The 139,480-nt window shown below is 34.0% G+C and overlaps 1 protein-coding gene across 1 annotated transcript; it reads left to right on the top strand.

Moving 5' to 3' along the window:
• Window positions 1-63,290: 63,290 nt before the first annotated feature.
• On the top strand, window positions 63,291-130,494 carry LOC143247246 (dipeptidyl peptidase 4-like). Its single transcript, XM_076494964.1, is given in 22 exon segments — window positions 63,291-63,614; window positions 85,856-85,970; window positions 88,769-88,867; window positions 90,713-90,807; window positions 94,467-94,541; window positions 96,131-96,183; window positions 97,418-97,496; window positions 98,025-98,148; window positions 99,681-99,850; window positions 102,069-102,175; window positions 104,201-104,327; window positions 111,609-111,755; window positions 113,380-113,459; window positions 115,630-115,859; window positions 117,590-117,688; window positions 118,176-118,251; window positions 119,046-119,240; window positions 126,381-126,459; window positions 126,461-126,539; window positions 127,795-127,932; window positions 128,211-128,284; window positions 129,391-130,494. Coding segments are annotated over 22 exon segments (2,460 nt in total). The 5' UTR covers window positions 63,291-63,545; the 3' UTR covers window positions 129,541-130,494.
• The last annotated feature ends 8,986 nt before the right edge of the window (window positions 130,495-139,480 follow it).

Raw genomic sequence — 139,480 nt, 5'->3', positions numbered from 1 at the left:
AGAAAATTACTTGCAACTTTGATATAATGACAGGTTTTGTTTAATAAGATTAATAACTTGTCATAACAATGTAATTTAATTAGTCATAATGCACGAGCATAAGAGTCAGGTCACTTTATTATATTTTTAATATTTTTATTCTCAAAACAGCTCCCATTCTGATGACGTCATGTTTTGTTTTATCAAGAGAAGTCTACAGGGGTAGAAGGTACTTCAGCACCTTGCCAGAGCAACTTGAGGGGACATCAGAATGCGAGACAAACACTCATAAGCTGTGGTTTATTGTAGATGGGTTTACAGTTCATGGATCGAAAAATCTCTCAGTGATTGATCAGAGATGTTAAACAGACACAAACGCAATGTGAGATGGACGCTTTGCTTCTGTGAAGGGTAAGAGTCAGTGCTTATATGTTCATCTGTCTCAAGAAAAATGATAGAGCAATCGGAATGGTTAGTTTTATTAATATTGTATAAGCTCTATTTTGAAGCACAAGCGTTTTTTAAAGGTTATGTCAAAGACAATGAATCCAATTAAACCGTTTTTCATTTATAACTGAAATTAACATTTGTAGTCTTTCATAGAAACAAAAAACGTGTCATCCTTGTATAGACTATTGACAACCAACGTTTTTAGATAAAAAGAGAACTGAATCTTTGTGAGCTTCGAACTTCTGCTTCTTTGAAAACTTTTCTTCCTAAATAATGAGTTGGATTAGCCGGTAATTCCTTTATTAAACTTATAGCACAGTTCAAAATAAAGATGGATTAAACTATTTGTTTAGCAAGAGTAAGTGTTATGTTCCTGTTCTATCTCCATTCGGAGATTCTCGAATTTGTGCATGAGCTGGAGGAGCTGAGGTTCGTGTTACAAATCCCATCCCATAAACATAACGTAATAAAGTCAAGTAATTGACGCAATTAGTGTGGTGAAAACACTGAGAAACAAAAGGGTCTTTCAAAATATAACTTTACGTCCATGTGAGGTTCATCAAAATATGTCCTTAAGTCCATGCAAGTTTTATTTAAGTATGACATTTAATCATTTTGTAAGTTAATTGTAATAACAAGATCTAAGAAACTACAACAGGTACACAACACTTTATATGAGAAAGCGTAACTAAAATAATGGAAAGTTCAGGTATTTACATAAGCCAGAGTTAAATTAGGATTTCAGACCATATTTGAACAGATTTTGTTAAGTGCATTCTGAAAACGTATAGAAGATATAACAAATTAACAACATATTCAAGGAAGGTCACTTATTGTTGACTTCCTGTATTTTTAGAATAAGTTTTTGGTTTTGCTTTACATTTCTCCACAGTTTGTCTCTTTGTTTTTTGAATTTCCCACAAAGCTGCTCAAGGGCTATCTGCGCTAGCCGTCCCTAATTTAGCAGTGTAAACCTAGAGGGAAGGCAGCTAGTTATCACCACCCACCGCCGACTTTTGGGCTACACTTTTACCAACGAATAGTGGGACTGACTGAACATTATAACGCCCCACGGCTGAAAGGGCGAGCATGTTTGCAACACTCGGATTACGAGTCGAACGCCTTAATCCACCTGACCATGCCGGGCCTACAGTTTGTCTTAAAACGAACTGTTTCGTCTTACAATTTTAATACTAGATGGCGCTAAAAATCAGGCAATTTATGATGTAGTGAGCGGACTCTTTAGGAGTATTTGGTGAACAAGTGCCAAGTCCGATCCTTGCAACGACAACTAATTATTTTATTTCTTGAGAAACATATGCAACAGGTTACATTCACTGTGATGCAAGTTATAGGCCTGAGTTCACAAACAAACATCTCAACATAAACTCTGAAAGTACCCTATGCTTAATACTCTAGTAAAATATAATTGAATGCATATTGCTTGGTAATAGACGCTCAGTAACTTACTGATTAGCTTATAAATGTAGTAATCCTCACGGAATAACTTTACTAACACAGCATGGCTGGGTGGGTTAAGGTGCTCGACTCGTAATCTGAGGGTCCCGAGTTCGATTCCTCGTCGTACCAAACATGCTGGACCTTTAAGCTGTGGGGGCGTTATAATGTTACGGTCAATCCCACTATTCGTTGATAAAAGAGTAGCCTAAGAGTTGGCGGTGAATGGTGGTGACTAGCTGCCTTCACTCTTGTCTTACACTGGTAAATTAGGGACGGCTAACGCAGACAGACCTTGAGTAGCTTTGCGCGAAATTCAAAACAAACAAACAATCAGAGAACAATCTGTAATTTTTAAGTTACATACTTACACTATGAGTTCCATTAGTTATAAAACAACAATATTATATTTTCGACTGCACTTGTTATTCGGTATGTTCTTATTTATTACTGGGAAGTTAGTTAAAAAGATACTTCGTGAGTCTGTTTTATTTGTTTGTTTTTTAGTTTTGCGCAAAGCTACTCGAGGGCTATCTGCGCTAGCCGTCCCTAATTTAGCAGTGTAAGACTAGAGGGAAGGCAGCTAGTTATCACCACACACTGCCAATTATTGGGCTACTATTTTACCAACGGATTGGATAAAATGGGATTGACCCTCACATTATAAAGCCTCCACGGCTGAAAAGACGAGCATTGGATTACGAGTCGAGTGCCTTAACCACCTAGTCATGCCGGGCACTTTGTTCTCTGTTGCATATAGTTCATTTCGTCACGTCACTTACCTGATTTGAGGTATTGTAAGAAACCACATATTTATTTCGAATTTTTTATTATTTTGACCTTTTTCATTTTAATCTCAAAACGGTTAATATTCTTTATATCTATATCAATGTCAGTAGTACAAAATTAGGAAAAGCGGAAGATAGTCTTAGTAGCTGAGTTATAAATGCAAATACTATGAGCTAGAGTTTAGGTTCAAGGTTTTTTGTTTTAGCGCAAAGCTACACTCGCCTCAACCAACAGGCTATTAAAACGTTATGTTCAATTTTTAGTGAAAAAAAAGATTTTTAAAGGTTCTTATCAGTTTTATCGTGACGTAACATCACACAAACTACTGATCTATAGATTACTATTCCCAGCCACATTTATCAAATTTTCACCAGTTCTGTCAAGCTGTCTAACAAATTGGCGAATAATGTTAAGCGAGAAACCACACAGGTTTTAAATATCACGCATCTCATTCTAAAACCTTTTCAACAACAGAGTGACGTAATGTTTTTATAGTTTCTTATCTTGGTTTTTGAACAAAACTAAAGTGAAATTAACAGTTTAATAATTCAGCTCTATAAAAAACAGGATTTACTTCAAAGTTCCGTTTCTTTGTTTTTGTTTTAACTGGTCGTTAAAAGTTTGAACAATTAATTGTATATACTGGGATTCAAAACATACTTTTCGCTTTGCTTTAACTTTTATTAACTTCATAATGACTTCGCGTTGAGGTTAATTCAACTGAACTGTGTCCATCTGGTGGACTAGCGGTAGGTTTACGGCCTTATAACACTAAAATCCGGGGTTCGAATTTTCCCATAGTGCAAATAGTGATTGTGTGACTTTGCGCTGACACAAACTCTTTGATAGACCTCTTTGCAGATAGGCCTTGCATAGCTTGCAACGAACATTCGATAACTAACAGCCATTCTATACACAATATGAAGCCATAACCCTAACTGAAGCCTTCATTCTGTTCATGACGATTTAGGATAAATTTATGACACACGTGCGGAGTCATGCACAAACTATAAACTGTTACAGATGTAGGGAATGAGTCCCCCTTACCTCGCTGTTTAACATGATATTATACAGTCCATCCATTATTTCAGTCTTCAAGTCAAATTAAGGCCAACCGCATCCCTAATGTAACCAACTATGTATAACACGTCACACTAATTGACGAACCTGTCTCTAATCACTTAACTCAGTTTTTAAACCCATCCACATTCTTATAGTCCTTCTGGAAGAAAAGTTGAAGTAATTAGAATTTCCAGTTACATTTCAGCCCACAGTCTTTCCTTATATTTCGTTTGATTAAGTGTTAAAGCGAAAACTTAAGTTCAGATTACGGAATGGAGAATAATATGAAAGTCAGCATGCGCCTTAAAACTATCATACATTAAGTCATTTCCCCATTAGTTAGAAAAAGTAGCACGTTGTGTATGTGTATTCAAATATGTTGAAAGTTCGATAGTTAGAATGTCTAGATAATATAGTGCGCGTGTAGACATATTGCTAAAGTTCTGGTCAGTTAATTGCTATTTTTAGCACGAGGAATGTAAGTCTGTTCCAGAATATTCGTGTAAGTCAGGCTACATAAGGACTGTCTTTGTATAGTTGTCCCTAATTGTAAATTGATAAAATAAAGAGCAAACTTTTCTTGTTTGATCAATAAGCTGAATTTGACTGTCACTTTTATAGCTCCATACTGGAGTGTATACTGTTGGAATTGGACGTTACCACGAATTATCTGCTTAGCGAACTAACCAAGGAGTGTTTGATCTACCCTTACTAACTCTAATTATGATATCTTCATAATTCGAAATTACTACGGTCTATAGTATTATATGTATTTCAATAGGGCCATGGCTGGTCCGATAGCATGACAGACTATAAATCTGCAGGTTTTAAGTTCGATTTCCTTTTCTAAGAAATTACGACAATTCAGACAACTTTCCACACAATGAGGGTTGTACATGTGCTATAAAGGTGATTATCAAACCCCCAGTTCGGTCAGACACCTGTTGGTGGATGCTGTTAACCAGCTGCCTTCCCTCTTCAAAATTAGGGACGATTAGTACAGATAGCCCTTGAGTATCCTTGCGAGAATATCCGAAAAACAAACAAACAGAGAAAACTTTGTCTGGATTTTTGATTTTCTGACAGTTTAAAACTTTAATGCTTGTTTGGATTCCGCGCAAAGCTATACCAGCGCTATCTGCGCTAGCCGTCCCTAATTTAACAGTGTAAGACTAGAGGGAAGACAGCTAGTCATCACCACCCACCGCCAACTCTTGGGCTACTCTTTTACCAACGAATATTAAGACTGATCGTAACATTATAACGCCCTCACGGTTGAAAGAACAAGCATGTTTGGTAGGATGTGGATTTGAACCTGCAACCTTCATATGGCGAGTCCAGCACCCTAACCACCTCGCCATGCCAGGCTTTGTTTGTTTAGAGTAAAGCCACAATGTGTCCACCAAAGAAAACTGAATGCTCATATTTTAGCCTTGTAAATCCACAACCAGACCGTTGTCCCATCGGGTGACAAAAAAAAGTTTTAAACCATTTTTAAGAATATGTATTTGTATTATGTATTTATAGCAAGAGTTACTTGTCGCCACTCCTAATTATGGGCTTTTGGACCGAAAGGAGGACGGCAGCTAGTGTCAGAAGCACTCTACCACCTATAAACCACGCTGAGGGTTATGCCAACACTGTCTCCGAAGTCCAGAATTTTACCACAGAAAATGAAAACAACAACAATAAGAGATAACCCTCAATAGCCGCGGCTGAAGTTAGATTACAAATCGATGACGAGGCGGGGTTGTTAGCTAAAAATTTGTACTTGAAATAGAAACTCGAGCCGTTCTATTAGCCGTTATCTTATATCCCTTGTCATATTTTTCCCCTTTTATCAGTTATACTAAGAAAACACTGTTATGACTTCCGGTTCTCCATCCTCACCTTTATCGTATCTTTTGTTCACATTTAACTATACATAAAATAAATGATTACAAAGTTTTTCTTCTTCAATATATTCGGAACACATTACTCTTCTTATGGAACTGACTTACGTATTCTTATGTCAGAGTTAACTTGGTAAGACAATCAAAATATTGTTACCCCGTCCACGTTCTACTATCGTACCATTGTTACGACCGTGAGGGGAGGTACTATTTCAGTCATGTCTATTATACGGGTTTACAACTGACGTTGAACAGTGTCATTAACGATGGTGACACTGTCCAACTCACTTGTGTTTTTAACTTTTTACGAGACATTGGCCTTTTTAATTCTATTTAAATATTTTATTTGAATTTTGGACATTTTTTGTTTTACCTCGATTTATTTTTGCATTTTATAACAAATTAATTCTTACGCTTTTTACCGGCTATTTGGCTCAAAGAGTCTGGTTGTTTTGTGCCTTTAAACGCTATCCACCCTCGCCCTATGGTGGAAAAGGAATTATTTGTACCTTTGCGTTCATCTAATCTGGTAAACGTGGTAAACAAGTGACTATTTTACCTCTAACAAATATACTAGTTTGGGCATCATAATTTCGAAGTGTTCCAAGTTATTTCTTAAATTAGTTATGGCAAAAATATGGATTAAGTTTATATGACGTCTTTCATTTTTTACTTTGGTAGTTGTTCTTGTATTAGTTTGGCATTTTCTGTCTTGCATACATACATCATAACTGTCCGTATTTCTTACACACACTCACACACGCGTATATATGAGAATATGCCAGATGTAGTGTTCCAGAAAGTTTATTTGTTGCTATAGTTAATAAAACCAAAATGAAGAATAAAAACACATTTATTTACTGATTTTTAAGGTTATTTGTCATGTTGTGTTTTAGCCTGGAGAATGTATAATTCCTCTCCTGATTTATGGCACGAGCACCTTTTTCTGATGTCACAACAGCACAAATTGCAACGTTAAGCGTCTCTTATGTGGCACCATTTTAATGTCTACTAACTGACTGACAAACAGCATAACACTGTATACTGGTGCGAGTGATTAAAACTGGTGACCCCTCCAGGCAACATTTAACCCCATACAGGTGAAGTGTTGTCTGTGTATCCATCTTTGACTTCTATACCTTGTTTACCAATCATAGATAAACTTCTCTCGGTAGAACAGCTAACAGTGCTAAAATATGGGGTTCGATCCCACCTGGTAAACACGGCAGGTAGCCAGCGTGGTTTTGCTCCGAAAAAGAAACTATCCAACCACATTTAAATTTAGATTATATCCTTAGGGTGATTTCAGTGAGTCACGTGCTATTCTATTGATCTCTCTCAAACTTCAAATGCGCCCTTGTGGCACCAGAGGAAGAGACACAGAGTGATTGACTTTCGAGAGTGCTTATGCATTAAAGAGAAAATAATATAGACATAAACTCTAATCTACGAATGGAGTTTTAAATCTATTAAAAAATGTACTTCAGTGCGAGAAGATTAGCATCATATACCTGATTTGTTTTCACGGTCTGCTACATTTGTTCGTTGGTTGTGGATTAAATCATTCTAGTTGGGTACATAAATATGTCTGATTTCTAAAGGAAGTTGAACGTGTTGATTTTAGTTATTACTGTTATTAAAGCGTGAAATATTTATTTATTTATTATACAGAAGCTGAAATTTTTTATTAAAGTGGTACAGTTCTAGTCGCTATATCGCTACACCCTCTCATGTGCTGCTCTGTCTGACGACCATGCATCCTCAAATAGTCCTGCAGCGCATCTGTCTGTCGTAAAGCTATCATGGCAAACACACACCATTGCTAACTGCTTGCTTTTCATAATCTATCTAAGGTGCGAGGGTACTTGAGAATTATGACGGCCGAACGCATATACTGCTGAAGCAACTCGCGCACTCGTGAAATATATAATTTTTGCCCACAGAGGACTGTCTTGATTATGTTTGCCTACTTTACATTTAACATGTGGATGGCTCTTATCACTGACTTTTATATTTGTTGATTTTTACCTGTTAGAAAATTCCGCATTTTGATTATCACGGTTGGGATACGACTTGTTGCAGGTCTCTTTCTAAATGGTTCTGCACCTCAAGTTGATGCATATTCCTTTGTTTTTCAATGCCAGTACGTAAGGAATATTCCCGTTTTCTAGCTTTTATATCCACGGTATGAACACATCTTTGTGAGCTAAGTGTGTGCATATTATGAAAATACGTTTTTATATACCCTCACCAACAGCTTTCAGTTTTCTGTGACATCACACCATCTATTACACGCTAAGTAACATCAAAACATAGTTGTGTTTCAAAGCGACTTTCTACAGGGCGTAGTTGTCACGTGATTATACCAACGTGCTATGGTACCACAACATGCACTTATGCATGACTGTCGAGCTAACATGTACTACAGCACCTTAATAAGTATCATTCTATCGATTATTCTCTCGCCATTTTAATATAGCTTTGTTGTGTTTTATGTTGTTATAATTATGTGCTTGTCAGAAACCACTGTGTATTGTTACATAGTCAATATCAGTAGTCGTTTATTGTGGTGCTATATAAACAATAGAAAAATAACCTTACAGTAAAAAAAAATGTTACAGTTACAGATTTACAGGAGGCGCCTTGAGTAAATTAAGAATTTTATTTTTTTCCTGTTGGGCGAAAACTATAGAATCAAATATTGTGTCTATTACGGTAACTAAATCACAATTATAAGCCTCCAGACTTATCGCAAAGCTATTGTCAGGGAGGAGTCAGAACTTAACAAAGTGTTAAGCCTTACATAAGATATATGGAGATTTTAGCTTATTACATATTATTTCTACTAAATCGTCATGTTTGATTTAGGTATTTAATAACCCAAATCAACAATATTAAGTTTTAACCGAAAACTCAACTTTAATTATCTCATATGTTTGGAATAAATAACATGGTGTTGACAAACTTACTTTAGGTTTCCTTTTCAGTTTGCAGGCCTTCATTTCGTTATAGTCTCGGAATAAAAACGTTTTTACAGGAATGGTTGATCTGCGAATGTTCATTCTGAAGGACAACTCAATGCACGTGCGGTATAAACTGGAAACCTGCCTCTCCCGTTTAACTTTCAATAATTTATTTATTTCCAATAGCTTATGTTAAGAACGGGTCACGTGTGAAAGCCACGCCCAGCTCTTGTTGTTACGATACTTTTTTTTACGGCTTCTATAACGTTTTCGTGTGTATGGTTGTCTCATACTGGGTGACAGTTACCAAGTGGTACGCACAAGCCACAATTCGACGTTCGTTAAGCATGATACGTTAGCACGTTGGATTTTATTCACCGAATGGTCACTCACCTAGCTGCATGTGTGGAGTAAAGCTATGACAATGAGCTACAGTAGTGGTGTTATCACCTCCGCATCTTCTTCCAAGATGATTTCAAGTCATGGTAAAAGAGAAAAGAAACCAAAACCATCCTTCACGAATCAGATAATGGTGAGTTTTTAATTTTTTATGCTAAAAGTTTAAGTAGAGTTCATTCATTCGAAGTTTTGTATAAAGTCTGACGTGGTCATCATTTCAGTCAATTCAAAGTTTACTGTTCGTGAGTTGTTACCACAATGACATGCTCCACACTAGAAACAGTAGATACATTGTAAGAGTAATAGTGGAATCTCATTTTTTTATCGTAAAAGAGGAATTCAAGAATCGGCGGCGGGTGTTGTTGTCCTTACCTTTTTGTAAATAAATATGGTTTAAATAAATTCAAGGTTGCAACCAACTAATCATAGATCGTGGTACAGAGAGGTAAGTATTAATAAATGTTTTCAATATAATACTCTTAGATAGTGTGTAGTTAAAAACTGTTAATTTCTTCAGTTAAATTCTTTAAACTTACACTGGAGAAAGAATCTGAAGAAACATTTGTAGTGACCAACATACTTGTGAAACATCAAATTAAACACAATGATACAAGTGTTGTTAAAACATCAAATTAAACACAATGATACAAGTGTTGTTAAAACATCAAATTAAACATATTGATACACATGATAGTTTAACATTACTTCGGTGAATAAGACTAGTGTGATGGTCTGTACCGATCAGATCTACATTATGATCTGTTTATTAAGTGATCAGAGTAGTTGAGACTTGGTGTTGATACAGTAAGTGAAATCCTGGTGTGATATTCAAACACTAGATGAGATCTGACTTGGTGTTGATACAGTATGTAAAATCCTGGTGTGATGTTAAAACAGAAGGTAAAACTATAATGAAACTAAATTAATAGTTAGTTTTGGCTTTCAGTGTAAAACCGAGTTTTGGTAAGGAATTATCAACTTTTTTTTTTATGAGACGGTTCTCAGGTGTCTAGCCATGATTCCAAACTTTTAGCGAGAAATATTCTTTACCTAAATATTGAATATGTTCAGTCGTGTAAATCATAAGCTTGTTGGTCAAAATATTCATTTTTTACCTGACAGAGAACGTCACAAATAATAATTCGATAAAAACTTTATCATGTAAACTCTAGGCCTGAAAGATAAATAAAAACACGTTTCAATAATTAAGAATTTGTTTTATGCTCACCAGAGATCCCAAAAAGCAATAAATCAAAAATAAAAATATCTAGGCTTACTAAACATGGGACCGTTTTATATTACTTAAAGTGGATATAATTTCATTTTCTAGTCATTATTGGAACTAAATAGTAAGAAAGTCATTAAATTTCTTAGATTCTTGTGATAAGAATGGGTCCACACAAGGTATAAGATTTAATAAAAGTGCTTGTTACATACTTCGCGAACTCATTAATTATATTTCTTGGTGAAGGAATGCTTAGAATTTTCGAATAACAACTGTTTTTGAATTACATTGCTAGATATTTGTGGCGCTGTGGGTATTATTCTGATATTTAGGCTTACTGATATGACGCTAAGGAACTGAACGTAGCTTTGTGGGCATCATTGTGGAATTCAGGCCTAAAGATATCCATCTGGTAAACTTCAAAATATATCCCGAAATGCAAATTTACGGAACGTACTGTAGAAAGTACTCTGATGGCAACTTAGAGGTCTCATAACTTTAAAACTCTGGTTTTAATACCCGTTGTGGGCAAAATACAAATAGTCTATTGTATAGCTGGGTGCGATAAGCAAATACTGTAGGTAATACATTCGAACTCGGGCTTGTTCGTTTGTTGTTGTTTTTTAACTTCGCGCATCCCTACACGAAGGCTATACGTACTAGCCGTCCCTAATTTAGCAATGTAAGACAACAGGGAAGACAGCTAGTCATCACCACCCACCGCCAACTCTGGGGCTACACTTTTACCAACGAATAGTAGGATTGAAAGAAACGTTATAACGCCGCCACAGCTGAAATGGCAAGCATGTTGGTGTGACGGATCTGCGACCCTCAGATTACGAGTCGAGCGCCCTAACCACCTGGCCATGCCGGGCTAACTCGAGCTTCAAAGGAAAGAAAGAAATACACAAAGGAACATGTGAAACAATATATTCATTCGCAAGAACTTTGTAAGTTTTCGTACCAAGACTTTTGTCCATCTTGGAACTGTGAGGTGTCTGTCTCCTCTGAGAGGAAACCCTATTTTTCTCACGACAGAGACCTCAGAGTTTAACTCAACCGGTAAGTTTCAGATGTAAAATCCGTATTTGATCTTTTCTGTCCATATTTGTGTTATTTTCTGCAAACGTTTTCGATCTTTCCATTTGGGAATTTAATATTTTCCTGGGATTCAATTTTACCACAAAAATTAAAGTTTTATACTTTAAGTTTTGGATCGGTTGTTTTCAGATACTTGTCTTGGAATTAATTTGTTTAATGTTGTGTTTGAGAAAGGTTAATTTATATCAAAATTTAAAATAAATATTGAAGTCAAAGTTAAAGCTGTTTAACACGTAGATATTAAACTTCGACTACCGACAAAAAAGTATAATAGATTTATTTTTATAGGGGCGCTACTATCATAGTTTCAGTTTCGATCGAAAAAAAAAAAGAAACTGTTTTGTAACTCGTTTATTTTTCGCTATTTTATCAAATATTTGGTTAAATTAACTGTGATGTCTGTCCTGTATGTTTGGTGTTGTATACAAAGCTACAGAACGGGTTATCTGTTTTGTGCTCATAACAAGGATTAAATCTCAATTTTATTTCTCATCACTGTTGGGAGCATGAAGGGGGAAGTTTCTAATGATGGAATATTTTAAAATAAATATTGTAGTTTAATCCTACGTTTTATAATTATTTAATATGTTCCAAACCGAGGTTTTTCTTTTTGTTTAATGATCGGATCGCTTATTTTGATTAAATTAATTTAAACATTTATCAGAAATGAATTCCTTCCCAAGAAACCTATGTTTAATTATAAAATTACCTGTCTCATTGAGGGAGTATGGCCCGGCAAGGCCAGGTGTGTTAAGGCGTTCGACTCGTATTCTGAGGGTCACGGGCTCGAATCCCCGTAGCACCAAACATGCTCGCCCTTTCAGCCGTAGGGGCGTTATAATTTTACGGTCAATCCCACTATTCGTTGGTAAAAAAGTAGCCAAAGAGTTGGCGGTGGGTGGTGATGACTAGCTGCCTTCCCTCTAGTCTTACACTGCTAAATTAGGGACTGCTAGCGCTGATAGCTCTCGTGTAGCTTTGCGCGAAATTAAAAAAACAAACAAATCATTAGTCGAATAACCAAAATATAATTAGTGAAATATAAAGCTCGCTATAGAATGGTACTTGTGATCTAAGAGTGAACCAAAGCCTGCTTTAGTAAATTGAAAATAGGCTTAGATCAACTGAGGCGTAAATAGAGTAGAACCTAGAGAAACGGTTTATCTCTTTCCAACGCTTATTCTAGTTCAGGGGTCACTAAACTATGGCCCGCAGGCCGGATACGGCTCTCGAGGTCATTTTGTCCGGCCCGCCACTAGCTAGCCGCTTGGAAATAAAAAGTGACATTTCATCAAATGTCCGACTGTCATAACAAAATAAATCACACCGATGGTCGCTTTAAGGCTTAAGCTGACAAACACAAGACGTTATGATAAAAAGAAACAAGGCTGTCACGCGCATTTTTAACCAATAGGAAAATTCTTCTTTCGTCCTTGCTGCCCGTTTATTCATATCGAGGCACGTATCTATGAAAGCATTAGCATTTCGGAAACAAGTACAGACTTAACCCTCGTCCTATCGACTCGTCTTGTAAATTCAGCGACCTGGGGTTACCGCTTCAGCAAGCTCATTTCTCTTAGTAGTCGGGTTATGCGCTTTTCGTAACTCGTTCTTAGGTAAGTGTCGTGGCAAACGTACGTTTCAATATATTTTGTTTGTGCGTTCTTGGACCAGTACAATACTTTTCTCACAGGGTTCTGTGTTTTTCATTTTCAGATCCTGTTTTTTTTCATCCATCGTTATAGCTGCTTTTAAAAGTGGACTCTGAGTGTCGTGCTTTCAATGAAGAATGGGCAGAAAAGTACTTCTTTGTGGAAACAAAAAAACAGAAAATTACTTGTGTGACATGCACCGAAAGTGTTGTCGTTTTGAAAGAGTACAATCTTGAGTACAAAGCGTCACTATGAAACAAAACATCTATCAACATATTTGAAATTTTCAGGAAAGTTCCGTTCTGAGAAATTTGAATCCATGAAACGTGTTTTTGAATTTCAAAAGAATCTCTTCTTGAGAAAGTTTGCTGAAAATGAATCTGTCACTCGTACAAGTTACAAAATAGTGCATAGGATGGCAGACCGACGGCAACTTTATCAAAGAGTGTATGATGGAAGCAGCAAATGAGCTGTGTTCTGAAAAAGCCAATTTCTTTGAAAGTATCAGCCTTTCAGCAACTTCAGTTGCACGGAGAGCAGAAGAACTTGGAGAGAACATCGCATTACAGATACGCCAAAAAGCTAGGAACTTCCTATGGTATTCTCTGGCACTGGATGAGTCAACTGGTCTCTCCAGTACGTCACAACTTTTCGTGTTCATTCGTGGAGTTAATTTGGACTTTCAGATCACGGAAGAGTTGGCATCAGTTTGCAGCATGCACGGAAGAACAACTGGAGAAGACATTTTCATGGGAATGCATAAAACTTTGCAAGACTATAACCTTCAGTGGAATCAGCTTGGAGGTGTAACAGTTGATGGAGGAAAAAACATGGCTGGAGTAAAGAAGGGTCTGGTGGGGTTGATCAGGAAACAGTTGGAAGATCTTCAACTCTCAAGCGCTCTGTTCATATACTGCATCATACATCAGCAAGCACTCTGTGGAAAAGACTTAGATATTTTTTGCGTACTGAAACCAATCATTTCTGCAGTGAACTTCATTCGGTGTCATGCACTTAATCATCGCCAGTTCAAGGTGTTTCTTGAAGAAATTTATTCGGATTTCTGTGACCTGCCTTATCACACGACGGTGAGGTGGCTCAGCTGCGGTAAAGTCTTGTCTCGTTTTTATAAGCTGATAAGAGAAATAGATATATTTCTTATCGAGAAATATAGAGCCGATCTACTTCTGTCAGATCCAACCTGGTTGTCAAAGTTGTCATTTTTGGTTGACATCACATCTCACATGAATGAATTGAACTTGAAACTTCAGGGGAAGAATAACCTTGTCTGTGATCTCTATAGAATCGTTAAAGGATTTCGAAGAAAGCTGTCATTGTTTGAAGCACATTTGGAAGAAGAAAGCCTCTCTCATTTTCAGAGTTTCAATTCTTTTTCAGAATTCTTTTGATTGTGTCATTGATGACGTGCCAGTGGAACTTCAGCTGGAGGTCATCGATTTGCAAGGAAATGACTTGTTAAAAGCAAAACACAGAGAGAGGCAACTTATTGAATCTTATAGCTGCATACCTGAAGATGATTTTCCAAAGCTGAAGCAGTTCGCATCTGGTATGGCATCAATGTTCGGAATAACTTATGTCTGTGAACAAGCATTTTCAAAAATGAAGTATGTGAAGTCGGTACATCGATCAAGGTTGACTGATGAACATTTGAAAGGAATTCTAATGATTGGATGCAGCAATTCAAAACCAAACATTGAAGATATTTTGAAAGCCAAATGCCAATTTCATATATCTCACTAACTTTTTGCGACTTAGTGAAATTCAGATATGTACTCACTACGTGCGATGTGACAATTGTTTTTGCTAATGTCACCTTCTTTGATAACCTTTTGGTAAATAAAAATGTTGGTTGTATTTCTGTTTATTTTTTATTATATGTGTGTATTGCATACTACTCCCACATGACTAATGTGGCATCCTAAACTTAGTGTTAAGTCTTTTACAGAGAGCTTTTGTTCTAGCTTATGAGTATTGAACATAATGATCATGTGGCCCGTGATTCTCATTCCCCAAGTAATCTGGCCCCTGTGGAAAAGTTTGGTGAACCCTGCTTTAGTTAATCCCACAAACATCAGCTGTACAAATAATATAAATTTCTTTACGCATGAGAGGAAGAATGGTTATTTTCCATCTCAAGCCATCTATATTGGCTTGAAGAACTAATAATAATAAATGAAGTTAGTATGAATAGTTTGTCACTGTTATCATGATGGTACAGTCTGGCGCCATATCAGAAGGTTTGTGACTTCACATGACTACACAGTGTCGTACACAAAACGCACTTCACATGACCAAATAGTGTCGTACACAAAATGCACTTCACATGATCATATAGTGTCGTACACAAAATGTACTCCACGTGATCATATAGTGTCGTACACAAAACACACTTCACGTGACCATATAGTGCACTTTGACCAACACGTCTTTCAAAAAATATAAGGAATGCCTATGGACGGTAAATACAGTCTACGAATTGCAGATTTACACGGATTCAGACTTTTATTAGCATGCATCAATAAATGTGAGTAAGAAAGAGTACAATAAACCTCTAGACATTAACCATATTTGTGGATTGTCAAAGTTTTATTGATACAACCAAACACACTTATCGACGAGCACTCAATTTAAAAAAATGGTTTTCCTTAAAAACAAAGAAAACTAAAAAAAAAGAAAAATCAGTAACTATAACTCTAAAGCGTTTAGAACAAAAACTTTATTTAATTGGAGTTTAAAATATTAATATTTCTTGATATATAAGATATATTTTACTGTAAGTAAAAAAAATTATAGCATATTAATAATCCAATCAAAAACATCTTAAATATGAAAAAAGTGGGGCTAAAAAACGATTCAAAGTGCGAGTTAAAAGAATGTAATGAAATCTACACTGTAAAAACTTTACAAATATTCATTCATTAGTTTGAAGGTCACGTGCTTTTTCAGCTTAGGGAATGATGATGGTTATATCTCAGTATTTCTTAGAGGATTGTCCTCAAATTTTGTATGTAAAATGAAGGTCCGGTAGAGCACATACACTGATAATATGAGCTACTTTTGATTACCATAGTCCTAGCTACAGAAGGTGGAATATTATTAAGAAACTACGCTGGTAATAACACACAGTGTGTCCTGCAGGTTGTTTAGACCCCACGAAAAGTGTGTTTTCTTATAGCAATACCATATCGGGCTATCTGCTGAGCCCATCGAGGAGAATCGAACCCCTGATTTTAGCGTTGGAAATCCGGAGACATACCGCTGTACTAGCGGAGGGCCCACACGAAAAACAACCGTATGTCCTGATCATTAGAATGTAATACTTGTGAAATATCTTAAGAGTCCCAAAATATGCATATCAGGTGATCATTGAAGTGTTACAGATATGCTGGTTGAATATGTAGATGTATTTCACCGTTTTAAGGACGTATGACTTATACAGATGTATTTCACTGTTCTAAGGAATTATTATGTATACAGATGTATTTCACTGTTCTAAGGATGTATGATGTATACAGATGTATTTCACTGATCTAAGGATGTATATATACGGATGTATTTCACTGTTCTAAGGATTTATGGTGTATACAGATGTATTTCACAGTTCTAAGGATGTATGATGTATACAGATTATTTCACAGTTCTAAGGAACTATGATGTTATTTTGTGAACTAAACAACATTATCTAACAGCTGGAATGAAATCATATGACTATGTTCATAGTCGATTTAATAATTCTTTAGGAAGACTCGTATGTGCACAGTGTTAGACTCTCTGTAATTCGTTTTCTTTGTGCTTTTTTTCTGGACTCGCTTCTATAGTTTGTTTGACATATAACATTTATCAATAATAAAAACATCTAAATTACAATAATAAGTTGAGAAGATGACATAGAGCTTCTAATTTTAGTTATTTGTTGAAATATTAGTTAACGAAATTGAAATCTAGCGAAAATCAGTGTTCCATTAATTAATGCCTGCCATCTAATGAGTATAATATTAACTATATATTAACAAAATAATCGTATACCTTTTTCACTGACTAAGTACGTTTTCTGCATTTGTTTTTCTGTTATTGGTGGCTAAATAGTTTTACTTGTACATATTAAAGAGTTAATTTGGGGTTACGATCATACAATGTTTAATTTTACGTGACTGTTTTAGTTTTACGTTAACTGTAAAGAAATAGCTTTTCAGTGATTTCGAGACACTCTATTATTGCATTGGTGTAAATTATTGTTAAAAAAATATTACCAAAGTTTAAGATTTAATATTGTAAAGAATTATCCTAATATGGTTAATAAATAAATGTTATAGTTAAAGGCTTGTTAAAATCTGTTGTTCGAAACACAGGTAGTTTATCGTACAGTTTCATTAAATACTCTAGACTAACAGCCAATATTTTATCGTCCTGTCAACTAATGAAGGTTTTCATCGGTATATATATATATGTTTATTAATTCAGTCAAGTTAAAATGGAATAATATATTTATGATACTTCAACATTTTATCTACGTATATATATTGTTGTTTCAAAGGATTTTCATTCTTAATAACTCAGAAAGAACGTGAACCTAAAATATGTTTTTTGTTTATCTGACCAATCTACGTTTGTTAAGTATAATTTCAATTCACTGCCCTTTCAGAATTACATAAAACCACGCTCTCTTAATAACGTATTACATTTTAGCAGTTACTTTTGTATTATGTATAGTTTTAAAAAAAGAATAGTAGTTTTGTTGTAAAAAGTAATAAAAATAAAATCATATTTTCGGACTTTAGTTGTAGTAAATATTTATTATAGAAGATGGCGCATGGTACAGTTGGAACAGAAAATAAATTCAGCTGAAGTGATATTTTTATTTCTTAGTTTATTAATATTTAAAGAGAGAGAGGAAAGTTGTTCAGAAATTTTTAATGAATTTGAAGTCATAAAGCGTTGGAATAATTAAGTCAATTTGATATTCTATATTAAATATTTTGTAACAAAGTGTAATTATAATGGGTTACTTCAAATACCTCCGAAACCTTTCTTCAAATATTTGAATGGACAATGAACAATAGAAAATTTGACACCCGTCTTATCATAGTGTTAAATAAAGTAAAATATAAAGTAGGTAATTTGTATTTTAATCGTATCAAATAGATATTTCGTATCCTATCAGCAGATAAAGTAACTTGAGATGAAAGAAGTATGGATATATTTAATTAGGATAAAACATTTAATTACTTTAAGTGTGTATAACTTTAGTCAAAGCATAAGTTAAGACAAACCACACACAAATACTTCAAGTATCTACTTACTTTTATGGTATTTAAAATAATTAGCCAACCATTGGATCTTGCAGACCTGTATAATTTATTTAAGCATTGTATCGTTATTATTGAAATTTCTATACAAAATGTCCTCTTCGTTGTTGAGTTTATTATTGGTTTGTTCATGAGTATTGCAAAAGTTTTGTATAAATTCTCTCACATATAAAAATCCTTCATCAACAGCGAGTAAGTTTTGATAACTGTAAACATACTAGTTATCGCACACGACTGTTTCGGTTTTACTATAAATTATCAAAACTAAAGACTCCGGTAGATGGCCCTAGTAATTTTGTCATAAATACAAAGTATAACCCGTTCAAAACAGAATAACTTCAGAAACAACATATGTATTCCTTGAACGAAACAAACCCTTAAAAGTTTATCAATAACCATATTCAGTTTTTAAATTTTTATGTTTGAACAGTATGAACAAAACATAGGCACAATGACCCAATTTATTCCGTTTGTGTTATTAATAGATTAGTGGTTTGTTATTATAACGCTATACTACCCTGTTTTCTATTTATTACCAGTAATTTTGTAGAAAGGGGAAGGGAGTCGATGGTACCTGGAGGAATCAATTGATCTACAAGTATAAGAATTCATAACTCGTGTCCCGTTGTCTCAAAAACACACTGTATTTTGGAAGAATTATCTTAGTGGCTTAGCAGCAAGTCTAAAGTCCAAAGACATATAACGCTAATAACCGTGTTTTTCTACCCATAGTGGGCACTGAAGAGATAGATCATTGTGTTAGTTTGTGCTCAAGAACAAACAAACTCTGCTTCCATGACTGCGCTATCCAAATAGCGGTCAACCTTTAATATTCAGTCAGACACGAGTGACCCATGAGTTGACGGTGGGTGCTGTCGACTCGCTGCACTTTCCTTTGTTTATCAGCTGGAAATTATGGATGGCTATACAACAAGTAAAACAAATCGTCCTATTCTGCGGTTAAAAACTGTAGACTTGAATCAAATGAACGTTGCTTATATACATTTTATCCGAGAAAAATATTCAATGACTCGTAATGTCTTGCGGTTTTTGTTTTATTGTATCTCTCAGTTACTGTGTTACTTCAGTCGCTTCATAATTTACAAAAAAAGTGTTTCGATTTCAGTTCTTACTGTTTTTAAATCTCGAGTCTGAGTTTTATGTTTACTGAGCAGAATAGATTATTTGTAGACTTCAATCATATTATAAGTATAGCAATGTTAAATACAGCTCTTCTTTGATATTTTCTCCTTATTTGATGAGTTGTAAGCGGAGGTGAGTTTTTGTTTATGATTTCTATAACATCAGCAGAGAGAAAGAAAACATAATATTTCAATAAAAATCTAGTTAGGATACAGAGCTTCTGACATGCGTTGCCCAAGGGTTTTTGTTTCGTTGTTTGAAACGCGTTGCTTTAAGTGTAATCGAAGAAGGAAGATATAATTTTTTCTTTGTTCATGTACTGTACGCTATTTGCATGAACAAATTCTAGTAGAGTATTTGCATGAACAAATCATAGTTCTGAAATAATTGAAACAAAAACTGGCAATGCACACACACACGATGTTGTTTTTCACAGGATAGACTTTTTTTTTTCATCGCTAACGTCCGTTATTGCTGCCTATATGTATTTTACAGGGTTAAACCTCTTTATTAATGTGTGTAATTTTCAAGTGTTTCTTTTTTATAGTTACCTTTGATTGTACAACCCCCCTTATTTTTAATATAATACTTCTCATTGTTCAATTTTCTTATTTTTACTTTAATATTGCCCCCCAGTGGCTCAGCGGCATGCCTTTAGACTTACAACGCTAAAAATCGAGTTTCGATACCCGTCGTGGGCAGAGTACAGATAGCCCATTGTGTAGCTTTGTGCTTGATTCAAAACAACAACTTCAAAATAATTATGTAATAAAAAAGCTGATGACAGTAGAGAAGTCAACATAAGAAACAACTATTATTGAAAAGGGCGTGGCATAGTGTTTATCGTTCAGGCTGTTGATGAATAATCCCGGATTCGAGACGTGATTCACTGAACACATTCCGCGCTTTCAACTATGAGCGTGACATAAAAGCGAAGCCAATCTCGTTATTAGCCCCATATGTGCCCTCTGGCAAGTAGTTCAAATTGGGGACTGCACTTTTAGGTATTTCTAGACAGTCGTTTAACCCACGTGCGGTTAAGGTGTTTTCTTATAGTAAAGTTACATTAGGCTATCTGCTGAGTCCACCGGGGGGAAACGAACCCTGATTTTAGCTTTGTAAATTCGTAGATTTACAGCTGTACTAGAAGGGACTTTTTAATTTTTAAGACCGCAAGGATGTGATTTAAAGTATTGGTGATAACTCAATAATTACTGAGCGTGTGTTTGTGTCTTCTTAGGGCAAAGCCTCATTAGGCTATTTGCTGTGTCCACCGAGCGGAATCGAACTCTCGATTTTGGCGTTGTAAATTCGAAGACTCATACCATCGGGGGACATTGCTGAGTGAAAAAATCTAGGGGATTAAAGCGCGTGGTTATGACAGAACCTTTTACGTGACCTTTCAAAGACTAACCGCATACACTGTTCTCGTTTTCAATCAATAAAGATAACGGAAATGTGGAGTGTTTTTTTTTCTAAGTTGACAATTGTTTTAGTTAAAAAGAGAACAAAGAAAGAATATTATACTTATTTAATGGAAGGATTAATTAAGTCCTAAAAATAAAAAAAAACACTCAATCTATAAAGAATGAAGAACAATCACTGAAAGTCCTTTCTCTTTGTGTCTTGTAGTAAGGCTTACCAAATCAGATTTGTCATGTAATCGAATGATAGCTGCTTCTCTCAAAGTTAAATAAACCACTAACAAAGAACCATCATCAAAAGACCAATCAAATCTCCAGCTATTCCAGTGTCACATCTACAGAAATGAAAACGTAACGCAGAAATATTCTTGTTATTTCTAAGAACAATGGGTTAATGTAAACTGATTTACTAACCTCCATTGTCCATCCAGCAAGTAGTAAAACTCACCTGAAGATGAATGAAAACGCTGTAGTCTGGCTAAAAAACATTGCAGAATTTCAGCTTTTATGTTAAGTCTGTTTGTTGTGTTTGTTTTGAGGAAACACACCATTAAGATTGTTTATATTGCAGATTTAAGAAGATTATGAATGGATACATAAAAAGAACTGACGGAACCATAACGTCGTATCAAAGACAGTCTTCCTAAAATATATAGTATATATCTGTACCATAAGGATATAATGATTACAAGATGATATTCAGTTAGAACACGGTCCTCAGCAGAAGCCGTCTATAAAATTACTTTGTCCAGTTTTGAAACCAATAACGGGATGATAGTGCGTAACATGATTAGTAGAATCGTAGCGTGAAGCTTAGAGCTTGCGATCCGCAGCCTGTGATATTGACTACCAGACTAGGTTAAAGATATGTGAAACTTTACAAAGAGTGGTAGACCAAATGAATATTAAGACCTGTTTGTTTTTGTTTTTAAGACACTTTACCTGAGAAATAACGGATTATTCTTACTTCTAAATCGCTTACACTACTTCTGAAAAATAAACAATTGTAGGTAGATAAAAGAATAAACCTAATAATGTAAACATTATTAATATTAAAAGTAAATATGTTATTTTAAAACAATGTAATTATTAGTGATACTAAATGTAAAAACATTTCTTTTCAACACAATTGTTTTCACTAAAAACCTTTTTCCCTTTATTACAAGGATTTTAGGACACTGATTGACACCATGAGTTATTTATTTACTTTGCTAGTATGTGTGTGTGTGTATGTTTCCTTATAGCAAACCCACATTTGCTGAGTTCACCGATAAAAATCAAACCCCTGATTTTGGCGTTATAAATCCATAGACTTACCGCTATACTAGTGGGGAGCATTTACTTTGATGTTCAACTATTCAAGTGTTGCATTAAAAACACCATTAGTGGTCTACAATAGAAATCACAAAGAGCCTCAAGAAACATTAATAGAAAGTCTGGGCAAAAACATCTTCAAGAGTAAAGATTTAGTTCAAACAATACTTTAAACCATTACTGCTAATTCAATACGCATACAAACCTGTACAAAAAGTACAGATGTTAGGCTTAAAAAGAAATTAAATTCTGCTCAAAACGGCTTGTTAATAATTCTTTTTGTCTCTCTTCATATTTTCTTGCAAGCCTACTATAAACATTGTTTGGTAAATTGCACCCCAACCTTGTGTAAAATATAAGATATTGTAAAGGTCGTAGTAGTGTAGAAAGTCAAGCTAGTTTCTTCTGTATTGTAAACAGTGTAAAGAATATGAATTCTAGTGTAAGCGATATTTTCGTTACCCTTTAATGTTAGCTTTGCTGTAATTATATTATGTATCTTTTGAAAAACAACAACTTAGATACAGGGTGAAACAGGAATTATCAGCTAAACATTAGATAGCTGTAACACATTGTGTATAAAATGAAGGAGTACAAAAAAGCGGTACATATAACATTGTACACATTCATAGGACAATTACTTTAAAACACATGAAGGTTTATTTACTAGGCTACCAGCAGTATGAATTGGAATAATTTAAGTTAGAAAAAATAACTGGATAAAACTTGGAAAACAGCTTCAGTCTGTTATCAGTTTCTAGCACAGCGAAGAAGGAAATCAAAGAGTTCTTAAACGAACTGGTAACTTTTTCATAGTTCGGATACTGATAACGTGTTTATCTACTATTAAAAACAAGTTCGTCTAGAAAATTTAATGTTACATTAACCAGGCCAGGGTTGATATTAGGCCTAGTTGGGTTTGTGATTATTTAGGAAGATATTAACATGTAAACTTAATGTAACTTTAACTAGACGAGGATTCAAGTTAAGCCTAATTAGCTTTGTGATTAGTTAGGAGATGTTAACGAGTAAACTTATTGTTATTTTAAACAGGCCAGGGTTGATGTTAGTCCTTATTGGGATTTGTGATTACTTAGGAGGATATTAATATGTAAACTTAATGTTACTTTAACCAGGCCTAGTTGTCTTTGTGACAAGTTAGGAAGATATTAACATGTAAACTAAATGTTACTTTATCCAGAGTAAGGCTTATATTAACCTATAGCTGGAGTCCTGGTTCTTCTCGAGATTATAACTTATTTTAATACGGAAAAAAATAGTTGTTTTAGATTTTAAAACTTTTCCAAAAGAAGTTACTGACAAAAAATCGAACAGAAGTGATCCACAAAGAAGTCGATTGGTGATGAATACTTTATTATTATTGAGCGTCTTTTTATAGCGTTTTTTATCTTTGTTCACACAATATTGAAAACAAATGTTTGAGACCAAGAACGTGAGTTATCAGACACTCGAATCCTGTCACCGAATATGTTTGCCCTTTGAACCATGAGGGCGTTGTAATGTTACTATCAATTACCCTGTTCATTGGTAAAGAGTAATTCAAAAGTTGACGGTGAGCGATGTTGACTAGCTGCCTCCCTCTAGTCTATAATTTCTGAAGTAGGGACGGCTGTCAACCACAGCACAGACATGTGCGTGTTTATCAATACCATTTATAGAGCTTTGTTACTTTATTTTTTATCCTTAAATTGTTTTAAAGGCCGTTCATGACGACACGTTTTATTGACAGAACGATTTCCAGAGTTAGGGACCGTTTACTTCTTGTCCATTTCATTAGACATTTCCTTTTTACCACCAGGGACAGCAGGCATCTGGTGAGAAACAATAGATCAAAGCCTTTCACGTGCATCCGACTTCATAAATTACTGGAACTTTTAGAGTATTTAAACATGCTTAGGATATATTTTTTTACTTGTGTAAGCTTGAGCGTAAAGAAGTAGTTTGCCGTCAACTCGGAACACAGACAACGTCGACATTAGCGCAAAGAGTGGATTAGCGATTACACCATCGAAGAGGCAGCGAGAAATGCGTGACACGCTTCTTATATTTATACAAAGTGTGGTCCACGGGAGGGATGGACTAACCTGGAAATCTCTTGTACGATTTTATCCACAGAATATTTCAGTTCCTACCTTACGTAGGTCTGTTTTTCAGGAAATAGTTTTAAAATATAACCATTACTATGCAACAATATATTTTCTCTGACCGTATATTGTGATACATCTAATGCATTATATAAGTTGCGTGAGAGTGTTCGTTATATTTTATTTCATATTGTATGTCATGAATTTCCAAATTGCGAATAAAAAATTTATGTGGGACCGGATGTAGGTGTAGAGGAGGGTTTAAGACAGAGCATGTGCCCTTATTACAGAATTATAAACATGTGCCTTTATTACAGAATTATAAACATGTGCCCTTATTACAGAATTATAAACATGTGCCTTTATTACAGAATTATAAACATGTGCCCTTATTACAGAATTATAAACATCGAACATTCCAAATCACACGAAGACAAAGAGTACGGTATATAAAATCATTTAAAAAACAATTTTTTTATATATTTATCGAATAGTCGCGACTTGAATTATTAGTGACGGTTGTCAATGTTCCTTATTCTATCATTTTCACACACGTCATTTTAAGCTGCGTTTTCTCAAAGATATTGTTTGTTAGATCGATAGATTCTGGTCTCTTTGAAAAGCTTTTACGTTCTCAGACAAACAGAGTCGCATAAACGTAAATTTATAAAATAAAATAAGAAAAGAAATGATATTTATAATAATGTAAAGAGTACAAAACAGTTATGAGTATTTAGTGTGTGACAGGGTTTTACAAGTTAAAACAATGAAACTTACAAAACCCGTAGTAAAGAAAAAAAGAGTTGTTCAAAGGCGTTTATAGCAGTCCATCAAACGACCTGAAGCTAAACTATTACAAAGTAAAGTGAATGTAAAGTTGTAATAAAGGCAGAACTTAGCTGAATATACAGAAACGTCTGAATGTGTGCTTACAAAAACAAAATGTGCATGCATATTTTAGGTCTAATTGAGAAAGCCCACAGTAATTATACTTTGCAAAGACAATTTAATGTTAATAAATTGTTGTTTTTAAAGGAAATTACACTCGGCTTAATTATTGTTTGAGTAAAATACTTTGCAAAAAAAAGTAAAGTTGAAATTTAAAGTCGTCACGTGATAACAGCGACATTGTGTCATCGTTTACCACACTCGTTTGATTAAAAAATCTGAATAAGCTAAAACCAGTTAAGGTGATTTTGAAATGAAAAGTCAGTAAGCAAGTTGGATTCCTTGGACAGAAATCTTTCTAACGATAAGAGATTTGTAGCGTTTGTTCAAGAAATTTGAGAGAAAGTTCCGGACAAACAAATTTATTTCACTTTTATAGTAATTTTGGTTTAAATTCCTTAACTTGAAACTTATTGCACAACATAGATAATTTCTGAAACATAACTTCAGTTTCTTCGCCTCAAAGCATTGCGAATATACAAACAAAATAAATTTCGTTCAGACCGATATGAAAAACTCGTCACAAAGAAGAGGTTAGAAGCTTACAACTATTAGCCTGTTAGTCATCACCGATATCGAATATTATAAACGTTTTAAACTTCTATCTGTATCTTGTAACAACAACTTTATGGTTTATTTAAAGTGTTACCTGGAAGTAACATTGTTCAGTTAATGAACCAAAAATAACAATGTTATAGTTTATTTAAAGTGTTACCTGGAAGTAACATTGTTCAGTTAATGAACCAAAAACAACAATGTTATGGTTTATTTAAAGTGTTACCTGGAAGTAACATTGTTCAGTTAATGAACCAAAAACAACAATGTTATGGTTTATTTAAAGTGTTACCTGGAAGTAACATTGTTCAGTTAATGAACCAAAAACAACAATGTTATGGTTTATTTAAAGTGTTACTTCCAGGTAACACTCTGAGATCTTGATCTCAGAGTCCAGGCTGGGGCTGCCAGTCATTTTAGAAAAGATGGCCACATACCTACTTATATGACAAATGCTATTTCATGAAACATACCTTTATGTCTCTCACAATTCCTAGGTAGATCAACAGCAAATTTATGGACTTGCAACGTTTAAATCCGGGGTTCGATTTTTCCCTGGTGGACAGTGTTAAGATAGCTCTTATTGCAGATCTGCACTAAGGAAACTTCCCTTACGATCTTTGAGTGTTTAATTTTTTTGCACAAGCTCATTACATTTTAAGTCTAGTAATAACCAAACCAAGTCCCTGGTAGCCCAGCGGTAAGAATGACGGCCTATAACACTTATCTCATGGTGGGAATAATACATATAGCTCACTGTGTAGCTTTGCGTTTAACAACAACAACAACTAAAGTATTTCCACCATATTAGGGAACAAACATGACCTAGCGGCTAAGAGTGTCGGCATGTGGCTGAAAGACGATATCCATTAAAGTTAATTTTACTTTTTAAGGCCAACTGTTCGATAATTTTGTATGTTATTGATTGTTTATCCACTGTTTTATTTGCTTCCTAATTGGTGCTATATTTTTTGTGTCTAAGACTGTTTTTAATTTTATACATCAACATCAAATCTTATTATTATGACTAAACACGAGGGTACTCGAAATCTTGCTATTTCACGCCAGAAAATAATTTTGTTCAGACCTATTTATCAAGTTGTAATTCAACTCGAAACTTGGCCAGATTCCAACTAGAGGTGACATTTCTAACGACATGTGAGGAACAAAGTTAGAAAAAATAAGGCTGGAAACAAAACAGAAACAATAAATTTATTAGTTGATACATTCTGTAATAAATTCTTGATTTGATTTATCCATTGCGATGTGTATCATCAAATAAAACTTCAGTTTATTCGACCCATAAATTAGGCTCTCTTCGCCTATCTATAAAACCTACTTAACGACAAGGTTTGTAACAAGTTATCAAGTGTTTTTATTTTGTTATACATAAGGGCAGAATTACGTATAGTTTCGTAAATCGACAAAACTATACTAACAATGGCATACTTTTGATCTACTAAACTATACCAACAATGACAGACTTTTGATCTACGAAACTATACCAACAAGGGCAGATTTTTGATCTACAAAACTATACCAACAAGGGACAAGGGCAGACTTTTGATCTACGAAACTATACCAACAAGGAACAAGGACAGACTTTTGATCTGCGAAACTATACCAACAAAGGCAGACTTTTGATCTATGAAACTATACCAACAAAGGCAGACTTTTGATCTACAAAACTATACCAACAAAGGCAGACTTTTGATCTACGAAACTATATCAACAAGGACAGACTTTTTATCTACGAAACTATACCAACAAAGGCAGATTTTTGATCTACGAAACTATACCAACAAAGGCAGTTTTTTGATTTACGAAACTATACCAACAAGGGCAGACTTTTGATCTATGAAACTATACCAACAAAGGCAGACTTTTGATGTACGAAACTATACCAACAAAGGCAGATTTTTGACCTACGAAAATATACCACCAATGGTAGACTTTTGATCTACGAAACTATACCAACAAAGGCAGATTTTTGATCTACGAAACTATACCACTCTATACAGCTGATTTTTATTCTCCTACTCGTATTTGAGATGGTTCCACGACATTTCCTTTTAATCAATCTGGACAAACTAGTTTGTTTGTTTTTGAATTTCGCGCAAAGCTACACGAGGTCTATGTGCGCTAGCAGTTCCTAATTTAGCAGTATAAGACTAGAGGGAAGGCAGCTAGTCATCACCACCCACCGCCAACTCTTGGGCTACTCTTTTACCAACGAATAGTGGGATTGACCGTGGCATTATAACGTTCCCACGGCTGAAAGGGCGAGCATGTTTGGTGTGACGGGGATTCGAACCCGCGACTCTCGAATTACGAGTCGAACACCTTAACCCACCTGGCCAGGACAGACTAGTTAGAAATATTTCTTGAGTTATTGCTACTCTTTAACCGCTAAATACTTAGAACATTATCATTTTTAATAGAAGAAATAAAACTAAGGACGTACGAAAGTTGCAATGGATAACAACACCAATAACAACAAAGAAGATTTAAAGAGGTCTTTATTCCACTGAAGAAGTGAAACAACGAACTATTAGAATGCGCTCGAGTTTTAGGTATTTTTGAAATTTATTAGTACGCAATCACATTCTGTATTGTTGTTTTCCTTCTAACACTCGTCAGAGCTTCTGACTTGATCTGACAAAGATATATTGTTTTAAAGACATTGATACCATATCTGAATATTTCGAGCTGGTCTGATTATCATTTATAACAGTAGTATGTTTGTCATGTCATTGGTCTTTCATCTTCTCTTCACACGTGGTCCAGCGTCATCTCTCAGTCTATTATAAACATCTCACAAAGCACAGTCCCAGGTACTAAAGAGAGATATCTCATGATTGACGCTTTACTGATGAACAGTTTATGGTTTTAAGTTTGATTTAATGTAATCTGGTTTTGACTCTATTGTTTGTTTTTTATTTGCTCTTGGAATCTCAGAAGAAAAAGTTAAATTTTGGAGACCAAAAAGACTGTAAGTGGTAATAAAACATACAATACTCAATATGAACAAACAACAGACTCTTCTAATGGCACATAATATACAAAATATACCCAAACAAGCTTGAGCAAAAACCTGAATGTAAGCTCAGTTTCACAAACAAAATGACCCAGTATAACTGATGTTAATTTTTTATATTTATGTGTTTAAGTCGATTACGACACCTGGAGTTTTTCTGTTTTATCAAATGTTAACGGGTTTTGTGTATTTGTTTTCTTATAGCAAAGCCACATCGGGCTATGTGACGAGACTACTAAGGGGAATCGAACCTCCCATGTGTACTTGGGGGAATTTTAACTCAAGACAAACATTTACATTGTAATCATTATTATCTAACTAGCTCATTAAAGGGCTTTAGTATACCGTTAAGCGCAAAGTTACGCAATGGGCTATCTGTGCTGTTTCCATCACTCGCACTGAAATCCGACTTTTAGCGTTATAAGTTTGAAGACTTGCCGCTGGACTACAAGAGGGTCACAATATGGTACCGACCATTTAAAATTAAAAGACCAATTAATATTTATCAGAAGAGACGTTCGTTCCATTCAGTCAGGAAGGCATCACTTCTAAGAAGTGAACTTTCAAGAGAAGCAAGATAAGCTGAGGATGTAAATGCATGTACATTGCGTCATCCATTAACACGTTCAGTCGAAAAAAAAATCAACTTAAAATTACCCTAGAATGTAGGGTACTGGGGGTACCAGTGAGTATGATCCACAGTAGATGGAGCATCTATTGTTTTGTTTAGAAATAGGTTTGATGTCCTGATAACGTAGAATAACATAAAGCACACTGTGTAGTTTCCTGATAGTTCGTGAGTGAAAGCACACTGTTCCATGTACATTAAGTACCATGTCCACGTCCGAGTCCTAGACTTTTAGACATAATATTTCTAAATACTAAACAGGTTTTTAGATACAATAGTTCTAAATATCAAATAGACTTTTAGATACAATAGTTCTAAATATCAAATAGACTTTTAGATACAACAGTTCTAAATATCAAATAGATATAATACTTCTAGATGTGATTTGCTTATAAATGCTTGTATTATTCTCGTTTCTGAAACCCAACAGAACAAAATCGCGGAGCCAGATGTTTATTCTGCTTAAGAAGCTGAGGTTTTCCACCCGTAAAAATTGGGTTTTGGTACCCGTGGAAAGCACACCACAAGTAGTCCATCTTGTAGATTTGTGCTTACGGAGTTAGACTGACCCTTTGCTGATTTGACATAAGTTATATAGGATAAAAGTAATTATCTTGGGTGGGACAGTGATAACTTTATGGACTTATGGGCTAAAATCCGAGTCTCGATTCCTCTCAGTGGACAGCTAAACAGAAAAGTTTGATTTATTGAGATATCTAAAACCAACCAGAAGTCTCTATATCATTGCAGTTCCTGTAAACATCTAAAAACAATTTTACCCAGATATCAACCCTACAAATATGAATTTGTTTCTACACTGTTCACCAGGTGTATGCTATATCACACTGAATAATTTTGTTTTCTATCCTACGTGTACAGATGTTAGATGTTAACTTGATTCTATTCTTATTTAAACTTTACTTGCCCGATCTATTAACTATTTGCTTCATAAATGTTCTAGAAAATATGTTTTAAAAACTGGTTTCAATTTATTTATGTCGATTTGATTTGTAAGATTTAGTTAATAGTATTTCTATATCTGGTTCTTAGGGTAAAAATTTTGGTTTGTTGTTAACAACCTTTCTAATTCGTTTGAGAACTTTGTGAAGGTAAAAAACTAATTATTAAATTAAATACGAATAAGAAAGAAGTCCGTAACAGTGTATTAGTAGGGCAGTGAAGTCCATACACTCAAAACAACTAATTTTCTTGTTTAGTTTATATCTTTACACATTTCAATCACGTTATCGTGGACGGGTTGGCTTTTGGTGGAGCTATGGGCTTCGGAGCAGACGTGGCTAGTTCAAATCCGCGTGATAACACAAAATATTCCCCACACTTTGAGCTGTGGGTGCATTATTAAAGTAGCAATCAGTCCCTTATTTGTGTAAGATGGTGGTACTGTTATTTGGATGCACTTAATCAATGTACCTCAATGAAGCTAATCATACTATAACTCTTGCTTATATAATAATGGAAAAAAACATTTTTATTACGTGATGTACAAGCCCAAACTTCTTGAATTTTTTGTCCTGTTGCATGTAGATTTGCAATAGGGGTTGCGATTGTTCTGTTTCCTTCCCGTTTCCCGTCACGGAGGAACTTTATTCTTTCCAATCTCAGGGTATAGGTACGACGTCATGAATACGTCACACACAGATCTAATGCACTGGCGCCATCTATATAAATATGATAGTAATGTCCATGTAAATACTTCGCAGGGTATGTATGGAACTTCACCAAATTTGGTATGAAGGTATTTTGTGTCCATGAAGAGTACATGCAAATGTACGGTTACGCATTTTGTGTTTTGCTGTTTTTATGGGCGTTTTGGTTGTTTTTCAAAATTATATATAAAGGAAACAACATTTCATAATCTAAGATAACCTTTCGTTAATCATAAATTTACATAGCATTTGTCCAGGGTACGGGCACCCCAGCTAGTCGTTCATTCGTCAGAAGTAATTTATTTTCTCTTATTATACATGTGTAAGATATCGACTCTTCTTCTTGGTTTCATTTTATAATATTCCTCTCACACATTCACTACATTTTTATCGTTGTCGTTTGAGTTTATCAAATCACGTGTCATGATGTTGATAAATTGTCCATTTATCGTACACCATTTTTGACACCACTATTCATCACTAAATAGATTAGGAATAGAGGTACAAGACATGAATCATGTGTGATGTCCTCCACCCTGTTAAAAGAACAAAATGCTAGTGCGGTTATTAAGAAAGCTTTCTGTTAACGAGAGTAAAATATACCATTACTAATTAATGGCAGATCATTCCCCTTAAGAGTAGTGGACCATTCCTCTTAAGAATAGTGGATTATTTTCTTTAAGAGTAGTGGACAATTCTGCTTAAGAATATCGGACCATTCTCTATAATAATAGTAAGATATTCTCCTTAAGAACAATGGACCACTTTCCTTCAGAATAGTGGACCATTCTCCTTCAGAATCTTCAGTAGCACTTTCTTCTTTTAAGAAACCTTCAAGAATTGTAACACTAGATTTGGACCTTTAATTTTCAAAGAAAAAAACGTACTTAAAAACTTCTATTGCCTAAATTGATTGATAAACTCTCAATTCACCTGAAACCAGATTAAAACTTGAGTCGGTTCAAAAATTAGACATCTAGTGTTATTTTTGTTTTTGTTGTTAAGGGCACTGCCACGCAATGAACTGTCTGTCCTGTACCAACCGTTGGATTCGACGCCCGATTTTGATTTTTATAACCATTCATATTTTCCGCTGACTAGAAGTAGGGGGAAGTGAGGCTACTTTTGCGGTTTTCAGTTGTAAAAAGTAAACTTGAAGCTATTTTGCGTTTCAGCATTTCTTGGAGTATGAAATATTATAAATTCCATCTTATCTCATTGCTTAACAGTTTACACTGGATAACGTAACATTTAAAAAGGCTAAACCAGTCTTTTCAATGAAAAAAACGACAATTCCATAAGCTAATTTCCTCACTGCAATCATGTATCATTTCTCTGTGTGCCATACAATTACTTCGAAACACTAATGTTTGTTTGTTGTTAGACGCAAAGCTGAAAAATGGGCGTCTGACTGTACATTGAAAATCGCAGCTGTTGAAATCCGAAATCGTTACAAGCTCTGAGCCTTAACGCTGAACCACCGAAGTGCGAAACACTAATGACATCTGAAAAATGTAGTTCTTGGTTGAGAATGGTTTAGGTTTTGTTTCTAGGAGTCAGCTGATATGTTCCAAGGACAGACAACTATTCAAACGCTGACGGTAAAAGTGTGACGGTACTCGTAAGGTTTAACATTAACCACATGCTGTGATGTAAATAAATCGCCTAGAATATTAAAATAATAATAAAATACTAAAATACATTTACTATAAACTAGCGGAAAAGTAGATGTTTATTGGTTCAGTCATCTCTTTGTACTGCTGTTGCCAAGCTTATTTCGCTAAAATATTTACACTATACAGAAATTATACGCAGATAGCCTTTAATAAATATTAAAAATTGCATTTAAGACTAGAGATTACAATTGAGCATTCAGTGGTTAGGAGGAAGACTCTGGATTTAAGGATATAATATTTATGTCCCGTTTCCGAAAAAAAACAATCGCATTCTGGAGCCGTTGCTGCGTTATAAAGGTGACAGTCAAATTTCAATAATTGGTGAAACAAGGCAGCCTAAGAGCTGGCGGAGAGTGCTGTTGGCTATCTGCTTTCGTTTTAGCCTATCAGCTCAAGATTAAGATAAGCTAAACCAGTGTTAGTATAGCATGATTTATAACCTGCAGAATCATAAGCGTAGCATGATTTATAACCTGCAGAATCATAAGCGTAGCATGATTTATAGCCTCAGTATTGTAAGTTAGAGATGCTAGTGGATTCAGATGTTAATTATTGTTAGAGATGATAGTGGATTTACATGTTAATTATTGAAAGAGATGATAATGGATCCAGGTGTTAATTATGGTTGGAGTTGATAGTGGATTTACATGTTAAATATCGTTAGAGATGATAGTGGATCCAGGTGTTAAATATTGTTAGAAATGATAGTGAATTTACATGTTAAACAATGTTAGAGATGATAACGGATTCAGAGAGAAATAAATTCCAAATTGTATATGCTTGTACTCCCAGATGTTGAATCTTTCGAACCAACTTTGTAAAACAAAGTATTAACTACGATAAGTTAAAATTCCTCTGTTTTCAGAGGTTCTTGGTACGAATCTGAGCTCAAGGTTAAAGATGTCAAACATTTCAAAAGCTAGTCTCTAATGTTATCGGTATTCAAAGATGTTAATGCAACTTCACAACTTAAAGCCCAATTATGAGTGTTATAAGTCCACTGAGCCACCTGAGGAGCTCTAATGTTGTAAAGTTCAGTTCCATTACAGTTTGAAAACAGTCCAGTTCGAGGCATTTTATAAGTTGTACGTAAATGAGATTCACACATGACCTCACACAAGCTCTGTGCTCGTGTATTTCACAGTTGTTGAGAGACTCGTGTAGAAATAGTTCGTGTTGGAATATGGAGAACGCCTAATATCATAAGTTTAACATGTTTATAGCCTGTAGTATAATAAGTGTAGCATACTTATAGCTTGTAGTAGCATAAGTGTAGCATGTTTATAACCTGCAGAATTATAAGTGTATCAGTTTTATAGCCTCAGTATCGTTAGTTAGCATGTTAACCTTTAGTATCATAAGTTTAACATGTTTATAGCCTGTAGTATTACAAGTGTAACATGTTTATAGCCTGTAGTATGAGGAAATATTAGCGTAGTAACTTCTGATACATGGTGTTAACTAGAACTTTGGAGACTGCTGTTGGCTTATTTTAATTAATCCATGTTTTCGTTTGTTTCGGAGTTAAGTTACGAGCAACCTTGAACTTATAGACAGAAGCTGTTTGTCTGACGAGCTAAAGGGATCTGAGAGTTACTGGTATATCGCACCCAAGGCCCCAAAGCGCAGTGCGCAATATTTTTAATAACGGGATGTGAACCACGGACCCGCGATTTTGTATTTTAGTGTATAAATCATAACTGCACCACACTAGATTTAAGTACGGACACCTTCCCAGGGTCTTTGTCAGATTTGTTTTGAAGATATGTCGCATTTCTGATCTGTACATATAATAAACACGAAAGGCCAACAACGACAGTAAAACCTCTTCGTTTCTCTACTAAAACTTTTTTCATCCTTTGAACGTGTTTGTGACGACATCTGATCCCGCCGTTTCTAACCAATAAATCGACCGCCTGGCCTTGTAGTGCTGCTGGAAGTCATAGCGGAAGGACGCGATATAGATTGGGCCGAGAGCAGCATAAAGACGTTCGCTGTTCGATCACTGGGTTCGCCTGCTTCAACCCTAACGTGGTTAGGAGAGAGTGAAACTCCTCTATCTATGGCAGACACGTATTCTGCTTACGAAGACGAGGTATTGTCATAAGATATATTTACTTTATTTCACAAAACGTTGGGATAAGATTCAATTATATTCCTTCGGTAATTTCGGAAGATTTCATTATTTACCGCTAAATTCCAAAGTCACTCTAAACGTAAGTTACGTTATAGGTTCCTTCAAACACGAAGCTAATCTCAGATTTAGACTCACTTTTTACCTCTTTGTACCTAGTACGCATTTTTGAACAGAGTTCCCCCTGCTGGGACAGCAGTGAAACTGCGTATTCCCCATGTCTCCCGTTATGACAGCATTCAGTCTATGATTCTCCTCAGTGGCTTTTTTTTTTTTTTTTATAATTTCGCTCAAAGCTACACGAGGGCTATCTGCGCTAGCTATCCTCAATTTAGTAGTGTAAGACCAGAGGGAAGGCAACTAGTCATCATCACCCACCACCAACTCTTGGGCTACTTTTTTACCAACGAATAGTGGGATTGACCGTCACATTGTAAAGCTCCCACGGCCGAAAGGGCGAGCATATTTGGTGCAACGGGGATTCGAACCCGCTTTAATCCACCTGGCCGTGCCGGGCCTTCCCTGCAGTGGACACAGCAGATAGCCCGAAGGGTTTGTTTAAAACAATCAATCAATAAATAAATTATAGTGTCTGTATAATTATCGGAACTTTCCGGAAAAATCGAACTTTTTTTTGGGGGGGGGGCTTTGTTTCATTGTTGTTAAGCATAAAAGCGATACGAAGGTCTATCTGTTCTGTTTCACCACACGTATCGAAATCTGGTTTTTAACATTATAAACCTTTAGGCTTATCTCTGATCCACTGATAGGAGTGGAGTAACTCTTAACAACTAAATGTAATTTATTACTAAAGGGAACTCGTGGTCTTTCCTCTAATTTTTAGGTAGGAGGACTGGATCATCTTTTATTATTTAATCCTGAAACATAAGACTTCTAGATATCTCATATATTGTATGTATGTTTGAAAGGTACCTGAACAACGATTCTTGGCTGACCAAACAGTGAGGTTTAACCGGCATTCTTATGGTAGAGCGCGTGTTTTTTGGTAACAGGACTCGAACCGTGAATATGGAGTCCATCAGGCACGTAATTTACTAGCACACGTTTAAGGTTTCAAGTAATAAAACCTGGTTTAGTGATGTATTAATGGAATCGGATTGCATTCCTGTCTATTTGAAAAGTCCTTTCTTTATAATACTAAATGTTATGAATTGTTATTAATTAAATATTAGTCGTTCTATTGCCTTGTGCTTTAAAATGTACGTTGAATCAGAAACATTTTTCTCCTGCAATTTTATCATATGGTGAAAAAAATATGGAATATTAGTATTTTTGCAGTATATCAAAACTTTATTCATTGGCAGAGTAGCTGAACCTCGCAGGCCTTTGTTTAATAAAGGACATAAGGTGTTTTTAATTACGCTTAATGGGACGTTAAGCTGAGAACTACGAACATAATTTACTTTTCTGTTTCTTCAATTGATAATTGGTGTTTCAGATTTGAGCTTGATGGTTTTTGATTGGTTGACGTAGCCACAGTGCCCAGACATTATAATAGATCAAACCCTTTTGATTTCTGATTGATCAACATAGCTGGAGACTCGAGATGTTTTATTATATGACGACGAATCATAAAATAAAGGAAAACGTGAAAGAAACAAAAACCAAAATTAAGTTAAATGATGAATAATAGCCACCTAGTATTTCCTTTGAGATTTCGTTGTAATAAGATTATAATATTTTTGTTGTACTAAGGTAAATGGTGGACATATTAATACAAGAACTTTAATAGTTATAGACTTTTGAAGTGACTTTTATTAATTAATGTTCATTTATTCACATGTTTTTAATTATTTTTGAAATTATTAGTGGGCCCAACATAGTCATTTGGTTAGGGGCACTTAACTCGCAATATGTGGGTAGCGTGTTTAACTTCCCGTCTCACCTAATATATTCACACTTTCAGCCGTGGGTGCATTGTAATGTGACAGTCAATCCCACTTTTCATTGGTGAAAGAGTAGCCCAAGAGTTGGTGGAAGGTTGTGATGACTAGCTGCCTCCCCTCTAGTCTTACACTGCTAACTTAAGAATGGCTAATGCAGATAGCCCTCGTGTAGCTTTGCTGGAAATTCAAACTAAATCTAAACAGATCATTAATATGTACTTGTTTGGTTGTTAAACATAAAGCTACATAATTAGATATATGTATCTTACGACTATGGGTATCGAAACCTAATTTTTAACCTTGTAAGCCCTAACTAATATATTCAACTGAGTCACTGAGAGGGATAAGCGTATGTAAGAATAACGTCTTTGTCCTCGCGTATTTTTGAAAACACGTCAGTTACTTACAACCTAAAAGATGAGATGGTTTTTAAACCTACACGTGATGTATTGTAAAGAACTTAAACCATAAATTCAGTATAATTATTTATTTTCTGTGTAATATACCTAGAAAACCCCTAAGAGTAAACAGTGGATCTAATTACAGTATTCCTGTCATTTTATTTATATTTCGCGTGTAGTTAATACGTTACCAGTAAGTGACGGACACATAAACAGTGTGCTTTATAAATTATTTATAGCCAAACGTTTGTAAAAGGTTGATGCGAGCGGTACGTTTGCTGGTGAACGTGTGTAAAAGGTTGATGTGATCGGTAAGTTTAGTGGTGAACGTGTGAAAAAGGTAGATATGATCGGTAAGTTTAGTGGTGAACGTGTGTAAAAGGTTGATGTGATCGGTAAGTTTAGTGGTGAACGTGTGTAAAAGGTTGATATGATCGATAAGATTAGTCGTAAACGTGTGTAAAAGGTTGATATGATCGATAAGATTAGTGGTAAACGTGTGTAAGAAGTTGATGTGATCGGTAAGTTTAGTGGTGAACGTGTGTACAAGGTTGATGTGATCGGTAAGTTTAGTGGTGAACGTGTGTAAGCAGTTGATGTGATCGGTAAGTTTAGTGGTGAACGTGTGTAAAAGGTTGATGTGATCGGTAAGTTTAGTGGTGAACGTGTGTAAAAGGTTGATGTGATCGGTAAGTTTAGTGGTGAACGTGTGTAAAAGGTTGATGTGATCGGTAAGTTTAGTGGTGTATACTATACACTATGTACGTCGTTCCAATTTCACATTTATTTTGATTTTAGCATAAAGAAATACATCTTGTTTTTTACGCTTTAATTAGTTCTGTGTATACTGATATGATTTACTTAGTTAGTTCTGTGTATACTGATATGATTTATTTATTTAGTTCTGTGTATACTGATATGATTTATTTAGTTAGTTCTGTCTATACTGATATGATTTATTTAGTTAGTTCTGTGTATACTGATATGATTTATTTAGTTAGTTTTGTGTGTACTGATATGATTTATTTAGTTAGTTCTGTGTATACTGATATGATTTATTTAATTAGTTCTGTGTATACTGATATGATTTATTTGGTTAGTTCTGTATATACTGATATGATTTATTTAGTTAGTTCTGTATATACTGATATCATTTATTTAGTTAGTTCTGTACATACTGATATGATTTATTTAGTTAGTCCTGTGTATACTGATATGATTTATTTAGTTAGTCCTGTGTATACTGATACGATTTATTTAGTTAGTTCTTTGTAGAATCATTTGATTTATGTACTTAGTCCTGTGTATACTGATATGATTTATTTAGTCAGTTCTGTGTATACTGATATGATTTATTTAGTTAGTCCTGTGTATACTGATATGATTTATTTAGTTAGTTCTGTGTATACTGATATGATTTATTTAGTTAGTTTTGTGTGTACTGATATGATTTATTTAGTTAGTTCTGTGTATACTGATATGATTTATTTAGTTAGTTCTGTGTATACTGATATGATTTATTTGGTTAGTTCTGTATATACTGATATGATTTATTTAGTTAGTTCTGTATATACTGATATCATTTATTTAGTTAGTTCTGTACATACTGATATGATTTATTTAGTTAGTCCTGTGTATACTGATATGATTTATTTAGTTAGTCCTGTGTATACTGATACGATTTATTTAGTTAGTTCTTTGTAGAATCATTTGATTTATGTACTTAGTCCTGTGTATACTGATATGATTTATTTAGTTAGTTCTGTGTATACTGATATGATTTATTTAGTTAGTCCTGTGTATACTGATATGATTTATTTAGTTATTTCTGTGGATAGTGATATGATTTATTTAGTTAGTTTTGTGTATACTGATATAATTTTTTCAGTTAGTCCTGTGCATACTGATATGATATATTTAATTTGTTCTGTGTATACTGATATGATTTATTTAGTTAGTTCTGTATATACTAATATTATTTATTTAGTTAGTTCTGTGTATACTGATATGATTTACTTAGTTAGTTCTGTGTATACTGATATGATTTATTTATTTAGTTCTGTGTATACTGATATGATTTATTTAGTTAGTTCTGTCTATACTGATATGATTTATTTAGTAAGTTCTGTGTATACGGATATGATTTATTTAGTTAGTTCTGTGTATACTGATATCATTTATTTAGTTCGTTCTGTGTATACTGATATGATTTATTTACTTAGTTTTGTGTATACTCATATGATTTATTTAGTTTGTTCTGTGTATACTGATATGATTTATTTAGTTAGTCCTGTGTATACTGATATGATTTATTTAGTTAGTTCTGTGTATACTGATATGATTTACTTAGTTAGTTCTGTGTATACTGATATGATTTACTTAGTTAGTTTTGTGTGTACTGATATGATTTATTTAGTTATTTCTGTGTATACTGATATGATTTATTTAGTTAGTTCTGTTTATACTGATATGATTTATTTATTTAGTTCTGTGTATCCTGATATGATTTATTTAGTTAGTTCTGTGTATACTGATACGATTTATTTAGTTAGTTCTGTGTATACTGATATGATTTATTTAGTTAGTTTTGTTTATACTGATATGATTTATTTATTTAGTTCTGTGTATACTGATATGATTTATTTAGTTAGTTCTGTGTATACTGATACGATTTATTTAGTTAGTTCTGTGTATACTGATATGATTTATTTGGTTAGTTCTGTATATACTGATATGAATTATTTAGTTAGTTCTGTATATACTGATATGATTTATTTAGTTAGTTCTGTGTATACTGATATGATTTATTTAGTTAGTTCTGTGTATACTGATATGATTTACTTAGTTAGTTCTGTGTATACTGATATGATTTACTTAGTTAGTTTTGTGTGTACTGATATGATTTATTTAGTTAGTTCTGTGTATACTGATATGATTTATTTAGTTAGTTTTGTTTATACTGATATGATTTATTTATTTAGTTCTGTGTATACTGATATGATTTATTTAGTTTGTTCTGTGTATACTGATATGATTTATTTAGTTAGTTCTGTGTATACTGATATGATTTACTTAGTTAGTTCTGTGTATACTGATATGATTTATTTATTTAGTTCTGTGTATACTGATATGATTTATTTAGTTAGTTCTGTCTATACTGATATGATTTATTTAGTAAGTTCTGTGTATACGGATATGATTTATTTAGTTAGTTCTGTGTATACTGATATCATTTATTTAGTTCGTTCTGTGTATACTGATATGATTTATTTACTTAGTTTTGTGTATACTGATATGATTTATTTAGTTTGTTCTGTGTATACTGATATTATTTATTTGGTTAGTTCTGTATATACTGATATGATTTATTTAGTTAGTTCTGTATATACTGATATGATTTATTTAGTTAGTTCTGTATATACTGATATGATTTATTTAGTTAGTTCTGTGTATACTGATATGATTTATTTAGTTAGTTCTGTGTATACTGATATGATTTATTTAGTTAGTTCTGTGTATACTGATATGATTTACTTAGTTAGTTTTCTGTATACTGATATGATTTATTTAGTTAGTCCTGTGTATACTGATATGATTTATTTAGTTAGTTCTGTGTATACTGATACGATTTATTTAGTTAGTTCTTTGTAGAATCATTTGATTTATGTACTTAGTCCTGTGTATACTGATATGATTTATTTAGTCAGTTCTGTGTATACTGATATGATTTATTTAGTTAGTCCTGTGTATACTGATATGATTTATTTAGTTATTTCTGTGGATAGTGATATGATTTATTTAGTTAGTTTTGTGTATACTGATATAATTTTTTCAGTTAGTCCTGTGCATACTGATATGATTTATTTAGTTTGTTCTGTGTATACTGATATGATTTATTTAGTTAGTTTTGTTATACTGATATGATTTATTTAGTTAGTTCTGTCTATACTGATATGATTTATTTAGTTAGTTGTGTGTATACTGATATGATTTATTTAGTTAGTTCTGTGTATACTGATGTGATTTATTTAGTTAGTTCTGTGTATACTGATATGATTTATTTAGTTAGTTCTGTGTGTACTGATATGATTTATTTCGTTATATCTGTGTATACTGATATGATTTATTTAGTTAGTTCTGTTTATACTGATATGATTTATTTATTTAGTTCTGTAAATCCTGATATGATTTATTTAGTTTGTTCTGTGTATACTGATACGATTTACTTAGTTAGTTCTGTGTATACTGATATGATTTACTTAGTTAGTTCTGTGTATACTGATATGATTTATTTAGTTAGTTCTGTATATACTGATATGATTTATTTAGTTAGTTCTGTATATACTGATATGATTTATTTAGTTAGTTCTGTATATACTGATATGATTTATTTAGTTAGTCCTGTGTATACTGATATGATTTATTTAGTTAGTTCTGTGTATACTGATATGATTTATTTAGTTAGTTCTGTGTATACTGATATGATTTATTTAGTTAGTTCTGTGTATACTGATATGATTTATTTAGTTAGTTTTGTGTATACTGATATGATTTATTTAGTTATTTCTGTGTATACTGATATGATTTATTTAGTTAGTTCTGTTTATACTGATATGATTTATTTATTTAGTTCTGTGTATCCTGATATGATTTATTTAGTTTGTTCTGTGTATACTGATACGATTTATTTAGTTAGTTCTGTGTATACTGATATGATTTATTTAGTTAGTTTTGTTTATACTGATATGATTTATTTTTTTAGTTCTGTGTATACTGATATGATTTATTTAGTTAGTTCTGTGTATACTGATATGATTTATTTAGTTAGTTCTGTGTATACTGATATGATTTATTTGGTTAGTTCTGTATATACTGATATGAATTATTTAGTTAGTTCTGTATATACTGATATGATTTATTTAGTTAGTTCTGTGTATACTGATATGATTTATTTAGTTAGTTCTGTGTATACTGATATGATTTACTTAGTTAGTTCTGTGTATACTGATATGATTTACTTAGTTAGTTTTGTGTGTACTGATATGATTTATTTAGTTAGTTCTGTGTATACTGATATGATTTATTTAGTTAGTTTTGTTTATACTGATATGATTTATTTATTTAGTTCTGTGTATACTGATATGATTTATTTAGTTTGTTCTGTGTATACTGATATAATTTATTTAGTTAGTTCTGTGTATACTGATATGATTTACTTAGTTAGTTCTGTCTATACTGATATGATTTATTTAGTTAGTTCTGTGTATACTGATATGATTTATTTAGTTAGTTCTGTGTATACTGATATGATTTATTTATTTGTGTATACTGATATAGTTCTGTGTATACTGATATGATTTATTTAGTTAGTTCTGTGTATACTGATATGATTTATTTAGTTAGTTCTGTGTATACTGATATGATTTATTTAGTTAGTTCTGTGTATACTGATATGATTTATTTAGTTAGTTCTGTGTATACTGATATGATTTATTTAGTTAGTTCTGTGTATACTGATATGATTTATTTAGTTAGTTCTGTGTATACTGATATGATTCATTTATTTAGTTCTGTGTATACTGATATGATTTATTTAGTTAGTTCTGTGTATACTGATACGATTTATTTAGTTAGTTCTGTGTATACTGATATGATTTATTTAGTTAGTTCTGTGTATACTGATATGATTTATTTAGTTCGTTCTGTGTATACTCATATGATTTATTTAGTTTGTTCTGTGTATACTGATATTATTTATTTGGTTAGTTCTGTATATACTGATATGATTTATTTAGTTAGTTCTGTATATACTGATATGATTTATTTAGTTAGTTCTGTATATACTGATATGATTTATTTAGTGAGTTGTGTGTATACTGATATGATTTACTTAGTTAGTTCTGTGTATACTGATATGATTTATTTACTTAGTTTTGTGTATACTCATATGATTTATTTAGTTTGTTCTGTGTATACTGATATGATTTATTTAGTTAGTCCTGTGTATACTGATACGATTTATTTAGTTAGTTCTGTGTATACTGACATGATTTATTTAGTTAGTTCTGTGTATACTGATATGATTTATTTAGTTAGTTAGTTTTGTGTGTGTACTGATATGATTTATTTAGTTATTTCTGTGTATACTGATATGATTTATTTAGTTAGTTCTGTTTATACTGATATGATTTATTTATTTAGTTCTGTGTATCCTGATATGATTTATTTAGTTAGTTCTGTGTATACTGATACGATTTATTTAGTTAGTTCTGTGTATACTGATATGATTTATTTAGTTAGTTTTGTTTATACTGATATGATTTATTTATTTAGTTCTGTGTATACTGATATGATTGATTTAGTTAGTTCTGTGTATACTGATATGATTTATTTAGTTAGTTCTGTGTATACTGATATGATTTATTTAGTTAGTTCTGTGTTTTATTTAGTTAGTTCTGTATTAGTGATATGATATGATTTATTTAGTTAGTTCTGTATATACTGATATGATTTATTTAGTTAGTTCTGTGTATACTGATATGATTTATTTAGTTAGTTCTGTGTATACTGATATGATTTATTTAGTTAGTTCTGTGTTACTGATGTTTATAGTTAGTTTTGATATGATTTTTATTTAGTTAGTTCTGTGTATACTGATATGATTTATTTAGTTAGTTTTGTTTATACTGATATGATTTATTTATTTAGTTCTGTGTATACTGATATGATTTATTTAGTTTGTTCTGTGTATACTGATATAATTTATTTAGTTAGTTCTGTGTATACTGATATGATTTACTTAGTTAGTTCTGTGTATACTGATATGATTTATTTATTTAGTTCTGTGTATACTGATATGATTTATTTAGTTAGTTCTGTCTATACTGATATGATTTATTTAGTAAGTTCTGTGTATACGGATATGATTTATTTAGTTAGTTCTGTGTATACTGATATCATTTATTTAGTTCGTTCTGTGTATACTGATATGATTTATTTACTTAGTTTTGTGTATACTCATATGATTTATTTAGTTTGTTCTGTGTATACTGATATTATTTATTTGGTTAGTTCTGTATATACTGATATGATTTATTTAGTTAGTTCTGTATATACTGATATGATTTATTTAGTTAGTTCTGTATATACTGATATGATTTATTTAGTTAGTTCTGTGTATACTGATATGATTTATTTAGTTAGTTCTGTGTATACTGATATGATTTACTTAGTTAGTTCTGTGTATACTGATATGATTTACTTAGTTAGTTTTCTGTATACTGATATGATTTATTTAGTTAGTTCTGTGTATACTGATATGATTTATTTAGTTAGTTCTGTGTATACTGATATGATTTATTTAGTCAGTTCTGTGTATACTGATATGATTTATTTAGTTAGTTCTGTGTATACTGATATGATTTATTTAGTTAGTTCTGTGTATACTGATATGATTTATTTAGTTAGTTCTGTGTATACTGATATGATTTATTTAGTTAGTTCTGTGTATACTGATATGATTTACTTAGTTAGTTCTGTCTATACTGATATGATTTATTTAGTTCGTTCTGTGTATACTCATATGATTTATTTAGTTTGTTCTGTGTATACTGATATTATTTATTTGGTTAGTTCTGTATATACTGATATGATTTATTTAGTTAGTTCTGTGTATACTGATATGATTTATTTAGTTAGTTCTGTGTATACTGATATGATTTATTTAGTTAGTTCTGTGTATACTGATATGATTTATTTAGTTAGTTCTGTGTATACTGATATGATTTATTTAGTTAGTTCTGTGTATACTGATATGATTTATTTAGTTAGTTCTGTGTATACTGATATGATTTATTTAGTTAGTTTTGTGTGTACTGATATGATTTATTTAGTTAGTTTTGTGTGTACTGATATGATTTATTTAGTTAGTTTTGTGTGTACTGATATGATTTATTTTGTTAGTTCTGTGTATACTGATATGATTTATTTAATTAGTTCTGTGTATACTGATATGATTTACTTAGTTAGTTCTGTGTATACTGATATGATTCATTTATTTAGTTCTGTGTATACTGATATGATTTATTTAGTTAGTTCTGTGTATACTGATACGATTTATTTAGTTAGTTCTTTGTAGAATCATTTGATTTATGTAATTAGTCCTGTGTATACTGATATGATTTATTTAGTTAGTTCTGTGTATACTGATATGATTTATTTAGTTAGTTGTGTGTATACTGATATGATTTACTTAGTTAGTTCTGTGTATACTGATATGATTTATTTAGTTAGTTCTGTGTATACTGATATGATTTATTTAGTTAGTTCTGTGTATACTGATATGATTTACTTAGTTAGTTTTGTGTGTACTGATATGATTTATTTAGTTATTTCTGTGTATACTGATATGATTTATTTAGTTAGTTCTGTTTATACTGATATGATTTATTTATTTAGTTCTGTGTATTCTGATATGATTTATTTAGTTTGTTCTGTGTATACTGATACGATTTACTTAGTTAGTTCTGTGTATACTGATATGATTTACTTAGTTAGTTCTGTGTATACTGATATGATTTATTTATTTAGTTCTGTGTATACTGATATGATTTATTTAGTTAGTTCTGTCTATACTGATATGATTTATTTAGTTAGTTCTGTGTATACTGATATGATTTATTTAGTTAGTTCTGTGTATACTGATATGATTTATTTAGTTAGTTCTGTGTATACTGATATGATTTACTTAGTTAGTTTTGTGTGTACTGATATGATTTATTTAGTTAGTTCTGTGTATACTGATATGATTTATTTAGTTAGTTCTGTTTTTCTTCTGATATGATTTATTTATTTAGTTCTTTGTATCCTGATATGATTTATTTAGTTTGTTCTGTGTATACTGATACGATTTATTTAGTTAGTTTTGTGTGTACTGATATGATTTATTTAGTTAGTTCTGTGTATACTGATACGATTTATTTAGTTAGTTCTGTGTATTCTGATATGATTTATTTGGTTAGTTCTGTATATACTGATATGAATTATTTAGTTAGTTCTGTATATACTGATATGATTCATTTAGTTAGTTCTGTGTATACTGATATGATTTATTTAGTTAGTTCTGTATATACTGATATGATTTATTTAGTTAGTTCTGTGTATACTGATATGATTTATTTAGTTAGTTCTGTGTATACTGATATGATTTATTTAGTCAGTTCTGTGTATACTGATATGATTTACTTAGTTAGTTCTGTGTATACTGATATGATTTACTTAGTTAGTTTTGTGTGTACTGATATGATTTATTTAGTTAGTTCTGTGTATACTGATATGATTTATTTACTTAGTTTTGTGTGTACTGATATGATTTATTTAGTTAGTTTTGTGTGTACTGATATAAATTATTTAGTTAGTTCTGTGTATACTGATATGATTTATTTAGTTAGTTCTGTGTATACTGATATGATTTATTTAGTTAGTTCTGTGTATACTGATATGATTTATTTAGTTAGTTTTGTGTGTACTGATATGATTTATTTAGTTAGTTCTGTGGATACTGATACGATTTATTTATTTGAGGCGACTGAGATTATTACGTAATGAGTAGTAGGTTCATGGGATCATCCGCCTTAATGGCTCAGGGACAAATCTGAAGATTTATAACGCTAAAAATTATGTTTCTATACCTGTGGTGGACACAGCACAGGTAGTACATTAAGTAACTTTGTACTTTCGAACAAACAAAGAAAAAAAAATATTTGATCAATAATTCTGGATGACGTTTACACAAATTTAGAATTCTGAGATTCTCCGAACTGAAATATTGGTCAATAATTACGAATAGCGGATTTTGTCAAGAAAATCTAGTTTATGTGGAGACACCTGGTGATTAAACCACTCGGCTTGTAATATGCTGATCATGCATCTGAATTCACGTCATAGAACACTTTTGCCATTTCAGCCTTGATAGTGTTATAAAGAAACAATCATTCCCACAAAAGAGATGGCGGTGAGTGTTGTTGTTTAATTGTCTTTCCTCTGGCCTATTACGTCAAATTAGGGATGGCTAGCGCAGATAGCTCACCAGTAGCTTTGTGCGAAATTCAAAACAAACCAATAAAATTCATTAAAAAAAAACCACTAAGGGTTCATGGGTACTCACAGAAAGAAGTGGCGTTACATTTGCCAATGTAGGTGGCGGTACTGTCACCGCGATAAACTTGTGTACGACACATGAGCGCAATTAGGTAGAAGTTTTCATGGAAATAAGTCGATTATATGTGTTTTTCTTCACCTTGTGGCGCGAATATTAAAATTTCATTCAGGAAGTCCTCAGTGGTATAGCAGTATGTCTGCGGACTCACAACATTCAAAATCGGGTTTCGATACCCGTGAGCGAGCAGAGCACAGATAGCCCATTGTGTACCCTTACGCTTAACTACAAACAAACAGACATTCAAAAAAGGGACCAAGCATTTCATCTTGTTGTTTGCCAAAAGCTACTCGAGCGCCATCTGTTATAGATACCACTAGAATGTGAGCAGTTAGTTTAAACTACCTACTATCAATTTTTGAGCTTTTTATTTTTGCAAACTGAGAAGCTTTAATTTTATGAAAGTTCTTGATGGAGGAAAGATAAATAGAAATCCTGTATTTCAAGAAGTACTGCTGCAATAAATATACTGGCTCGACCATATATGTGTTGCTAGTTTCTGACAGTGTCGTATAATGTACATATTTTTTGTTTCATATAAACATATAAAACTCCATAACTTATTACACCTAAGCCGCTTTGTAAATAATAATAATAATAATAATAATAAATTTATTAAGCAATAAATTAGACACAAAAAATCAAATATCAATATAAAACCATCAACAAAGAGTTAACTCGTCCTGTGATGGTTAAACACATAATAATGTAAAATCAAAACTTACAAAATCAATATAAAGTTCCCAGAATATTATCATCAGTATTTAAGATCCATTGTTTTAAGTATTTCTTTTGATTAACACGATTAATAGAAGATCTTATACTATAAGGAATAAAATTATGAATACGAGGTGCCAAATAAAGATATTGATGAAGTGTAACTGTTTTACGTGGTGTGGGTACATTAATTGGAAAAAAAGATTGAAGTCGTGTAAAATATGAAGTGACTTTAAAAGGCCTATTAAAAGAAACATGCAATGTAGATAAAGCTAAAAAATATAAATAAAGTTTATCATATGAAAGAGGGGAGTTAAATTTACGATAATTTTTGCAATCACTGTAACTGTTGATCCTTATGGTTAAGACACTTGATATTATAAGAATAATGTTATCAGGTTCATAATGAAACCTGCAAATATAAACCTAATGAAGTGAAGTTGATGACTGTACACTCGCGACTCTGAAAGGGTTGAAACTAAGTTGTAAAACTACCAGGAAGTAAGAAAACTACGTCGACTCAAAGTGGTCTTTGGTATCCACGGTCTTCCTCCATGTGAGAGGCCCAGCACGGGCAGGTGATTAAGACGCTTGACTCGAAATTCGAGGTTCGCGGGTTCGAAGCCCCGTCACACCAAACATGCTTGCCCTTTCAGCCGTTGGAGCCTTATAATGTTACAGTCAATTCCACTATTCGTTGGTAAAAGAATAACCCAAGAATCGGCAGTGAGTGGTGATTACTAGTTGCCTTCCCTCTAGTCTTACATTGCTAAATTAGGGACAGCTAGCGCAGATAGCCCTCGTGTAGCTTTGGGCGAAATTCAAAACAAACCAAACCAAACCAATCGCCATAAGAGAAAGTTGCCAGTTATGTTAAATCACAACATTTTTTTTTTTTTAGAAAATAATTATGTAAATATTATGGTAGATGTCGCAATAGTTCGTATAATCATTTATTTTGTAATGAATTCGTAAATGTACGTAAGTGAAAGAAGGCAACGAATACATCTATTAAATGTATCTTCTTTCATCTAACAGTTTCACGCCTATTAAGAATAAACATTCTGAAGTTCAGTTTAGTTATAAATATGTTTCTTTCATCCAACTTGTAAAACGTTTTTAAACGGGTTTTTCGTTATAAAGAAGACGTCATTACTTACGTCCAGTCTCACTCCCCTTTCCACTTTAGGCAAAAAAGAAAAAAAGAAAGTAAAAATTGAAATCAAGCGAGAGCCACGGAAGTTTCTCCTCTGGTTTGCTTTGTTCATCCAATCAGAGAGTAGCTAGGCTAAATCGATGAAAACGTCCTAAAGTCGTTTTCTGGCGCTATCACAGCTAGAGTAAAACATGATTGATGCTACGGTACTGTCTTTCTAAACATAAGATAGAAAATAAAATTAAAATATATGTTTCGTTTTAATCTAGACTGAAACTTAATACTGTTTATCCAGGTTCAAATGTTTTATCCTATTAACACGAATAGCCTTTTAACAAACAAATCAGAAGAATCAAACACTAGTTACTATGTTTTATTTCTTGAACAATCAAAGGTTCTACGCATTACTCTAACTAGAAAAAGATATTTGTTCTATCGAAACAAGAGTAAACAAACGTTCCATCAGACGATGTTTTCAAGATATAAAAAAATAACCCCAAAAATGTGACAACACGGTTTTTACTGACAAGTTTTACGTTCTCATAATACTAATTATTTAAAGATGTCTGCTCCACAACATAAATGTATTATTCTTCTTCAAAATATCGTGATTTACATGTTAAACTGTTGTGTTATCTTCACATTGACACTTTCCTTTAATTATTTTATTTTCACATTGACACTTTCCTTTAATTATTTTATCTTCACATTGATACTTTCCTTTAATTATTTTATTTTCACATTGATACTTTCCTTTAATTATTTTATTTTCACATTGACACTTTCCTTTAATTATTTTATCTTCACATTGATACTTTCCTTTGATTATTTTATCTTCACATTGATACTTTCCTTTGATTGTATTATCTTCACATTGATACTTTCCTTTACTTGTATTATCTTTATGTTGACACTTTCTTTTAATTGTATTATCTTCACATTAACACTTTCTTTTAATTGTATTATTTTCCAAATATTGTAATTATTTGTAAACTACTTTCCAATTTTTAAATTAAAGATACAAAATAAACACGTTTTTATATCAAAGGGAGTATTAGTAATAAACTGTTACAAATGTTAACATATTTTATTTGTCGTATGAATACTGTTTATTGTCTCCCACGAATTATATTATTCAATTTTCATAAATCATCTATTCATTAGTCTCACACGAATTATATTATTCGATTTTCATAAATCATCTATTCATTAGTCTCACACGAGTTATATTATTCTATTTTCATAAATCATCCATTCACTCGTCTCAGACAAGTTATATTATGCGATTTTCATAAATCATCCATTCATTAGTCTCACACAAATTATATTATTCAATTTTCATAAATCATCTATTCACAAGTCTCCCACGAATTATATTATTCAATTTTCATAAATCATCCATTCACTAGTCTCACACGAGTTATATTATGCGATTTTCATAAATCATCCATTCATTAGTCTCACACGAGTTATATTATTGGATTTCCATAAATCATCCATTCATTAGTCTCACACGAGTTATATTATTATAAATCATCCATTCACTAGTCTCACACGAGTTATATTATTCGATTTTCATAAATCATCCATTTACTAGTCTCACACGAGTTATATTATTCTATGTTCATAAATCATCCATTCACTAGTCTCACACGAGTTATATTATTCGATTTTCATAAATCATCCATTCATTAGTCTCACACGAGTTATATTATTCAATTTTCATAAATCATTCATTCACAAGTCTCCCACGAATTATATTATTCAATTTTCATAAATCATCCATTCACTAGTCTCACACGAGTTATATTATGCGATTTTCATAAATCATCTATTCATTAGTCTCACACGAGTTATATTATTATAAATCATCCATTCACTAGTCTCACACGAGTTATATTATTATAAATCATCCATTCACTAGTCTCACACGAGTTATATTATTCTATGTTCATAAATCATCCATTCATTAGTCTCACACGAGTTATATTATTCAATGTTCATAAATTATCCATTCACTAGTTAAATGATTTTCAGAAACTTCCCACACACAAGATAAGCTGATTGATTTTCGAGCTAGGATTCTATCAGGAATCAAATAAAACTGTGATAATTTAGTCCTACATGAGTGTAGTTTGTCATCTCATAACTGACTGTTTACTTTTACTTGTTCTGTCTAGTTTTGTAGTTTCTGGTTAAATGTATTGAAGAAAAAACTGGTTAAAAGGGTTATGTTCGGGATGATAGTGCTTTGACATACGTCTAAGACTCATCTTGATCGGGTAATAGATTGTTATAAATCAAGACATATGAACAGAGAAAAATATCGTTCAAACCGTTAAATAAACTGATATTTTTCTTTGTGTTCTTTTCGCTCAGATGAATTAAAACCTTTTTTTTTTTTTTACATACATAAATGCAAATTTCTTGTGACGTATAAGAGACGTTAGAAACACCGTAAGCGTAAACTCCGATACAACTATAAATATCGATTCATTTGTATTTTCTCTCATGAGTACTTTAACAACTGGGAAAGTTTAAAATGCGATGCACTAATGATATCTACACGTGTAAATAATACTCTAGGCATGAATGGCTGAATGCGATATATATTTAGCATTTTAAGCTCTTACGATTTTCCCTCACCGCCAGAGGGCATAAATCAGATAAGAAAGTGATATATATATTTTTTAATACAAAGAGATAAATTTAGCAAATTTTCTTATTTTTAGAATAATTAAGTTTGTTCGTGAAAGCGGTTTAAGTAATACAACTTTTTATAATTCGTTATCCTATTGGATGAATGTAATTTGTTATCCTGTTGGTTGAATAAGATTCGTTATGCTATTGATTCATTATATTTTTCTAACAGACAACTTACAAGGTTAAAGACAGGATACACAATGGACGAAACAATGCGTTCTAATTGTTATACTGCAAGATGGTTTGTCTCGAATTTCGCGCAAAGCTATTCGAAGGTTATCTGCGCTAATCATCCCTAATTTAGCAGTGAAAGACTAGAGGGAAGGCAGCTAGTCATCACTACCCATTTACAACAAATAAGCCATTTGTAAATACCACAAATGAATTGGTTCTGTAATGTTGAAATTGAAGGGCTAAAAATATCCCACAAATAACGTCAAGTGGGGTTAAAGATATTAAAAGATGGTTTTCTTTCTTCGTGCGTGTTAACTGTTTGAATGATTAAGTAAAGTTAATTCCAGTATGTTGGCTAAATGTAGAAGCTGCTAAGATGCTGGGAATGTCAGGGGTTAACATCAAAGGTTTTGACCTCCTAAATGTGTCGAGACAGTCACCTGTAGTGTGCTGGTTAGCTCCCTATATTGATGTAGAAAGAACGTTCATACTAAGCCTTGTTATATTTAGGTAATCACTATATCACTTGTTTACTTAATATTTTGTGTTTCAGTGCGTTAGTTAGAAATAAACCTCTGTTTACTTGTGGTGTGTTAGTTAGTTAAACACCATGAGTTATTTAAATGTTCCTATGGTATGAATGTTGTAATTAATTGAATACATTGAGGTGACCTTGAAATAAGACGTTCTAATTGACCGAACATATTACTCTAACCCTTGCAATAAATTAGCTGAAATCATTGGAGTAATTCTAACAGTGTAGTGCATGAATTAACTGAATGCACTGGGTTAACCATGACAATAATATTAGAAGTAACTAGATGTTTTTCAGTTAACCATCCTCCGGGACTTTATAAGTTAATGTTAACTTGTTCTTGGAGAATCAGATAACTATTTGTTTATAAACTATATGTGTAAAAACGGCTGGTTTGGGCTGAGAAAATTTTTATGTAGAGGATCGAACAACGTTTTGACCTTCTTCGGTCATCTTTCAGGTTCACAAAGAAAGAAAGAGGTAACTGACCGATAGCTGACTACATGTTTGAAGTGGGTTGTGTAATTGAGTGTAGGAATGTAGAGGGCATGCTTAGATGTTTGATTATATTTATTAATATAGATATAAAGGTGTTCCTTTGTATTGGTTTATTTTGGGCTTGAGTTATTGTATAAGTAAGGCTTCTTTAATTTTGCGTTTGTTTATGTTTGTTTCTTTATTTAGTATTTGGGTGTTCTCTATGGTTTTGTTGCGTTTATTTGATTTGCAGTGTTCGAAAATGTGTGAAGGTGACTTTTTGTGTTATTTGAATCTGGTTTCCATTTTTCTACTTGTCTCTCCAATATAGAAGTCGTGGCAGTTATCACATTGTATTTTATAAATAATGTTGGTGTGGTGTTTGTCAGTGTAGTTTTTACATAGTATAGACTTTAGATTTGTGCTTGGTTTTTTGAATAAATTAATATTAACTGGAATGTAATATTATGTTACTAGTTTTTGCCAAATGTTGGTTATTTTTCTTGTTGATGTCGGGAATATATGGTATGCAGCAGTATGTGGTTTCGTGATTTTTTAGTTCCTGGGATATATTTACTTTTGTTGGTTTATTTTGCTTTTTGTCTAGGTGTGTGCGTATAATGTTTTCTACGGTTTGTGGAGGAAATTTATTGATGTTGATGAAGTATTGTTTTATTTTGTTTAATTCGTCGTTAATTTTATCTGGTGAGCGTAGTTTTATGGCTGTGTTTATTTGGTTTCTTAGTATGTTGAGTTTTTGTTTTATTTCATGTGCTGAGTATCGGTGATTTTTTAGTGGATTTTTGTTTTAAATTGTGTATCGGTTCTTGTAATTTTGAGGTTAAGAAATGATATTTGATTGCTTTCTCCTTGTTTACATGTGAAGTTAATGTTAGGATGTATAATGTGATAGAAAAAATTAAGTATGTGTTCTGTAGATGTGAATCCCGCAATCGTGTCGTCTACATATCTGTACCAGTATAGTGGTGGATGTGATGCTGTGTTAATTGCTTGTGTTTCAACTTGTGTCATAAAAATATTGGCTAGAACTGGTGATACTGGGTTGCCCATGCTTAGGCCATTTGTTTGTATATAGTATTGATTGTTGAACATGAAGTTTGTCTTCAACGTGGTAAATTCTATGAGGGTCGCTAATTGGTTGCTGGGAATGTCTATTGATGGGTTAGGGTCTCGGATATAGAGTTCTAAGACTACCTTGCAGGCTTCAGCTGTTAGGACTTCTGTATAAAGGGATATAACATCGAAACTGGCCATTAAGGCTCTATGATTAAGTTGATTAAGATTAGACTTGAAATTAAAAGAGTCTTTGATGAATGAGCTGGCTGATGTTACATATTTGGAGAATGCCCATGCTATGTATTTACCAAGATTGTAATTAAACGATTCATATGTGGACATTATTGGTCGTAATGGACAATCTGGTTTATGAGGTTTGGGGATGCCGTATATTTGTGGTGTGCGTGAGTCGGTTTTACGTAGGTGGGAATAAAGTGTTTGTGAAATTGTGTTGGCTTTTTTCATTTTTAGTAGTAATTTGTTTAGTTGCGTTTCGTATGTCTTTGTTAGATTTCTGTGTATTAGTTTAAATTTGTTTGTGTCTGAGAGGATGTTCTTCATTTTTTGGATGTATTCATTCGTATTCATTATGACTATAGTTTCCTTTACCTGCTTTTAGAATTTTAATGTTTCTGTCTTGTTTTAGGTTTTTAATGGAATTCATGTCTCGTTTTGTAAGATTGTTTTTAGCTTTCTGTTTTATGAAATTATGTTGATGATTGTTTTAAAAAATTCTTTGAAAAATCGTTTAAGATGTTGTTTTTAGGTGTTTCTGGAAAATATAAATATAAACAAACATAAAAAAACGCAAAATATAAAAAAACCTTACTTATACAACAACTCAAGCCCAAAATAAACCAATACAAAGGAACACCTTTATACCTATATTAATAAATATAATCAAACAAATAAGCACGCCCTCTACATTCCTATACTCAGTTACACAACCCACTTCAAACATGTGGTCAACTTCCGGTCAGTTACCTCTTTCTTTCTTTGTGAACCTGAAAGATGACCGAAGCAGGTCGAAACGTTGTTCACTCATTTACGAAAAAAAATTCTCAACCCAAACCAGCCGTTTTTACATATATATTTTTCTCTACAAGTGGGTTTTCTCGTCATCACTAATTTGTTTACAAACTGTTACCATCACAGAAGTTGTAAGTTGTATAAAGTATTCCTACTATTTATATGCAAAAACGGCTCGTTTGGGTTGAGAAAATATTTTACATAGAAGAGCGAACAACGTTTCGACCTTCTTCGGTCATTGCTCTTCTATGTAAAATATTTTCTCAACCCAAACGAGCCGTTTTTGCATATAAATAGTAGGAATACTTTATACAACTTACAACTTCTGTGATGGTAACAGTTTGTAAACAAATTAGTGATGACGAGAAAACCCACTTGTAGAGAAAAATATATATGTAAAAACGGCTGGTTTGGGTTGAGAATTTTTTTTCGTAAATGAGTGAACAACGTTTCGACCTGCTTCGGTCATCTTTCAGGTTCACAAAGAAAGAAAGAGGTAACTGACCGATAGCTGACTACATGTTTGAAGTGGGTTGTGTAATTGAGTGTAGGAATGTAGAGGGCATGCTTAGATGTTTGATTATATTTATTAATATAGATATAAAGGTGTTCCTTTGTATTGGTTTATTTTGGGCTTGAGTTATTGTATAAGTAAGGCTTCTTTAATTTTGCGTTTGTTTATGTTTGTTTCTTTATTTAGTATTTGGGTGTTCTCTATGGTTTTGTTGCGTTTATTTGATTTGCAGTGTTCGAAAATGTGTGAAGGTGACTTTTTGTGTTATTTGAATCTGGTTTCCATTTTTCTACTTGTCTCTCCAATATAGAAGTCGTGGCAGTTATCACATTGTATTTTATAAATAATGTTGGTGTGGTGTTTGTCAGTGTAGTTTTTACATAGTATAGACTTTAGATTTGTGCTTGGTTTTTGAATAAATTAATATTAACTGGAATGTAATATTATGTTACTAGTTTTTGCCAAATGTTGGTTATTTTTCTTGTTGATGTCGGGAATATATGGTATGCAGCAGTATGTGGTTTCGTGATTTTTTAGTTCCTGGGATATATTTACTTTTGTTGGTTTATTTTGCTTTTTGTCTAGGTGTGTGCGTATAATGTTTTCTACGGTTTGTGGAGGAAATTTATTGATGTTGATGAAGTATTGTTTTATTTTGTTTAATTCGTCGTTAATTTTATCTGGTGAGCGTAGTTTTATGGCTGTGTTTATTTGGTTTCTTAGTATGTTGAGTTTTTGTTTTATTTCATGTGCTGAGTATCGGTGATTTTTTAGTGGATTTTTGTTTTAAATTGTGTATCGGTTCTTGTAATTTTGAGGTTAAGAAATGATATTTGATTGCTTTCTCCTTGTTTACATGTGAAGTTAATGTTAGGATGTATAATGTGATAGAAAAAAATTAAGTATGTGTTCTGTAGATGTGAATCCCGCAATCGTGTCGTCTACATATCTGTACCAGTATAGTGGTGGATGTGATGCTGTGTTAATTGCTTGTGTTTCAACTTGTGTCATAAAAATATTGGCTAGAACTGGTGATACTGGGTTGCCCATGCTTAGGCCATTTGTTTGTATATAGTATTGATTGTTGAACATGAAGTTTGTCTTCAACGTGGTAAATTCTATGAGGGTCGCTAATTGGTTGCTGGGAATGTCTATTGATGGGTTAGGGTCTCGGATATAGAGTTCTAAGACTACCTTGCAGGCTTCAGCTGTTAGGACTTCTGTATAAAGGGATATAACATCGAAACTGGCCATTAAGGCTCTATGATTAAGTTGATTAAGATTAGACTTGAAATTAAAAGAGTCTTTGATGAATGAGCTGGCTGATGTTACATATTTGGAGAATGCCCATGCTATGTATTTACCAAGATTGTAATTAAACTATTCATATGTGGACATTATTGGTCGTAATGGACAATCTGGTTTATGAGGTTTGGGGATGCCGTATATTTGTGGTGTGCGTGAGTCGGTTTTACGTAGGTGGGAATAAAGTGTTTGTGAAATTGTGTTGGTTTTTTCATTTTTAGTAGTAATTTGTTTAGTTGCGTTTCGTATGTCTTTGTTAGATTTCTGTGTATTAGTTTAAATTTGTTTGTGTCTGAGAGGATGTTCTTCATTTTTTGGATGTATTCATTCGTATTCATTATGACTATAGTTTCCTTTACCTGCTTTTAGAATTTTAATGTTTCTGTCTTGTTTTAGGTTTTTAATGGAATTCATGTCTCGTTTTGTAAGATTGTTTTTAGCTTTCTGTTTTATGAAATTATGTTGATGATTGTTTTAAAAAATTCTTTGAAAAATCGTTTAAGATGTTGTTTTTAGGTGTTTCTGGAAAATATAAATATAAACAAACATAAAAAAACGCAAAATATAAAAAAACCTTACTTATACAACAACTCAAGCCCAAAATAAACCAATACAAAGGAACACCTTTATACCTATATTAATAAATATAATCAAACATATAAGCACGCCCTCTACATTCCTATACTCAGTTACACAACCCACTTCAAACATGTGGTCAACTTCCGGTCAGTTACCTCTTTCTTTCTTTGTGAACCTGAAAGATGACCGAAGCAGGTCGAAACGTTGTTCACTCATTTACGAAAAAAAATTCTCAACCCAAACCAGCCGTTTTTACATATATATTTTTCTCTACAAGTGGGTTTTCTCGTCATCACTAATTTGTTTACAAACTGTTACCATCACAGAAGTTGTAAGTTGTATAAAGTATTCCTACTATTTATATGCAAAAACGGCTCGTTTGGGTTGAGAAAATATTTTACATAGAAGAGCAATGACCGAAGAAGGTCGAAACGTTGTTCGCTCTTCTATGTAAAATATTTTCTCAACCCAAACGAGCCGTTTTTGCATATAAATTTCTCAACAATTGGGTTTCTCGACATCACTGATTAATATTCCTACTAGTTTTACAAGCGAGAATAACACGCACTTAAAAATAAATAAATGCATTCTCGTGTGTATAACACAGTTAGTTGCTGAGAAATTTTTGTGCCAGCCATCTGTTGGCTATGTAATAAACTATATATTCTAATTAAATCGAAAGTCACCAAAAAGTAATCGGACATACAATATTTGTAAGTTCTTGACCCTGTTTTCTGAAAAATTGTATTTTTAATAAATTCATTTTATATAAATATTGTGCTTGCTTTTAAAATAATGGAGTTGAGCCGTTTAATGTAGCACTCTTAGCATTTATTACGAATTTATAACTCATCTCTTTCAGCTATGTACTCATAATAATTTTAATATAATATCAGCAGTTTTCTTTATGTAAACAATTAAAATTTGCTTTCTTTTTACGAAAAGTCTTATGTTCAAACTGTTTATACACTTGAGTATTTAACTAAAAAGCAAAGAAATATCTGAAATACAAGAGTTCTAGACAAGAGCACTAATTTAAAACTGGTAATACAAAATGACAATTATGCGTTTTTCTGACATAATTTAATTTTCTCTCCCAGTGACTACTCACCTTTTAAATTGTACACTAGATGGCAATATGCTTCATTAATGAATGAAGTCGATCTATTTTAGGTGGGGGAAAAAAAAAATTTATACGATCTTCTCGAAATAAATCTTAAAGATAAAAACTAATCCTTATATAAATAATTTCCTTGTAACTACTATAAGAACCATTTGTGAGACAAAAGAGTCCAAGGATTTCAACCTTTATAGATAAACTATATTAAATGTAACTTAAAATGACGTTTTAAATTAGTACTATCTACTATTTTATCAGTTTGGTTTATTCCTTTCTGCTATAGTTTCTATTGTAATCCAGATATCTCATCTATATACTTAAGTATAAAAATACAAAATATTACTTTAATAAAAATATATTAGTCAAAATTTAAAAATTCTAGGAGAGATATGCCATTCGTTAACATGAGTACAGAAAAGTGATGTTAAAGAAAGGCTGGAGTATACATTACATCGGGAACGTATAAACATTAATTATTTGTTTTATATATTGTTGCAAATTCATCGCCTTTATAATTTGCATTGTTATTTACGGACAGTCTGCACACGTTAAAAAGAATATTGAAAATATCGACACTACAATAAAATTATTTCACGTCTACAGGTGTTTGCAGGAAAATGTTTATAATTATTATAATAAATTAAATTTTAGCTCCAACAGATGTCGCTGTGTAACACAGGCTCGTTGTTGTATCGGCCGAAATGATCAATAGACGCCGTGGAAATTCACATTGTCTTCTTAATTTCATTTGTTATGATTAATATACCAATTTTTAGGTGACATACTAAGGACAAATTGAGTGTGATACGTGGACTAGAATCAATGTGATGTGGTATCAAATGATATAGGGATTTTGGAAAAAATATCAAAATAAGTTCAGGACGTAGTATCTTACTTATAGGTCAAAATGGATATTGGTTATTATTGTTGAATATCAGTAATCATATATTTTCAAGAGCCGAGCGTGAGCAAATGGTTAGCTAGTTGTAATATGTAGGATTTCTTCCTGTTGCCGCACTTTCAGGATCATGAGTGTGTTATTGGAGTAATCGTCAAATCTCACTATTTGATTAGAGTAACTCAATAATAGCACACATTCCGTCTGGGGGTGAAGGACGATCTTGATTTTATTTTATGGACGTTAACGGGACGCGACTCATAGAGCATCAGATAGATCGTCGAATCCACAGATCAGCATGCTGAAGAAAGGTCAGGCCCGGGACACAAGAAGATAGAAAAACTACACATAAACGGTAGATTTAAAGTCAGTAGTTCAATATAAAAAAAAAAATATTCCCTGTTTCGTATCAATTCCTTAGTATAAATCTTAGGGTACTGCTGAGTGTTCATGTCAGTAGTTCAGAACTGGACACGGGATATAGCTTCAGTAGATGTAGAAGTGTCATCGACACTTGTGCTATTGCGCGATGTCTAATCCTACTCTGATTTTTTTTAGATCCAAATCCCTTCAAAAGGCCCAATTTGCGTCCCTCATCAAAAGAGAATCATAAATAATTAACATAAACATAAGAATTTCCCGCCATATCCGGATGTTATTAGCGTGTCCACCAACAGTTACTTTTCAAAGCTACACAAGACCCAGTACGCTTATCGACCCTATTGCACGCTTTCAAGCGTAGTATTGAGTCATTGGAGGAAAATATATCCATCAGGTAAGTGAAACGTTAGGTTTAGAATTGTTTGTTTTGAAATTTCGCTCAAAGCTACACGAGGGCTATCTGTGCTAGTCGTCCCTAATTTAGCAGTGTAAGACTAGGGGAAAGGCAACTAGTCATCGCCACCCACCGCCAATTCTTGGGCTGCTCTTTTACCAACGAATAGTGTGGATTGACCGTCATATTATAACGCCCCACGGCTGAAAGGGCGAGCATGTTTGGTGTGACAGGGATTCTAACCCTCGATTCTCGGATTACGAGTCGAGTGCCTTAACCATCTGGCCATGCCGAGCCTTAGAAAGACGAGAGATAAGTCAGTAGTTTTAGGGTTAAAGTAAGTTTATTTTATTAAGCAAATAAACTTAGCTGATACAGTCAAAACCGAAACGTTTTCAGTGCGTTACTATATCAGATAAAATATTATTAGGTGTTTGAACTGCTTGCTAAAGAAGCTTAATTATAACAATAAAAAACTCCAAGGCCTAACGGATATGCTACTTGTAATAAAGCTAAACATTAGTATTTACGTTGACCTCTGTGTGAATTGTGGTCAAAGTGAAGACAGCAAACGGTGGTGGTCGTAAGAAGTGGTCCATGGGACTTACAAAGGCTTAGTTTATATTTGTTTTGAAATATTTTACAACTGGCATTATTGAAATTAGTGTGTCCAGACTGTGCATAAGGGGTTATAGGTTAGCATCCAGTTGACAAAAACTCGCGATTCACACTTCGGAGTCTTTAGAGTGCTCCACAAGAGTGATAGTCAAATCTTCATCGTTCTTTCATACTACTGGTATTATAAACTTTCTGTTGGTCATGTGTTTACACTGGTATTATAACCTTTATGTTTATACTGGTATTATAACCTTTATGTTTATACTGGTATTATAATATTTGTGTTTATACTAATATTACAATATTTCTGTTTATCTTTTATGTATAGTTGTATTATAACCTTGCTGTTGATTATGTAACTGTATGTTTATACGTTTATACTGTTTAAGAAACGTTTTTAAGGATTGTTTTTATTCGAGCAGTCATTTATAATAAATTATACTTTCATTTACAGAGATACAAGTTACAAAATTTGTTCTTGAAATTTTAAAGGCAAAACAAAATCTTCTAGAATTCTGGTTGTGAAGAGCTGATATTTGATCGACTTCTCGTGTTTCTAAACGAGAAAGATAAGATGAAAAAAACGTAAAAAAACACGATCTTCGAAAACACAATAAATGTGTTTCAGGACCACTACAACTGTGGTGGCTTTTTGATGTGGTTATTTGTCGTCATTTCTTTAAATCGTTTCAACATATCTGTGTCTTACACTACCCGTAAAGTGCTATAGAAAGTATGACATGAGAACCACGTGCGTGTCTGGAGCCACTAGAGTTTGTAACTTGAATCCAATAAACTGTTTGATAAAACTACAATACATTTCTTTCACTCCACCGTTGTTCCAATAAAGAGTATCAAAACCAGATTTTTAGTCTCATAAGCCCTCAGACTTGCCGCTGAGCCACCAGGGTGGGGGTGGGTGTGGACCCAAATAAACATAAACGCATCGTCTGTCACTTATAATGTGTATACTTACATATGTGAACACAAATGCGCAAATATTTGTCTAGAATAACATAAATGTTGGAAATAATAAGAGCAAATAAGTAAACAATTTTCACGACGTAGCATTCTTCAATATGTTGCAGGTCTGTTATCAAGATGCATGGATGTCTGTTGAAATAAGACCGTACATAGCTGCATGAACAATAACGACGTTATAGAGCCCAGAATCATATTAATACAACTGTACTATTAATTCTAATGATAACTAGAACTGTATGACCTTCGATGTCTTTGTGAGTGATAAGGTAAAAAATTCGACACGACCAACGTTCCCAGATACACCTAATTACAGATAGCAAACCTCAGTTTCTATTTTGTCTGATGAAGACTGGTTTTGATGTATAAACAAGTGCTCCGTGTTGTTGTCCCCCTCCCACATTATTTAAGTTACCCTGTAGTATTGTTTCAGATTCCTTTGTCTGTTTCTTCATGTAGCTAGGAGCACTCCCCCACTTTTAATCACTGCTTATAAACGGTTTCTCAACTCATTACTATCGTAGAGACGGTTTCTCAACTCATTACTATCGTAGAGACGGTTTCTCAACTCATTACTATCGTAGCGAACATCTATTTCGATAATTCTTTCAGTAAACGATATTTCGTTTCAAAATTCGATTTCGCTTATTTCTGATCTGTCGTTTCTTAACGCAAGAGTTGATTCCAAAACAACAATGGATTTGCTATGATAATTAAAAAAAAAAAAAAATCCGAAACCCCACCGCTTCTGTCGTTCTAGTAACTAGAGTTGTTTCTGGACTTGTAATAAATTGTCTGTTTCAGCAATAAGAGTTGAATCCGAAATGTTACCGCTCTAATTACTACAATTGATGTAGATTGAAACAAAAGATAGTTTACGATTTATTATTTGCGTAATAATGTATTTAATAATAATAATTGCGTAATATTATTTAAATAATAATGATTTATTATTTAGAAGTATTTGCGCTAACGCTGCAAGAGACAATTAATTAATTTACACCAAAAAGACATCGACTTTCTTTGAAAGTTTCGGAAAATGTTCACTGTTGCTTTAAACTCAATTTTCGTTCTTTTCTCGACCAATCAAAATCTCTCACTTCGAAACCTGTACTACGGTACAACACCACCAAGCGGACTTCGCCGCGTTACGCCTACGTGAGGTTTTTATTGACGGGGGATGGCGTTAGCAAACACATTCTAACGATACGTAAAGTCGAAGGTATCGCAGATTTATAGAGAGAAAGATTTTTCAATATTAGGTAACCTTTTCTTTTAACTTCAACTGCTGCTACGTAGTTCTATTTGCGTACAAGTAAAGGTTAGCTATTTCTGCTCTATTTCTCATGTGTGGTTGAGGGGAGAAAATTTGATACCACAAACACTAAAGAGTTACAGAAACCACCATTCGTGTTCAGTCTACCTGAGAAGCATTATGACTGGTCGAGAAGAGAAAGCTTCTAATGGACAGCCAAGCCAATCTGCTACAGTGGTACCGGAAGTGGTAGGTAGCTTTATTATAACGTTACGTTAACAGGACAGCAGAATGTAAACAGATGTTTACTCAGGAGTTTCTTTTTAAATAAGACAATTTCATAGTGTTGCTTTAAACATTTCCTATAAATTGTATGATCTAATTCAAATAAGTAAAACTTGGGAAACCTTTATTTATAGCTTTACTCCAACCGAAACGTTTTTTTACACAAAACGAAACGATTATGTAGCCCATGAAACTTTCATTACTAATTAAACGAAGAGATCAGGCACATGTATATATATGATATGTCAAACATATCCTTTACTGCAGGCACACGTATATATATGATATGTCAAACATATCCTTCACTGATGGTGCAGTTTCTGTTTATTTAGGAATTAGGACCTGAATGACTTAGTTTCGAGTAATAATGCTAAAAACTAAATAGAAATGGAACAGTGTTAATTATGTAATATAGTAAACAATATATGTTTTCATTACGAAAGTGTATACCAATTAATAAAACGTATATCCCGTTAAGCCTGACGAATAAACCGTGTTCGAAACGTGTTTACATATTCTACTGTTCTTGTGAAGACATGGCTTCATACCGTACTTTTCATTTTCAACGTTGAACCTACGATCCACTCCACTACTTGCTGAGAGACTGGTTCATTTTTTAAATCTCTCGCTCTTTTTAAAAACAAATAAACAACAACAACAGGTTGCAAGGGCGTGGGCTCACGAACTGTCCCTACATTTCCATTACATGAAATATCGGAACTTTGACATGTACACCTGTCGAGAATAACAAACATTAATATAAAAACACCAGATGCGAGAGGTAGTTTGTATTTTTGAAAATTAAAAATATCCCCAAACTTCTGAAAACAAAAGTTCATGACAAAAAAGAAGTTTTAACCGAAGTTAAAAATGACAAGACTACGTGGGAGGGGTTACCCTGTGGCAGAACACAGTACACGACAGAGCTGGCAAGACTACGTGGGGGGGGGTTACCCTATGGCAGAACACACTACACGACAGAGCTGGCAAGACGACGTGGGTTACCCTGTGGCAGAACACACTACACGACAGAGCTGGCAAGACGACGTGGGTTACCCTGTGGCAGAACACACTACACGACAGAGCTGGCGAAACAAGTACGCAATCCGTGCGACACCGCGAAATATTTCCAGCATTTTGACCTTTGGATACGTTATAAGAGTGACTGTCAATCACCTAGCATGAACATTGAGTGACTAGGTGTTGCTGACCGCCTATCTTCCTTTTACTCAGTATTTTAAGTATAGAAACAGCAGTATATAGCCTTAGTAACTTTACCATAAACAAATTACTCCAAATGTATTACTGTAACCAATTCACCAGTCGTTAAGCAAGAGAGATATCCGCTCTGTAATTAAATGGATTAAGTAAAAGTAGTTTAGAATAACACTCAGGTTGTGATATATGTTTGAATGTTCTCAAAGCTATCTGACCATCTGTGAATACAATCTGATAGAGTTACTGAAAATATAAGGAATTTAAGGAAATACGACATTTTTTCCTCTATAAGGTCTATGTGTTTCACTTTGTCTATGGCGAAATTTTGCCTAGCATAACAATAAATTTTAAAACAGAATCGACCCCACCCAGTGGCATAGCGACATGTCCGCGGACTTAAAAGGTTAAAAACTGGGTTTTGATACCCTTGGTGAGCAGAGCATAGATAGTCCATGGTGTAAGTTTGGGCTTCTCTTTAAAGAAACAAACAAATATCTAACCACCTTACCTACTCAGTGTGCCATTAGCAGCTCTCAAATGTTAACAAGTGGACTTCCAAAAACGTGAACCTAAATAATTACAATTTAAAAAGACAGCGGTAAATCTATGGATTTACAACCCTAAAATCAGGGGTTCGATTATCCTAAGTGAAATCAGCAGATAGCCAGATGTGGCTTTGTTATAAGAGAGCACACATACAATTAAAAATGATGTTAGAAGATGTGTAAGTATAACTAGCGCGCATTCAAAATTTTTAATACAATTTTTCCGTTTCTGCACGTGTGTCAGCTATTCTACCGAAATCACAGGAACGCACACAGAAAATGGTTCATTTACTCGTAATACCTTTAAACTTCAGTGAGATGTTTGAAATTACTTGCTAAATGGGTCTCTTCTGACTCAACTTCAGTAACAATTTACGTTGCGTGGAAAAAACACACACACACTGTATTTATTAGGAAAGAAATTTAACTAGCGATTAAAGTAAAGTTTTCACGTATTTCACTTTTGAACTTAAACATTTACCAGTTTTGTTTCACCAGTTTTTGAACTACGTTTTTATTCAACTTTTAATTTTAACGAAACAAGTAGCTGTGTAGATTCAACGAGGGTTTATCTGACTTCTTTTGCTCATCATATTTATGAATTTTGAACAGTTAGTTGTATGGAAGGTTGAAAACGTTATATGAAATAATTCTGGAGCCTCATGACATTGTTGCAGCATAGGCAACCAAGTCCAGTCGTGCTCTGTTTGACAACCATGCATCTTGACAATAACCTTGCAACGTCGTAAAGATGTCACGTCCAAAGCACACTATTCTACCTGTCTGCTTTGTATAATCAGCGCAGATAATCGAGGCACCAGCGTCTTAGCAAACCCAGATCTACTGATATATATTACTTATGTTTGTTTTTGAATTTCGCGCACAGCTACACAAGGGCGAGCATGCTTGGTGTGACGGGGATTCGAATCTGCGACCCTCATATTGCGAGTCGAATGCCTTAACCACCTAGCCATGCCATCCTACTTATGTTTGCTCCAACAAATAAGCACAACTGGCGAGTGTCGAATTATGAAGCAAAATATTCATGGTTTGCGACCAGTTGCCATAAAAATACGCTCTGCACATTGGTATATCAGTACGTTATATAAGTGAAAGCTAAATCCCATTATTTTGATTAGAAGACTACCTTAACAGTTGACTACTTTCTCTCTAGTCCTATATAGCTTTCTGCTAATGTTTCCGAAACAAACAAAATCTGCTATACTTACGTATAAGTGTCACTCGCGCTGTCTAGTGTTCAACAATGTTACTAAAGTAATATTTCAAAGTTTGCGAATGCGACAAACCTAACGACGAAAAACGTTGATGTGTGTAAACGATTAATACATTGAAGGCAACAGTATCAGATTATTATGATCCCAAGTTCTGTCGTAAAATATTGAAGTTTAGGTCTTTTGCTCGTGAAGCGTCCTCTGCTGATTTATAATATAAATAAAATATGAAGTAGTAGTTATATTAATTAAAATAATCTAGTTCATTTAATCTTAAAGAGCAGATTGATTTTGTCAATTGTTTACGTAAAATATAAATCCAAATTTTTGACGTTTCTTGTGCAACTTTAACACTTTTAAATCAAGTATACTTTATTAATTATTTACTCAAACCTGGCGACTGTTTATATATCACTGTTCTTGTTAAGGAGTCTACACACAGGATCATATACAAAAGCTGTCATGGTTTTTAAAGGAGACCCAAATCTTGATTGATTTCTTCAGGAGAACCAATTATTCAATTTACAGTGATTGTTATAAATATCCTAATTTTATATCATTGCTTTTTCAAACAAATTTATCTGGTTTTATTTCCGGTTTGCTATAAATTGTATGTCCTTCTTAGAACAAAATAAATACTTATAACATAGGTTTGGTTAATGTTAATATACAGTATAAAAATGAACTGTAAAGTCCAACCGTCAGGTTTATCGACCTTTTCGTCCACTTGGATTGTTTAGGGCAAATCGCCCAACTTCTTTAGTTGTATAATTCCTCGTTTAGCAAGACGAACGACAACGAAGCTTTATTTATACATTAAATATTAAATATGTCGAAATATTCTGGACTCAAACTAATTCTCTACTATAATACTCAATACACAAGGTTTCCGAACCAAAACCAGGTTCCTTTAGCGGTTTATAACATTTTCATGAGCACAGTCCTTCTGTGTGACGCGTAGTTAAATCAATTTCGCGAATCATGGTTTGTCATGGTTACCAGGTACACAACTATCTCTTGCTTCGACATCGTCTAAGGTCTTCGGAACATATTTGAAGTACGCTTTTGTATTGGACTACGTCATCACAGTGTGTGAGCAGAGCGTCTAAAATCACGGGTATATTTATATTTCCCTAGAGTCCAGACAAATGGCATTCATTATTTTATTGGTGCCATGGTTAGTAAATTAGACGATCTAAGACTAACTCTTACTTACCAATCTTTATTACGACTTAGTTTATATCAAAGTCTCGACTGGTCGTTTTCAGTTGCCACAACCTAACCCTAAACACGTGTATCTTAGTTTTTAAATACAATGTAATTTATTCTAGACCATTTCACTGTTTAAAACTCTTTAAAATATATTTACAAGATAAATTTCATTGTCTCAGCTTGTCTTACCTCTTGGCCAATGTAACTGTCTTATAAGTGAACATGAATTATTTACAAATCATAGTTAATCACATTTTTTGTATATTTCGTAGCTAAGTCACATTGGACTATCTGCTGTATCAAACGCGGGGAAATTGAGCCCAGGTTTTTAGCGTAATAAATCCATAAAATTACACCCAGTTTAATACACTTGATAATAACTATTGTATTTATCTTTGATGAAACCTCCAGACCACACTACTACGATAAAATCGCCTCTTTTGCTAAATTTCGCGCCAAGCTATTCGAGGGTTATCTGCATTATTGTCCCTAAGTTTCAAATGATAGACTAGAGAGAAGGCAAATATCCAACATCATTACCACCAGTTTTTGGACTATTCTTTATCAACGAAATGTAGAATTGACCTCACATATAATGTCCCCACGGCTGAAAGGGCGAGTATGTTCGATACTGGCCTATAAGTTAGTGACACGCAAGTGTCCCAACCACCGCTCCATGTAGAAACTTTACCACCATGATGGTTTCTCCCGTCCAGTGGTCAGCAGATGCAATTAAATAAACTAGCGTCGTTCAGAGACTTCTATCTGCAGGAGAGAAGGTTGAAAACAAAACAAAACAAACACGTTCGTGACAACATTTTCAATGACATATGGGGCTGTGAGTTTTGTTTCTAGTATATTGTATAGAGTGACCAATAACAAATGGGGTTGTGGGTTTTGTTCCTATTCTGTTGTATAGAGTGACCAGTGACACATAGGGTTGTGGGTTTTGTTTCTACTATATATATAGCTTGACCAGTGACACATGGGGTTGTGGGTTTTGTTCCTATTCTGTAGTATAGAATGACCTGTGACACATGAGGTTGTAGGTTTTGTTTCTAGTATATTCTATAAAGTGACCAGTGACACATGGGGTTATGGGTTTTGTTTCTAGTATATCGTATAGAATGACCAATAACACATGGGGTTGTGGGTTTTGTTCCTATTCTGTTGTATAGAGTGACCAGTGACATATGTGGTTGTGAGTTTTGTTTCAGTTCTGTTACATGTACTGACTTCGCCACTCTGTTCTCAGATTAATACTTTTCAGCATAACATATATTTTAGTTGTATCTATATAACAACCAAAGTATAGCCATACTTGGATGTGCGCTTTATGTTGAACGTGCTGAAACGTTCGATAAATGTGATGTTTCACAATGACCTCTTTATTAGGAAACAGACATTTATACCGTATTTACTAATTCCTACTCCCTTAAAGTCGCTTACGTCTGTCTGTTTGCAGCAAAGCGTTTGTTTACAACTTTCCTTCTGGTACCCACTATTCCTTAGAGGTTTCTTGGAGTTACACGTCCTATCAGAATACGTGATGGATGTAAGCACGAAATGTGAACCTGAAGGTTCGTGGTTCTCTGCTTATTAGCGAAAAGTCGAACACTGCACTTTAAGGCTGTCAGTGCGTTATAAGGGTGGCAGTCAAATTCCACTATTCGGTGACTGTTGTTATTTTTTATCGAGTCTATGGTTTTCGAGACGGCTGTACGTTGGTGCGAGAAACTTCTTGAACAAACCTGAATACATTTTAATTAATAACACACGCAATTCCTGTTGTACGTAATGTTTCAAAACTGTAAACAGATGGCTCTCCATGAAATTTAATATGGAAGTCAAACACGTATCCGTCGTGACGTAAGAACACGCAGATGTATAATATACAAACTATCTGTATCTTCGATAAAATACGTTACACCTAATTTAAATACGTATCAACAAACAGTTCTACGAAACAAGTGTGTATTTCTTCAACAGATATTGAATATTTCAACAAGTCTAGAGTTGTTTATCTAAAGTTATTTGAAAACATTGCTATTTTTACAACTATTATCGCTCTCCTTAGTTCTTCCCATGAAAACCGTAAGACCGTCCAAAGATAGAAAGTCAGCTCTCTTCTATATTTCTTCTGTAGTGACGTTGAAAAGTAAGTCACGTGGTCTGACATTTTTCTTTGTGAAGAGTAAATGATGACTGCCTGTTAAGAGAAGGTAGAGTGTAGACACGACAGACAACAGAAACAAAAAAATATGCTTGGACAGAAGGTTTATGGCTTTAAAACCAATATCACAGTAAGTACTAGAGTTACTGGTATGGTCAACAGATTGTATTTCCGGCTATCTTTCTGCCAAAAAACATGTCGTTATCTCATGCAAAAAAGACTACAGCAAGGTTACGCCCCGCTGCCCCAGTTACGCCTAGTCGACACACGCTCTGTCTCTAGATTCGGTATTAAGAAATAGAATTTTACGACTTCAAGACACTTAAAACTGCGCCGACAATTGGGCGAAATATTCAATGTAACACAGCAACATGACGAGGGAGTTTTGTGAGAAACGTAGAAATAGTCCAACGGACTTCTTGTTAAGCTTGTAATTTATACAGATAGAGAGTGTTGTCATGTAAGTCATACAATCTCACCCCAGTGTTAAGTCTGAACACTTATAACGAGTTTAAATACCGTAGTGGACATAGCACGGTTATCCTATTGTCTAACAATAAACAAACGGACATCATATATATGCAAAAACGGCTCGTTTGGGTTGAGAAAATATTTTACATAGAAGAGCGAACAACGTTTCGACCTTCTTCGGTCATCGTCAGGTTCACAGAGAAAGAAAGAGGTAACTGACCGGAAGCTGACCACATGTTTGGAAGGGGTTGTGTAACTGAGTGTCGGAATGTAGAGGGCGGTGTTAGATGTTTGAATATATAATTTTATTTAGTTTATTATATTAATATAGGTATAAAGGCGTCCCTTTATATTGGTTTGTTTTGGGCTTAAGTTGTTGTATAAGTAAGGCTTCTTTAATTTTGCGTTTGTTTATGTTTGTAAGTAAATTAGTGATCTTAAAGATTTCACAGCATAGTGATCAAAAGTGAACGAATAATGTTTATCTGGTTTAGAGTTTGTTCTTTTTCGTCACTTTAGCCTTCACTTTGCGTTGCTTCAGATTGGAATGTAATGCAACAGTGGAAACCCTTTGTTGTTCTAACTGTTCTTATATTCGAGTTTTCTTCTTCTGAGGATAACGTTAAAAACTCCTTTCTGGACACTGGACAATACATTACTGAGCATTCCCACTCTTAGAACTATGTATCCTCAGAAAGACTCCATAGTTCTACAGCCTACAATGGTGGTATTGTACTTTCCAGTGGTTAGGTATTCATGGTGAATCAACTACACGTTAGTACTAACAATGACTCGTCGATAAACATACCATAAGTTCCACAAGTGTTTCAGATAAAGAGTTATTCATTGTTTATATAACGTACTAGCGTAATGAAACGGACTTTAAAGTCGCTTACTATAAGATAATGAAACTTGACTTTTATTTCTAAATCTTTGTACGTTTTAATCTGAATCAAATATTACATACTTCTACCATCTCAGAAAAGGATTTGCTGAATACACAAAACGCTGACAGAAATTAACTTTTTACTGGAACACAAAATATTCTAATTACATTCTAAAATCACATTGATTACTATAAGATGTCGCGTTTATCAACAGTTGTTACACCTCTAAAACATTTATTCTCAATACGAAGTCAGATCGTAATGTCTTTTATCTGTATAAACAATGTTTCTCAGAATCTTTGTGTTCAGTATATTTAACCTAAAATCTACATTGTGTGACTCGTGGGCTGAACAGCCAGCTCAGAGACACCATGGTCAACTCAGAGTGATTTAGCTGTCCCTAATTATGAACTACTAATAAGGAAAGGAAGACCAAACAGCAGTATCCGCCATCTTTTTGGAGACTTATAACCGAACAGCTAGATTACTGTCACTTTAATAACGCATCCAAAGCTGAAACGGAGGAACGGCGTATCTATGGAATAGATCCTCAGACGTTTTAGTACGCAGCCTGAGAGGCTAATACCTAACACAATTGATGTAACAGAAATATCTGCAGACCAAGACAAAAGACTGTATTCTCAAGACGGCTGGTATAGGTATTAAAACTAATTAAATTAAGTTCAGGTCATCTTCAGGTTAACAAACCCGGCTTCAGAATACATTTTGACTACAAGTGGGTTTCTCGTCATTTAATAAAACTTAAGGTCGTTACAACGTGTGTTGTATTTCGATTGACAAGTAGGTTACACTGAGCCACTACATTTTAATTAATTAATTAAACCAGGTAAGAATAAACAACAACAAAACATACATTTTGATAAACGATTTTTCAGTGTGAACCTGGTTAATAAAAATCTATAGTTACACATAGCATAAAACAGTTATAAAAACAGGAAACTTACTCACTTATAGTTCTTTAGTGACTCAGCTGTAAGTCTTCAAACTTAAGACGCGAAAAATTTGGTTTTGATACCCGTAGTGGGCAGTGTATAGTTAGCCCATTGTGTAACCTCATGCTTAGAAATAACCAAAATCAAGTCGTTAGTTTTATTCGCAGTGTTCAAGAATAAATGTGTTTAACTTAATTCTTAGTAACGTATACCTAAGTAGTCTGATACCTTAAATATACAAACTGATTCATGAAGTACAAAACTTGTTACTAACATATACCTAAGTACTCTGATACCTTAAATATACAAACTGTTTCATGAAGTACAAAACTTGTTACTAACGCATACCTAAGTACTCCTATACCTTAAATATACAAACTGTTTCATGAAGTACAAAACATGTTAGTAACGTATACCTAAGTAATCTTATACCTTAAATATACAAGCTGTTTCATGAAGTACAAAACTTGTTACTAACGTATACCTAAGTAGTGTTATACCTTAAATATGTAATACAAATTTAGTTTTTGTTTATTGTAAAGTTAAATGAATAAATAAAAACTAAGATCGTTTACTTCTTGAATTATAATCCAAAATTTTTAATAGTAGATATTAACGTTCTGCATGCAGCTAAGCCTAGGATACCAGCATATTGATTATTCAATTGATTCTAGATGAAGTTAAGCCTAGCATATTAATATATTCCATTGATGACGTTAAGTAAGCCTAGGACACCAGCATAGTCATTGTTTGATTCAATCTAAATGAAGTTAAGCCTAACATAATAGTATATCCGATTGATGACGTTAAGTAAGCCTATGATACCAGCATAGTCATTATTTGATTCAATCTAAATGAAATTAAGCCTAGCATATTAGTATATCCTACTGATGACGTTAAGTAAGCCTAGAATACCAGCATAGTCATTATTTTATTCAATCTGAATGAAGTTAAGCCTAGCATGTTAGTATATCCCACTGATGACTTTAAGTGTTTTATATCAGTGCCATCTATTGATTTATGTAGATGTAATGGCGTCCTTTTTATTATCTCATCACATAATAAACCAAATTAACTTACATGTATAAGTAATGTTATGGCGTTACGCGTAATTCTTTATTAGATGTTATATTGCTACAGAACTTGATCATACAGCATATTTTGGTCAAAAACGAAGTTTAAAAAGATAATTTCTTAACGTAGAGGTCTAATCCGTTTGGTTTTTATTCACCCCATCCTTTGCTGTTGATTTCATTTTTACTTACTCAAGGCTTATCAAGGATAAGTCAAGGCTTATCAACACAGCTTGGGTCAGAAAATCAAATAAATATAGTTAAGCCTCTTGTAATGATGATGTATATCTAATGTAGTTGAAGTTTATGTGTTTTTCTTTGTAGAGAATATTGATTCTTCAAACCGGAAAAAAAGATAGAAGTGGAATTTGTCGTTTCAGTTTATTTAATTTGTAAAATTTTGTATTTCGAAAATAATCAATTTTGTACGAAACAATCAAATTTAAAAGAGTACTAAATTTCTAAACTAACAATTAGAGATATTAAGAATAGTTTGAAAGACTAAACGAAGCTAATTAATTATAAGTGAAAGAAAAGCGGTACTTAGTGAATCATAAAATATTTATGCCCTCTAGTGATCGAAATTGATTTTATATATTATTAATTTTTGAACAGAGTAGAGCTTTGTACCAACCGATACTGAGACTTGAATCACCAGCTTATAACATTAGTACTTATTATTACAGATCCGATTATTTCAGCTAACTTTGGAAGTTCGTAAATCACAGATTGAACACTTTATGAAAGAAAATTTCCTTGTTACTAACTGTTTACCACACCTGAGTTTTAACCAAATTTAAAGAAATACCTGCACGTTCGTAGCTTCTCTTGGTGGTAAGTCTACGAACTTGTAATGTCAAAATCCAGGGTTCGATTCTAAGCGATTGACAGAGCAGATAGTTCAACGTGGCTTTGCCGTAAAACAAACGAAGAAACACTTCTGTAAGACGTGTAACTTAAATAAGTATGAAATGCTTGCCTGTGACAATTAACTAGTTGAGTAAACAAAAGTTTGGTTTTTTTGAAACAACTTAGTTAAGCAGATCCGTGCAGGGTCCAAAGTCCAGTTTTTTACACTAATGGTCAATATAACTACACATCAAAATGTGTCATATATTCTTTTGTTGCTCATGTTGTGTAAAACTAATACATAGGAGAAACCAGAACGTTATTAGCAGAACGTACCCGATAATATCTTAGAGATATAATAAATTGTAACGTAGTAGATAAACCAGTGGCCCGAAACGTCAGTTTGCTCAACCATACCCTTGACCGTTTTAAAACACTTGTTTTTGAAGAAGATCACTACAAACAAACATAACCGTGTATTACAAGAAAACAAAATCATTTTTGTCCCGGGAATTTTCCACTCGAACGAGCTAAACGAACTTTTTAATTTCTTGTAACATTTCTCTCTTTTGTCTTACTGACACTTAAATACCATCTGTTCATATTAAAAAAAACTATAATACATATATAATCATGTATGTTTCATGTTTGCGCGCTCACATGCTTTTATGTGTCAGGATGTATATATATATATGTATAGGGAAAGGTATATTTGTGTGTTTCATTTGTTATATCGTCACACAACCTTCAATTTAGAAAGTTTTTCTATACGGATATACTGTTGAGTTAGTGATATCTGAAGAAGGGTATTGACCGAAACGTATTATCAACAGTAGCATTTATATTAATAATTATATATATTTCTGTTGTTAATTTCTCGATGATTTGTTTTTTTAATTTCGCACAAAGCTACACGAGGGCTATCTGCGCTAGCCGTCCCTAATTTAGCAGAGTAAGACCAGAGGGAAGGCTAGTCATCACCACCTACCGCCAACTCTAAGACTACTCTTTTACCATTGAATAGTGGGACTGACGGCTGAAAATGCGAGCATGTTTGGTGCGACGGGAATTCGAACCCGCGGCCCTCAGATTACGAGTCGAGCACCTTGACCACCTGGCTATGCCGTGTCCTTCTTGGGGGTTTGGCCGACAATATTTTCTTTTAACTACATAAAACTATTATAATTAACGTTAGTAGACTTTGTCGAATGATCGAGAATGGAAAAGTTGTTTAAACCAACATCCAGAAGGGGATTAAACCCTACATACCGAGCTATCTGAATATCCTGCTGTACCCAGAACTGTTATTTTAGTTCCAGTAGTTTGAATATCTTTATCAGTAGCTTGGTACACTGTACGTTTTAGTCACAGCAAAGCGATTCAAAGGATGGCTCTGAATTTTGTCTTGAGTACAAATGTTATCTCATATCTCCATGTATTGACCAGTTTGAGATCTAATTACAGCCGTAGCTAATGCGGATTTTCTTTTGTTTTTAATGATGCTTTTTTTTTTTACCGTCAAATAGAAACGTTTAAACAATCTCACAACTTACTATGTTGGTTTTTAGTTGCGTCTTTTGAAATCTATGTTTCACTAAACGAACTCCAACCATCGATTTCTAGTGACTTGAGATAGTTTCGTTCCGAATGTTTTCGACAAGAAACTGAAAATTTTTCGTGTTAGACATTTCTCAGGTTTCACCGACAAGATTCGTACGTACAAAACTTGTTGTCAATGAGCCAAACTTTATTACACGATAGAAACAAACAAACAAGTGTGCGTTTCGTACTGCACTTGCAAGCTCTGCCAGTCACAAGCGAAATCCATGTATCGGTTTAGGTAAGGACTTACTGAGAGTTTCTGTGCACATATGGACTTACTGAAACTTTCTCTGTACTTATGGACTTACTGAAAGTTTCTGTTCACATATACTTGCTGAAACTTTCTCTGTTCATATGAACTTACTGGAAGTTTCTGTGTAAATATAAACATACTAAAAGTTTCTGTGTAGGTATAGACTTACTGAAAGTTTCTGTGTATATATGGACTTACTGAAAGTTTCTATGTATATATGGAGATACTGAAAGTTTCTGTGCACATATGGTGTAAGTAAAGTTTCTGCATAAATATGGACTTCCTGAAAGTTTCTGTGTAGATGTGGACTTAACTAAAGTTTCTGGGTAAGTATGGGCTTACTGAAAGTTTCTGTGTAGATATAGACTTATTGAGAGTTTCTTTATAGATATGCACTTACTGAAGATTTCTGTGTACATGTGTACTTACTGAAAGTATCTATAGTTATGGACTGACTAAGAACGTATCTATACGTATGGACTTACTAATATCGTATCTACAGGTATGGAGTTACTAAGAACGTATCCATAGGTATGGACTTACTAAGAATTATCTATAGGTGTAGACTTACTAAGAATGTATCTATAGGTATGGACTTACAAAGAATGTATCTATAGGTGTAGATTTACTAAGAATGTATCTATAGGTGTGGACTTACTAAGAACGTATCTATAGGTGTGGACTTACTAAGAACGTATCTATAGGTGTGGACTTACTGAGAATGTATCTATAGGTGTGGACTTACTGAGAATGTATCTATAGGTATGTACTTACTAAGAATGTATCTATAGGTATGAACTTACTAAGAATTATCTATAGGTGTAGACTTACTAAGAATGTATCTATAGGTATCGACTTATTATGAATGTATCTATAGGTGTAGACTTACTAAGAATGTATATATAGGTGTGGACTTTCTAAGAATGTATCTATGGGTATGGACTGACTAAGAATGTATCTATAGGTATAAACTTACTAAGAATTATCTATAGGTGTAGACTTACTAAGAATGTATCTATAGATGTAGATTTACTAAGAATGTATCTATAGGTGTGGACTTACTAAGAATGTATCTATAGGTGTGGACTTACTAAGAATGTATCTATAGGTGTAGACTTACTAACAACGTATCTATAGGTGTGAACTTTCTAAGAATGTATCTATAGGTGTGGACTTACGAAGAATATACCTATAGGTGTAGACTTACTAAGAATGAATCTATAGGTATGGACTTACTAAGAATTATCTATAGGTGTGGACTTACTAAGAATGTATCTATAGGTATGGACTTACTAAGAATTATCTATAGGTGTAGACTTACTAAGAATGTATCTATAGCTATGGTCTTACTAATAATATATCTATAGGTATGGACTTACTAAGAATTATCTATAGGTGTAGACTTACTAACAATGTATCTATAGGTGTGGACTTGCTATGAATTATCTATAGGTGTAGACTTACTAAGAATGTATCTATAGGTATGGACTTACTAAAAAAATTATCTATAGGTGTAGACTTACTAAGAATGTATCTATAGGTATGGACTTACTAAGAATTATCTATAGGTATGGACTTACTAAGAATTATCTATAGGTGTGAACTTACTAAGAATGTATCTATAGTTATGGACTTACTAAGAATTATATATAGGTGTAGACTTACTAAGAATGTATGTATAGGTATGGACTTATTATGAATGTATATATAGGTGTAGACTTACTAAGAATTATCTATAGGTGTGGACTTACTAAGAATTATCTATAGGTGTGGACTTACTGAGAATGTATCTATAGGTGTGGACTTACTGAGAATGTATCTATAGGTATGTACTTACTAAGAATGTATCTATAGGTATGGACTTACTAACAATTTTCTATAGGTGTAGACTTATTTAGAATGTATCTATAAGTATGGACTTACAAAGAATTATCTATAGGTGTGGACTTATTAAGAATTATCTATAGGTGTAAACTTACTAAGAATGTATCTATAGGTGTGGACTTACTAAGAATGTATCTATAGGTGTGGACTTACTAAGAATGTATCTATAGGTATGGACTTACTAAGAATTATCTATAGGTGTGAACTTACTAAGAATGTATCTATAGTTATGGACTTACTAAGAATTATCTATAGGTGTAGACTTACTAACAACGTATCTATAGTTGTGGACTTTCTAAGAATGTATCTATGGGTATGGACTGACTAAGAATGTATCTATAGGTATGGACTTACTAAGAATTATCTATAGGTGTAGACTTACTAAGAATGTATCTATAGGTGTAGATTTACTAAGAATGTATCTATAGGTGTGGACTTACTGAGAATGTATCTAAATTTGTAGACTTACTAACAACGTATCTATAGGTGTGGACTTTCTAAAAATGTATCTATGGGTATGGACTGACTAAGAATGTATCTATAGGTATGGACTTACTAAGAATTATCTATAGGTGTAGACTTACTAAGAATGTATCTATAGGTGTAGATTTACTAAGAATGTATCTATAGGTGTGGACTTACTAAGAATGTATCTATAGGTGTGGACTTACTGAGAATATATCTATAGGTGTAGACTTATTAAGAATATATCTATAGGTATGGACTTACTGAGAATGTATCTATAGGTGTGGACTTACTGAGAATGTATCTATAGGTATGTAGTTACTAAGAATATATCTATAGGTATGAACTTACTAAGAATTATCTATAGGTGTAGACTTACTAAGAATGTATCTATAGGTATCGACTTATTAAGAATGTATCTATAGGTATGGACTTACTAAGAATTATCTATAGGTGTGGACTTACTGAGAATGTATCTACAGGTGTGGACTTACTGAGAATGTATCTATAGGTGTGGACTTACTGAGAATGTATCGACAGGTGTGGACTTACTGAGAATGTATCTACAGGTATGGAATTACTAAAAATTATCTATAGGTGTAGACTTACTAAGAATTATCTATAGGTATGGACTTACTAAGAATTATCTATAGGTGTAGACTTACTAAGAATGTATTTATAGGTATGGACTTACTGAGAATGTATCTATAGGTATGGAATTACTAAGAATTATCTATAGGTGTAGACTTACTAAGAATTATCTATAGGTATGGACTTACTAAGAATTATCTATAGGTGTAGACTTACTAAGAATGTATCTATAGGTATGGACATACTAAGAATTATCTATAGGTATGAACTTACTAAGAATGTATTTATAGCTATGGACTCATAAGAATGTATCTATAGGTATGGACTTACTAAGAATTATATATAGGTGTAGACTTACTAAGAATGTATGTATAGGTATGGACTTATTATGAATGTATATATAGGTGTTGACTTACTAAGAATTATCTATAGGTGTGGACTTACTAAGAATTATCTATAGGTGTGGACTTACTAAGAATGTATCTATAAGTATGGACTTACAAAGAATTATCTATAGGTGTGGACTTATTAAGAATTATCTATAGGTGTAGACTTTTTAAGAATGTATCTATAGGTGTGGATTTATTAGAATGTATCTATAGGCGTAAACTTACTAAGAATGTATCTATAGGTGTGGACTTACTAAGAATGTATCTATAGTTATGGACTTACTAAGAATTATCTATAGGTGTAGATTTACTAAGAATGTATCTATAGTTGTGGACTTACTAAGAATGTATCTATAGGTGTGGACTTACTGAGAATGTATCTATAGGTGTAGACTTACTAACAACGTATCTATAGGTGTGGACTTTCTAAGAATGTATCTATGGGTATGGACTGACTAAGAATGTATCTATAGGTATGGACTTACTAAGAATGTATCTATGGGTATGGACTGACTAAGAATGTATCTATAGGTATGGACTTACTAAGAATTATCTATAGGTGTAGACTTACTAAGAATGTATCTATAGGTGTAGATTTACTAAGAATGTATCTATAGGTGTGGACTTACTAAGAATGTATCTATAGGTGTGGACTTACTCAGAATGTATCTATAGGTGTAGACTTACTAAGAATGTATCTATAGGTATGGACTTACTGAGAATGTATCTATAGGTGTGGACTTACTGAGAATGTATCTATAGGTATGTACTTACTAAGAATGTATCTATAGGTATGGACTTACTAAGAATTATCTATAGGTGTAGACTTACTAAGAATGTATCTATAGGTATCGACTTATTATGAATGTATCTATAGGTGTAGACTTATTAAGAATTATCTATAGGTGTGGACTTATTAAGAATGTATCTATAGGTATGGACTTACTAAGAATTATCTATAGGTGTGGACTTACTGAGAATGTATCTACAGGTGTGGACTTACTGAGAATGTATCTATAGGTATGGAATTACTAAGAATTATCTATAGGTGTAGACTTACTAAGAATTATCTATAGGTGTAGACTTACTAAGATTGTATTTATAGGTATGGACTTACAAAGGATTATCTATAGATATGGACTTACTAAGAATGTATCTATAGGTATGGACTTACTAAAAATGTATTTATAGGTGTACACTTACTAAGAATGTATCTATAGGTATGGACATACTAAGAATTATCTATAGGTATGAACTTACTAAGAATGTATTTATAGCTATGGACTCATAAGAATGTATCTATAGGTATGGACTTACTAAGAATTATTTATAGGGGTGGATTTACTAAGAATGTATCTGTAGCTAAGGACTTACTAAAAATTAACTATAGGTGTAGACTTACTAAGAATGTATCTATAGGTATGGACTTACTAAGAATTATATATAGGTGTAGACTTACTAAGAATGTATGTATAGGTATGGACTTATTATGAATGTATATATAGGTGTAGACTTACTAAGAATTATCTATAGGTGTGGACTTACTGAGAATGTATCTATAGGTGTGGACTTACTGAGAATGTATCTATAGGTATGGACTTACTATGAATTATCTATAGGTGTAGACTTAATAAGAATGTATCTATAAGTATGGACTTACAAAGAATTATCTATAGGTGTGGACTTATTATGAATTATCTATAGTTGTAGACTTACTAAGAATGTATCTATAGGTGTGGATTTATTAGAATGTATCTATAGTTGTAAACTTACTAAGAATGTATCTATAGGTGTGGACTTACTAAGAATGTTTCTATAGGTATGGACTTACTAAGAATTATCTATAGGTGTGAACTTACTAAGAATGTATCTATAGTTATGGACTTACTAAGAATTATCTATAGGTGTAGACTTACTAACCACGTATCTATAAATGTGGACTTTCTAAGAATGTATCTATGGGTATGGACTGACTAAGAATGTATCTATAGGTATGGACTTACTAAGAATTATCTATAGGTGTAGACTTACTAAGAATGTATCTATAGGTGTAGATTTACTAAGAATGTATCTATAGGTGTGGACTTACTAAGAATGTATCTATAGGTGTGGACTTACTGAGAATGTATCTATAGGTGTAGACTTACTAACAACGTATCTATAGGTGTGGACTTTCTAAGAATGTATCTATGGGTATGGACTGACTAAGAATGTATCTATAGGTATGGACTTACTAAGAATTATCTATAGGTTTAGACTTACTAAGAATGTATCTATAGGTGTAGATTTACTAAGAATGTATCTATAGGTGTGGACTTACTAAGAATGTATCTATAGGTGTGGACTTACTGAGAATGTATCTATAGGTGTAGACTTACTAAGAATGTATCTATAGGTATGGACTTACTGAGAATGTATCTATAGGTGTGGACTTACTGAGAATGTATCTATAGGTATGGACTTACTAAGAATTATCTATAGGTGTAGACTTACTAAGAATGTATCTATAGGTATCGACTTATTAAGAATGTATCTATAGGTATGGATTTACTAAGAATTATCTATAGGTGTGGACTTACTGAGAATGTGTCTATAGGTATGGAATTACTAAGAATTATCTATAGGTGTAGACTTACTAAGAATTATCTATAGGTATGGACTTACTAAGAATTATCTATAGGTGTAGACATACTAAGAATGTATCTACAGGTATGGACTTACGAAGAATATACCTATAGGTGTAGACTTACTAAGAATGTATCTATAGGTATGGACTTACTAAAAATGTATCTATAGGTGTAGACTTACTAAGAATTATTTATAGGTGTAGACTTACCAAGAATGAATCTATAGGTTTGGACTTACTAAGAATTATCTATAGGTGTGGACTTACTAAGAATGTATCTATAGGTATGGACTTACTAAGAATTATCTATAGGTGTAGACTTACTAAGAATGTATCTATAGCTATGGTCTTACTAAGAATATATCTATGGGTATGGACTTACTAAGAATTATCTATAGGTGTAGACTTACTAACAATGTATCTATAGGTGTGGTTTTGCTATGAATTATCTATAGGTGTAGACTTACTAAGAATGTATCTATAGGTATGGACTTACTAAGAATGTATCTATAGGTATGGACTTACTAAGAATGTATCTATAGGTGTGGACTTACTAACAATGTATCTACAGGTGTGGACTTACTAAGAATGTATCTATAGGTATGGACTTACTAAGAATGTATCTATAGGTATGGACTTACTAAGAATTATCTGTGGGTGTAGAATTACTAAGAATGTATCTATAGGTATAGACTTACTAAGAATTATCTATAGGTGTAGACTTACTAAGAATGTATCTATAGGCTGGACTTACTAGGAATGTATTTATGGGTATGGACTTATTAAGAATGTATCTATAGGTATGGATTTACTAAGAATGTATCTACAGGTATGGACTTACTAAGAATTATCTATAGGTGTAGACTTACTAAGAATGTATCTGTAGGTGTGGACTTACTAAGAATGTATCTATAGGTGTGGTCTTACTAAGAATTATCTATAGGTGTAGACTTACTAAGAATGTATCTATAGGTGTGGACTTACTTAGGGTTTCTACTTTATTACTCCTCTCAATCTAAAAAAAATTCCCAGTTTCGTTTTAGAAACTTGCTACACGATTCACTGCGTTTATATTCATCGACATAAAGTTGTTTATTACATGTGAAAGAACCCTATGTTTTTAGGGGTTTTTATTAGAAGTTTCGTAAATTTCTTGTTTCTTACTTGAGCAGAAAAATGAACATTATTTTTCGTACCATTAAATGTTCACAAATGTTGTAAGACAACATTTATTTATGGAAAAACATTTCATTGAAAACAAACAAATTTCTTCAGTAACCGAACATGGTTCTAGGATTTTTAAATCAATTGAGCTGAGTTCTCTCCTTACATCTGGGACCATTTAGTTTGGTCGGAAAACCAAACAAGAAGGTTTCGTGTTTGAAAACACTTTGTTGGCTTGAAATGGATTAACTGAAACACCAAAAAGCGAATCATCAAGAAAAATGTTTCAAATTATGTGCATCATCAAAGTGGTCTATATTTAAAAATTCTTACTTCTGTTTGTTTGTTTTTAAATTTCGTGCAAGACTACACGATGGCCATCTGTGCTAGTCCTCTCTAATTTAGCTGTGTGAGACTAGACAGAAGGCAGTTAGTCATCACCACCCACCGCCAACTCTTGGGCGACTCTTTTGCCAACGAACAGTAGGACTGACTGTTACAATATAATGCCCCTATGACTGAAAAGGCGAGCATGTTTGGTATATCGGGAATTTGAATCTGCGACCCTCAATTGATTACACTATGTAACACAAATTTTGTTCCTGCATAGTTTGTGTTATTTCTTAATTGCTTATGTTGCAAAAGTACAGAAAAGGGCCATTATTCCCTTAAAACTTTGCTTTTGTGACCTGGATAATGAAATTTAGAAATTAACTTATTTTCTATGTAAAAAACGGGCAAATTTGCACGATTTCATTTACATAAGATCTAAATAAAACCACATATGAATCAAGATTTACATGTATTTATAATAAAGTTATAGAAAAATGTTCAGATGTGAGTAGTTTTTCGACTTTAATGTAAATCACTTTCACGTATCAGTCCCCAAATATAGTCTCCCATCATGTTTTTGTTATATGTTACTTGGTAGCGGTGTTCAAAGTCCAGTATATCTTGGTGGAAGCGTTGCCTTGCTCCTCTGAGTATGCTCCCATGTTCTCCTTGAATTTATCAAGATGAGCGTCAAAGATATGGACTTTTAGGGACATCCTGCAGCCCATTTTGTCGTAGTTCTTCACCAGAGCCTCAACCAGTGCCACATAATTTTCGGTCTTGTGATTGCCCAAGAAGCCCCGAACCACTGCGACAAAGCTGCCCCAAGATTTCTTTTTCTTCCTACTGAGCTTCTTGGGGAATTCTATGCACTCCAGGATCTTCTTTATTTGTAGTCCAACGAAGACACCAACTTTAATTTTTGCCTCAGACAGCTTAGGGAAGGAGTCTCGAAGGTACTTTAAAGTTGCAGACTCTTTTTCAAGAGCTGTGATAATTGTTTCATAAGGCCCAGTTTTATGTGCAATGGTGGGAACAACACCTTCTGGAGGCCCACTAGTGACTCACACTTGACATTGTGCCTCCCCACTGAGAACTCGGTCCGTTGTGGCCAGTGCCTCCTGTTGTAGTGCGCTGCGGTGTCTCTGCTGTCCCAAAGCCAAAGATAACAGGGAAACTTGGTAAAGCCTCCTTGGAGATCCATCAGGAATGCCACCATTTTGAAGTCTCCGATAACCTCCCAGTCATACTCATCATACTTTAAGACTTCTAGCAAGGTCTTGAAGCTGTTGTATTCCTCTTTTAGGTGCACCGAATGAGCCAGGGAAAGAGACGGATACTTATTCCCGTTATGGAGCAGTACTACTTTGAGGCTTCTGGATGAGCTATCAATGAAGAGGCGCCACTCGTTCGGGTTACAGACAATTCCAATTGTCTCGCACAGACCGGATACATTGTGGCAGAAGCAGAGCCCATCTTGACGAGTAAAGAAGCTTGAAAAATGTCGGTGACGCTTTCTCTGACTTGCGACTTGCACACTTTCATCTAACAAATCCAACTTAGATATCAAAACCTCGGCATTCGACTTTGTTAGACAAAGATCTCTGAATCTACCTGGAATATTCTGGAAAATTGGTAAATTTAAAAATTTCATTACCCAGGTCACAAAAGCAAAGTTTTAAGAGAAAAATAGGTCTTTTCCATTTACTTTAGGCATAAGCAATTGGGAAATAACACTTTCTGCCCAGGAACAAGAAAAAGTAAAAAAGTTTGTTACATAGCATTATCTGTGTAGAAGATAGCATAAAAGACATGTAATTGGTGTGTATTTTATGATCTTCACGAACAAGCTACACGATGATGATCTTGGTTCATACCAAACACATCTGATTTCAGATTCTAATAATGAGATTTTAATTATTACATTCTTTGTTATACCTGTAATTCCATTGTCTGTTTTCCAATGATATAATTTAACTTGATAAACTACGGGGTTCATACAAGTTACTCACTTTATTGTTGTACTTTATTTGACAACATTTAGTACTGTTAATAAATTTACTATCCAGTTATTTGTGGCTCAGTAAATGCATCACTTGTAATAAATGTTTCTTTAATTATTTTTATGTCTTCTAATAGATATACTACAGTTCCTTACACTTCTGACTGACATACTGTTATTATATCATGGTGCACTTGGGTGCTAAACGCATATTTTTTATAAATGTTCTCTTAACCCTGGCAAAGGTTGTTTTAAATGTGTGTGTATATATATATATATACAGGAACTGGTATCTTCAGGACAAGAAGAGAGAAACTGGCGAGGAATCGGAATCGCCCTACTTGTTATTGTCATAGTTTGTGCCCTTATTGTAACAGCTGTTTTTCTGCTTAGCCCAGGTAAGCCCCTTTCATCCTTTAACTCTATATTCAAAGCTAACCATTTCAGCTATTGTTTCTCTTATGATTTACTATTTTATTTCTGTTCTAAGAAACCAATACTTTTTAAGATCCCGAGATATTTATCTAGCATATAATAAATAAGTCGACCCTATTGATTTACTTATTTCTAGCCCGACAATCTATAATATACTGCAATTTATATCTTATCAGCAACATAAATATGCTTCTATTCCTTTTTATTTCATATACCAAATAAAGGAAAGAAATTCAGAAAAAAACGTGTTTTACGAGATATCGAATCATGTGATGGATGACGTCGAGGCAAGGTACTGCGAGAGTGAATTATCACGATATTTCTGATAGATCTTCTGTCGTAAATGATCCAATACAAATTTCTTGTAATACTATTCAATTCACACTTTGTCTGTGTCCGCGAGTGACTTAGTTGTTAGCGTGCTGACCCGTGAATATGTTGGTCTATTTAGACCAAAGCTTATCTCTGCATTATGGGATGTTTTGATCAGAGTAGCCCTAGAGTTGGCGGGAGGTTCTGTTCACTAGCTGCATTCTCTTTAATTTGTCGAGAACTGTTAGTGAAGTTTGTTTTTTTTATAGATTCACGCAAATATCAGAAGGAAAAAGTAAACACCACTTTGATGTGCCTCAGTGGTAAGCTTGAGAGTTTGTAATAATGCTGAAATTTGTGGTTTGATATGTACAGTAACAACTACACTACACAAGAGTTTCAGTTATTATATCATGGTGCACGTAACAACTACACTACACAAGAGTTTCAGTTATTATATCATGGTGCACGTAACAACTACACTACACAAGAGTTTTAGTTAATATATCGTGGAACACGTAACAGCTACACTACACAAGAGTTTCAGTTATTATATCATGGTGCACGTAACAACTACACTACAAAGAGTTTCAGTTATTATATCATGGTGCACGTAACAACTACACTACACAAGAGTTTCAGTTAATATATCATGGTGCACGTAACAACTGCACTACACAATAGTTTTAGTTAATATATCGTGGAGCACGTAACAACTAAACTACACAACAGTTTCAGTTAATATATCATGGTGCACGTTCACCTTGCTCTATTCTTTCTGTATTCCTACGATATTTCTCTGTCTTTAAATCAAGTGAGTCTGTTTACTGCACTTTAAAAAGAGGACAACAATGGTTCGTTATCTGTTATACTTCGTTGGCCGTTATTTATGTAACTAAGTAGAATTTTTATTTTAGACGGCCATGAACGGTTCGTGTATTTTTGTTCACTCCCATGTCCTTTATTAAATTTTTTATGTTATCACACAATGTTTATTGTGTTCTATTGTATTTTGATCGTTTTACTTTTGAAATCTATTCTTTATATTTTCCTATACAGTAATTAGTTACTTTTCCAAATGTCCTCGAATCTAATGTGGAGTCTTATCGGCTTTAATGGTCTACCATCCTTATATAATGCTTCAGTTATAACTAAATTTGTTATTTTTTAATCTTGTCAAGAACTAGATTTTACAACAACAGCTGTAGTTGGATGGTTCATTTATAAAACTACATTTTTAGTTTTATGGCGAGTCTGTTTTCCTTCGCTAATGTTCTCTTCTTCTTCTTCCCTAGCGCGTTAAGGCGTGCGCTTCGTAATCTGAGGGTCGCGGGTTCGCGCCCGAGTCGCGCTAAACATGCTCGCCCTCCCAGCCGTGGGGGCGTTATAATGTGACGGTCAATCCCACTATTCGTTGGTAAAAGAGTAGCCCAAGAGTTGGCGGTGGGTGATGATGACTAGCTGCCCTCCCTCTAGTCTTACACTGCTAAATTAGGGACGGCTAGCACAGATATCCCTCGAGTAGCTTTGTGCGAAATTCCAAAACAAACAAACAAACAAATCTTCTTCTCAGATTTCAATTATTGGTGAATGATTATTCGGCGCAAGATCTAGCAGATGTATAGAGTCTCAGAAAACCCTGTTCCCTGCCAACTTAATAGGCCCGTTAAGAATGATGTTTAATATTTAATTAGATGTACAGAAAACAAATTTAAATGAAACATGGGTTAATTTATTTTTATAACAATTTGTTGATGTTTTAATGAAATCTCTGAAAGTATAGAAACAAGAAGTTGGAATAAGTGTTTTGAATAAGTTCAAGTCAGAAATGTCAAAAACGATTGATTCCAGCATGGCCAGGTGGTTAAGGCACATCGACTCGTAATCCGAGGATCGCGGGTTCGATTACCCGTCGCACCAAAGATGCTAGCCCTTTTAGCCGTGGGGGCGTTATAATGTACGGTCAATTCCACTATTCACTGGTAAAAAAGTAGCCCAAGAGTTGGCGGCGGGTGGTGATGACGAGGTGCCTTTCCTCTAGTCTTACATTGCTTTGCGCGAAATTTAAAAATCAAACAACGATCTTTGTAGTTAGCGCTTACACCTCTCACACTTTCTGAGGTTAACCTTCACATGTCCCTGGATAACAGATTGTCGGTATCTAATTTTTAAAATATATACCTAATAAAACTATACAGCTAAACGTTTCGAATCGTCCAGAATATTAATTTAGTTATACATTTACTGCTATTGTTTACTCATGTTCAAGCTAATTTTAATTAATTAATAAACAGGTTAATTCCACAGTCACAAATATTTTTACACCTATCCCCGCGATATATGCACATGGACTTTATTAATCAACCTCACGACAGTAGACAGAGGTGTTGAGATGTTTCCTTCCTTCTGTTTCTGTATTATTATTATTACTGTTTTGTTTCTCTAACAGGTAATGAAAGTCCAGAGTTTAGGAAGCCAAGGCTGAACTTACTGGAAGTTGTACATGGCAGCTTAACACCAAGAAGATTTAACGGAACATGGATATCTCGTAAGGATACGATTATTTCTCGTACCTACGTTTGGTACTGTAAGGGGAATTGGTCGTTCTTTTATTGTTAATCACATAGCTACATAATGGACTATTTGTACTATGCTTTCAACGGTTATCGAAACCCGATTTTTTATCTAGTAAAATAGTTGAACCACTGAGGGGGTAGAGAGGGGAGAAGGTCATACATTAAAGGAAAATCAAGCTTATATTAAGTACATCTCTGGAAGACAGATTAAAATAGGAGAGTATAAGAACCAGTTTAATTGGAACTTCTTCATTTAGAATAGTAATATAGGCTTAGTTTGTTGTCGATGGCGCCAAGATGTAGTGAAAAATCAAAAATGTGTGTGTGTGTTTTCTTATAGCAAAGCCAGATCAGGTTATCTGCTGAGTCTACCGAGGGGAATCGAGCCCCTGATTTTAGCGTTGTAAATACGTAGACTTACTGCTGTACCAGTTGGGGACAAAGTCATAGGAAAATAATTAATATGTAAATAAACAGTGTAACGAACAAATTACGTGAACTTTTAATTCTTACCTTTTATCTCATGTTTTCGTCTCCAACTACAACATTTAATTTACAATCTTTAACAGATTATAGAGAGTTATTACATCGGCAGATTCTCCTACTTCTGTTGGAAAAGGTGGGGTCTTGGTTCCACCAGTTCCCAAGTTCCATCGCCTGAACATAAATATATCTTAAATCTATCTATTGTTCAGAACAGCATTAAACTATGTAAACAAGAGACTATGTAATTCTAAGGGTCAAGCCTCTTACATACTAGCTTGTTTCCCATGTTTATACTGTCAAACTCAGGTTTGAAACTCTCAACAACAACAACAAAAGAGCGCCGATACTTATATACGCATCCGCAGACAACAAAGGTTTTTGCTTACGCGTGTAACTAATACAATAGGTTACTGTGTTATTTTATTATAGTAAAACCACATCGTACTATCTGCTGAGCCCGCTGAGAAAAATCGAACCCTTGATTTTAGCGTTGTAAATCCATAGACTTACCGCTGTACTAGCAGGAGGCATTATAATTAAATTTTAACTCTGACAGTTTTACAATTACGAATTGTTGGAGTTTTATGGTGCAAAGTGCTAGAGATATCTGAGCCAATCATTAACTGAAATAAATAGTTATTAATTACATTTAATCGTCGTAAGATTCTTCTAACAATATGGATTAACGGTAAATTTGAGGGCTTATAACCATAAAAATTGGGTTTCGATACTTTTGTTAAGCACAAACAGACAGCCCATTGTGTAGTTTTGTGGTTAATTGCGAAGTATTTTCACCAGTTCCTTGTAATTGAATATAAAATTTACTTTTTTCAGTAGAATACAATACACACAATACACATTGTGTTAATATCAGAAATGTGAATTAAGTAACACTTCTTTTGATCGTAACTTACATTTTTACCTCTGTTATTAGTCAGTTAAATGCACAAGGTTTTTGGTTTCTTGTAAATCGATGATCGTATTAAATCTAACTATTGAAACAAAAATAGGAATGTACAGAGTGCTCGGAAAGTCACTGTGTATTCATTGACAGACAAAACTGCACAGTGACTTTCCGAGCACTCTGTATAATTCTTTACTGATTTACCGAACAAAAGTAGCTAATTCAAGACATTCTTGATTTAATCAATAGGATGAAGAATTTATAAACTGCCACAGACTACACGTGCTCAGCCACGTGAAATAAACGTGTCACTTACACAACCTGATAGTGAGATTGAAACAGAAATAGTAATAGATACTTGTATGAAATGCAAAGGAAATTATTCACCACTTTGCATTCACAACGATCTAACGTTTTTTTATTCCAGAAAAAGAATTTATTTATCGAGATTCTGACGGAACCCTTATTTTATTCAACGCAGAGACGTTAAACAAAACAGTCCTCCTGTTAAATACAATATTTGTAAGTAATATATTAACCTGGAATTTTTAAATTACTAAGATGTTTTAGTAGTACGTACAGAGGGAGAGATGCGTACATTATATTAAAACGTTTTGAATATGATGCGTACATTATATTAAAACGTTTTGAATATGCAAATCAGGAAGTCACTTGATATACAATAATGATAGAACAGGAGGTATCAGGAATACATGTTGACATTGTTTGGTATGACATATGTAGTATGATGACAGAGATAATTGATCATTTTGTATAAGGATATTTTACGGTCCTTTAAACCCCAAAATGTTCATATACCCATATCATAAAGTTGTTCAGATCAGATACTTAGATTTTCCAAAATGGACAAAAAAATAATAAGGTTCACCATGGGGTACCACTACCATCTAGAAAGAGACCTACAAGAAGTTGCATTCCAGCTTTTGTAACAAATACGAATACATGATTGCAAAGTAAAGGGATAAAAGCTATTCACGTGTCCAAAGTAACAGTATAAAACATCATCAATTAGGTCTTTGCTTGAAGAAGCGATACAAGTCACTTGTATGTGAGTTGTTTCCACAACATGTATGTTTAACGAAACATATTTTAACGATATAGGTTGTTCTATACAAAGGCAAACCGATGAACTACTAAAATAGGAGCTAGAAAACTTCATTCTCGTACACTGGATAGAAAGTATACGGTGGGGAGTGGTATGCTTAGGACATGAAATTTTACGACGGAATTTTTTTTGCAATTGAATCAACACTTCAAAGCTATTTTCAAGATCTCAGTCATCATGATGACTGCAATCGACATCATGGGCTGTAACTTGGTGACTAGTCTTCTAATACAATTCATGTATTCAATCTTCTTCATTATTAGAGCTACATTCTTCAAGAAGTTACTAGTTCCTTGAAATTTCATTCTCATGTTCTACAGCCCACATTTCCAAAGTTTTCTTACACAATTTAAGAGTTAGTTCTTGCGATACTGGAAATACTTAAAGTCAGTCAACTAACCTTAAAACTTCTTTATATATACAATTATGCTGTATAATTTATATTTTAGAGCTAATATTTTCTTATACGTTTCGTTAGTCTATGCAATTGAATATAAAAGCGTACAATGCACGAGTTCATAACGTTGTCATGTGGTATTCGTATTTAACAAAACGTGCTCGTGACCTCAAAAACCACCTTTAACTTATCAACTCCTTCTTTATCCGGCGGCATCTTTGTTCTGCTTCAACTTGAATAAAGAATTAACGAAACTAACTGACCGGAATAAATAAATTTTATATAAAATATAAGATTAATTAGAATTTTGATGTTATTTCTGTGAGTGTATTTAACAAAATCAAGAAACAACAAACAAGTTTATGTTTAAAGAACATGTGACTGATATGGACCCTACTAGGGGTGATAGAGACTCAAGTTTGTGATTCATGAACATGCGACTGATACGGACCTTACTAGGGTTGATAGAGACTCAAGTTTGTGATTCATGAACACGTGACTGATACGGACCCTACTAAGGTTAATAGAGACTCAAGTTTGTGGTTCATGAACATGTGACTGATACGGACCCTACTAGGGTTGATAGAGACTCAAGTTTGTGGTTCATGAACATGTGACTGATACGGACTCTAAGGGTGATAGAGACTCCAGTTTGTGATTCATGAACATGTGACTGATACGGACCCTACTAGGGGTGATAGAGACTCAAGTTTGTGATTCATGAACATGTGACTGATACGGACTCCACTAAGGGTGATAGAGACTCAAGTTTGTGATTTTAGGTTTAAATATTAGTTCAGCGTACATTTTTGCTTATCTGTGCATTTATATTTAATACCGGGACCTGTATAGTAACAATTCATTTTGTTAAGACACTCCAAAGTTGTAAGTCGGTGCTGAGGCGCTCCAGGGTAACACACCAGTGTTGTGGTGTTAAACGGTAACAAAACCTGTGTCGAGAGTACAAAATCCCCCAGCCTGATCAATACAACCTTCTCTAATACAATATTATAGTGTACCACATATTGGTTCAATCTTTATATGGAGTTCTTTCTGCCGAAACATTTGCTGTTATTTCGCGCGTGACTTTAAGTATTGTAAACGTATGGCATCAGTTCAGTCTATCACGTGAACGAACTGTTATCATGTGTATATGGATTTACTGAAAATGAGAGTTTGACGTAATACAACTGTAAACAGAAATGTTTAGTTTTAAAAACTCAAGTCAGGCTCTTCACGACAACTGTAACCGATAATGAAATAAAACCACTTGATGTTACACTGCTTATCTGACCTTGTTTGTTTCCTTGTGGTTGGGCAAAAACCTGCGCAAAGGGCTATCTGTGCTCTGCCAACCAGGGGTATCGAAACCCGGTTTCTAGCTTTGTAACTTCGCAGATATATCGCTATGCCACTGTAGGGATTTGACCTTCCATTAATATCTGTTAAAAAGAGGTATTCCTTGGAAAAGTAAATGTTACAGGGTAACTAAATAGAAGCATAGACATGAAGCTAAACTAGCTCACCCTAACAAAGCACAACATGGTATTGGGTACAGCTAGGCTAATACAAGAAGAGAGAGATATTATATAACTTAATACCCCACTTCCGATAACATATATATATTATGTTATCGAATGTCGAAAAGCATATACGAGAGATGTTATTAGCGGTCCAATTAGTTGGATGTGTTTTATGATTTAATTATCTTAACGTAGTATCATGTATCATATCTGGGAACCACAGCTGCTACACATGTCAGTATCATGCATTATATCTGGGAAACAAATGACACAATCCCGAAACTTGTATATATATATATATTAGTGTGCTTGACAAACTGGGAAAATTTCACGGGAGAGTTCACGAGGTCATGTAGAAGTTAAATAAGACTATAGCAACATAATTTTATTTCATGTATATTTTTCCCTTTAAAAACTTCTAAAAAATGTACAACCACTTGTTGCGCTCTCTATAAAATATCAACAATTTCTTCTCCTGGTAAACTAGTCGATAATTATCCACTGTTACGCCTGGCATGGTCAGGTGATTAAAGCACTCGACTCGTAATCCAAGGGTCGCGGGTTCGAATCCTTGTCACCAAATCTGCTGGCACTTTCAGTCGTGGGGGTGTTATAATGTAATGATCAATCCCATTATTCGTTGGTAAAAGAGTAGCCCAAGAGTTGACGGTGGGTGGTGATGACTAGCTGCCTTCCCTCTAGTCTTGCACTGATGAATTAGGGATAGCTAGCGCATATAGCCCTCATGTAGCTTTACGCGAAATTCAGAAACAATCCACTGTTTATTTGGTTTCCAAACTTGCACCTACATCCCAGTAGAGAACACACGAAATACTGTTACTATAGGTCAGATGCCATTGGCCGTAATAATGTCATTTGTTCAAATTTCCCTTAATTCTTATATAAAAAGATTTTATCCATTAGAAGAGCTGACAGGTACGCTCTCTAACATATTGTAGACATTTTTAATACTTGTATCATATATAACTGAACTAAACACTGGAAGTTGAAATGAAAACAAATATAAACTGGTACATCATAAAGTGGTATAAGTTACTCTTGCTTCCAGTCCATAACAAGTGTATTTAGGTTCAACTTTATAAGAAATAACGAACGTCTTTTTGTTTTTTGGCAGAGGCTCTTAGATGTTCACGAATATAGTTTGTCAGCCGACAGAAAGTATATCTTACTTTCTTATGCTATTAAAAAGGTGAGTTATAAGTTGTATAAAAAGAAATATGTAATCTAGGATAGGAAGTTTAGTTAAAATAATCCAATATTGTGACATCACTGATATGCGGTTTTGTTCGGGCTGTAGATGATATCGATTTATGATAATAGTTTATTATTATCTATGGTGTTTTACTTCTCTATTTACCTGGTGTTACATTTTTTATTTATTTACACGGACTACTTGCTTCAGTCTTTGTACATGTCACTAACATGCTTTAAAAATGTCTAACAAAGTTAGTGACAGACCCGTAAATAAGTCAGTAATAGCCCAGTAAACAAGTAAGTAATAGCCTCGTAAACAAATCAGTAGATGCTCAGTAAATAACTCAATAAACAGCCCCTTAAACAAGTCAGTAACAGCCACGTAAATAAGTCAGCAATACCCCAGTAAACATATCAGTAACAGCCCAGTAAGGAAGTAAGGAAGAGACTCGTAAATAAATCAGCAATACGCCAGTAAACATATCAGTAACAGCCACATAAACAAGTCAGAAATACCCCAGTAAACATATCAGTAACAGCCACGTAAACAAGTCAGAAATACCCCATTAAACATATCAGTAACAGCCCAGTAAGGAAGAGACTCGTAAATAAATCAGCAATACACCAGTAAACATATCAGTAACAGCCCAGTAAGGGAAGTAAGTAACAGACCCGTAAACAAGTCAGTAACAGCCGTGCAAGCTGCCAACGATAACACATAAATGATAAGTAAAAAAATATTTGGCACAACATAGTCTGTTGTTGTGTTCTTCTCAGAGAACCATGACACCAAAATATCATTAGAAAACATATTTGTTTAGAAAAATACAAAACATAAAACATATTAATAAAACGTTCTTTCAAGTCCTACATACTTCTCATAATAATTCGAGTAAGAGCTTGCGTCTAAAATATGGTCCTTATACCATGAGAATTATATTCCTAGTTTTGTTTGTACACTTCAGGAAGGTAGGTCAGTACGTGCAAGTACTGTATACATTCAGCGTATGCGTATTTCTTTTGGTTTATATGTTTTATCTGCACATTTTTCGTGTAGATTATTGTGTCAATAATATCAGATTGCTTTAACATATGTCGTTGTACAGTTGGGTAAGTTTCGTCTTAGCCCAGCATTTTGGTTCTGGTATCAATATTAAACGGCCAACAAAGGATTGTGTACCTAACGGATTTCATGTTCTCTTCTGGCATACACACAGCGACGTACGCATCATTGTTCGAATTATGTTAACTCTAAAATGGGTATAACACGAAATAACGTAGTTCGCATAACCGAAACGTATATTTTTTTTTACATCAGTTTATAAAACCTTTGGAAAAATAATAGAAGTTATTGTCAACTGTACCTTTTGTTAAAGAGCGTAAAGCTCGGAGATATACGGAACACAAATTAAAGTATTATTTTAACAACTTAGCTTTAATGTTTTTGACAAGTTTTCTTTTTTAACTTCTGTTTTTGAAGAGAGAACACCTATCGAAAAAGTGGAGACTAAACCGTTTATTATTACTATTATTATATATCTAATATATAATAATATATCTAATATTAATGTTTCCTATTTTCAGAGATTTCGATATTCATATACAGCGAAATACAAGTACTTTGACATCAAAAACTAGTAAGTACAGTTTATTACAGAAATCAATAACACTTGCTTAAGTTTTTGGTACAAATGGAATATTAATTTTCGGTCTTTTTTTTTATTAAGAAGAAATAGAATGATGTGTTGGGCACCAAAAAAGTTGTAATGAAATATTTCTTGGATCAGTTTGTGTAATTCTTGCAAGAGCACGAATTCGAAAATCTACTATCACGATTCTTGTATCGCAGAATGTCTTGTCTTAAAAAAAATACAAATTTGCGACAGACGTTTAATCCCGAATCTTCGAACCAATCTTAAATACATAAATTACAACATTGGAAACGTTGTTTTTCAGCTCTATTTACGCTCTGTTAAGAATATCGGCTCATGAGATAATCTCCAGGGTATTTATACTACGACAGGATATTTAGGACATGATGTAGGACCTCAGTAAAACCTATGTTCAGTAAGCACTTCACGTGTCACACATTTTGACGCGTTTTAACGTTTGAAACTTGTGATAGTCGCTAAAATTGTTCTCTTTAAGTGGTTCCCCGCTGGCATAGCGGTAAGTCTACGGATTTACAACGCTAACATCAGGGGTTCGATTCCCCTCGGTGAACTCAGCAGATAGCCCGATGTGGGTTTGCTATAAGAAAACACAACTTTAAGTGTAACAACTCAAACACATAAAGTTAACCCTCCAGTGTCACAGCGGTATGTCTATGGACTTACACTGTTAGAAACCGGGTTTCGATACCTGTGGTGGGTAAAGCACAGATAGCTCATTCTGTGGATTTGTGCTTAATTTTAAATAATTAATCAATCAAATAAAGTTCAAAGGGAATTTATTGTATGAGGATAAAAGAAAGGAATTCCTCACACGAGGAACTTATGATGTTTTGTTAGGGTGTCTGTCAATAAATGAACATATTTTATCCATTAGTTTCCAAAGAGTTTGAAAATAGATGAGACAGTGGGAAGTTTATGGATTTACAACACTAAAACCTGAGGGTTGATTCCTGCGGTGGACAGAGCACAAATAGTTTATCATGTAGCTTCACGCTAAAAGAAACATAAATAACGTATTAAAATACTGCATTTGTTATTTAGTTGGTCTAGATTTAAGCAATGTTGTTCTTTCATGTTTTTGTGTAATTTTCTTTTTTCTATAAAATTTCTTACTTTGCTTTAGCATTTTGGTAATAATAGAATATTAAGTATTCCAATGTTAAGTTAATGGTGTAAGCTAATAAATTGGTTTTTTTAGCCAAACCTCGCCTTTATTACCTACTGAAGACAATGTTGAATTACAGTACGTTGAATGGGGACCCACTGGCAGTCAGCTGGTGAGTGGTTTTAGTTTTGGTTTTCATAAGATAAATAGAGTTATTTATCAAGCTAGTTTCTACATTTTGTTAGACCATTGGTTACCAATTTACTTTGTTATGGAACAAAAGGTTACCTTTTTTCTTTCTACATTTTATCAAAATTTATCTTATGTTTATAGTCAATGCACTAAGTAAAGATTTTTAAGGTATAGCCATTAATTTAACGAAATTTAGTTTATTTACAGGGTGTTCGGAAAGTCACTGTGATCTTATATATTTATTAACAGACATGTTTCAATATAAAATACAGGAGGTAAATATGAGTGACAATTATAAACAATGTTGAAAGTGACCCCCGTTGTCATCAATACAGGCCTGGATCCTTCTTATTTTGTTTCTAAACACCGCTATCAGTTGCTGGCTTGAAATAGACTGAATAAAATATGATTACAAAACTGCACAGTGACTTTCGGAACACCCTGTACTACGCACCAGTGCCATTGGTTGCATATTGGTTAACATGTTTTTTTTCTGTGATTTTCACAGGTTTATGTAAGAAACAATGACATTTTTTACATGGCCTATGTAGGAGACATACCTCCTAAACGTATAACTAGGAGCGGGGTTGACAAAGTAATTTTTAATGGCATACCGGACTGGGTTTATGAAGGTACTCAGATATCTGTCTTATATCTCAAACGGTTTTCTAATTTTAGTAATAATTTGGTTAAATAATATTTAAAAATCGCTTAAGTAATTCTTATTAGGCTTATCAAATGCATAACACTCAAGTTCTAGGACAGTTTTCGATACAAATTAATGATCTTTAGATGACTATAAAAAAGATAAACAACATATATAGATGATGAAAACATTCTAATGTACGTATCTAAAAGATTTTAAAGAGCTATTTTAAAATTAATTTATTATGTTAAGCCTATGATGATTGAATAGCCGATTATTGATTGGTAACTGTTTGTTTTAATGTGTAATTAATCTTCATTTATTTATTCTATGTTTTAAATTAACTACCAGATACTTATCACTAATTATTTTTTACCTTGCCTTTCAGCTACTAGTCAGCTATCGTCTTCAAGGTTGGTTTGGTTTGTTTTGAATTTCGTGCAAAGCTATACGATAGCTATGTGCACTAGCCGTCCCTAATTTAGCAGTGTAAGACTAGAGGGAAGGCGGCTGGTCATCACCACTCACTGCCAGTTCTTGAGCTTCTTTTTTACCAACGAAGAGTGGGACTGACCGCACATTATAACGCTGAAAGGGCGAGTGTGTTTGGTGTAACAGGGATTACGAGTTGAGTGCCTTAACCACCTGGTCATGCCGAGCCCCGTCTTCAGGAAAATCTATTTCTATGTTGATAGTGTCAGGGATTTTTACCAGACTTTTTTTAAATGAAGGAATTAGGTTCGAATTCCCTGACACTAACAACACAGAAATGGTTTTTCTCGTGACTTCCCTGAGGCCCGGCATGGCTAGGTAGTTAAGGCACTCGCCTCGTAATCTGAGGGTCGCGGGCTTGAATCCCATTCGCACCAAACATGCTCGCCCTTTCAGCCGTGGAGACGTTATAATATGACGGTCAATCCCACTATTCGCTGGTAAAAGAGTAGCAAAAGAGCTGTCTGTGGGTGGTGATGACTAGCTACCTTCCCTCAAATCTTACACTGCTAAATTAGGGAAGGCTAGCTCAGATAACCTTCGTGTAGTTTTGCGAGAAATTCAACAAACAAACAAACAATACTTCCCTGAAGATGGTGTCTTATTAGCAGCTGAAAAAAAGACAAAAACTGAATAATTAGTACGTGCATAAAAATATACATAAAATTTACGAAATTTAATAAAATGTAGAAAAACAACAACTTAGTAATCAACAGCTAGTCTTAAATAATCGTTAAAATAAGTAACTATGAAAGTGATAATTTTTATTGTTGTACAAGGGTATAAAGTTGTTTTTTATTTAATTGTGAAAATCAAATATGATATTCTGGAGGCTTAAACCAATGGTTTTGTTTATTTGTTTAAATCCTGTTTTCACGTACTTGAATAAATTGTGTAAACCCAAGTAGATAATATTTAAAATCAGTGTTAGAATGAAGACATATAAAGCAAAAAGATAGTAAAGTAGTAAAGTAAGAGCATTCCGTAGATTAATAACCAGTGTATGTGTTACTCATATTATTTCAGAGGAAATACTGGGCGATACTAACCCCATTTGGTGGTCAAACGATGGTACCAGACTGTGTTTTGCATCCTTTGATGATAGTCGCGTACCTGAAGTTCAGTATCCCTGGTATGGAGATTATATGGATGAAAGTAATATTCACCATGGTCTAGTTAAAATCAGATATCCTAAGGTAACCATTTATTGTATATAGATGATTCATATGACCGCTATTTCGTTATGTGTACAAACATTAGGGATTTCAGCGACCTCTATATAGCATGGTTTCTGAGCTTCTGAATACTATTTTTTATCATTTTAGAAACATTAGCTGTAGCGGTGAACGTTGATGCCGGTTACATCACAAAACTTGTGGGTTCAGGTTCCATTGCTTTATGTGGAAGTTACTGTGGAGACCAGCGATTCACTGCCATTCTTTAAAAATACTCGAGCCACCATATAACAAAAGCAAACTATTAGGGCTTTTGTTTATTAACACCAAGTTTTTATAAACAAATATTCAGTTCTCATAGCTCACAAATTTAGACTATTAACCTCAGAGTTAGTAATCCAGTTACTAGCTGGATAACAGTTGACTAACCTCAGGGTTAAAAGTTCAGGTAGTCTAGCTGAACAATAGAACTGATCAATTTCAACCTGATATAGTAAATTTCTTTAAGCCTACAGTGTTACTAGTGACCCTAGGTTTTTGTGTGTGAGAAAGTTGTTAAAAAAGGACACCGTATCCTCAGTTGAATTGAGATTCCTACGCTATGGTGTGAATGTGTTAATTGACCTTCAATAGAAATGTCTCGTAAAAACTGTCAGTGAGGACTCTTTCTAGAGCTTCGGGGTGAGTGGACTGCCTCTGTCGTCCCTCCCCAATGATCATTTCAGTTTAAGCATTCTGTTTATAAGAAATATACTAATGGCGTTGGAAAGTTCATTAACAGTGACGAGAAAACGTGAGAGCGCCTTAAGGAAGTGGAAATAGTCAACTAAAATAAGAGAGGAGAGATTTATGAACTTCATTCTTAACCTCTAGCAAAAAGAAGAGTAAATGAAGTAATATAACATTGACTTTAACCTACAAGTTAGGGTGACTATCGAGCGACAAACAAAAATACCCTTCAAGTGCAACTATTGGTGGTTCCCTCTAGTTTTGCTTTAGTTACTTACTCAAATGTTAAAGTCAAGTATTGTCATAAAAAAGCAATATCATTTTTAATCTTATCGAACTTCTATGTCTTTGAAAGGTAAGCAATATGTCAAAATGGCCATTTTCTGTCAGCCTATAAACATTAGTCTCATTAAACAAATGTCCAGTTTCTGTCAGCCAGTAAACATTAGTTTAATTAAACAAATGGCCTTAGGTAATTAAGTAATTAAGATCTTATATATAACTTCAGTTCCTGTTGATATAAAACATCTTAGTCAGGTATAAGTCATGTGTAGAAACAATAGTGACCCGATATTGAACTACAAAAGTTCACAACGATATTAAGGAGACATATTTTATTCAGTTCGAGCCTGTTACTTGCTTTTGTTTATTCGTTCATCTGAATGCCCCAGCCATGATATTTTAGAAGAGTTATATATGTAAATTAAAAAACTCGGATATGGATCAGTTTTATGATTATATCAATGTTAAATAGCTTTAAAATTCCAATCTTCCAAGGCGTATTCGAAAGGTTACGTCATATCCCTAAATATCTTTTTTTTGGTAGCTGTTACGTTATATCCCTCAATATCTTTATTGGTAGCTGTTACGTCAAATCACTGAATATCTTTATTAGTAGCTGTTACGACATATCCCAGAATATTTTCTTTGGTAGCTATTACGTCCCCACAGCCAACTACAAAAAACATTTTAACAACAACTGTTTCGGTACGCTTATCTTTCTAAGTTAACGACGCATGATGCTAATTAACTACATTTGTCACAATGCATTAGGCATAGGCCTAGTATAGACCCGGTATAGCCAGGTGGTTAGGGCACTCGACTCAAAATCTGAGAGTGGAAGGTTTGTACCCCCGTCACACTAACCATGCTCGCTCTTACAGGCGGGGGTGTTATAATATTACTGTCAATCCCACTATTCATTGATAAAAGTGTAGCCGAAGAGTTGGCGGTGGGTGGTGATGACTAGCTGCTTTCCCTCTTGTCTTACGCTGCTAAATTACGAACGACTAACGTAGATAGCAAAATTCCAAAAACAAACCAACGAATAGGCCTAGTATACATGTCTTATGATAAAAATAATCCAGTTTAACAGCATTTATCTCTCACGTAAGAAATGTTTTAAATGGAGCCAAGTAAAGATCGTCTGGTAATTTTACATAGAATTAAAGCAGTTATGACTTAAACATATTTCTAAAACCTAGGTTTCTAAAACACCTCCTTCTTACAGCCAGGTACAGAAAATCCATCAGCTACCCTATGGGTTGTTGACGTTACGTTTACATCAAGTATCCCCGCCCCTAGAAGACTTCGTCCTCCAAAAGAAATACAAGAAAGGTAAACAGTTATCTATAACTTTTCAAATCGTCCCGAATATATTTTCAATGAAGAAACGTCGTTATTCAACAAAGATATATTCTATAGTTATTATGTGTGAACTGTAAGATGGAATCCACTGCCTAGTCAGTTTTAAAATATATGACCACGTTTGTGCTTAAGAAGCTCGAACATATTATAAGAACTTATCAGCGAATAAAGTATAACAATGGTTGTACATTTATGTTTAGAAATTGTTATAAAAACAAATTAACTAAAGGTGATTTTAATCCATTGCTGCTCAGAATTAGGTGTGTATCTAATTATAGTTTAAACCAAAACATAAGATAAGATCTACAATAATATATTTTGTCATAGTGACTTAAGCCTAATTTTTAATTGGTTATTATATATCAAATTACCTAAAGACCCAATGAGAGGAAACGCAGCATTTACCTTATCCTTTGATAATGTGGATTTTAATACACTGAAGAAATAAAAGACTTCACAAAGATTAGAATTCAAGAACATAATAGACATACAGTTCTCTGTAATACAGATTTATTTGCAATAGTCCATCGTGCCAGAGAAGAGGACCATGCGATAAATTAGAATATTATTAAAATAAAAGAAAACAAAACAAACCTTTCTACATATACTTAAACTAATAACACAACCGGAAAAATCTAAACACCCCCTTGGAAATATTCAAATAATTCGGGTCCCAATTAGATAACAGACATGCCTTTTCATGAAGAAGACCCAGGATTGAATCCCGACTACTTTCAATATATAAAACTTTTTTTTGTGACTTCCTAAAGACAAAAACATATTAGTAGCTACCATATAGGATATAACTAGTTATAAATTAGTTTGACGCCCTAAAGTGCTGGCTAACGTCTAGAGTCGAATATTACATTTCTATTTAAATAAGTTAAAAATAACTAAATATTTGGTAACATTTTCAATCTTCAAATAGTGAAAACATTCCAGTCCAACTTCTGTCGAGATCTAGAACTTATTTGCTATATTTGCTGGTTATATCCACGTTGTTTCCATGCTTCAGTGTCATTCCCATAGAGCAGATTAAATAAACATCTTACTTATGAATGACAATACGTTTAAAGACATGACCCACTTATGCCATGCTAGACGGTTAGATCATGCTTTGGTACAGCACTAGTAGTCTATTGTGTAGCTTTGTGCTTAACAACAAAATAACATTTTCAAAATAAATTTATGAGAAACACGAGTACTGTACAAACATTTGCTGGGACATACACAACACAGCAGTATTGAGAGGGTGGACAGATGAAAGCATAATTAACTGGTAATAGTGAAGTCGGGATTGTCAAAGTTTGAGGGTGAAATGATCGTTTTTAGTTAATTTATTTACTTCTCAGCTATTTCATATATAACAATGTGATCTGAGACACACTGGAATTATGTAACAAACATTTTTTAAAGTGAAAAAATGTATCGTCAACACCGCAGTGTCATAATTCTAGGCACGTGCTTCTCGAACTTCTCTGTTTGAACATTAATTGTCGTCAGATAATATTAATAACTGATCATATATCTAGAATATTAATATAGAACAGAACTAATACATTTATATGTAACGTATTGAGGCCAGTTTCAAAAGATATATCGATTGTTTGTGTTTTCTTGTAGCAAAGCCACATCGGACTATCTGCTGAGCCCACCGAGGGTCATCGTACAGATGATTTTAGAGTAGTAAATCCGTAGACATAACGCTGCACCAGCGGGGGGCAAGATATATTGCGCGGAAGAAAACAAGAAAATTAAAACCTGTAAAGATAGAATGTATTGAATCACTAGCTGATATTAACAATATAACCGACTTGTTTATTATAGCGTGAATTAAATGTGCAAAAACAATTAGAGAAAGAAATCGCACTTTGAGTTTTACAAATAACAATGTTTGTATGTTTGGTAGATCTCAACTTTATACAGAGCAGGAAAGGTGTCGTACAACTCCACATTTCCAGTAATTAACACATTTTTTTTTTTTTTTTTTTACAGACAACACTACTTCACCCAAGTTAAGTGGATTGATAGGAGTCGACTGACAGCCATCTGGTTACAGAGATCTCAAAACTTTTCTGTCGTTAGCATTTGTCATGAATGGAGCGGATGGGCGTGTGAAACGGTGGATATCTTATATCTTCAACACTTTAATTAGTAATTCATAAGTGTATTAATAAGTAAATTTTAAGCTTTCAATAATGATGGTAATAATAATAATAGGTAATTATAGGTTATTTCAAAATTATCGATATAGAATACAGATTAAAGACACAATTATAACCAAGACATTAAGACAGAACTAAGCGTATAGGAGTAAAATATTAAAATATAACGTAAAATGAACACCGTAGTTACTAGCCTTGAAAATGATAACTGTGTTAGTGAAACTTGTAAGTTCAATGAAGACTCTGTTATATCCGTTAAAGTAACGTGGGACAGTGTTACTGTAGTTATTATTAATGTAACGTAGAACAATGTTACTTAAGCTATTATTAATGTAACGTAGAACAGTGTCACTGAAGTTATTATTAATGTAACGTCGAACAGTGTTACTGAGGTTATTATTAACATAACGTGGAACAGTGTTACTGAAGTTATTATTAATGTAACGTCGAACAGTGTTACTGAGGTTATTATTAACATAACGTGGAACAGTGTTACTGAAGTTATTGTTAATGTAACGTAGAACTGTGTTACTGAAGTTATTATTAATGTAACGTAGAACAGTGTTACTGAAGTTATTATTAATGTAACGTAGAACAGTGTTGCTGAAGTTATTATTAATGTAACGTCGAACAGTGTTACTGAAGTTATTATTAATCTAACGTAGAACAGTGTTACTGAAGTTATTATTAATATAACGTAGAACTATGTTACTGAAGTTATTATTAATGCAATAGAACAGTGTTACTGAAGTTATTGTTAATGTAATGTAGAACTGTGTTATTGAAGTTATTATTAATGTAATAAAACAGTGTTACGAAGTTATTATTAGTGTAACGTAGAACAGTGTTTCTGAAGTTATTTATTATTCCAACGTAAAACAGTGTTACTGAAGTTATTATTAATGTAACGTAGAACAGTGTTACTGAAGTTATTATTACTGTAACGTAGAACTGTGTTACTGAAGATATTATTAATACAATAGAACAGTGTTACTGAAGTTATTATAAATGTAACGTAGAACTGTGTTATTGAAGTTATTATTAATGTAATAGAACAGTGTTACGAAGTTATTATTAGTGTAGCGTATAACAGTGTTTCTGAAGTTATTTATTATTCCAACGTAAAACAGTGTTACTGAAGTTATTATTAATTTAACGTAGAACAGTGTTACTGAAGTTATTATAAATGTAACGTTACAGTATTACTGAAGTTATTTTTAATGTAACGTTACAGTGTTACTGAAGTTATTATTAATGTAATGTAAAATAGTGTTACAAAAGTTATTATTAATGTAACGTAGAACAGTGTTACTGAAGTTATTATTAGTGTAACGTAAATAAGTGTTACTGAAGTTATTATTAGTATAATGTAGAACTGAAGTTATTGTTAATGTAACGTAGAACAGTGTTACTGAAGTTATTATTAGTGTAACGTAGAACAGTGTTACCAAGTTATTATTAGTGTAACGTAGAACAATGTTACTGAAGTTATTTATTATTGCAACGTAAAACAGTGTTACTGAAGTTATTATTAATGTAACGTAGAACTGTGTTACTGAAGTTATTATTAATGTAACGTAGCACAGTGTTACTGAAGTTATTATTAGTCTATCGTAAAATAGTGTCACTGAAGTTATTATTAATGTAACGTAAACAGTGTTACTGAAGTTATTATTAATGTAACGTAAACAGTGTTACTGAAGTTATTATTCATGTAACGTAGCACAGTGTTACTGAAGTTATTATTAGTGTAACGTAAAATAGTGTCACTGAAGTTATTATTAATGTAACGTAAACAGTGTTACTGAAGTTATTATTAGTGTAACGTAAAATAGTGTTACTGAAGTTATTATTAGTGTAACGTAAAATAGTGTTACTGAAGTTATTATTAATGTATCGTAGAACAGTGTTACTGAAGTTATTATTAGTGTAAGGTAGAACAGTGTTACTGAAGTTATTATTAGTGTAACGTAGAACAGTGTTACTGAAGGTATTATTAGTGTAACATAGAATAGTGTTACTGAAGTTATTATTAGTGTAACGTAGAACAGCGTTTCTGAAATCATTATTAATGTAAATTAATGTAACGTAGAACAGTGTTACTGAAGTTATTATTAATGCAATAGAACTGTGTTACTGAAGTTATTATTAATGCAATAGAACTGTTTTACTGAAGTTATTATTAATGCAATAGAACTGTGTTACTGAAGTTATTATTAATGCAATAGAACAGTGTTACTGAAGTTATTATTAATGCAATAGAACAGTGTTACTGAAGTTATTATTAATGCAATAGAACAGTGTTACTGAAGTTATTATTAATGTAACGTAGCACAGTGTTACTGAAGTTATTATTAGTGTAACGTAAAATAGTGTCACTGAAGTTATTATTAATGTAACGTAAACAGTGTTACTGAAGTTATTATTAGTGTAACGTAAAATAGTGTTACTGAAGTTATTATTAATGTATCGTAGAACAGTGTTACTGAAGTTATTATTAATGTAAGGTAGAACAGTGTTACTGAAGTTATTATTAGTGTAACGTAGAACAGTGTTACTGAAGGTATTATTAGTGTAACGTAGAATAGTGTTACTGAAGTTATTATTAGTGTAACGTAGAACAGTGTTACTAAGTTATTATTAGTGTAACATAGAATAGTGTTACTGAAGTTATTATTAGTGTAACGTAGAACAGCGTAGAACAGTTCTGAAATCATTATTAATGTAACGTAGAACAGTGTTACTGAAGTTTTATTAATGCAATAGAACAGTGTTACGAAGTTATTAATAGTGTAACGTAGAACAGTGTTACTGAAGTTATTATTAATGCAATAGAACTGTGTTACTGAAGTTATTATTAATGCAATAGAACTGTGTTACTGAAGTTATTATTAATGCAATAGAACTGTGTTACTGACTGAAGTTATTATTAATGCAATAGAACTGTTTTACTGAAGTTATTATTAATGCAATAGAACTGTGTTACTGAAGTTATTATTAATGCAATAGAACAGTGTTACTGAAGTTATTATTAATGCAATAGAACAGTGTTACTGAAGTTATTATTAATGTAACGTAGAACTGTGTTATTGAAGTTATTAGTAATGTAACGTAGAACTGTGTTATTGAAGCTATTATTAATGTAATAGAACAGTGTTACGAAGTTATTATTAGTGTAACGTAGAACAGTGTTACTGAAGTTATTTATTATTGTAACTTAAAACAGTGTTACTGAAGTTATTATTAATGTAACGTAGAACAGTGTTACTGAAGTTATTATTAATGTAACGTAGAATAATGTTACTGAAGTTATTATTAGTGTAGCGTAGAACAGTGTTACTGAAAATATTATTAATACAATAGAACAGTGTTACTGAAGTTATTATAAATGTAACGTTACAGTGTTACTGAAGTTATTATTAATGTAATGTAAAATAGTGTTACTAAAGTTATTATTGATGTAACGTAGAACAGTGTTACTGAAGTTATTATTAGTGTAACGTAGAATAGTGTTACTGAAGTTATTATTAGTATAACGTAGAACAGCGTTTCTGAAATCATTATTAATGTAACGTAAAACAGTGTTACTGAAGTTTTTATTAATGCAATAGAACAGTGTTACGAAGTTATTATTAGTGTAACGTAGAACAGTGTTACTGAAGTTATTATTAATGCAATAGAACTGTGTTACTGAAGTTATTATTAATGCAATAGAACAGTGTTACTGAAGTTATTATTAATGTAACGTAGAACTGTGTTATTGAAGCTATTATTAATGTAATAGAACAGTGTTACGAAGTTATTATTAGTGTAACGTAGAATAGTGTTACTGAAGTTATTAATTATTATGTAACTTAAAACAGTATTACTGAAGTTATTATTAATGTAACGTAGAACAGTGTTACTGAAGTTATTATTAGTGTAACGTAAAATAGTGTACTGAAGTTATTATTAATGTAACGTAGAACAGTGTTACTGAAGTTATTATTAGTGTAACGTAAACAGTGTTACTGAAGTTATTATTCATGTAACGTAGCACAGTGTTACTGAAGTTATTATTAGTGTAACGTAAAATAGTGTCACTGAAGTTATTATTAATGTAACGTAAACAGTGTTACTGAAGTTATTATTAGTGTAACGTAAAATAGTGTTACTGAAGTTATTATTAGTGTAACGTAAAATAGTGTTACTGAAGTTATTATTAATGTAACGTAGAACAGTGTTACTGAAGTTATTATTAGTGTAACGTAGAACAGTGTTACTGAAGTTATTATTAGTGTAACGTAGAACAGTGTTACTGAAGGTATTATTAGTGTAACATAGAATAGTGTTACTGAAGTTATTATTAGTGTAACGTAGAACAGCGTTTCTGAAATCATTATTAATGTAACGTAGAACAGTGTTACTGAAGTTATTATTAATGCAATAGAACTGTGTTACTGAAGTTATTATTAATGCAATAGAACTGTTTTACTGAAGTTACTATTAATGCAATAGAACTGTGTTACTGAAGTTATTATTAATGCAATAGAACAGTGTTACTGAAGTTATTATTAATGCAATAGAACAGTGTTACTGAAGTTATTATTAATGCAATAGAACAGTGTTACTGAAGTTATTATTCATGTAACGTAGCACAGTGTTACTGAAGTTATTATTAGTGTAACGTAAAATAGTGTCACTGAAGTTATTATTAATGTAACGTAAACAGTGTCACTGAAGTTATTATTAGTGTAACGTAAAATAGTGTTACTGAAGTTATTATTAATGTATCGTAGAACAGTGTTACTGAAGTTATTATTAATGTAAGGTAGAACAGTGTTACTGAAGTTATTATTAGTGTAACGTAGAACAGTGTTACTGAAGGTATTATTAGTGTAACGTAGAATAGTGTTACTGAAGTTATTATTAGTGTAACGTAGAACAGTGTTACTAAGTTATTATTAGTGTAACATAGAATAGTGTTACTGAAGTTATTATTAGTGTAACGTAGAACAGCGTTTCTGAAATCATTATTAATGTAACGTAGAACAGTGTTACTGAAGTTTTTATTAATGCAATAGAACAGTGTTACGAAATTATTAATAGTGTAACGTAGAACAGTGTTACTGAAGTTATTATTAATGCAATAGAACTGTGTTACTGAAGTTATTATTAATGCAATAGAACTGTGTTATTGAAGTTATTATTAATGCAATAGAACTGTGTTACTGAAGTTATTATTAATGCAATAGAACTGTTTTACTGAAGTTATTATTAATGCAATAGAACTGTGTTACTGAAGTTATTATTAATGCAATAGAACAGTGTTACTGAAGTTGTTATTAATGCAATAGAACAGTGTTACTGAAGTTATTATTAATGTAACGTAGAACTGTGTTATTGAAGTTATTAGTAATGTAACGTAGAACTGTGTTATTGAAGCTATTATTAATGTAATAGAACAGTGTTACGAAGTTATTATTAGTGTAACGTAGAACAGTGTTACTGAAGTTATTTATTATTGTAACTTAAAACAGTATTACTGAAGTTATTATTAATGTAACGTAGAACAGTGTTACTGAAGTTATTATTAATGTAACGTAGAATAATGTTACTGAAGTTATTATTAGTGTAGCGTAGAACAGTGTTACTGAAGATATTATTAATACAATAGAACAGTGTTACTGAAGTTATTATTAATGTAATGTAAAATAGTGTTACTAAAGTTATTATTGATGTAACGTAGAACAGTGTTACTGAAGTTATTATTAGTGTAACGTAGAATAGTGTTACTGAAGTTATTATTAGTATAACGTAGAACAGCGTTACTGAAATCATTATTAATGTAACGTAAAACAGTGTTACTGAAGTTTTTATTAATGCAATAGAACAGTGTTACGAAGTTATTATTAGTGTAACGTAGAACAGTGTTACTGAAGTTATTATTAATGCAATAGAACTGTGTTACTGAAGTTATTATTAATGCAATAGAACAGTGTTACTGAAGTTATTATTAATGTAACGTAGAACTGTGTTATTGAAGCTATTATTAATGTAATAGAACAGTGTTACGAAGTTATTATTAGTGTAACGTAGAATAGTGTTACTGAAGTTATTAATTATTATGTAACTTAAAACAGTATTACTGAAGTTATTATTAATGTAACGTAGAACAGTGTTACTGAAGTTATTATTAGTGTAACGTAAAATAGTGTTACTGAAGTTATTATTAATGTAACGTAGAACAGTGTTACTGAAGTTATTATTAGTGTAACGTAGAACAGTGTTACTAAAGTTATTATTAGTGTAACGTAGAACAGAGTTACTGAAGTTATTATTAGTGTAACGTAGAACAGTGTTACTGAAGTTATTATTAGTGTAACGTAAAATAGTGTTACTGAAGTTATTATTAGTGTAACGTAGAACAACGTTACTTAAGTTATTATTAATGTAACGTAGAACAGTGTTACTGAAGTTATTATTAATATAACGTAGAACAGTGTTACCGAAGTTATTATTAATGTAACGTAGAACTGTGTTACTGAAGTTATTATTAATGTAATAGAACAGTGTTACGAAGTTATTATTAGTGTAACGTAGAACAGTGTTACTGAAGTTATTTATTATTGTAACGTAAAACAGTGTTACTGAAGTTATTATTAATGTAACGTAGTACAGTGTTACTGAAGTTATTATTAGTGTAACGTAAAATAGTGTTACTGAAGTTATTATTAGTGTAACGTAGAACAACGTTACTTAAGTTATTATTAATGTGACGTAGAACAGTGTTACTGAAGTTATTATTAATGTTACGTAGAACAGTGTTACTGAAGTTATTATTAGTGTAACGTAGAACAGTGTTACTAAAGTTATTATTAGTGTAACGTAGAACAGTGTTACTGAAGTTATTATTAATGCAATAGAACAGTGTTAGTGAATTTATTATTAATGTAACGTAGAACAGTGTTACCGAAGTTATTATTAATGTAACGTAGAACTGTGTTACTGAAGTTATTATTAATGCAATAGAACAGTGTTACTGAAGTTATTATTAATATAACGTAGAAGAGTGTTACTGAAGTGATTATTAGTGTAACGTAGAATAGTGTTACTGAAGTTATTGTTAATGTAACGTAGAACAATGCGAGTGAAGTTAACTTGTCCATTTTTTAATCCAAGTAGGTTGGAATGGTTGCCAAACATTTAATACTATTATTTTATTCTATTTTGTAAAGGACAGTTCTTTTCATTTACAGAACTTAGAAGAGACCAGCACCACTGGTTGGGTGGAAGTCTATGAACCACCTGTTATTACTGCAAACAAAAAGTATTACTTTATTCGACTTCCTGTCAATGAAGGCGACTTTGGAAAATTCCGCCATGTTGCCATGATAGGCGTTCAAGTAAGTTGTAGTAGAATATTTAAATTGAAAATACATTGTCAAGGAACGTAGTTAGTACTACTTATAATAAACGATTATATCTATGTCAGGAAGAGCGTGAAAAACAGTGTTACAGAACATATTTAGTACCACTTATAGTGAATTAATGTTAGGAATTCAATGTGAAAATAATGTGTCACCAAGTGATTTTGACTAATGTATACAGGTACCAAAAGTACCACATAATGCTGTAACAAATGTAATGTAACATCAAATACTGTATATCAGAATTATTTCGGACTCTAGAGTACAGAGACTGAATGTAAGTGATGTAGGGTTAATATATATGATATTAATTTTTTAGTAAATTCAGAGAAACTGTTTTTTCAATATGAGCTTTAGTAAAACCAAGAGAACCGAGACAACATTGAACGAAACGTACACCACTAGAGATGACTTTGTGTGTAAACCACAGAACAGTACTATACAGGACCAGACAACCAACTCATCTCTTAAAGATGTTCGCTGGGGACCCGAGTTAAAATAATAGTGAAACATAATGTAGAGCGACTTATTTTGGTTTATAAATAAAAATAAGATATTAACTCAACACTATAAGTTTTTATGCACTTATTTCGAGTCATAAAACTAATTTTGAAGATATTGGAACTAAACAAATTTAAAAAGAAAGTAATAAGAGGCCAAAAACAGATAAATAATGGGAGAAATCGATAAATATATATATCACATTTTGAGAAACATAGTAAAGGTGATAGAAATAAGGACTGCAACGGAAAGACACGAAATTTCTTTTCTGTTTGACATAGTGGTGGAAAGATATAGCTCTGTTTTAATATCAACAGTAGATGTACTGAATAGAAGATTACGAGTTAATATATCTGTAATGGATGGAGCCCGTGGGTAGAATATTATGAGTTTAACGTTCAACATGTCTGTAAGAGATAAACATACAATTAGAAACAGGGATGAAACTAGGATGATATTAGAGAAGTTATCTATATACGATATAGACTGATAAAAACATATCATTATAAAGTTAGCAAAAGCTATCATTTGGATTATGTGATATATATATATCAGAATAGTGTTTAAAGGACTACTAAAAGATATTCAGAATGATATAGAACCTCAGGATAAACTTATGTCCAGTTTGAACTTTGCTTGCCACACATTTTTACTTTTGTGGTTTGGGCCCGACATGACTAGGTGGTTAAGGCACTCGACTCATAATCAGAGGGTCGCGGGTTTGAATCCCGGTCGCCACAAACATGCTCGCCTTTTTAGCCGTGGGAGCGTTATAATGTGACAGTCAATCCCACTATTCATTGTTAAAAGAGTAGCCCAAGAGTTGGCGGTGGGTGGTGATGACTAGTTTTCTTACACTTCTTACACTACTAAATTAGAGACGGCTAGCGCAGATAGCCCTCGTGTAGATACCGTAATAATTACTATATTACTGTGTCTTATATAAAACCATTCATTTCACAGGTTAACTTAATTAGAGTAGTATGCGTTGTTTTCTACTATTTTGTAACGTTTAGAGCTTTTGACAGGTCACTAAAATGTTTCACTTTAAGTATAACAAATCAGACACATAAAGATAAAATGGGACTTATTGTTTCAGGACAAAATAAAGGAATTCCTCACACAAGGAACTTATGATGTCATTCAGATCTTAGCTCATCGCCAGGATGTTCGTAAACTGTATGTCTTTCATTGCTTATCTCCAAATCCTAAATAATTTAAACAAACAAATAAAAAAATACTGCAAAACATCTTATACTTTAATAAATGTAAAATGGTTCGCTAAATGATACTAGCGTACAGCTTAAGATATACGGATTTCTTCCAAGTAAATGTTGTTTCTTGAGATTGTTATTTATTTGCTAATTTGTTTTGCTTTGGTAGCAAGTGAATTTTCTAGATGACTTCTTGTTTATTAGCTATTTGCATGTGCTGTTAATTATAAAGCAATCTTTCCAGTCACGAAATGTTACTATCGTAACAAATGAGTTGACTAGACTACTTCCCGTACATCCATTAGTTGCACCTGCTGTTAATTATTTAAGAAAACTTTCTACAGCTAAAGTTTCTTGTTTTTGGAGTCTTTCTTTGTTTTTAGTTCATATTGTAGTTGTTGTGTATATTTATAAGTTTATTGTACTGCTATAACCTGTATGAAGAAAGTTATATTTTCTCACAGACCTCTTATAACCAGCGAATTAAATCAATTTTTTAACCGCGGCATAGTGGCTCATACAACGGCCCTGAGTACATACGTACAGCCCATTGCTCCGTCATTTCTTGGTCGGTTTTAGACCTCATTACAGTTCTAAACTCAGAAGGTCAAATCCTTTCGACTGATGGCTTACTACACTCATGGTCTCATAAATTAATTTAATCTATTACTGCCTAAATAATTTCAATTTGAAGGTAGGCTGATAGAGATCCTGATGAGTAATCAAATCTAATTGGTTATACGTGTGTCCCTAACTTTATATTTCTGGTACACAAAATATTGCTGATAGAAACGAAGGAAAAAAACACCCATAAATTAAGTTAAATCTGATCCTACCTAAAATAAATTCAAATACCGCGGCCATTGAGGGTTCTCTATTTAACTACTAATGAACCACTCTCTTTGTAAGTTTATTTGTTATAGAATCCCCAATAACATACGAATCAAACAAAAAAGTAAGTAAAAGTATTATTAACTTTGCAATTGATATCGATGACTCATCGGTAAACCAGTGGGTTTATAACACTGAAAGGTGCGAATATCACAGATAGTGGTACTGGCCAGAACTCGGTACAGGCTCTTTACACCAGGTGCTGTAATTAACAAAATTATAAGATAATTCGGTGTGAATATTCACACAGCTGTGACATTCAGCCGGTACTCGCCAGAACTCGGTACCGATAATTTCTAGAGAAGAATGAAACTTTATTTCTCAAACCTAGCAACGAGCTCATTTTTTTTATACTTCGTCGTTCTGTTTGACATCAACATATATTGATAACTTACATAAAACTTGATTCGAATCACCGTCACACCAAACATGCTCGCCCTTTCAGCCGTGAGGTCGTTATAATGTTACAAACAATTCCACTATTCAATGGTAAAAGAGTAGTGGGTGGTGATGACTAGCTACCTTCCCTCTAGTGACTAGACTCTAGTCTTACACTGCTAAATTAGGGACGGCTAGCGCAGATAGCTCTCGTGTAGCTTTGCGCGAAATTCCACACAAATAAACAAACACATAAAACTTGATACTACATACAAAGTGAAGTCAGATCCGAGAGAGGGCGAGTATTTTCAGAAGAACTTTGGATCTGAGGTCAATGTATGGACTTCAACAGTATACAAACACATCTGTGGTTTAAAGGTTAAATCGTTTGGGCCTTGAGGCGTCTTAAATAGAACGCAGTTAAGAGTTTGACATATTACAAAAATAGAGAGTTAGCCCTAGCGGTAATCTGAAAGCGTAGGATATCTAAATTACATTTATTTGGTTATAACATTTCGTCTCTAACAGTTAATCATTGTCACAAGCAGCTTTAGGAATGCGAAACCTTGGATCATAAGTGGGGATTTGGAACTAAAATATTACGTTGGGAGCAAATATGTCTGAGATGATTATTGTGAATGTCGTGTGCTAAACAATAACTTCCCTGGACGGAGCTTAAACACTGAAAACGTTGTGTACCAATAATTCATCTATTAATTACAATAATTATTGTACTTACGTTATAGCACAATAAGGCGATAATTTTAATCGTGACATTTTTTACCGTTTTACTGATTTAGAAAATAACTTTCTTCATTGGAAATTTTGCAGTAATGAGTTAAGTCATATATTTTTTTTTCTTTCAGATATTATATTAGTACACTAAAGAATCGTTCGGGTGAGCGCCATCTTTTTAGTGTGACAGATATAACCTCGGTAAATCGTCTGTCGCAAGAATGTCTCACATGTGACATTGGACAGGACTGCTTGTTCAACAGCGCCACTTTTAGCCCTGATGCCAAATTTTACATTTTGGATTGTTTGGGGCCTGGGGTGCCCAGAGTAGAGTTAAAAGCAGTCGATGGGAATAGACTAGGTAAAGCTGTTAAGTCCAAAATTTATAACAAGATTCATTGAGAATGTCTGTTATTTTGTCTCAGAATACATCCAGAAAAAAAAAAAACGTTTAGAGTTATTAAAATATTTGCGATAATTTAAATTACATCCTTGAATAGTAAATGTACTTGTATTTATGGCAGAGCTATCAAATATTTTGTTGCCGTTACTAATTTTGAACAACTGACCAGAGGGAAGGTGACCAGTCAGCAGCACTCTATGCCTCATCATCCGTGCTAAGAAACTAATTGTCACTCCTATAATGAGCCCACAACTTAATATTCTGGGAATATTTTGTGATATCTATGGGTTTGAACCAGGTTTACTAATTCCAAAATGTAAAGGTCTACCATAGGGCCTACACACGCTATTGTTAGTTCGCCGCTAGTACAGAGGCAAGATTATGGATTTACATCCCTAAAATCAGGGGTTCGATTCCCTTAGGTGGGCTCAGCAAATAACCCTATGTGGCTTTACTATAAGAAAACACCCAAACTATTACACCTACGTAGTTCGATTAATTCTATTCTAAAGTTTAATGAGAGAGGTTTGATACATACACTCACATCTTAATGCCAAACAGTTAAGAGGTTAGTTCTTTCAAAAGGTCCAAATTTCTTGAACTCAGTAGAATAGTGCCCCCGCTAGTACAGCGGTTAGTCTACGGATTTAGGCCTCAGAACATAGCCCGATGTTGCTTTACTATACGAAAACACACTCACACAGAGTGGAGTAGCGGTTTGTCTGCGGACTTATACTACTAGAAAATGGGTTTTAACACCCATGGTGAGCAGAACACAGACAGTCTTTTGTGTGGCTTTACATTTAATAACAACAAATTTAGTAAATATAATCTATAATAACTTAGGCAAAACTTGAGATATGAGCCTTGAAAAGTAAGTGAATTTTCAAAGAAGGTAACAAATTGAGAAAAAACTGAAAATTCCCGACTTATTATTATTATCACCTCATTGTCTCATACTTAGCTGTGTCTTATTGTAGGTATTTTTCTAGTTCCTTATACTTGACGATAGGCTGTGTAAAGTTTCCTTTTATTATTAAATGACAATCTTTTATTATCTACCATCAAACTACGATGTCCTTATTTGAAGCTACTTTCTTTTTACATCATGGTATAATTTTCCTTTTACCCTATAAAACTACGTAATATTTTCCAAATTTGTTCCTCCTTTAATCAAAAGTTAATTAAAAACTGGGAATCACCATGTTAAAAAAAAAGGGTACCGTATGATCACTTAGTTTCCATATATTCATCAGCAGACGTTCCGGGCTGTTGGTCGCAAGATCACAGGTTCGTCCTGCGGTGATCTCAAATTTGCTCTGCAGTCGCAGCTGTGGAAGTGATATAAGAGTAGCATTCAGCAAAGTTATCCATTTCAATGCGGCGGGTGTTGCTGACTGGAGGCTTTCTCTGTGGTCAGTAGTCCAATCTTAGAGAGGACTAAACCTGAATCTTTAGGATCTCAAAACTGGACGTTTATCTCACGGGTCGTTCAGGTTTAGCCCTCTTTAAGTGCGTACACACGTTCAGAGACAAAATAAACTCGATCGTGATTCATACTTGTGTTTTATCTTCCTGTTTTGTTCCAGTTATAAATGTACCATTTAGCTATTAGGAATAGCAACACTATAACTTGTACAAACAGATATTTACGTCTACAGTAACACATTCATTGTTGTGACTTACAGTTTCCACTTTGGATAACAACGATGCTTTACAGGAGTTATACCGGAAAAGGGCGCTACCACAAGTCCGAACATTTCACGTGCCGTTAGAAGACGGATTCAGTACGTGGACGATTTTGATATATCATTATAGGAACAAAAATTGACATTTTGTCTTTACAAGAGCATGCTATGTCATTACGCAGTAAATAGATGAAAAAATGTTTAATTTATGATCATATTATTTTAAATTATTACAGGTATAAAAGCGAGAAAACTTAGTGATAAAAACTCAACTAATTTTATTACGATGTTCTTTGACAAGCTAACATATTCGTTACATCTTTCTATTGTAATTGTAAGGAAAATTAGATATATTCATGTTTTAAGGGGGTCGCATGGGCCAATGCAATCACTCCAAGTTTTTCGCCCTCTGGCGTTAGGTTTCTCAAGCATCATAAGCCAATAAAACTGTTACTAACAAGGTTCCAATGAGACAGATTCTATAATTTCAAGTATAAATGTTTATTATACGTTTTTATCGAGTCATCAGCAACACATTCCCAAAAATTAAACTAAGAAGAGACTAACTTTTATGCTTTATTTTTAGATGCAAATGTCCGACTTCTCTTACCTCCTAGTTTAAGAGATGATGAAATTACCCAATATCCAATGATAGTGTTTGTGTAAGTATATCTAATTATAATTGTTAATTATAAATTACTGACATTACCCAGTACCCAATGATAGTGTTTATGTATCTAATTATCTTCTGACATTACCTAGTACCCAATGATAGTGTTTATGTTAAGTATATATAATTATCTTCTGACATTACCTAGTACCCAATGATAGTGTTTATGTAAGTATATCTAATTATAATTGTTAATTATAAATTACTGACATTACCTAGTACCCAATGATAGTGTTTATGTTAAGTATATATAATTATCTACTGACATTACCTAGTACCCAATGATAGTGTTTATGTAAGTATATCTAATTATCTACTGACATTACCTAGTACCCAGTGATGGTGTTTATGTGAGTATATCTAATGACAGTGTTTTGTAAGTATATGTAATAACAGTATTTGTGTAAGTGTGTCTAATGATAGTGTTTATGTAAGTATATCTAATTATCTACTGACATTACCTAGTACCCAATGATAGTGTTTATGTGAGTATATCTAATGACAGTGTTTTGTAAGTATATGTAATAACAGTATTTGTGTATGTCTAATGATAGTGTTTGTGTAAGTATATCTAATGACAGTGTTTTGTAAGTATATCTAATTATAAACTACTGACATTACCCATTATGAAATAGTAAAATGTGTGTGTTTCTATGTATATATATACATTTTCAATTTGTTAAATCGAAACCTTGACCTAAGTTTTGAGTTTTTGTTTAGAGACAAATATTAAAAAGTTAAGAAAGTTGAAACTCTTTTGCGACTGTGGACTTTTCCTTTCTATAGATACGCCGGTCCAGGACAACAGCTCGTTACTGAGAAATTTGAGGTCCACTGGGGAACTTACCTGGCTAGTCGAAAAAACTTTATCTACGCCACGATCGATGGAAGAGGGAGTGGACATCGTGGTGACCGTATCCTTCATCAAATATACAAAAAACTGGGCAGTGTAGAGATAGAGGATCAGGTCACAGTTTCCAGGTGAGAAAATACGTCATTTTAGCATCGTCTCAGTCTTACTAGACATTCCTGGTTAGAGTATCGATTCCGATAGAGCAGACTTCTGGGTTATAGAGTATTGTTGTTTATATAAAAGTCTCTGTACTTCAAGACTAGTATTTAAAAAGTGTTTTGTATACCATCTTCTGCCGTGTTTCTTCTTGGTCCACTTTCGTTGGTCAAATCATCGGTCATCACAACCAACGTCATGTCATCGGCCTTGCTGGCCTGCACTCTGTTACCCTTAACCGACCAGACAGCTCAGTCTTTGTTAAAACTGATCAAATAACTCAAGGTGAGACACAACTAACAAAATCTTCCGAAACAGTTAAATGAAAACTTACACAAAGCATGAAAATAATAACTAACCTAAATCGCAAGCAGGTCAAAAAGGGATTCCGACATCCCTGACCCCAACTAGGAAAACCAACTTTCCTTTAAAACTTAATTTCAGTCACGATTTCACCGCATAGCGGCCAACTCATCACATAGTGGTCAACTCAAAATTCCACGAGCGGGATTGAAGAGGGACAAGGACGTTCCTGAATATCTCAGAGTGAGAGAAAAGTCCCCTGGCTTGTCTCTCTCCAAACTAAACCCCTGCTTCAAAGTGAGAGAGAAGTCCCCTGGCTTTTTTCTCTCCAAACTAAACCCCTGCTTCAGAGCGAGAGAGAAGTCCCCTGGCTTTTTTCTCTCCAAACTCAACCCCTGCTTTAAAGTGAGAGAGAAGTCCCCTGGCTTGTCTCTCTCCAAACTAAACCCCTGCTTCAGAGTGAGAGAGAAGTCCCCTGGCTTGTCTCTCTCCAAACTAAACCCCTGCTTCAGAGTGAGAAAGAAGTCCCCTGGCTTGTCTCTTTCCAAACTAAACCCTCGCTTCAGAGTGAGAGAGAAGTCCCCTGGCTTATCTCTCTCCAAACTAAGCCTATGCTTCAGAGTGAGAGAGAAGTCCCCTGGCTTGTCTCTCTCCAAACTAAACCCCTGCTTCAAAGTGAGAGACAAGTCCCCTGGCTTTTTTCTCTCTAAACTAAACCCCTGCTTCATAGCGAGAGAGAAGTACCCTGGCTTGTCTCTCTCCAAACTAAACCCCTGCTTCAGAGTGAGAGAGAAGTCCCCTGGCTTATTTCTCTCCAAACTAAACCCCTGCTTCAGAGTGTGAGAGAAGTCCCCTGGCTTGTCTTTTTCCAAACTAAACCCTCGCTTCAGAGTGAGAGAGAAGTCTCCTGGCTTATCTCTCTCCAAACTAAACCCCTGCTTCACAATGTGAGAGAAGTCCCCTGGCTTATCTCTCTCTAAACTAAACCCCTGCTTCAGAGTGAGAGAAAATTCCCCTGGCTTATTTCTCTTCAAACTAAACCCCTGCTTCACAATGTGAGAGGAGTCCATTGGCTTGTCTCTTTCTAAACTAAACCCCTGCTTCAGAGTGAGAGAGAAGTCCCCTGGCTTGTCTCTCTCCAAACTAAGCCTCTGCTTCAGAGTGAGAGAGAAGTCCCCTGGCTTGTGTCTCTCCAAACTAAACCCCTTCTTCAAAGTAAGAGAGAGTCCCTGGCTTTTTTCTCTCTCAAACTAAACCCCTGCTTTAGAGTGAGAAAGTCCCCTGGCTTGTCTCTCTCCAAACTAAACCCCTGCTTCAGAGTGAGAGAGAAGTCCTCTGACTTGTGTCTCTCCAAACTAAACCCCTTCTTCAAAGTAAGAGAGAAGTCCCCTGGCTTTTTTCTCTCCAAACTAAACCCCTGCTTTAGAGTGAGAAAGTCCCCTGGCTTGTCTCTCTCCAAACTAAACCCCTGCTTCAGAGTGTGAGAGATGTCCCCTGGCTTTTCTCTCCAAACTAAACCCCTGCTTTAAAGTGAGAGAGAAGTCCCCTGGCTTTTTTCTCTCCAAACTAAACCCCTGCTTCAGAGCGAGCGAGAGAGAAGTACCGTGGCTTGTCTCTCTCCAAACTAAACCCCTGCTTTAGAGTGAGAGAGAAGTCCCCTGGCTTGTCTCTCTCCAAACTCGACCCCTGCTTTAGAGTGAGAAAGTCCACTGGCTTGTCTCTCTCCAAACTAAACCCCTGCTTCAGAGTGAGAGAGAAGTCCTCTGACTTGTCTCTCTCCAAACTAAACCCCTGATTCAGAGTGAGAGAGAAGTCCCCTGGCTTGTCTCTTTCCAAACTAAACCCCTGCTTCAGAGTGAGAGAGAAGTCCCCTGGTTTTTTCTCTCTAAACTAAACCCCTGCTTTATAGAGAGAGAAGTACGCTGGCTTGTCTCTCTCCAAACTAAACCCCTGCTTCAGAGTGAGAGAGAAGTCCCCTGGCTTATTTCTCTCCAAACTAAACCCCTGCTTCATAGCGAGAGAGAAGTACCCTGGCTTGTCTCTCTCCAAACTAAACCCCTGCTTCACAGTGTGAGAGGAGTCCCCTGGCTTGTCTCTTTCTAAACTAAACCCTTGCTTTAGAATGAGAGAGAAGTCTCCTGGCTTGTCTCTCTCCAAACTAAGCCTCTGCTTCAGAGTGAGAGAGAAGTCCTCTGGCTTGTGTCTCTCCAAACTAAACCCCTTCTTCAAAGTAAGAGAGAAGTCTCCTGGCTTGTCTGTCTCCAAATTAAACCCCTGCTTCAGAGTGAGAGAGAAGTCTCCTGGCTTGTCTCTCTCCAAACTAAACCCCTGCTTCAAAGTGAGAGAGAAGTCCCCTGGCTTTTTTCTCTCCAAACTAAACCCCTGCTTCAAAGTGAGAGAGAAGTCCCCTGGCTTTTTTCTCTCCAAACTAAACCCCTGCTTTAGAGTGAGAAAGTCCCCTGGCTTGTCTCTCTCCAAACTAAGCCCCTGCTTCAGAGTGTGAGAGATGTCCCCTGGCTTTTTTCTCTCCAAACTAAACCCCTGCTTTAAAGTGAGAGAGAAGTCCCCTGGCTTTTTTCTCTCCAAACTAAACCCCTGCTTCAGAGCGAGCGAGAGAGAAGTACCGTGGCTTGTCTCTCTCCAAACTAAACCCCTGCTTTAGAGTGAGAGAGAAGTCCCCTGGCTTGTCTCTCTCCAAACTCGACCCCTGCTTTAGAGTGAGAAAGTCCACTGGCTTGTCTCTCTCCAAACTAAACCCCTGCTTCAGAGTGAGAGAGAAGTCCTCTGACTTGTCTCTCTCCAAACTAAACCCCTGATTCAGAGTGAGAGAGAAGTCCCCTGGCTTGTCTCTTTCCAAACTAAACCCTCGCTTCAGAGTGAGAGAGAAGTCCCCTGGTTTTTTCTCTCTAAACTAAACCCCTGCTTTATAGAGAGAGAAGTACGCTGGCTTGTCTCTCCAAACTAAACCCCTGCTTCAGAGTGAGAGAGAAGTCCCCTGGCTTGTCTCTCTCCAAACTAAACCCCTGCTTCAAAGTGAGAGAGAAGTCCCCTGGCTTGTCTCTCTCTAAACTAAACCCCTGCTTCACAGTGTGAGAGGAGTCCCCTGGCTTGTCTCTTTCTAAACTAAACCCTTGCTTTAGAATGAGAGAGAAGTCCCCTGGCTTGTCTCTCTCCAAACTAAGCCTCTGCTTCAGAGTGAGAGAGAAGTCCTCTGGCTTGTGTCTCTCCAAACTAAACCCCTTCTTCAAAGTAAGAGAGAAGTCCCCTGACTTTTTTCTCTCCAAACTAAACCCCTGCTTCATAGCGAGAGAGAAGTACCCTGGCTTGTCTCTCTCCAAACTAAACCCCTGCTTCAGAGTGAGAGAGAAGTCTCCTGGCTTGTCTGTCTCCAAATTAAACCCCTGCTTCAGAGTGAGAGAGAAGTCTCCTGGCTTGTCTCTCTCCAAACTATACCCCTGCTTCAAAGTGAGAGAGAAGTCCCCTGGCTTTTTTCTCTCCAAACTAAACCCCTGCTTCAAAGTGAGAGAGAAGTCCCCTGGCTTTTGTCTCTCCAAACTAAACCCCTGCTTCAGAGCGAGAGAGAAGTACCATGGCTTTTTTCTCTCCAAACTAAACCCCTGCTTCAGAGCGAGAGAGAAGTACTCTGGCTTGTCTCTCTCCAAACTCAACCCCTGCTTTAGAGTGAGAAAGTTCCCTGGCTTGTCTCTCTCCAAACTCAACCCCTGCTTTAGAGTGAGAAAGTCCCCTGGCTTGTCTCTCTCCAAACTAAACCCCTACTTCAGAGTAAAAGAGAAGTCCCCTGGCTTGTCTCTCTCCAAATTAAACCCCTGCTTCAGAGTGAGAGAGAAGTCCCCTGGCTTGTCTCTCTCCAAACTAAATCCCTGCTTCAGAGTGTGAGAGAAGTCCCCTGGCTTGTCTCTCTCCAAATTAAACCCCTGCTTCAGAGTGAGAGAGAAGCCCCCTGGCTTGTCTCTCTCCAAATTAAACCCCTGCTTCAGGTGAGAGAGAGTCCCTGGCTTGTCTCTCTCCAAACTAAATCCCTGCTTCAGAGTGTGAGAGAAGTCCCCTGGCTTGTCTCTCTCCAAATTAAACCCCTGCTTCAGAGTGAGAGAGAAGTCCCCTGACTTGTCTCTCTCCAAACTAAGCCCCTGCTTCAGAGTGAGAGAGAAGTCCCCTGGCTTATTTCTCTCCAAACTAAACCCCTGCTTCAGAGTGAGAGAGAAGTCCCCTGGCTTGTCTCTCTCCAAACTAAACCCCTGCCACAAACGTGTAGTGTAGTGAACATCTCGCTCCGATTCTGGACAAATTCTACAGTTTTGGATTAGTAAGTGTCACGCTCTAAACAATTAAATGCTGACAAAACACAGTTATTGTTAGTAAATAACATCAGTGGCTCTTTTGTTCAAATGTTTATGCAAAATAAATGTCAGGTGACCAGTCTTGTAGCCACACGTGTAAATATTTGCAACCAGAGACACGCCTACAAGTACAGACGTCTCAGTCCAGAAAATGAATAAGTGAAGCATATGATCATCCAGGACAGTAGCTGATGCGGTGGAAAGGTCTTGTAAATAGCTGCCACAAGGAGTGAAGATTACTTTTAACAGTGGTTTTACTTTAATTTGTTTTGGACATTTTTTAATGATTTCTGTGGGTGAAAATAACTTACTCTGATTATGTTATTAAAGAGATGGCTTTTTGAAATAACACAATAACAGTTGAGTATGAGGAAAAAATCTGTCAATTCTTTTTTAATCGAGTTATAAGAGAGAGAGGAACCAACAGCACAAAAAATATGATTAATATGGTCTTTTGTGGTTTGTAAAACTGAGTACTATGCCTTCTGGTTTTCACGTGTATTTGTTATATGTTGTTACAAAAGTAATTGAAACATAAAAATTAGAAATTTATTGGTTTAGATAATGAAGAACAATATTAGTAATTCTTCACGAGATATACTCTCGAGCAGCTCGTGCGTGACGTAATTTTATACAATAAGTGTTTTGAATTTCGCACAAAGCTACTCGAGGGGTATCTGTGCTAGCCGTCCCTAATTTAGTAGTGTAAGACTAGAGGGAAGGCAGGTAGTCATCACCACCCACCGCCAACTCTTGGGCTACTCTTTTACCAACGAATAGTAGGATTGACCGTCACATTATAACGCCCCCACGACTGAAAGGGGCGAGCATGTTTAGCGCGACGGGGATGCGAACGCGCGACCCTCAGATTACGAGTCGCACGCCTTAACACGCTTGGCCGTGCCGGGCCCGAAAGTAAGTAAGCTGCACGGTAGTGAGTGATTTACAACTTCTGTGGCGGGATTATTAGTTAGACTCGGCTCAAGGGACAATTGAAAATAAACTTAATTATAAGTAGGTGCATAATGTTACGAGTTATAGTATGGGAGCTCTGATGGTTATACTGATTGAACTTGTAGCGAGGGGATTAATTCCCCTCAATCAATGTACTATTTTACTTCTCTTCTGTTGAGAAAAAAGCCTTGCGGCCGTAAATATCTACTGTATTGTACTAAACATTTCTCTTGTGAAAAGCTTAGCGTGGGTTCGAATCTGGTCACGGAAATTGCTCGCATTTTTAGCCGTAGGGGGCGTTATAGTATGATGTTCAGTTGCACTTTTCGTTGGTAAAAGGATAGTCCAAGATAATGAGTGGCGTTGACTAGCTGCCTTTCCACTAAATTGGTGACGTAAAACGCAGATAGCCCTTGTGTGGTACTGTGGGAAATTTAAGTTTTATAAAAAAAAATTATTCATTACCCTGGGAAGAACAACGACAAAAATTGAGAGAAAAATAATCTTTCAAATAAGGTTTGTAGATTTTTCTTCAAAGGTTACTGTAGTTTATAGTGCTATGTTATTTGTTATCACAGTAATTTCATTATCTGTCAATTCACAGTCGTGTTAGCAGTATGACACACTGCAGTTTCCTGTTTGTAGTTATCAAACATGTTATCGTGTTTAGTTATCAAAACGGAAGCGAATAACTAGCCGTAATTAACGCTTTTCTAACACACTGCTATATAATTTAACACATATTTAACACAATTTTTCTGTAGAAATATCAGTTCGTTTGGAAAACAACTGGATAAGTTAGTGTTGTGGATTTTCTGATAACTTAACTTATCAGGCAATTTGTTCTAAAAGGGTCCAATGTTTGAGACGTCATGAACCAAGTGCGGATGAAAAGATATACTATGTTTCTTCAGCTCTAACAGTCCTTATGGCGGTGGGTTCTGCAAGATTCCTTCTCTCTCTTTGGCTAGTGGCCTGGACTGTTGTGCTTGAGTTACTGTGGTCTCTATCCTGGCTCATGGCCCGGCATGGCCAGGTGATTAAGGCACTCGACTTGTAATCCGACAGTCGAGGATTCGAATCTCTGTGACACCAAACACGCTTACCCTTTCAGCCGTGGGGACATTATAATATTACAGTCGCTCCCACTATTTGCTTAGAAAAGATTAGCCAAAGAGTTGGCAGTGGGTGGTGATGATTAGCTGCCTTCCCTCTAGTCTTACATTACTAAATTAGGGATGGCTAGCGCAGTTAGCCTTCCCTAATTTAGCGTAGCACAAAATTAAAAAACAAACAAACAATCCATTTTATGTGTATTTAAGGTTAAAAATTCTGGTCGTTGCTTAAACCAGTTGAAGAAGGACACAACTGGTGTTGATAAACAATAAAATACTATAATAAATGTAAAAATTGTATAATAAATAATAAAGTAGTATAAGTTTGAAACGTCTTCCTGAACTTATTTGTTACTGGTGTTTTGCTTTTGCTTCCCACCAGATGTCTAAAGAACGACTTACCTTTCATTAATCCTGAAAAGATAGCCATCTGGGGCTGGTCGTACGGAGGGTACGCAACTTTTTATGGCCTTAGCTACAGACACCGATGTCTTCAAGTGTGGGATGTCTGTCGCTCCCATTTCCAGTTGGCGATATTATGGTAAGGTTTATAACCTGTTGGGTCTCTTCTGTTTTACTGTAGAATTAGGAACAGTTTCAATAAGTTAATTCTAGTTCCCTGTTTCTGTTTTAGTTTAAGCATTTTGTAAACTACAGTTTACCACAATAAGACATATTCTGTTTAATCTTGATCAAGGTTACTGAAGACACATTCCCTGAAACAGTTTAAGTCAGGGTCATGTATAAAAACTAAACCGATCTGTATTTTTATGTTGTTTTTTCCCCTTCTTTCTTTCTGTTTTTGTTGCTACAACTGGGGAAAAACAACTGGAGTAGTAAAGTCATGGGTCTTCATGGTTTCAAGGACATAGAAGAATCATTCACATTCTAAAAATGTCACTTGTTTGTTTGTTCCTTGAATTTCGTGTAAATCTTCTCGAGGGCTATCTGCGCTAGCCGTCCCTAATTTAATAGTGTAAGACTAGAGTGAAAGCAGCTAGTCATCACCACCCACCGCCAACTCTTGGGCTACTCTTTTACTAACGAATAGTGGGATTGACCGCACATTATAACGCCCTCATGGCTGAAAGGACGAGCATGTCTGGTGCGACGGGGATTCGTACCCGCGACCCTCAGGTTACGAGTCGAACGCCTTAACCCACCTGGCCATGCCAGACCCGCGTGGCCCAATAGTTAATGTATAAGACTGTGTTTCCAAGTCTAATGTACTCGTAGTTTTCGGGCTCTGAGTGACAATGAAATTTCAACACTCGATCAGAGTAGCTCAAGAGTTGGCGGTGAGTGTTAGTGACTATTCTTCTTTCCCTCTAGTGTATCATTTCAAATTAAGCACAGTTAACCCTTTTATAGCTTTGGTGTAGATATCCCTTGTATATCCTTGTTCGAAATAAATTAAAATAAAAATAATTTATGTTCCCCCCTTTCAAACATGGTGCGTTCTTCAGTAGTCGTAATCTAAGATCGTAAGTAGTAATTAATCATTAAATTAATGTGAAAGCACAAAGTGTTTCTTTTTTTCTTCAAATTAAATATTTCTTTTTAATGTTTATTACATTATTAATGTTAAATGTTAAGCCACCCTGAAATAACTAATGATTTATGTGTGATCAATTTAACTGAAGCAGTGTCTGTCTGTCTTGGTTAAAATTAGAAGGCGATACTGAAGAGACCAGAAGTAGTCATGTCGGGAAACTTAGAAGAACATTCTTCTCCTGTCTGTCTTTATCATAGTTACACAAAATATTTAATTAATTACACGAAATAATTAATTCCAGATTCCGTGTACACTGAGCGCTACATGCAGTTTCCGTTACCAGAAGAGAACTATTTGGCCTATGAAAAGTCTAGCTTACTGAAGAAAGCGGCAAACATCAAAGGAAAGAAGTTCCTTCTAATTCATGGAACAAATGATGGCAAGGAAATCACATCACTATTTTTTACGTCATGTATCGGATAAAATGTGTGTCTTATTTTAAGTAGAGATTATTATTAAAGAAACTAAAACTATTGGCTGATTTTACTGCCTTTACCTTGGAACAGTTAAAATTATATTCGTTGAAACTACATTTCATGTGAATGAATTGAAAATAATAATAATACTTTAATATAAGTTTCTTTTAAATGGTTTTGCGTGTCATAAGTATACTAATTTAAGTAATTTGTTTATTTTACTCCAATAACTTTGTTTCAGACAAAGTGCACATTCAGCAATCGATGATTCTAATGAAAGCTCTTACTGACGCAGGTGTTCTCTTTCAAACGCAAGTAAGTCGAAATCATATAATTGTAGGTAAGATATTTAGTTAATAGCTTTTGCCTAAGTTACAACTTTGTGGATTTGTTTTTGTATTTCACCTCAGAAAATTAACGTGTTGAGAAACTTAAAAGTATTAGAAAGTATGGTTCATAAGAGTTTCTAAATAATATTTTCATTATTTAAGTTTTTATTACTAAAGAAAACCATCTATAAAAATCATCCTGACTTCTCAGCTAGGCCTAAATGCCAAAAAATTGTTGCCAAACGAGAGAGGGCTTTTCTTGTAATACGTCTGTTTGAAAGCAGTATTTTCAACGAATCGGACAACATTTTTGAATATCGAATTTTAATAGTAAATAAAATGAAAAGCACATCAACCAACGAACAATATTATACGCATTGCACTTTCCAATGAAAGTCAATAATTAGGTACCAGAGACACTTACGACATAATTTTTTCATTAATGAGTACAATGAAAAATTATTTATGTTTCACATGATACAGCACAATCAATTTGAAAACATTTGGTTGAGTCTAAGTTCACTTTGTCCAATAATATGTGATTTCTATTTTCAGAATGGTCTATTATGTTGTTCTATTTAAAACTTTTCAAAACATTTTACAATTTACTTGGCCGGGCCTACCCAGGTGGTTAAGGCACTCGACTCGTAATCTGAGGGTCGCGTGCTCCAATCCCCATTGCACCAAACATGCCTGCCCTTTCAGCCATGGAGGTGTTATAATGTTAGGTCAATCCCACTATTCGTTGGTAAAAGAGTAGCCCAAGAGTTGGCGGTGAGTGGTAATTACTAGCTGTCTTCCTTCTTGTCTTACACTGCAAAAATAGGGACGGCTAGCGCAGATAGCTCTCGTGTAGTTTTGCTCGAAATTCAAATCAAAACAATTTACTTTGTTGTTATTTATAATGGGCACCTTACCTGAAACTCACAGTAATTAACGTGTTTTTACTGTTATTATATTTTCAGGCTAAGATGTATAGTTGTCCTGAATTCCGATGTTTTTATTGTTGGATGTTCTTAAACTAATTAGATTCTAATACGCGATACTTACAGTCATAAATATTTTTAACCGCTAATTACCCTGTGTTTCCAGATTTATCCGGATGAAAACAACATTCTGGAACACGTATCCTTGCACCTTTATCAAACAATGGAGGCTTTCCTGGACCAGTGTTTCGATATTCCTCGCAAAGATGTAGGGCTCCAAAAAACAAGCAAAAAAGTGTTTATAGGAGGAAGATAATGTCCAATGAAACGTTTACTTTACAAAGATCTGTGTTTTATATTAGTTCCCTTTTTGTGTCTTTGAACTATGGCTGAGAGGTAGGTTTGTGGGGTTACAAATCAAACTCCAGGGTGATGAAATGTGAATAGGACATTTCCTGAAACTTTAGGGTGACGAAATATGAACAGGACATCTCCTGGCAACAGTTTACATGTGGCTGAACAGTAACTAGAAACGTAAAAGTGAAAGAAATTGTTCATTTGAAAGAGATTCCTATCTTCGTGAGGATTACTGTTCGTTTACTGTCTAACAGAAGAAAGGAAGGAAAAACATCTATCTTATTACTTGTACCCTGGGATTAGCTTCAGTAATTGATACCCTGTGAGATACCCTTTTTGACAAATCTAAGATTTTGAAGTCAGTTTTGTCTTCTTGCTAAAGACAGCTGTTAGATACTGATGTGCCAAACAAAACTGCACTTAAATCAACTTAGAATAAGACAACAGTTCCTTATCTATTACAAAAAGTTATTTCCAGTAATTCAGTTATTCGAGTAGGAATTGAAAGTCTAATGTAGGCTTAATGGGTTTCTTACCCTGCATTCTTATCATTTTACAAGACAATTGTGATGTTAGCGGTCAACGCCTGCCTTCTGAACAGGTCAGCTCAAAAGGTGAATTTTAAAAACTAATTTTAAGAGCTCGAAATTAATCCCTGTCTAAATTGATTTTTCCAATACTATTTATATAAATTCCTAATTTTGTCGCTTTTAAACAAATTTGTTTTTAAGTAAGTTAAATGAGACAGCAGTAATGCAATATATTCCGTAACTTTACTAACATAATTTGTCACAGAGTGCTAATTGATCTAAAGTGAATTAGGAAGTAACATATGACAAAACTTTACCACATCGGAAAAGCTTCCCGCGGTAACATTAATGCCAGTACAAATAAATGCAGTTCTTACATCATGCTTAAGGGCTCGTTATATTGATGTGAACACGCGTCTTCTGCATCCATCTAGTGGTGAATACATTTAAAAAGGCAATTTGAACACCATCAAGTAAATGTAACGCTTATTTTTGCTGCGATGTTACATAAAACGTACTGACATAATAACGGAGAGATACTATTAAAATATGCATCATTATTATAAAAAATGTTCGTCATTAAATGACGAAAACTTGAGTAATTGCAGTCTTTCATTTTTTTATGTGATTGATATTTTAATCGTTGTGTTATTAACTAATGGTAATACTTCAGTACAGGTTATGCTTGTTAACTATTCCACTGATAAGTGTGCATGTTTACTAGCCATGAGAACAGTAACTGTTAAACGTCGTGGTGAATTTAACATAATCAACTAGAAACATGTAAACATTCAAAGTGTTAGTACTACGCACTAGAGACTCACTCATGGTCCACAAATATTATGCATACACTCCAGACCCCTTTAATATAGTATATATATGTATACACGTTTTCTATAACTGAGTACACACACTCGATACACGATTATCTGTACAGAATTCTAGTACATCTATATTGTGCACACAGTCCAGCCCATTAATAACGTGTTTAGAGTCTTGTATAATAGATTTCTACACACATCCAGTCCATCACGAGTACAGTTTCAGTTCTTAGACGCTATTTTAACACTCTTGGTTCAGTAATTAATTAACCACATTGTGCTAATGCTTCAAGTGATCCATAAACGCAACGTTCTCGAACCCCGTCCGCTAATATACTTCATAAAATGTAATGTTAAGTTCCGTAAAAGAACACAAAAGTCTTGTTAAAGCAAAACACGTCTTTAAGTCTCTACAACAAATCTAGTATTGTTTATGTTTCTTAAAAATAAAAATATTGCTCTCCGACACTTTATGGTTAAAAAATCAACCATTTTACTGTTAATAAATGCGACTAAACATCAACCAATGTCATATTTAAGTATCTCAAAAACAAATATCAATGTTTATCATCAAAAACGGCTTTGGTAATTTTTAACTTAGCCCGTCAAAAAATTATAATATAAAAAGGGCGACTGTTTATGTCCATATTTCATATTACATCAATGATTCGTCTGATAAATTTCTGTAATAGACCCACAGAAATGGGTACTTCTCTATTTCTCCGGCAGAATGTCTTGAAAACTTATAACAAACTTTTTCGTCATCACGTCCAATGCCAAACTTTTCTAGCTTTTGATTACTTATAAACAAAGATTTTTTACTGCTATAGTAATAACCCTTCAGAGTTTATCGTTAATCGATGAGTTAGATAAAGAGTTAGTGTGAGATGATAATTTATTGTTCGATATAGAAATCTAAACTTTATTTTGAAAAGCAACATAACCTTTATGATTACTTTAATAATCGCCTTTCAATATTTTACTTATTTGACCTAATTATAATGATTTTCGGGGGCTATTTTGTGTCCAGTATTTATTTTCAAGTTGTATTTTCCTCAGAATGTGTTTTATAAAGGGGTGTTTGCAAGATTTACCTAAATACTTATGGAAGGTGTCTTCGTGAACCCTGTTTCGTTTAAGGTAGAAGTAAAACTAGGTGTGTTTAAAAGTGTTATGTGTTGTATTTAATAATCATTAGTTGATGCATTTATCGAACTTCTTTAAAACTGTAACATGATTTGTGTTGTTTTAAATAACTGGGGAACAAACTTCATCTTTATGTCGAATTTTAATTACTATTTTACAAAGACAAGAAATCAGTGCGTGATCTCATTAACAGTTGATTTTGCACATTTTTATCAATGTTTTTATGGTCCCTATTTAAAACTGTCAAAGATTTTGATGTAGCTAGCCTCTACCGATGTCTTGTAACCTAAGTTTTTATCAGAGACATAACACGTCATCTCTATTGCCTGATCTAACTGTAACCTAGGTTTTATCATAGACTTAGCATGTCACTTCCTATGTCCTGATCTGATTGTAACCTCTGTTTTTATCATAGAATTAACACGCCACTCACTATTTACTATCTGATATATTATGTAATATAGACCAATAACTTTCTCATTGATAAAATATTAAGAATGATCTACTCTGCAAAGTTCCAAAGGAATATTTAAGAGAAGAAATTGCTTAATATAACGCTTTCTACTTAGCTATGATTTTGAAATAATTTGTGTAGCTCAAAGTAAAGTTAAATAAAGTAAAGGAAAGTGAAAATAACAAGCTGTATAAGATGTTAAATTTCTTATTTACACAGTTTTTCGAATGTTTCCTCTTTTAAATTTCCATCATTTCTTGGGCCCTACTCGAATTCCCATTATTTTTGCGGGAGGATATATATGGTCTCTTGAAACATTCTAGTTCCGACTTTCTCCAACAGGCATACTTCTTTCAAATTAGATTTACTTCCAGTTTGACCCTCTCATACCTTACATACAGTTAGCTAACTTTACGCTATGATAAAAGTAAATGGACACTTTATAGATAAAACATTACTCGAGGGTATATAAAAGTACAGTATAAAACTAATATATAGGGTATGATATCGATAAAGGCTTTAACTGTTTATCTACAACACGTAAATGTCAGTTAATAACTTTTAATTAGAGTTCAAGCCAAAAAGACTTGTGAGTGAAACCAACTTTAATTGGACTGGATTACCAAGGAACAGGAACGACACATTAATACCAGTGATACTGTAGCACAGTCATGTGACCTCTATACCAGTGGCACTGTAGCACAGTCATGTAACCTCAATACCAGTGGCACTGTAGCACAGTCATGTAACCTCAATACCAGTGACACTGTAGCACAGTCATGTAACCTCAATACCAGTAGTATTGTAGCACAGTCATGTAACCTCAATACCAGTGGCACTGTAGCACAGTCATGTAACCTCAATACCAGTGATACTGTAGCACAGTCATGTAACCTCAATACCAGTGATACTGTAGCACAATCATGTAACCTCAATACCAGTGGCACCGTAGCACAGTCATGTAACCTCAGTACCAGTGGCATGTAGCACAATCATGTAACCTCAATACCAGTGGCATGTAGCACAATCATATAACCTCAATACCAGTGATACTGTAGCACAATAATGTAACCCCCATACCAGTGATACTGTAGCACAATCATATAACCTCAATACCAGTGATACTGTAGCACAATAATGTAACCCCCATACCAGTGATACTGTAGCACAGTCATGTAACGTCAGTACCAATGACACTGTAGCACATTCACGTAACGTCAGTACCAGTGATACTGTAGCAGATTCATGTCACCACAACATCAGTGACACTGTAGCACAGTCATTTGATACCAGTGACAGTGTAGCACAGTCATGTAACCTCAATAACAGTGACAGTGTAGCACACGCATGTAACCCAATACCATCAACAATGTAACAATTTCCGGCCATTGACAACTTATGTAGTGAATGCAATTTAGGTTCATCCAAACAGTAGTACTCTATGAGAACAAATGTTTATTCAAACCTGGCTATAAAGTAAAGGTTTAAATCCATACATTGTTTGCTTGTTTTTGAATTTCACACAGAGTTACACGAGGGCTATCTGCGCTAGCCGTCCCTCATTTAGCAGTGTAAGACTAGAGGGAAGGCAGCTAATCATCACCACCCACCATCAACTCTTGGGCTACTCTTATACCAACGAATCACTAACCGTCACATTATAACGTCCCCACGGCTGAAAGGGCGAACGTGTTTGGTGTGGTGGGGGTTCGAAACCGCGACCCTTAGATTTAAAATTCATAGAAAGTAATCGTCTAATGTGTGTGCATCTGTGTAGGAAGAACACAATTTTTAGATAATTAGTTAAATTAATAAAACACCTTTAAGTTGGTTGCAGAAAGAGCCTAATTACTTGTTCAAAGTGTATACATGTAAATAAGGTAAAGAGTGTATATTGGTTTACCATGTTCTCTTTAGCTGTTCGTTTCGAATATAATGTTTCACCTATATATACAATAATTGAGACAATCTTTTGTTTCCAGTTTATGTAAACGTTTTCTAGTTGTTAAGAGCAAACGCTGTTTTATGTTTAATATAAACACAAAATTAGCTGTTATCTTTCGACTGACGACATTGAATGTAAAAGTTCAGTTTAAAAATGTACGTGAATGGCCAACATAAAAGCGACGGACGTGCCCTCTACATAAATGATGAAAGCCTAAAAAAAATTTGTTTTTGTTTTTTGTATGTGTTATAAGATGGATTATCCACCATAAAATTATTCAAAGTACGTGTGTTTTGTTTGTTCGTTTCACCTTTTATTCTTTCGAGTGGAAAGTTTGTGAAAGGTAATAGAGTTTTATGGCTTTTCATTGCATTTTATACCTGGAACCGAGATGATCGAATTGTTCGTCTGTAACTGAGATGAAAACTAAATATAGGTTTATATTGTAGCTTATGTTAGTGAAAAAACTGTGTCGTCTTGTACGACAAATTCAAAGCCCTCCTGTTCTCTGGCCCAGTCAGAAGTAAACTGTTTTTCACTCAGCTTGTAAGTGTTCAAGCATCTCTGGGAACTTCCAACAAAACATAGGTTCTTTAAGACTTTACCAGAACCTTGTGATAAGTTCTTTACTATCGAAAGCTGCCAACTTAAACCTTATGGTGGTAGGAATGTCAGTATTAACATCTTTCTGTTGATTTATATGTTACGGTAACGCTGTCAGGACCTCCCGGGTACGAGGTGTAGTAAACCATTGTTCAGATATGTTACATCTGTAAACAAAATCAGTAAGATGTATACGAACGTCACACAAACACTGTGTGGCTCCTTAGCTGCAATGCTTGATTGAAGGAACCGCAAATAGTGTTTGGAATATAATTTACCCACTCTTTAAACCTATTAGAATCCTAAAAATTCCATAATGCCAAAAATATCAACCCTATTAAAAACTTTAACTCAAAAATAAGGCCTAGTCTTTTAATTAAAATTTTTAGTGGTGACTACTTTATCGAGCCTGAAGATTTGGTTTGCGGGTTTAAAGGGTACAGAAAACAATAAATAATACCCTACAGCCGATTCTTTTAAATATTTTTACGCCACGATTCGAACCAATTATCTTTAGAACAACGTGACGTAATTCAAGAACAGAATAATGTTAAAACATTATTATTATAAAGTTTTTCGAAAACTCTACAATTTGGAAAGTATATATTAATTCTAGTTTACAGAACTGTGTTAGTGATATCACTGTTTCTTTGATTAAGGAATGAAAATATTTCTTAAGACTTGCTGCTTGTATATAAATACATACAGTTCTGAGTCTCCTTGTCCATACGTTACGAACAGTTAAAAGTATAACACTGAGTTTCAGTGTTTGTACTAAGTGATTATTTCATGATGGACATCATCACATTATATATGATGGACCAAGTTCCACGGGTTTTCTCACTTTGTCGTTTTTCGTTATTCTTATGATAACATCGCTTAGTTTCTATATTTCTCTATTATTGGTAACGAGACAGAAATACTAAGCAGTTTGGTTACTCTATTGGAACAGATTTTTTCTGTATCTAGGTTCACCCTAAATTTGAAACCCTTCACGATGAAACATCTAGCATGCTTATTGTACATTATCTTAATTATTAGAATTCTGTGTTATATTCATAATTTCTTGTCTCGGTTAACTTCTTAGGTTGAACAATTAAACACACCGCTCGTTCCTGTACTAAAATCATGTCTCACCTGATGTTTATTTTCACCAGAACAGAGATATTGAGGTGATTCAAAGTCGAAAATCTCTTTTGTTTCATATAAAAACTTCTATAACTGTTTTTTTTCGTCATACAATACAGCCTAGTGGCACAGCGGACTTACAACGCTAGAAACCGGGTTTCGATACCCGTGGTTGGCAGAAAACAGATAGTTTTGTGCTTAACCACAAACAAACATTTTAAAATTTCTTACATATTGGTTTCTTTTAGTGTTGAAGATTCTCTAAATATAGGTTTCGATTACTTTGTGTTCGTTATTTACATGTATATTAACGTCAAGTTTTCACTTGTTCCTACACTTTCCAAAACTTACATAAGTGTGAACAGCGAAAGAAACCACTACAATTCACTTTATCTCAACAATTTTACTTTTTAAACGGTCGCTATAGATCAAACATATCTTTCACAAATTTTGTTTTCTGTTACTGAATACTCTCAGATTGTCCAGTAGTCTGACATATACATTTGTGTAACAATTGTCTCTGTCGTAACAGGAACCAGTCTTAAAACACATACAGAATCAATTTACATAGAATAGGAAATCTGTCAAAAACGAAATTATAGATGTAAGCCAGAGAACAGAGATGTGTTAATACATATAAATATACATAATGATTATATTTTTCTCCTTCTGCGGCGTCAGTAATGAGGACTGAAATTCCTGGAACTCAGTATGACTCCGCAAACAATGGTAAGTGGAATGAGAGATGGGATTTACCCTTGAATGTTTGGCACTTTAAACAGCTTCTTCGGTTAAATAATTCACGAGAAAAAATAAATATCATATATTCTGCGTGTTCTTAAACTTCCTTAGAAATGTATAACACTCGCAACGGCAAAATCCTAAACAATTTCATTATACAACACAACATAATACTTTGTGATGAGGCCAGGCATGGCCAGGTGGTTAAGGCACTTGACTCTTAATCCAAGAATCGCGGGTTCGAATCCCCGTCACACCAAACATGCTCGCCCTTTCAGCCGTGGGGGCGTTATGATGTTACGATCAATCCCACTATTCGTTGATAAAAGAGTAACCCAAGAGTTGGCGGTGGGTGGTGATGGCTAGCTGTCTTCCCTCTAATCTTACACTGCTAAATTAGAGATGGCTAGCGCAGGTAGCCTTTGTGTAGCTTTGTGCGAAATTCAAAAACAAAAACAAAACAAACTTTGTGATGACAAAACTCCAACCCACAAACATACCAACACTACTTAGAACGTACTAGACCTCGCTATAATTACTACAGCAGTATATACTACTGGTTCCCCGCTGGTACAGCGGTAAGTCTACGGATTTACAATGCTAAAATCAGGTATTCGATTACCCTCAGTAGACTCAGCAGATAGCCCAATGTGGCCCTCAGTAGACTCAGCAGATAGCCCAATGTGGCCCTCAGTAGACTCAGCAGATAGCCCAATGTGGCTTTGCTATAAGAAAACACACATACATCTCCCACTGCACGCCAATTCAAGGTACACGAAAACATTGGCGGAGATCACAACCCTATATTAGTAACTCTTTATAACAATAATATCGCAAATACCACCATTAAACCTAAAGTATTTGATTCTACGAAAACTGACTGAGAGACCTTCATAAAAAATGCCGACACCAGACATTCAAATCAAACACTAGCTTCCAGACATTTAAACCCAACACCAGCTTCCAGACATTCAAATAACAACCGAGAACGCTGAGTCATTCGACGATTATGTAACCAACATCTTCAAACCTGACTGTAAACCTGAAAATGGTTCTTCATCTCCCTCGACCACGAAATCAAAACAAAAACCAATTAGACTAACAATCTGATTCTACACCAGATAAATAAACAAAAAGAATATAATTGGACAGACTTCTGTCTTTCTTTAGACAATTCATTCAAAGATCCGTCAACATTCTTGAAAAAATTCAAAGCAATATGCAGTGAAAAATTAACAATATTCCTAACTCCGACACAAAAACAGAGCGACAACCGACCAAGAAAAAGCCAACCTCCTAGTTAACAGCTGTGAACAAGTGTTTATAACTCCAAACTCCCGCATTTTAACAACTGCCTACTATAACAAGATGGATCTCCAGCTTTCCTGTCCATAGAACATCTAGAGTCATAATTAACAACTTCATGCTCTACAACGTGACACTTACTACATGTGTGCCCTAGGAGTCACTCAGTACTCAGTCCCCTACTCTGCATCACGTTTGTCAATGATATTCCATTCCCGATATTAACATACACAACGACGACGCCATCTGGTGCACTTGACGAGAATTTCTGATAGCAGCATCTAAAGTACAAATTACTTTCAACTCATAATCAGTTGGTACAACGTCTGGAGAGTAGAGCTGAACGCATCCAAAACTCAAGCGATAATCTTTAGGAAAAAAATATCCGGTAAAATCAAATCACTCTCCAAAGTAAACCTTAAAACACACAACACAGGAGTAAATTCTCCCCCACAGTAGGTATCACATTTGTTTGTTTTTGAATTTCGCGCAAAGCTACACGAGGACTATCTGCGCTAGCCGTCCCTAGCAGTGTAAGACTAGAGGGAAGGCAGGTATTCATCATCACTCACTGCCAACTCCTGGGCTACTCTTTTACCAACGAACATTGGGATTGATCGTCACGTCATAATGCCCCCACGGCTGAAAGGGCGAACATGTTTGGTGCGACGGGGATTCGAACCCGCGATCCTCAGATTACGAGTCGAATGCCTTAACCCACCTGGCCATGTCGGGCCTCGCACACAACAGTAAACTAACATTGGTTAACCATTTTAAAAATGTTCTTGCTAAAGTTTACAGACGGATCTACTACCTAAGAAAAATCTGTAGCATAGTTAACCCTAGTACACACACTGAAAAAAAATTGCGTTGCCCACACTGGGGGTCATTTTTGACCCCCACCAAAAATATTTTAAAAAAATTATTTTCAGATAAGCAAAGTATAAATTTGGACAAAATATTTATTCTATACAATTTATGCACACACTCTGGGTAACTTTATGGTCATTGCAAGCCATTTTACTACATTTGATACACTTTGAAGAAGTTTTTTTCCTTGAATCACGTGCGCATATTTGACACCATTTCCTAACGTTCTCTTCAGTAACTTTTTGTCTTTTTGGAGGGATCACTTCATTTGTATCTTCTTCAGGCAGTAATTCATCAGTAAGCAACTTCAGAAATTCACGTCTTGCTCTTTTTTGGTACTTTGATGCAAATTCTGG

The sequence above is a fragment of the Tachypleus tridentatus genome, chromosome 3 (assembly GCF_004210375.1).
Source record: "Tachypleus tridentatus isolate NWPU-2018 chromosome 3, ASM421037v1, whole genome shotgun sequence".
NCBI lineage: Eukaryota > Metazoa > Arthropoda > Merostomata > Xiphosura > Limulidae > Tachypleus > Tachypleus tridentatus.
This window is presented reverse-complemented; position numbering and strand designations above follow the sequence as displayed.